Source organism: Lygodium microphyllum, chromosome 5, assembly GCF_053477565.2.
Source record: "Lygodium microphyllum isolate KBCC chromosome 5, Lygodium_microphyllum_v1.1.10, whole genome shotgun sequence".
NCBI lineage: Eukaryota > Viridiplantae > Streptophyta > Polypodiopsida > Schizaeales > Lygodiaceae > Lygodium > Lygodium microphyllum.
The window spans coordinates 80,381,560-80,525,646 of record NC_141139.1 but is presented as its reverse complement, the minus strand read 5'-3'; the positions used below and the strand labels follow the sequence as shown (position 1 = coordinate 80,525,646).

The 144,087-nt window shown below is 41.8% G+C and overlaps 2 protein-coding genes across 10 annotated transcripts; one reads left to right on the top strand and one right to left on the bottom strand.

Annotated features, from left to right (window-relative positions):
* Window positions 1–3,058: 3,058 nt before the first annotated feature.
* Window positions 3,059–5,659, bottom strand: LOC148036044 (uncharacterized). 4 transcript variants are annotated; one of them, XM_087678055.1, is made up of 3 exons: window positions 5,362–5,606; window positions 5,033–5,272; window positions 3,059–4,179 (listed from the first exon to the last, which is right to left on the bottom strand). In XM_087678055.1, the coding sequence occupies exon 3, from the start codon at window positions 4,046–4,048 to the stop codon at window positions 3,296–3,298; it is 753 nt and encodes a 250-aa protein (XP_087534181.1). In that variant the 5' UTR covers window positions 4,049–4,179; window positions 5,033–5,272; window positions 5,362–5,606; the 3' UTR covers window positions 3,059–3,295. The 4 variants fall into 4 exon arrangements, 3 of the variants coding, with proteins under 3 accessions (XP_087534181.1, XP_087534180.1, XP_087534179.1); XM_087678054.1 differs by lacking the exon at window positions 5,033–5,272 and adding an exon at window positions 4,424–4,627; XM_087678053.1 differs by lacking the exon at window positions 5,033–5,272.
* Window positions 5,660–59,435: 53,776 nt separating this feature from the next.
* On the top strand, window positions 59,436–134,004 carry ENA (DnaJ/Hsp40 cysteine-rich domain superfamily protein). Of its 6 annotated transcripts, none has more exons than XR_015690888.1 (5): window positions 59,436–59,781; window positions 97,760–97,856; window positions 132,574–132,612; window positions 132,711–132,774; window positions 133,601–133,752. XR_015690888.1 is itself a non-coding variant. In XM_087678049.1 (5 exons), the coding sequence occupies exons 1-4, from the start codon at window positions 59,524–59,526 to the stop codon at window positions 132,745–132,747; spliced, it is 447 nt and encodes a 148-aa protein (XP_087534175.1). In that variant the 5' UTR covers window positions 59,436–59,523; the 3' UTR covers window positions 132,748–132,774; window positions 133,601–133,752. The 6 variants fall into 6 exon arrangements, 5 of the variants coding, with proteins under 5 accessions (XP_087534175.1, XP_087534173.1, XP_087534174.1 ...); XM_087678049.1 differs by having other exon boundaries at window positions 132,574–132,628; XM_087678047.1 differs by lacking the exon at window positions 132,711–132,774 and having other exon boundaries at window positions 132,574–132,628; window positions 133,601–134,004.
* Window positions 134,005–144,087: the final 10,083 nt, after the last annotated feature.

The window sequence follows — 144,087 nt, the reverse complement described above, 5'->3', positions numbered from 1 at the left end:
CCATGTCATTGGACTGAAGAACAATGAACATGAAAACTACTTACTATGACTGCTGCAAGTACATGCTACCATCATGTATAAAGTGATCTCTTGATCCTTAAGCGAACATGCAGGATTCCACCTTGGTCAATATGACTCTCTGCATTGCACTCTGATTGAGATGAGAATATTTGTCATGTGGTGTCACAAGGCATGGAGTCTATTGAGGGTAGGTACTAGTCTTTGACAATGAGTGATGATGGGTTGAATCTATTGGAGGTAAGGATGTCTTTTGGGCCATACTTAATAACTAATCTTGGTTGGGGGGTCAACATGGTTTTAAAGTTGATCAGAAACATATTTTAGGTCATACCACAACAAATCGTAGCTATTTGGGAATAGATGGAAAAATGCAAGGAAATACACTATGAACAAAATACGGATTACTAAAATTTGGGATTTGCCTTTTTGGATGCTAGAAATGTCGGCGGGATCACATGTTAGGAGCTGAGCACATTGCATGTAGAACATTCCTCTCATTGCAAAAATTAGAGTGTTACAAGGTTATAGCCCAATTGCTTTGGATCGAGGCAATGTTAGCAAATAATTTGGCCCTCACTATGTTTGGCTAAGGGCTAGCTTGGAACACCATAAGGAGCTTACAATAATAGCAAGGCATGGTGTGGAAATGAAGCTTCTCAAGAAGGAATGATGCAATTGAGATGGGGCCCTTAAGTAGTTTTAGATTCTCTTCGGCTTTTGGATGCTCGTGTTCCCATCCAATTACTTGCTTGGGCAAATTGCTAATAACCACAATTTGAGGATCTCTTAGTCACTTCATACAGAGAGGTTGGGAGACTAGAAGCCCTTGTCCTTGTTGGCTCTTGCCATTGTGCAACCAATTTGATGCTTACATGTTACGTTGGGCATGCAATTTGGATGCAATATACAACTTTTAGATGATAAGGTGTTGTTCAAAGGAGGGGCATGGTGAGAAGCCTTATTGTTAGACAATATGTGGGAGTATTCATCATGAGAGGCTAGGAGGACAAATGTGTTAACATCTTGATAAAAGATAAGAGTAGTCAATATGTGAACATTCCCTTTGTTTGATTGTCTCTCTCCGTCTTACAATACTATGTTATCATTGTGTTGTCCATTTACAAAGATGCTTCTTATTGTTCACAATATTTAATAGTGCCATTTAACATTCCACAACAAGATCTTTGATGGTTTGAGGATGCACACATGGTTTCAAGCCTTTCAATAAGGTTTGCAAATGTTTGGTTATGAATGCCTATTTAGGGATGCATGTTTGACTTGATAAAATGTGGATTGAATAAGTAAATAAGAGGGTGGTACAATGAACCAATAAAATGTGGATTGTAATTATGAGCTAGTGAGTTACATTTTTTAATGTATGCTTGTGTTAGTCACCTAATGTCATAAAGAGTTCACCGTCCTTATGTAGAAAGGTAACAATTAAGTGCATATGTTTGCTCAAGGTTGCATAAAGAGGGGGCAAGTTTACAGAGTGTTAGCCTACTAGGTGCATGAGGTGAAAAACACAAACTTAAGAAAAATTGTCACCAAACTAGAAACAAATGTTATGCCTTCATGGGTAGGGCTAAAGGAGAGCATGGTGCCAATGAAAGAAAGGTAACCATGAAAGCCATGTTGATAGGTCAATGATAATGGAAATAAAGGGTGATGAAAAAATGGTTGAGGATCACGATAAATAAAGGGATAATGAAAGGCTGTAAGAAGCCCAATAAGCAAGTTCAATGTTCCTCCATGAAAGTAACTTGTAAGTTTCTATTATATGATGAATTTAGACATGATAAAGTACATGTTATTGAATAGCCTTTTGGTATTAGATCTACTTGTGTGATGACCTTCAGGTTAAAAATTGCATTTGGGAAAGAAAGTAAGCTAAACAAACAGACAACCCTTTATTCTTCTTTCTTGCTTAGCACGATGCTTAAACCATTTTTGACATGATTAGCTTGGTGAATTGATTAGAAGTTTTTAAATATAACGCCAATCTCTTTAGCTTAAAAGTAATAAAGAATCCATTAGATTAGAAGTTTTTCAAATATAACACTAATCTCTTTAGCTTGAAAGTAATAAAGAATCCATTAGATTAGAAGTTTTTCAAATAGTACCAATCCGTTTAGCTTAAAAATAATAAAGAGATGATCAGATTACATATAATCATATGCTTTCATTGAGTTGGGGAATCAGCCATAGCTAACACTTTTGTGACTAATTTGGCTTGAGTTGCTTCAATGAATTTTGTCAAGTTAGTCAAAATAGTGGTTCATGTAAACATTTTGTGATGAATTCTATTCGATAGCACACTTTGATTGATACTAAAATGGTCGAATGCAAGTGACTATAAGTGGTTGTACGTAATAACGTGATAAAAACACTAAGATATGAAGATATGAAATTAAGATTCATATAAGCCGAGATAAAAAGAGTAAAGAGTGTCAAGAACAAAGGTGTTGTGATAGATGCCACTACATGAGATTAGTTGGGAGGCTTCCTACATATCAAATAAGTATTGAAGGATCTTAATGGAATCCCATTAGCATTGTAAGGTAGGTAGGCTCCTTATTGCTTTACCCTCTTGTGTTGGTCCACAATGAAAAGTTGTTGTGAGTTATCCTTGTTTTTGCAATGCTCTTGATGGTTTCAATTCTCCTTTCTTGCAAATTCTGAGAAGTCTTTGAAGTTCCAAACTTGTGGCTCTCTTCCTTATTTAAGATTTTCTTTGATTTTGTAGTCTCGTTTACATTGGAGGGATTACTAGTTACATCTATAACTTTCACATTTTTTCCTAAGCCATCCAACTTTCACAATGTCTTCCTTAGTTTGTGCTTATTCTGTTGAGTTCTTAACCAAAATGGGATTGAATTTCTATGAGGCATATGGTAGGATATTGTATTCATATACATAGAACGCACACATGCATTTGTGTGTAAAAGGAGCGAGTGAGGAATCAGTAAATGATGTAGAGAGAGAGAGAGAGCGCTATGAATCAATTTGTCCTTAGTTGATCATTCCCACATGCCCAGAATGAAAGACTCCTTTTTTGAAGTGAATACAACAAAATCTCTGCAAAATAGAAGTACATCTCTTCATTTTCCCAACAGTTAGTGTGAATGAGAGAGAGAGAGAGAGAGAGAGAGAGAGAGAGAGAGAGAGAGAGAGATGCTTTGCTTCAGTGGCAACTTGGCAAGCAGAGGAACTACTCAACAGAGGAAAAAAATTTGCAGTCTTCTGCATTCCCATCAGTATCAAATCATCCTACTCAGCAGCACACGCCTGCGGCTCTCTGCGGCTTCCCTTTCCTCCTCCGCTTCCGGACACTCCCTCCATTGGCAAGCTTTGCACCTGACACTACACCATTTCTGAGATGATGGTGGTGCTGGTGGTGGTGGTGATGATGATGATGATTAGGATTATGATGATGACCATGCTGATGTTGATGATGTTGATGCTGCTGCTGATTTTGATGCGAATTGCCACCACCTTCTTCGGGCAATCTCTTCGCACTCAAGATATTCTCGGTGGCAGCGATGGCAGCTGCGCCCGCTATGATGGCGGCCGCCACTTGTTCCTCCTCTTGCAGCATCCTCTTCTTCTGCCTTCTGCTCAGATGAAGATAACTCCCATCACCTTCTGTCTTCTTATTAGTATTAGTATTATCCTTATCTTTCCCCTCCTCCAGGATTTCCTCTTTGAGGATGCTGCTCTGTGCATGAGCCTTCTTCTTCCTCCTCCTCCTCTTCCTCACCCCCACAATATCACCATCTTCCCCATCATCTACTTCGTTCTCGTCAGCTGCCATGGTCTCGGTGTCATAGCCATTGTCGCCTTCCTCCTCGTTGCCGGCATCCTCATGTTTGGCTGAGACGGTGGCGGCTGCAGACTTGCGAGGTCGCCCGCGCTTCTTGAGTCCTTTCTGGAATGAGGCAAGGGGCGGAGAAGGGCGCCCTTCTTCTTTGACAGAGGCCTTCTTCTCTTCGCTCCTAGTGCTGTGGCTGCTGGAAAGGGGGGCCATGCTCTCAAATCAGATCCAAAAAAATCAGACCTGACCCACCTCCTAAATTTGCAGGAGATTACACCAGAGATGACATGCCATAGCCCTCCATCTCCACATCAACCACACAGATCTCTCCCTCTGCATCACCCCTGCCAAATCAAATGGAATTGCTCTTTAACAAATGGGGAAAGAATTATGCAGATCAAGCAGAAAAACTCACAAACATCAGTTAGAGTTGGGGAATATTTCATAGTAAATAGATCAAACAGGAAAATCGAAAGGATGAATGACCTTGTGATTACTTAACAGATCAAACAGGAAAACCCACAAGTGGATTCAATGTCCAAACATGAAATAAACATAAGCTTTAACAGACTGCGTATGCATTCTTACCTCATCAGCCAGACAATTGGCAGACATTAACAGAACAACTGAAACATTGGAAACAATAAGTGGTAGACCAATTAGCAGAAAAACTAAACCCTCTGGGCAGAAATCCATCAGATTGAGATGTATCAAACAAAGAAATCCATCAGATAGAGATGCATCAAATAAAGAAATCTATCAGATTGAGCTGAAGAAATCCATCAGAGAGAGCTGCATCAAATAAAGAAATCTATCAGATTGAGCTGAAGAAATCCATCAGAGAGAGCTGCATCAAATAAAGAAATCTATCAGATTGAGCTGAAGAAATTAGAATATATATAGATTTCTAGGGATCATGAGAGAACTTGGATTTTTAAAAAAAAGGCTCGCGAGAGAAGGTTTCAAGCATGGCATTTTATCATCAAAAGAACGGTAGATTAAAATGGAGCCAAAGAACACATACAACTGAGATTATAAGGTATAACAGCCACTGTACTAAGCTAAATTACAGAGATTATAAGCTACACCAGCCCCTGTTTTAAAAGCTAAATCAATATGCTTCTTATAGTGAACTAAACAAAGAGAACCCAGTCAAAGATCAGACGCGTCAGACATGAAATTCGATCAGGCGCACACCATTTTGAGTTGAACGCTTTAAGATTCGAGAGAACGATCCAAAACCCAGCGAAAATTGGGATCACCCAATAAACAGGAAGCTCAAGCACCCTCAAAATCATTCAAACACTATGCGTTTTCATTGAATGAAGTCCATCAAACAGAATAAATCGAAATGTGTTTGCAAATTAGGTTGCAAAATCCTCCTTTCCTGATAAAAACAGAATTTGCTGATGGAGAAGCAATCAATCCATGGTATTCCTAAAGTAAAGCGAAAGATCAGAAACGCGTCATTGGATCCATACGAGAGAGAGAGAGAGAGAGAGAGAGAGAGAGAGAGAGAGTCCGACCTTTTTTCCCAGGAAAATTTAGCAGGGATAGTGCAGAGGAATAGAAAGAATGAGAGGATTCTAAGGTTCTGAGCAGGAGAGGAATAGAAAGGAGGAGAGGATTCAAAGGCTCCGAGCAGGCAGTCAGGCAGGCACTGAGAGAGAGAGAGACACACACACACGATTATTAAGAGAGGTGGGTAGTAGAACTTGGAAGGGAAGAAGGAAGTCCTTCGTCATATGTGTGTGCGTGCGTGCGTGTGTGAAGGAGAAAAATATTCCCTTTGCAGGTGGAATGCCTTATCTCATATTGCCCCCTCTTAACCCCAAAAACCCAAGTGAAACATGCATACTTACACTCCGGTTGGATACAATACAAGTGCTTGGTGAGGTTGGACACATTACCAAGTGACCACACAGCCAATCCTCGTCTAGAGCGTGGGCATGCATTCTTTGAAATTGGGCGCAAACATAGGTGCCATATCTTTATACATCAAATACATATAATTTATTTAAAAATAAAAGTTAATAAACCTATAAATTTTTTGATTGGTTGTAAATGCAAAAAGTTCACCCTTGCCCGCCACTTTACAAAGTGGGCAAGGGGTGACTCGCCGTTCAAAAGTGGGTGGGGAGTTCACCTACTTAGCAAGTAAACAACAGGTCATGTCCTCTCCAATGTGTAAAGGATTGCGGACGCCCAACCCTTAAATAAGTGTTTCGATTGCTTAAAGCTTATAATAAAATGAGCATCCGTCATTTGGTGTGTAACCAACCTCACTCTCCATACATCAAAGTGTGCATCATCACCACCACCACAACATCAAAAGAGCAACATAGCACTTTGTCTAGATGTAGCTCAATGCTCGTGAAAACCTTCATTTTCCCAAGGTAAGCTTATGAAGTGAACACCAAATCCTCGTAGTATCAAAATATAAACCTCTAAATGGCCAAAACACAAACTCAAATCCTAATATCGAATCGGATCTTCCCCTTGGATAAGATAAAAAAGGCGAGTATTTTTCTCCTTTCATATTTCATATGAAAATGCTTGCTTTATGACCTAAAAATTGCACCCTTAAAATCCTTTTGTCCAAATAATAATGTTAAGCTTCATAGGTAGCCACTTTTTATGTGCAAGAAAATTTGAAATGCTTGTTATATCAAGTTTATACTTTGAAATTGTACCCTTATTGTAAGGTCATGAAAAATCCGAACTAGAAGTAAAAATGAACTAAAACACTACTTCTTGTGAGCACCAAAGCAACCATTTTGAGAGTGTAACACTAAGCTTTCCCTAACACTTGGTTTTTGTCACCTAAGCATAGGGGATAGTGCTAGTAGCTCTTTATTCCTTGACTTTGTTAAAATATTTCTTCAAAATTTGCATTGTAAAGCATGTCTACATATCCACTGTGCATTATTTAAGGAGAAGTCTTTAAATTTTTCAAATACAAGATCCACATCTTAATCCACGAGCAACTAAGACACTCAAAAAATAGTGGGAAGGTTATGTGCATGAAAGTGAATTTTAGTCACACTCAATATAACACCAAAACACAAGATTACATTAAAATTTGCAATGCTTCCTTGAAATCAAAAGAAATGTCTCTGTGCAAGTCTAATTTAAATAAAAACAATGCTTTAAAGTAGTATTTACATGAAGACATATATAATAGCCAAGATAGAGCCCCAAGAAGGTGCTCACTATAGTTCAGTAGAACATGATGTATACACAAAGCCTATTTTTCTACATGACATGATGAATACATGATTGTGATGATCGAGTTTATGATTTGAAACCCTCCAACCAATCAAGGGATTAGGCAAAGTAAACAATTTAAATAGGAATCATAAGACACCACTCATGGCATTCACAAGTCATGACTTTTTATCAACTCATATATTGAGAACAAGTTTGAATAGCTTGGAAAGAACTAGGATAAAATAGCTATTTTTTAAAGGATGAATACACAAAGATAAGCACGTTTCACATTTAGAGATTCTCACCATGGATTTGATTCAATGAGGAGCAAGAAAAGCATGAACAACTTCAAGAACTTGTTTTATAGATTTGGTTAAAGACACCTATTCAAATAATGATATTCATGTACAATTAGTTAAAAGTTTTGAAATATCAAAGAATGAGAGATGAGGAAATGCCATGCATTAAAATTTGCTAATCACTACTTTAGAGAGGGATTTGCATCATGTGGCCTCTTTTATCCTTAGCCAATTGCTCTAAGTACTCCTTTTTTGATTGGTTATTGAACACAAATTTTGGACAAAAAAGAGAGTATCTATTATTATACATAGAGTATTAGAAGGGTTTACCTTAAGTACGTAAATGATTAAAAATATGATATAAAGTTTCATTGAAATACGGCTTTGTTGTGATAGCTTCAAAATTGCATAACTTTTGTAGCCTAGGTCACAGGCTATATGCCCAAGTAGTAGTATGGCATGTTCCTTAGCATGTAAATTTTGTCATGTTGTTATAATGAACCTTCAAAATTGAAGGGATTATGTTTTACCTAAATAATCATTAGGGTTTTCAATTTAGTTGAACGCCAATGAGAGTATGCAAGATTTGGACAAGGATGTTCCACACTCAGGGTGTTGAATCTTATGAATGGCTGCCTTATATGTGTTGGGGTAAAGGTATCTATACCTATGATGCCATGTGTTTACTTCACACACCATGATTGCACACCTGTACACTGTATGTGGTGAACGCCCATCACTGTCACTTTATTCTTTATTCTTTTAGTGACTATGAAATAAGGGAAGGTTGGTCACATTTTGACTACTGGAGTTTCCACTTACGATGGTGTCTCTCTTTCTTGCTCCCTTGCTCCACCTGCTATAGCTCTTGTTTTTCTCTTGCTTCCACTTGTGTGCTTCCACTCGAGCTCCATCCTTCAATTAATATTAGAGCCAACCATTCAAGGAGCTTCTTTATCCTTTGCTTCAACTCGGATTCAAAGCTTCAGCTCAAGGTTTCATGGTAGCCATTGTTTCTTTCTCCCAAGGTATGCAGTGAGTCTTCTCTTCTCTTGGCTTGTTCCAACTTACTCTTGGCTTGTCAAGGAGCTTCCCAAGGCTTAGTTGAGTCTTGTTGAGTGCTTATTGAGTTGAGAGCAGCCATTCTATCCATTTTAAGTGGATACAAAGCATGATGTAGAAGTTTGGATAACTATGGAAGCTTGATAGCACTGTTGTATTTTGGCTATAACTTTTGCATATGATATCAAATTCATGTGTTTTATTGATGCCAGGAGGCATATTCCACGGTGGATTATATAAGGTTTTTGCAGTGGATTTCGTAAACTTATATTTATTTGCTGGGGCTCGTACACAAGGTGGATTGCTTGTGTGAAAAGTCAATGGGGACGCCTGTCCTTTTCGGGCGTCTCGTTAATTTAATGTGCAAGTGGGTGATTCCATAGCGGGTGATTCCACAAAATACATATTTAAATTAATGGACATTTATGAGTTTAGAGTGCGCACTCGCATTAAAATTAAGGTTAGGACTGAGTTCCAACCTATTTATTTATTTTGTAGCTGAAGATTGCTACGTATTCACTTTTGTCGGTTTAATTTTATTATTTTTTAACAATTGTGAATGCTTCAATTGATATGTAGAGCAGGTGGTGGTGGCGGTGGTGCTGGGAAGCACTGGGTGATAGCGTGTATTCAAGTTATTTAGAAGAAATTATCATTTTTTATGGGCGCGCATATTAGGTGTGGCACCAATATTTATTTTGATACGCTTATTTATTAAAGCGTTTGACATATATTTATTCTTTTGTATGCGCATGTTAAATATTCATTATTGGATATTGTATTTGGGCACAACCCAACTCTTGGGGTGCCCAACCGCTTTTATTCTTTATTTGGACAAAAGCAAACACAAAATCTAAAGTATTCTAATTGTAAATTTGGGCTATTTTTTTAGCTTGGAGATGAATAATATATTAAATACATGCTTTGTGGAGTGCTCATACAAGGTATGGGGGGAGATTGTACCAAATTGGTTTTCTTGCTTCATGTCATGCAAATTTTCTCTCTTGGTTTTTGAGCAAAAAGTAGAGTTCCGTGTTCTTGGGGACCTTCGGGCGCTCACTACGTACGCATACGATATCTGATTTGCGCACCAGTGGTATCAGAGCGAAGCTGAGATCGAGGGCTTCCAATCGCTTGCCATCTTGCGTGAAGGCGAAGCTCCTGGAACGATCGAGCTCTACAGTTAATCTCGCGAAAATCCGTCGATATCAGCATATTCCTGGTAGTGAAAAATCCTTTGCTATACCCTCTAATCGTGAAGGACCAGTTGTACGAGGTGGAGGACCAGTAGACAAACTCCCACATCAAGTCGCTTGTTTACAAATAAGCAAGAAGAAAAAGTTTATTAGTTTATAAGTACTTATTGCTTAAGTATAATATAAGCTTTAAAAGCTTATAAGAGCTTTAAGCTCTCTGACTTTTCGTGTTGCTGCGGGAGTATGTCGCCACAAATGGTGGCATAAAAAAACGGTCCCCCCCTCCACGTTGCAGTAAAAAAAAGGCCCCATATATCCTCTTAAGCTTAATAAGCTTAATCACAATAGTCATAAATTTTCTCTTCTATCATGGGTGTTCACACTATCTAAACTCCTGAACCATTTTGAAGCTTCCAGTTGCCTGCATTCACACTAATTAATCCTGAACCGGTTTTTGACTTCTCTACAAGCCCTGTTCACACCTGCGCTCTGGCAGAGCCAAAATCCTAGCACGTAGTTTATATACGCAGTCTATACGGACGAAGTATCCTCTTGGAAGAAGGCCGACATTAATTTCCATAGCCGTGAAGAAGAAAGATCATAAAAAGCCACTTAAAAAAAAAAAAAAGCAAGCCTTGTAATCTCGAACTTGAGCTATGCTAATCTTGCTAACACGATTTCGAGTGTGTGAGGTTGTTTGAAATTTTGCAGGATGACCAATCAAAATGTGGAAGATTTATGACCGAATGTGATTTATCGGAACCAACAATGGAGCAAAAATTGGACCTAATTATGATGCAGCTTCAAGAGGAATGAAAAGCACATCAAACTTTACAAGCTCAATTGGCCAGTCTGCAGCGATCTACTGCCGATCAAGATGGACCGCAATTCGAAGATATTATACGATGTACGATCGATGCGACACTTGAAGCACAATCTATTCGAAAAGAAACAAAGATAAGCTAAAAAAATTTCAAATTTCGTACTTTCAATGGGTCTGCAATGGAAAGATTGTACTTGCTTTTATAAGCCAATTTGATGATTATTTCCATGAAGAACAGTATGCCGAAAAAGACAAAATTAAGCATGTCACTAATCATTTAGTGGACAGAGCATCCTTGTGGTGGACTGTTGTCCACAAAAGCATTGACTGTCCTACTACTTGGGAGACTTTTCAAAAGAAATTTTTGCAGAATTTTCTTCCATCCCAATTCCACGAAAAGGCAATCAAACAGTGGGATCTTCTGCAACAAAGAGATTGCGAGCCTATTTTCCAATATACTGAGCGTTTTTGGAATGCTTTATTGCAACTACGAATGCTCGAATATGTACTTGAGGTGACTCATAAGCGTAAGTTTATGTCTGGGTTACTTGGTCACTTCTATGCGGATGTGAATATATTCAAGCCAACGACTCTCGAAGATGCAATTTCCTTGGCCCATGATGCTGAAAACAAAATTCGAGAACGAGAGAAGTGTCCAAAACAATTCTCAAACAATGGTAACTTCGGTACAAAACAATTCAATTCTAATTTTCAAAGATTCAATCAAAATCGTTTCCTTCCATCTTCATTCTGTAAATCTTGGACACGACCCCCTACTTTACCATCAAACACAAATCCAAATCCTAAGCCATCTCTTCAGCCAAATCCCAACATTCCTAAGCTTCCTGCTATTACCAATACTGTGTCTAAAGCCAAATCCATAGTCTGTTATAAATGCCATCAACCTGGATATCTAGCGGTGAATTGTCAATCCAAAAAGCCAACTGTTCACATAAACTATTTGGGAGCAACTGAAGATGAAGACCATGAAGAAATGCCAAATTTCACGGAAAACGACGACGATAATGGCACTACTTCAGATACTTTACCAAGTATACCAAATCCCTATTCTTTATTAATGATGAAATGTTTTGTGCATGGTAAAGAAAAGATTGTTTTACATGATGATGGGAGTACACACGACTTTATTTTTGCAAAATTGGTCAAAGAATTAAAATTACATACCATTTCTACTCATTATCGCATGAAGGCTGCATTCTTAGGCACTAGATACAATGGAACACAAGAAGTGCATGACCTAGAAATTAAAATTGGTGATTATGTTGAACGTAGAAATTTTCTAGTTGTGCATTTGCAATCTAGTGATATTATTCTAGGCATGCCTTGGCGTCATCAGTATAATCTCAATGGAGATTATTCTATGCATTCAATGAAGATTCATTCTCACGGGAAACAAATCACATTGCATGGTATGCACACTTTTGATAATTTTCCATTGCTTAGTCATACACAGGCTAAACGAGCACCAAGAAAAGGTAGCAAATCCTATTTAATCTAGGTGAATGAAATTGAAGTTAAGGAAAATAAGATGCATCTTAGGCATACACAATTTCTTTCACAATTTAAAGATGGTTTTGCTGCTGACTTACCACCTGGTTTACCATCCATACGACCTGAAGATCAATTATATGCTAATCTTGAAAAGAGTGAATTTTTCCAAACACAAATTGAATACTTATGACATATTGTTTCATCTGAAGGTATTAAAGTTGATCCTTAAAATATAGAAGTAATTTTGAATTGGCCAATACCTAAAAATGTGCATGAATTACGTTCTTTCTTAGGTCTTGCTAGCTTTTACAGAAATTTTGCGAGAAATTTTTCATTGCTTGCAATACCATTGACAAAATTATTAAAGAAAGGTATTGTGTATCATTGGTCCGAAAATCAGCAAAGTCCTTAGATTTACTGAAACATGCTTTAACTCATGCTCCTATATTGCAACTTCTTGGCTTTACTAGACCATTTTTCCTAGTAGTCACTAACGCGAGTGGATCTAGAATAGGAGATGTCCTTATGTAAGATTCCCATCCCATAGCTTACTCCAACTGCAAGCTTAAACCCTGAACTCAAGTATTTAACTTATGATAAGGAATTGCTAGCTGTAGTACAAGCTTTATGTCAATGGAAACATTATTTAATGGGATCTGAATTCATGATCAAAACTGTCCAACAAAGTATTAAACATCTTCTTAGTCAGCCACAAATATCTGACAGACACATTAAATGGGTTGCTTTTATTCAAAGTTTTCATCCACTTATCCAATATCAACCCGAAAAAGAAAATGTTGTTGCCGATGCTTTAAGCAGAAGACCGACTATTCGTAATATCTCTGTGAAAACTTTTGATTCTCTTATCCCTATGAAAGATACCTATGACTAAGATCCCACTTTTCAAGTTGATTGGAATAAATTAATTACCGATACTGGATTCCAATTGATTCATTGTCTTATGCTGATGGATTTATGTTTTATGAGAAAAGTTTATGTGTAATTGTTCCATTTAGATCCTTTGTGTTGCATGAAATTCATTTTCCCCCATATCAAAGCCATCGAGGTATTATTTCTACTTTACGTACTTTGATTGAAGATTTTTATTGGCCACAGATGGAATCCGATGTTTCTAACTTTGTATCTGAGTGTTTAATTTGTCAAGGAGTTAAGCGACACCATGGTAAGCAGTATGGTTTGTTAATGCCTTTACCAATCCCTGAAAGACCATGGGAGCATATTTCAATGGATTTTATTACTGGTCTACCTAACACTTAAGCTAATCACGATATAATATGGACTATTGTAGATCGATTTAGCAAACGTGCATATTTCATTCCATGCAAGAAAACATTAACTGCATCTCAAGCTGCTCAATTGTTTCTGAAAATTGTTTTCACTAACCATGGTTTACCAAAAGTTATTATTTCTTATCGTGATTCTAGATTCTGCAATAATTTTTGGACTACTTTGTTTGCTAACTTAGGAACAAAGATTGATTTTTCATCTACATTTCATCCTGAAACAAATGGACAAACAGAAGCTACAAACAGCACAATCTTGGATCTTTTACGTGCATATACAATTTCAGAACCACAAACCTCGGATACACACTTACATTTACTTCAATTTACATACAATAACACACCACATACAGCTACACGAAAAGCACCTTTTGAAATCATTTATGGATATAGATTGCCTACACCTCTTACTTCATTGTCAAACAAAGTTAAAGCTGCTGATGATATTACCCACATACATGCTACTATTTTCGATGAAGTTAAAGATATGATTGCGAAAGCCCATCAATCATATACTAAACAAGCAAACAAGAAAAGAAAAGCTATGAATTTCACAATTGATGATTATGTCTGGTTACGAATTGAAAAGCGAAGACTACAAAGTGTTGAGAAACACCCTGTTGTAAAGTTAGCTCCTAGATTTTATGGACCTTTCAAAATCATTCACAAAATCAATGACAATGCCTTTAAATTATAACTATCCCAACACTAGAAAATCCACAACACTTTTCATATCAGTTTGTTACAACCTTTCAAAGGCCAATTACCTGTCCATCCTGTATATGAAAATCCTCCTTTGTTAGAAGAAGAAACTGAAATCCTTGAACCTAAGACTATTCTAGATACCAACTTTATGACCACTAGAACTGGCCGTAGATATTCTAGCTATTTGGTGAAATTTAAAAATCATCCTTTTGAAGAGGCGCAATGGATGCACGCTCGTGACCTAAGTACTTACCCCTCACTGCTCGCTCCACATTGAGCTAATAGCAATTGAGGACAATTGCTATCCCACCAGAGGGGGGGGGGGGGGGGAGTATGATGCCATGAGGCATATTCCACGATGGATTTTGTGAGCTTTTTGCGGTGGATTTCGTAAACTTATATTTATTTGATGGGGCTCGTACACAAGGTGGATTCCTTATGTGAAAAGCCGATGGGAACAGCTGTCCTTTTGGTCATCTCGTTAATTTAATGTGCAAGTGGGTGATTCCATAGTGGGTGATTCTACAAAATACATATTTAAATTAATGAACGTTTATGAGTTTAGAGTTCGCACTCGTAATAAATTAAGGTTAGGAGTGAGTTCCAACCTATTTATTTATTTTGTATAGCTGAAGATTGCCAGGTATTCACTTTTGTGGGTTTAGTTTTATTATTTTCTAACAATTGTGAATTTTTCAGTTGATATGTAGAGCAGGTGGCGGTGGCACTGGGAAGCACTAGACGATAACGTGTATTCAAGTTATTTAGAAGAAATTATCATTTTTGATGGGCACGCATCTTAGGTGTGGCGCCAATATTTATTTTAACGTGCTTATTCATTAAAGCATTTGATATATATTTATTATTTTATATGCGCGTGGGTGCACGATTTAAATATTCATTATTGGACATTGTATTTGGGCACAGCCTGACCCTTGGGGTGTCCAACTGCTTTATTCTTTATTTGGACAAAGGCAAACACTAAAGCTAAAGTGTGCTAATTGTAAATTTGGGATATTTTTTTAGCTTGGAGATGAATAGTATATTAAATACATGCTTTGTGGAGCACTCACACAAGGCATGGGGGGAGATTGTACCCAATTGGTTTTCTTACTTCATGTCGTGCAAATTTTCTCTCTTAGTTTTTGAGCAAAAAGTAGAGTTTTTTATTCTTAGGGACCTTTCGACGCTCGCTACGTACGCATACGGCATCCGATTTACAAAGGACAGGCATCCCCATCGACTTTTCACACAAAGAATCCACCTTGTGTACGAGCCCTAGCAAATAAATATAAGTTTACAGAATCCACCGCAAAAACCTCACGGAATCCACCGTGGAATATGCCTCCTGGCATCATTTATAGATAGAGATGAAGATCATGACAAGAGTTACTAATATAAGCACTCATACAATTGATTCTATACAATTTTCTATGCTCTATTTCATATAAAATAGAATAGTTTTAGTTTGGATAGCAAATAGTAATTTCCATCATGCATGTTTGATGCTTTAGGGATGCTATTTTGGTGCTTGGATGGTATGGTTATGCGTTTGGGATACTACTTGGATAGTTTAGGGCTTGATTAGCTCACATTTGGAAAGGTTTATTGCTATCATAACAATTTGGATAGCAAGCATACAATAGTGAGCTTCATGCTTTAAATGCCTATTGTGCCTACATGGTCTTTTGGATATGCTACATGCCTACAATGATGTCTAGCATTGATGTATGAGCCCAAATATGGTTATCATATATTTTGACAATTGGATTTGAGCTATATTTGATGTATTTGGGCTTTGGTCAGTTGCTTTGAGCTTTTATACTTACTCACTTATAGATATTGAAGCTTCATTTGACACATCCTCCATGATGTGATGTGCTTGGGCTTTTCGAATGCTTTGATGTACATGTCTTAAGATTTTCTTACACACATTACATTCCAAATTCGATTCAAGTGGAAGATGCTTGTACTTACTTGGCAAAGCTTAGCTCTTTGAGATAGTGGGACTCTTGGTTCATGTATATGCTCTCTTGTATACTATTGGATTTTTTTCACCTCTGCTTGTGGGCTATTTTGATTACATATGCTTTGGACATTGGTACTTACCTCTCTCAACAAATTTTCAATGATGTATATGCTTATGGGATGTATGGATTATTGAAAATTTAAGTTTGTGGTAGTCTTTGGTACCATTGGTCTATGCTTAGTCACTACTATTTGCATTTTTTGTATCTCAATTGCTACTTGGATATCCATGGTAGTGGAAGCTTGCTTTCTTGGCTATTTGCCCATAGTTGGATTCACATACACTATTGTATTTATTTCACCATTGTTATAATCATAGTTTTCAGCATTGTCTCAAAGAACAAACATTGTACTTTGGCAGTCTATTGCTTGTAGCTAGTGGTGGATAGCTTAATACTTTGGTATTCTCTCTTGTTTTGTGTCTATTTTGGATGATTTTTGGGGGCTGATTTGCAATCATTTATAGTAGACCATTCTCTTAGATTTTGCATGGGTATATTGTCATAATGGCCACTTCTTCGAATGATAATGCTATTTTTAGTACTGAAAAGCTTGACAACACAAACTTCACCTATTAGAAGATGCAAATATGATAGGTACTAGCTCAAAAGAGGAAGGTTAGGCCTTTGAAAACCAAGAGTATAAAGCTCAAAGACATTAATTAGGATACTTGGAATGAATTGGATGAACTATATAAATCCACTAATATATTGTCATTATCAAAACAGATTTATTTCAATGTTGTGGCATCTGAGGTCAATGCTTGGTAGTTATGGGAGAATATATATAATCTTTATGACAAGCAACGTCTTGCTTCACAGGTTGAAACAACTCATGGACCTTCACACGAAGGAAGGGACTAGTGCGTCTATGCATTTGAATGAGTTTCATTCGATTTTTGGCCAATTAACTTCGTAAGATATTGAGTTTAAGATATTCTTCCTCCTTTGTTGTTGCTTGTGACACTTCTAAGTCATGGGATACTTTTCGTATTGCCGTGTGTGCTAATATGCTTAAGGATGGTTTGAAACTCTAAGATATTGAGGGTGCCTTACTTATAGAGGAAATAAATAGAAACAATGTGGATACAACCCATAGTGATTGTTAGGGGTAGACATGATGGTAAGAGTAGTAATGTCCTCACTAGTAGAGACTCCCAAATATCTCAATCTCGTGGGCGATCTTGCATTAAGTCTCGTGGTCATAAGGCCTCTCTTACATATCATTATTATGGGAAGCAAGGTCATATTAGGCTACAGTGCCATAAGATGTGCGATGATAAGCACAAGGAGGAAGGCAAGGGAAAAGTGAAGGATATGTCTTATGATCACAACATTATTCCTAGTAAGTCCAGTATGAAAATTGAGGAGATAAATGGCTTAGAGCCTAGGTCTGATGATGATTATATCTTAGCAGCTTCTTCTCTTAATGCTAGTCAATTAATTGATGCCTCATCTACTTTTTCTCAGTGTTGGCTACTTGATTTAGGGGCTTCTTTTTATATTACCTGGCATAAGGATTGGTTTCATTCTTATCGCAGCATGACAGATTCTGTGAGACTGGAAAATGAGATGGCATTGGATATTATTGGTATGATGTATATTCCTCATCGTGTTATACTTTATGTACATTTGTACTTTGTCACTTTGTCTTGTTCTCTCCTCACTAGAGGCATATTTACCTTTAAGTGGGAGGTTATTGGGGGTAAAGGCATTTATGCCTACGCCACGTTGTTTTTACTCCACACACCATGATTGCACACATGTACACTGTAGGTAGTGGGCACCCATCACAGTGACTTTATTATTTATTCTTTTAGTGAATATTGAATATAGAAGGCTAGTTACACATTGTGATTGTTGGAGTTCCCACATATGGTGTCTCTCTTTCTTGCTCTCTTGCTCCATCTGCCACAGCTCTTACTTTGCTCTTGCTTCTGCTTATGCGCTTCCACTCAGGCTCCACCTTTCAATATGAGGCATTGAAGAGTGTATAAATCTCCTTGATCTTTCCCATATGACATAAGCTCCATCTAAGGACAAAGATGTTTACCTTGATTAAGTTGTCTACATGTAGATGGCATCATTTTTTAGTACATGAGTATATTTAGAGATACTTGACATGATAAGCGTGTGGCACATAACCATAATGGATCTCATTAATTTTCTAGAAATATTGTACTCTATAAAGTGCTCTTTAGGTTCCTATGGCAAGGTGCTCATAGTGAGTAATCTCAACTCTTGTCCATGTGATTCTCTCCATTCTCATCCTATTTGTAACTTGTGTAAAGGATACCCTTTACTATGCTCATCATTCATTCACTCTTGTTGCTCCACTCTTGGCTCCAACTTTCTATGAGTGTTCTTACTAGCTTAATTTGGGGTAAAGCTTTTGTTATCTCCACTATATTAGGTTTTTTTTAATTTTTCCTCATTGATCTGCATGATCTTGTGATATTGTAACCAAAGACAAGCTCACTTTCTCTTCGAACTTGTCGATAAATTTCAATAAATTACCAAAAATAACAATCATTAAAAATAGGAATTGCTAAAAACAACAACTAAAATATGAAATGCTAAAGAAGTTACTAAAAGTGCCATAAGCCACCAAAAGCACCATTCTTAAAAGTTGTTATTCCAAAAATTTGCCAAGAATAACATCTATAAATTGTTATTGCAAAAATTAGTAGTCGAAGTTCAAAATGTTAAAATTAGGTAAAGAAAACTAAGGGGAGAGTTAAAAAATATCAACATAATTTTCAAAATAAACTCTACCTTTGGCATTAGTAAAAATAGATTTCTATGATTAATTTTTGTAATTCGTAGTCTCTACTGGTAGTACAAAAAGCATATCTACTATAAAAATAGAGTGAGGAGCTTGTGAAAGCTAAATAAATCTAGGGTAAAATGTACTCAATGAAAAGTTTTGAATACTTTATGTAAATTGCAAGAAAGTTTGTAAATGTCGAACTAGCAACACAGTCAAACTCTTAAGTCCATGCACAAATTGCAAAGGTATATGGGCATTGTAACAGGCAAGATAGGGGAGACAAGTGTTATGGACACCCACTTGTGTAATACTATGTAATTGAAGTTCAAAAAATGACAAGAGACTTATTATTGCATGTATAAGTTTTGGAGAGCCCTTCTTCACTTATCTTTTTCTCCACACACACACACACACACACACACACACACATAGATTATCTCTCCTCCTCCTCCTCCTCCTCCTCCTCTTCCACTCTTGGGAGAATTGAAGAATGGATCAAGGATGAGTAGAAGCAAGAGGAGCTTCCATTGTTTATACACCTTGACATTAGTTTCTTTTTAGACTCAATCTTAGGCCCTCTAAGAAATGCCATGCTACTAGCTCCTTAGCAAGATAGGGGGCATATTGAGCCATATCAATATTATATGGAGACCTCTAAGAAATGCCATGCTACTAGCTCCTTAGCAAGATAGGGGGCATATTGAGCCATATCAATATTATATGGAGACCTTGTCTTATGACATATCATTGGATATCTCTCAAAGAATACAACTAAAGCTTGTAAGGTCCAAACAAATTTTTTGTATACATGCTTAAGTTATGATAAGTGTTCTAATCTAAACCTTTTGATGTTCTATCAATGGAAAGCTCTTGAGAATAGGATTATAAATAGTGTGACTTGATTGTCAATATCATCTTTTTTGAAAGTGTAAAGTTTAACTTTGGAGTTATTTGTGAAGATTTTAAAATGACCTCATTTTTCATAACAAAATACGATGTTGCACTTTTTAAAGGGTCAAAGTTTGAGTCAAAATAAGCCTAATGGCCAAGCAAGAATCAATTTTACATTTAGAATATGGAAAATAATGAAGAAGGATAGGTATTAAAGGGCATTTCTTATATTTTTTTTGTTCTCCTTTATTCTCTGCTTGCATACATGGGAGGATGAGGAAAGTAGGAAATTGTTGAAGAGTGAGAGCAAGGGATAGAGCCATCCATATGAGAGGTGGATATTTCAAGAGTGAACGATCCCTTGGATTGATAGAAGTATTTTCCTAATGCCCCATTTTGTAACATTTTGGTTCCATTTTTGAGTCTAATGTGTGATCTATTGCCTTATCAATTTGGAGGATTAGGAAGTGCTCATTGCTTGGAAGGATTGTGTAGTGATCTACTCTCCTTTCAAGAAATGATGGCTTGCAAAACCCATTCAACTTAGATTAGGAAGGCTAAAGTGTGAAGAACTGGTTCAATGGAGCATATTATGTTGGGGGTAAAGGCCCCTCCGCCGTGCCGCCCCGTGTATTACTACACTGACAGTACCCACCACTACACACTGCAGGTGGTGGGCGGCCGTCATGTCACTTTATTCTTTATTCTTTTAGTGACAGTTTGAATACAGGAAGGCTCGGTCACACATTGTGACTATTGGAGTTTCCATTTCTTGTCTCTCTCTTTCTTGCTCTTGCTCTCCCGCCATAGCTCGCGTGCAAGCTTCGATCCTTCTCACCTTTCAACTGGTATCAGAGCTTGGCATTCTCTTGCTCAAGCTCGACTCGGTGCTTCCCGACCTTCGCATTAACTCGCTTCACGCATTGGGTGTCCATCCCGACAGCCATATCCGATCTCCCTGAGCTCCCGTCACTCCCCGGCTTCCCGAGCACCTTCCAGCCTATTGAGGCACCTTCAATGCATTGATACTGAGGTATTTGATCATTCTTTCAGGGTTTTATTTCAGTCTACAGGTTGCAAACAGCAAGGGCAGCCATGGCTTCAAACCCTTGAAGCTTATTCCCCTCATATTGTGCCTTACACCTATCAAGGCTCAAAGAGGCTTGTCATAGGCCTTTGATAGGCCCTTCTTGAGCCCCCCATTACCCCCTTTTCAGCCCATGTGGAGCAGCAGCAAGTTCAGCACCAACAGGGCAGATTGCATCATTATTTTCCAGGCTGTGAGCACTCATCTACTTCAGCTCCACACTTGGCCATTGCTTCTTGCTCTCTACCTTGATCAAGAGGGCTATAGACTTCATGTTTGATGTCATTCAAGCTTTGGGCATTGGTCTTGATCATTCGGGGCTGATCTCTTCAGATTTGGGACTGTCATAAACTGTCATAACAGGCTGAAAACAGGGCAGCACCATTGGCATTAGCATTTGTTGCTTATACTCCATTCCGGTTGTGCTATTTGATGCCCGTATGCGGTCTACATGATGCCTAGTGCCTTGGGAATGTATGCACATGATTATGCCATGATTTTGGCCTGAAATATTGGCTGATTTGGGACTGTTATTTACTATTATACAGTGTTGGAAACAGGGCAGCCACACTTGGCATTGGCATTTGATGCTTATACTCTACTCTAGTTACCTTATTTGATGCCCATATGCGGTCTACTTCCTACCCGGATGTATTGGGGATGTATGCATTTGGTTTGACCATGATTTTGGCTTGAATTAGGGGCTGAAATCTACTATTTAGAACAGTAAATACATGCTGGAATAACAGTGGGCTGAAGGTACTTTACAGGCTTTGGCACTTACCTACTGATACCGGATGTATGCTTTGAGCTTTGGCATGATGTCTCTGACATTTGGGGACGACTTGGAGCATATGTATGAGATTATGGGATGCTTTTGAGCTTCGCATTAGCTCCGTCTTCACTGGCATTTGGACCGACTTGGCATGCTCGTGGACCGCCTATGCCTCATGTCTCTGCTTGACAGTTAGGCTTTTGCATTACATGCTTTGGTTCGTGACATATGCTATTTGGTTCGTGTATGCCATACCGACATTTGGAGCTTGGATTTGGATGTATTTGAGCATTCCCGGCTTACTTGATCACTGATCTTGGTTGCTATTTGGATGTCATTGAGTTGACCGATAGCTTATTTGGGCTTATGTATTGCTTCATGGTTAATACGACCGGTGCTTCATGTATGTCATGCTCTCTTGGATGCGCTTGATGCATTGACAGGGTCACTTATCACTGGTGCTTTCTCTTGGGTCGTTTGAGCTTCTGAGCTCGCTTTGTACGCCTTTTGTGCCAGTGGGAGCATTTTACATGCTTGCTTGACCTTTAACAGTTGCATGCTATTGGAGCACTTACATGTATTTGGAGCAGTTTATGTCTTGAGCAGCTACATACGCATTGAGACTTTGGGATCATACTCCGATCTTTATGGATATGCATTGATGTACTCTTGGTTCACAAGATACTTATGAGCTGAGTCTCATATTTGGATCTTTCTCTTTGAGCAGACACCTATTTGTGTCAGGTTTTGGCAGTTACAGGAACACTTTGCCTAGAGTGTCTAGGGGTGTGCCTTTCACTGGGAGATGTTATTTTGACATGCTTCGGTGTTGAGCTCATGTTCTTTTCACTGTCATTGGCCTTGCTTATGTCCGTTTCATGCCGGCTTTGGACCTAGCATTGTTTGCTTGACATTGGATCCTATTTTGGGACAATTTGCTCTCTAGACTGCATACCTGCAATTTATTACAGCAAGCAGTTATTGGTGGACTAAGGTGTACTTTTCATGTTGAAATATCCTGATTTGGTGTACCACACCTAGTACTAAGTGGGAAGCAACTTTTGGCACATTTTGCTCGCCCTTTGGACCCCGTTTTGGTCATTTTTGGGCAGTTTCTGCAGTAAAACAGCAAGCAGTTTTGGACTGTTTGGGCATTTCCAGCCTGCATAATGGCGTCGTCTTCGCATGATAGTGCCATCTTTAACATTACAAAGTTGGATGGTACCAACTACTCTTACTGGAAGAGTCAAATTTGGCAGGTCTTGGTGCAGAAATCTCAGATTAAGCCACTTCGGTTGAGTAGGGAGCAGCCTGAAACTATGGACAATGACGACTGGCTTGAACTTGATGAGCTATGCAAGTCCACGATTGTATTGTCTCTCACTGAATAGGTACATTATAATGTATTTGAGGAAGCACATAGTGCATGGGATCTATGGAATAAGATAAAAAATCTTTATGATAAGAAAAGTCTGGCAAGTCAGATATACTGGTTGAAGCAGCTTATGGATCTGTGCATGAAGGATAATGCGACTATGTCTGCTCACTTGAGCCAGTTCCATGCTATACTGAAGAACCTGACTTCGCAGGATATCACCTTTGGAGAGGAAGTAACTCCTCTTTTCTTTCTTGGGACTCTAAATGAGTCATGGGATGTTTTCCATACTACTCTTTGTGCCTCTAGTGCTACTCTAAAATTGGTAGATGTTGAGAGTGCTCTTCTTCAGGAAGAGGTGAATCGCAAAAACTTGGATGCCTCTCGTGGTAGTCATGCTTTGATAGTTAGAGGTAGGAATGACAGGAATGATCGTGGTAATAACCGTGGTTGTGACTCGCAGAAGGGTCGGTCTAAATCTCGTGGCAAGTCGCGTAGTAAGTCGCGTGGGTGCAATGCAAATGTCACTTGTCATCATTGTGGGAAAAAGGGCCATATTAGACCACAGTGTCATGAGTTGCGCAATGAGAAGCGCAAGGATAAGGGGAAAGATAAAGTGCAGGAGAAGTCCTCTGATCACAGCATAGTACCTGCGAAGTCCAGTGTCAAGATTGAGGAAATTAATGTCACGCAGACTGAGGAGTCCAATGGTGGTGATGAGTTTATACTTGCAGCTAGTTCTTCTGATGCTTCACACTTGACTGAGACACCTAGTATGTATGCACAGTGCTGGTTATTGGATTCAGGTGCGTCCTTCCATGTGACGCCTTACCGTGAGTGGTTTCACTCTTATCGTACTGTATCAGGATCAGTCAGACTTGGAGATGACAGGTCTCTTGATATTGTGGGCTGTGGAGATATTCAGTTGCAGTTTTCCATTGGCAGTTCCTTTTTGCTAAGGGATGTACGTCATGTACCTGCGCTTACGCGCAGTCTTATGTCTGCAGGACAGTTGGATGATGCAGGATTTCATGTCTGTTTTGGGGATTCTGCCTGGAAGATTACTCGTGGCAGACTTGTGCTTGCTAGAGGCGCCAAGTCTGGCAGCCTCTATCCTCTTGTTGTATCTAGGTCCTCAGTTGACCATGTTTTGACAGTGGGTTCTATCCCACATGTATCACTTTCGCATGCTCGTTTAGGGCACATGTCTTTGAAGGGAATGAAAATGTTATCTAGTTTGCAGTATCTTCCGCCTTTGGATTATGCATGTTTTGACTCGTGTGATCATTGTCTTTATGGTAAGCAGAATAGGTCTACGCATAAGAAATCGGGTAGGCCATGCATGAGTGAGCCCTTGGCATTGGTGCATTCCGATGTTTGTGGGCCTATGCCTTGCATGTCTATGGGTGGCGTGAAATACTTCGTTACCTTCATTGATGATTTTTCTAGGAAAGTGTGGGCTTATCCCATAAAGCAGAAGTCCAATGTCTTGGCAGTTTTTCAGAGATGGCTTGCTCTTGTTGAGAACCAGACTGGATATAGGCTGAAATGCCTTAGGACAGATAATGGGGGAGAATATGTCTCACGTGCTTTTGAGCAGTTTTGTGATGACAGGGGTATTAAGCGTCAGTTGACCGCCCCTTACACCCCACCCCAAAATGGTTTGGCTGAGCGCATGAACAAGACTATTCAGGAGCGTGTGCACTCTATGCTTAGCCATGCAGGCCTACCCCAGAGTTTTTGGGCTGAGGCAGTTAGTACGGCAGTGCATGTCATAAACCGATCGCCTTCCAGTGGATTAGATTTCCAGGTTGCAGAGGAAGTTTGGGCTGGTAAGCCACCCTCTTATGTGCATCTCCGTGTCTTTGGATGTGAGGCATTCTGCCATGTGCCCAAGGACAAGAGGAGTAAATTGGATCCAAAGAGCATTAAATGCATATTCCTTGGCTATGGTGAGTCAGGAGAGATGGGCTATCGCCTATGGGATCCGCACAGGCAGCCTGAGAAGGTGGTTGAGATCCGTAGAGTGATCTTTCAGGAGGAGCCTAGAGCTCCAGCACAGCCAGTAGTACAGCCTGCAGCAGTTCCTCCACAGGGCCAGGGTGTTGGACAGGCAATTAGACAGGCAGCAGAGCCTGCGGTGAGACGGTCTGCTAGAGACAGATGTCCACCTGACAGATTTCAGCCCTCTATGCATTATGTTTTGGTTATAGATGCAAGAGAGCCTTTCACTTATGATGAGGCTATGCGCAGGGGTGACAGTCACTCCTGGGAGAGGGCTATGCAGTCTGAGATAGACTCCCTGCATAAGAATGAGACTTGGGATTTGGTTGCCTTGCCTAAGGGCAAGAAGGCTTTGCCATGCAAGTGGGTGTACAAGCTAAAAAGTACCCCTGGACACCCCAAGCCGGCATACAAGGCTAGATTGGTAGCAAAGGGTTTTAAGCATGAACATGGTGTGGACTTTGATGAGGTCTTCTCTCCTGCGGTTAAGATGACCACCCTGCGCTTAGTCTTGGCTTTGGTTGCACAGCTTGACTTAGATCTATATCAGATGGATGTCAAGACGGCTTTTCTACATGGGGACTTGCATGATGAGATCTATATGGATCAGCCTAAGGGCTTTGCAGAACCTGGCAGGGAGCACCTAGTGTGCAAGTTGAAGAAGAGCTTGTATGGCTTGAAGCAGGCACCTAGGGAATGGTATCATAAGTTTGATTCCTTTATTCAGTCACAGGGCTACAACAGGAGTGCTATGGATCCGTGTCTTTACACGAAGAAAGCCCGTGATGGCAGTTTGCTTATCTTGGTACTCTATGTTGATGATATGCTGATAGCAGGGAAAGCTCATGATGAGCTAGATGCTCTTAAATCTCAGCTGAAGAAGAGCTTTGAGATGAAGGATTTGGGACAGGCCTCACATATACTTGGGATGCACATTAAGCGTGATAGGCATCAGGGCCTTTTGTATCTCTCACAGCAGGAGTACATTCATAAAGTCATTGAGCGCTTCCGCATGCAGGACGTAAAGCCTATTGGCTATCCATTACCTTCTTATGTGAAGGTATCACAGGCCGATTGTCCGCAGACAGATGAGCAGAGGGCCGAGATGGCCAAGATCCCTTATGCTTCAGCCGTGGGCAGTTTGATGTATGCCATGATAGCCACTCGTCCAGATATTGCGCATGCAGTTGGTGTTGTGGCACGCTATATGGCTACACCTGGCAGTAGACATTGGGATGCCGTGAAGGGTATCATGAGGTACCTAAAGGGCACATCAGATATGTGTATTTGCTATGGCAGCCAGGATACAGAAGTCGTGGGGTACACTAACTCCGATTATGCAGGACATGTAGATAGTAAGAAGTCCACTTCTGGCTATGTATTTACCTATGCTGGAGGGGCTATCTCTTGGATGTCCAGGGTTCAGAAGTGTACGGCTTTGTCTACCACTGAGGCCGAGTATGTTGCAGCCACTGAGGCTTGCAAGGAGGCCATATGGTTAGGCCGTCTAGTTGCTGACCTTGGGATTGATGCTACACCTACACTGCATTCGGACTCTATGAGTGCCATTCAGTTGGCTAAGAATCCGGTCTTCCATGCGAAGACAAAACACATTGAGGTGAGGTATCACTTCATACGTGGTGTCGTGGAGGACAAGTTTGTTGACCTTGTCAAGATCTCCACTGACGAGAATCCTGCAAATCTACTCACGAAGAGCCTCACTACTGAGCGCTTTGCCTTCCTCAGGAGGTTGATGGGCGTTGGATGAGATGTCGCCTTTCCTCATCCCTTGTACCTATGTACATTTGTACTATCTTTTCCTTTTTCTTTTCTCTCTTACTAGGACAGATTCGCCTTTAAGTGGGAGGTTGTTGGGGGTAAAGGCGCCTCCGCCGTGCCGCCCCGTGTATTACTACACTGACAGTACCCGCCACTGCACACTGCAGGTGGCGGGCGCCCGTCACGTCACTTTATTCTTTATTCTTTTAGTGACAGTTTGAATAAAGGAAGGCCCGGTCACACATTGTGACTGTTGGAGTTCCCATTTCTTATCTCTCTCTTTCTTGCTCTTGCTCTCCCGCCATAGCTCGCGTGCAAGCTTCGATCCTTCTCACCTTTCATATTAAAGAAAGGAAAGAGCATGTTATCATACGGGTAGACATAGAGAAGTAAAACCCCCAAAATCCATGAAAAACGATAACAACATATAGAAATCTCAAACTAAGCATGCAAGGTCATTATCTTGAGCTCTACAATGATCCACATTCATAGACTCGTTTTGTGTTAAATGTGGAAGAGAAAGATCCATAAAGCAAAATATCCTTTGTATGACTTCCACCACCATAAATGACTAGTATACATCAAAGCGACAACTTTTAATCTTATATCCATTGATAGAAATCATATTTTGAGTAGAAAGGTTGAAATTATACATGTTCCAACTTGTGGTTAACCGCAAACCTTCTAGATATTACTATATTCTTAGAGGAAAAATTACACGAGGACTTTCATTCATAAAGTGTAAAAATCATGAAATTCTCTAATGTTTAAGGTTTTTGAAGCTTTGGATAACCCTTCTTTTTCTTTTTCCTTCTCCTTCTTCTCAACTACATATCTTAAGAGAGGGGGAGAGAGAGTTTGAGAGCGAGTAGAGAGCATAAGAGAGTGAGAAAGAAATCCATTGTCTTTATTCTTGCTTTCTCTCTTCTCCTCTTGTTTTTCTTATTCTTCTCATTCTTCTTCTTCACTTGTGGGAAAATGGAAGAATGGATTGAGGACAAGTAAGAGTAATAGAAGTTTTCAATATTCATGCAACTTGAGTTGGGAAAGCATTGAGGCTTCACCTTCGAAATCAGCAGCATTACAACAAAGAGGGAGAGATATTGGTAAGCATCTCTCATGTTTCATCTTGTTTGCTATTATTCTTGGGAGAATAAATAAAGTAGGCAAGACATAGTGAGTGAGAGTGAGAGATATAGCCATCCATGTAAGAGACAATGTGCCAAGAGGGAGTGAGCTCTTTATCAATAAGAGTATTCCATCAATGTCCCATTGTTGAGATTGTGTGTATCTAAACATAACCTCTCTTGAGGCCATGACACTTCCAAAATGGTGTTGCATGTGAGCTTTATGTTTTGTACATGCATTATGATCAAACATGAGTGAACACTAGCTACATTTGGATGGAATGATCCACTCGATTTTTTGATAATGATGCATGCTATGACCATCTGGCATTCCCACATATAAAACCTCTTCTTCTTGCACTAGTGCCTTTGCATGATCTCTTCTTCCATGAAGCTTGTTGCTTCTACTTGGTATATTTTAGGTGGATACATGCTTGATACACATTGTTGTGTGCATCTATATATATGACACCTTAAATGTTTTTGAATGATTCTTGGTACTTGGTTGCTACATTAATAGTTGCATTTTATATCCTGGTTGCTATGTAGATGTTCCTAACAATGGGAGCTTATTTCTTTGGTCATTTACTTACATATGTATGGTTATTTACTAGAATTTTATGGAAAACAATGCATAAATTGTTTCTGAGCAATTTCTTTGAGAGTAAAGGTGCTTTGTTTAAGCACTCTATCACCTACTATTTGTGGACAACTATAGACTCTTTAGTTTCCCACTTCTAATTTTTGCTTTTGGCTCAATGTTAGGTCATTTTGTAATTATTACAATAGCCCTTTCTCCTGTCCTTTGTAGTCGCTTGGTAGACAAAATGACATGTGCTTCAAATGCATCCAATAATAGTTCTATTTTCAACATTGAGAAGTTGGATGATAGCTTCTAGAATTGAAAGACTCAAATATGACAAGTATTAGTGCAAATGAAACAAGTTAGGCCATTGAAAGCCAAGGGCATAAAGCCAAAAATTTGGAATAGAGATGGTTGGGATAAGCTTGATGAGTTATGCAAGCATACTATCTTTGTCTAAGTATGTGTACTTCAATGTTATTTTGACTAATGGTAGTGTATATGATTTATAGAAGAAGATATTTGATCTTTATGATAAGGAGAGTCTTGCATCTCAATTGTATTGGTTGAAGAAGCATGGGACCTTCGCATAAAGGAGCGCACCCCTATTCCTACTCATTTGAATGAGTTCCACTCTATTTTTAGCTAGATGATCTCACAAGGCATTCAATTTGAGGATAACATAAATTCTTTGTTCTTGCTTGTCACACTACTAGAGTCCATGGCATACATTCCATGCTACTATGAGTGCTAATTCTCTTAAAGATGGTTTTAAATACAATGATGTAGAGAATGCTTTACTTACAAAAGAAGTGAACATGCAACTTGCACTTCTCATGCACTTAGAGTGACTTATAGGAATGGTGGAAATGGGAATAATAAATGTGGTAGAGACTCATAGCCCAATAGGGGTAAGTCTCAATCTCATGGGCAATCATATAGTAAGTCACACACTTGTAAGTCACATTAGGCCGCAATGCCATAAAATGTACAATGATAGGTGCAATGAAAAAGGCAATGAAAAAGTGCAGGATAATGCTAAATCTTCTCATGATTACATCATTGTTCCTAAGTCTAGTGTGAAGATAGAAGAGATAAATTCCTTGTAGTACAATTTCGATAATTACATACTTGCTAGATCAACAATGTATCATTCTTGCTTTTAGTTAAGGTTTTTTGAGACATTAAAACCAGAGTCAATATGAGAGTGCTAAAAAGGAAAAGGAAGAGAGAATGTCTTAATGGTGCAAATGGGATGTCTATTCATATGCATTCTGAAAGAGAAGACTAAAAGCTTCATTATGCATAACTTCATCTATAGGCAGCAAACTTAGAAATTAAAGATTTCCCAACATATGATATAGTGGTCTTAATGATCAGCTTTGCAAAGGACTACCTCTTCAAATAACAAAATGAAATTTAGTTTATGCACTAATGATGTGACCATGTCACAATATTGATACATGTAAGTAATATTCATGCTACCAACAAAGATGTGAAAAAGCCTTGTCACTTGTATATCTCTAATGATAAAACACATCATACATTGTTTGTCTAGCATTATTTCTTTTTGCACGTTAGATGTCTGAAGGATCAAGGATACAAGTTGAAACATCATTGGGTGTGGTCCGATGGTTATGTAGCACAATCCAAGACAAAGCATCCATTCTAGTTTGTCATAAGATACCTTGATATGATTTATCTCTAGAGATGTTATGGAGTTCCATACTGATGACACAAAAAGGGAGAGATGAGATAGGTTTTGTGATGAAATGAGAATTGGCACATGAGCAACTAAAACAAAATGGATGTGTACTAAAATATACTTTGTAATATGCTTCTTTCTTAAGGAAAAGGTTTTCTAACAATCATGTGCATAGGGTTTTCTAGGATGTCAAGATAGGTGATGTGGATAGAGAAAATCGATGGGATTCTAAGTGCATACCCAAGTCCCACTCCATGCATTCAATGAATGGATATTCATTTACCAATACAATTTCTTTAAGATGTCGAGCATTGTCATGCATCTATGACAAGTCTATCAATGAGCATTAGAGAAGATGTAGAAACAAGGAGATTGTGTAAAATTAGGGGTACTACAGCATTGAACACCTTGCTAATCTTGGATAAGAAGGCAATAGTTTTGGTGATGAAAAAGATATAAGTTTTTTAGCCTTTGTGAGGTACCTAGATATATAGAATGATGCCTTATCCATTAGGGATAACTTTAATATGAATGTGGAGGAAAACCTCAATGGGTATAATTTTTCATCATCAAATGCATCTCTACCAAGGAAAAGCTTACTCAAGCATACTACTAATATGGGAATGTCTTGTCAACATGTTCATAGGTGATTGGTGGGTACCACCATGAAGGAGTGCACAAATATATTTGGCAGTTTCTCGTCATTGACAAGGCCCTTGTTCTCACCACCTATTAAAGCAACAAAGAAGGAAATTGAGATAAAGAGAGTGGAATGCATAGGAAATTAGGACAAACAGACAAAGTGATATGGGCCTCTAAACTAGGAGAAAATAAATGGAGACTTTGGCAATCATGACTTAAACAAACTACTTCTTTTGAAAAGATTGAGGCTAGGAATTGAAATTCCCATATAATACATTTTTGTCCCCTTTTTTTTTAGTTTTCCTTTGTTTTTTACCATATGTAGTACTTTTCCAAAACCATCAAAATAGTGAAATTTTGATACCACCATGCTTTCACCCATATATATGTGTGTTTTATGTGATGTATTACATTTTTAAATGTAAACTAAAAGAGGCATCTAAGTTGTAAGATAGATGTCATAAACCAATTCACATTAAAGAAACTAAGTAAACCACATGTAGCTTCTCTCAAGATGGTGAAATTGCCATGAAGCTAAAAGTTCTCTCACACCCATCAAATGCATTTGAAGGTTCTCTCTCTCTCTCTCTCTCTCTCTCTATATATATATATATATATATATATATATATATATATATATATATATATATATATATATATATATATATATATATATATATATATATGCATGCATGCATGTACAAATTTACCCCCTTTTCAAAAAGAAAAAAGAGAAAGAAAAGGAAAGAAAACAAAAAAGGGGCAAAGGGAATCCTATCAACCATTAGCACTCCATGTGCCCATGCCCTCCCCCTCACCATTGACCACTCTCCCTGTACCCACTCACTCATGTGCCCCACATCTTATTCTCTCCACCATCACAAGGCTCCCCTTTCTTGCATTATGCTCACAACCCCTCACTCAATCATGAAAGGTGAGAAGGATCGACACTTGCTTGGAAGTGAGCTATGGTAGAGAGCAAGAGCAAGAAGAGAGAGAGACACAAATGGGAACTCCAACAACCACAATGTGTGGCCAGGCCTTCCTTTCTTCAAACTGTCACTAAAAGATTAAAGAATAAGTGACTGTGATGGGCGCCCGCCACCTGTAGTGTGCAGTGGTGGGTACTGTCAGTGTAGTAAAGTGTAGTAATACACGGGTGGCTAGGTGGAGGTGCCTTTACCCCCAACAACCTCCCACTTAAAGGTGAATCTTCCCTAGTGAGAGAGAAAAAGAAAAGACAGTACAACATGTACACATGTACAATAGGATGTGAAAAAACATGTCATCTCATCCAATGCCCATCAATCTCTTGAGGAAGGCAAAGCGCTCAGTAGTGAGGCTTTTCGTGAGCAAGTCTGCAGGATTCTGCTCAGTCGAAATCTTGACAAGGTCAATAGACCTGTCCTCAAAAACCTCGCGAATGAAGTGATACCTCACCTCAATATGTTTTGTCTTTGCATGGAAGACCAAATTCTTGGCCAACTGAATGGCACTCATACAATCCAAATGCAGTGTAGGCATAGCATCTGTCATACCAAGGTCTATAATCAAACGGCCTAACCAGATAGCCTCTTTGCAAGCCTCTATTGCTGCAATATACTCGGTCTCTATAGTGGAAAGAGCCGTACACTTCTGCACCCTGGACATCCAAGAGATAGCCCCTCCAACATAAGTGAAGACATAGCCAGAAGTGGACTTCCTACTATCTGCGTGTCCTGCATAATTAGAGTAAGTGTACCCCATGACTCATGTATTCTGGCTACCATAACAAAGACACATATCTGATGTGCCCTTCACGTACCTCATGATACCCTTCACGGCATCCCAATGCTTCTTGCCAAGTGTAGCCATATAACATGCCACAACCCCAACTGCAAAAGCAATATCTAGACGGATGGCTATCATGGCATACATAAGACTGCCCACGGCTGATGCATAGGGAATCTTGGCCATCTCGGCTCTCTGCTTATGTGTCTGCAGACAATCGGCCTATGAAACCTTCACATGAGAAGGTAATGGACAGCCAATAGGCTTAACATCTTGCATGCGGAAGCACTCAAGGACTTTATGAATGTACTCCCTCTATGACAGATAGAATAGTCCCTGAGATCTATCGCGTGTAATGCGCATACTAAGTATATGAGAGGCATGTCCCAGATCTTTCATCTCAAAGCTCTTCTTCAGCTGAGCCTTAAGAGCATCTAGCTCCTCATGAGTTGTCCCTGCTAAAATCATGTCAACCACATAGAGTACCAAAATCAATAAAGAACCATCACAGGCTTTCTTCGTGTACAAGCACGGATCCATAGCACTGTGGCTATAGCCCTGTGACTGTATGAATGCATCAAACTTATGGTACCATTCCCTAGGTGCCTACTTCAAGCCATATAGACTCTTCTTTAGTTTGCACACTAGGTGTTCCCTGCCAGGGTTTGCAAAGCCCTTAGGCTACTCCATGTAAATCTCATCATGCAAGTCTCTATGTAAAAAAGCCGTCTTCACATCCATCTAGTTCAAGTCCGGATCAAGCTGTGCAACCAAGGCCACGACTAAGCGTAGGATGGTCATCTTGACCACATGAGAAAATACTTCATCAAAGTCAACACCATGTTCTTGCTTAAAACCCTTATAGCAACCAATTAAGCCTTGTATGCCGGCTTGGGATATCCAGGGGTACTTTTCAGCTTGTACACCCACTTGCATGGCAAAGCCTTCTTACCCTGAGGTAAGGAAATCTGAATCCCAAGTCTGATTCTTATGCAATGAGTTAAGCTCAGATTACATAGCCCTCTCCCAAGAGTGACAATCACCCCTGTGCATAGCCTCATCATAAGTGAGAGGCTCTCCTGCATCTATAACCAATACATAATCCATAGAGGGTGCAAAACGGTCAGGAGGTCATCTATCTCTAGTAGAATGCCTTAATCTAGGCTTTGCTGCTTGACCAACATCATGTCTAACATCAACATTGTTAACCCTCAAACGAACGAAGTTGGAAAATTTGAAAAAGCTAAAGCAGAAGACAAAGACAAAGGCCAAGGCAAAGAGAAAACGGAATACAAAGACGCACGAGGAAAAGAGTCCTAAATAAGGGAGAAAGGCGCACAAGGAAAAGCGCAAGTCAAAACTTTTGTAATAGAGCACAAGCGCATCATGGTTTAATTCAAGGAGCGTCGGGCTCTCACCCGTGCAATTTGTAAATGTAGACGGGCGGTGGAAAGGAAGCTAGGAATATAGAAGGATAATGGGAAAAAGGACAATGTAAATGTAGACAGGCGGTGGAAAGGAAGTTAGGAAGATAGAAGGACAATGGGAAAAAGGGCCTAGGCTACAGCCGGCCATGTAAAAAGGGGAAAAGGGGATGACCGCCCAAAAGGGATTTAGGGTTTTGTATATAAAGTTGGAAAGTGAATGAGAAGCTCATTCTTGTGTGTGGCCAGAAGTAGCTCTCTTCTTCTTCTTCTTCTTCTTCTTCTTCTTCTTCTTCTTCTTCTTCTTCTTCTTCTTCTTCTTCTTGCTTGCTTGAGCTTGTGCTTGAGAGAGGGAGTGTGAGAGTGTGAGGGAATGAGTGTGTGAGGGTGAGGGACCGAGGAGGAGAAGCTCTCCATCTTCTCCTCTCTTCTTCTCTTCTCTTCTCTTCTCTTCTATTCTCTTCTCTTGCTCGCGGCAATGGAGCTCAGAGCGTGGAGCCTGAGGATGGAGCTTGCTTGAAGCTTGCACTTGAATCGTGGAGCTACCGGAGTGCGCGAGAGAGGAGGTAACTCGAATGGCACGGAGCTAAGCTCACTACACCCATAGATATGGATGGCGCGTCGTTTATGTGAGAGGTATCCATTAGTGCTCGGCTTGGAACGCTTGAAACAATAAGCAGTCCGTGGATCTTGGCGGTTGAGCGAAAGCTCCCACATTTTGGTTCCATTGCCGAGACAAACGGATTCAAGCCTTGAGCACTTGCGCGCTTCGAATCGAGCATCAAAGTAAGGGGTTTCCCTCGAACTGGTGCTTGAGATAGGTAGGAAGTGAGGGGGGTTGAAGATGGTATTCGATCTCCTTAACAAGTAGGTTTTTTGCTTTCTTGAGATTTATGTTGTGGAATGAAGTAGTGTAGGTATTTACTTTGTGATTTGGGTGATTAGGATAGGAAAAAACAAAGAAAAAGAAGAAAAACAAGCATCAGGGTTTCTGCTGTCATAACAGGGCATGAGGGTTTGATTCATTTGCTGATTTGCATTTTGGAGTTTATTGGCTATCCCAGGTATATAGATCTCTTCCCCATCACTCTAGCATCATTCCTATGGAATCTTGTAGCTTACAATAAGTAATATCTTAAGATTTTGGACAAATTTGTGCTCGAAAGTGCATTCAGGCCGCAGACTCGGACACCCGACTCAGTGTCCGATCCCCAGAATCGGACGCTCGGTCGGCGGACAACCGTCCGATCGGACCACTCGGACCAACCCGTCCGATTTTGGAAATCGCACCACTCGGACACTCGGTCTCGGATCACTTGGACCATTCTGTCCGATCGGACGCTCATCCGATCAAGGCAATCGGACCACCCAAAATCGGACGTGACCAAAATCGGACCACTGGACTGATCGAACCACCCAGAATTGGATGCCCGATTCTGATAATCGGACTCCTGAAAATCGAACATTTGAGAATCAGACAGAAAACTGTCAAAATCAAACAGGTATCTAGAACACAAATTTTGACACATCTAAACCTCGAGATTGACCCCAAAGGCTACGTAGAGCTAAAGACACATCACAGATCCATGACCGAGCTAAAATTTAGAGCACGTAGTTCAAAATTTGGCTATAAACGGTCCAAATTGCACATGGTGTTTACCGTACCGGCCCCCAAGTAGGTTGGAGAGAAAACGTGTGCCGTGACAGGTCCTCCAAATTGGACCCTAGTGAAGTAATGGCTCTACACGAGCATGGATTCTCACTTGCAAAAGAGCAGCCAAAAGCCCATACCCGAACAAAGAGAAACAGAGACCCTAGAACATCAATGGGCCAATCTAGCCATCAAGGGCAAAAAGGCCACACCACGAGAACACAAAGACATTGTGTTCATACCATGTCTAGTCAGAGCGAAATGCAACATCAGCAAGCTACAAATGCCAAGATGACTAGACATGACACTCTTGACGAGAGATGTGCCTTGAGCAACACTGCACAGACGACCCAAAGACATTAGTGGAGAATCCACGCTTGGTCATGCAAGTGGGGACTCAAGGGCATCTGTCAGAAGGCTTAAATTTATAAGCCAAGACCGGAAGATGAAGACATAGTACCACCTGCTTATCTTAGGGTCAAACTCTCCGCGAAAAGAGAGCATACTATTGATGCTCTGATTGATGAAGGAATAGATTTTAACATCTTGACCTATGAATCATGGACCCTACTAGGCCAACCAGAGCTCACACCGACTAGTGCAACTCTTAGCCCTTATGGGGGACATCCACAAGCACTCATAGGGAAGTGCAAATTCCTTGCGACAATTGAAACAGAAAGCTTGCCTATCCTATTTCATGTTCCTCCAAATAGTGCTAGCTGCGGGAAAGAAACCCTCCTAAGAAGACCCTTCAAAAGGGCGACCAAGTGAGAGGCTGACTATGTAGCACAAAGGATACACCTAACACTACTGGGTGTGAGGATAGTCACAACCTTAAACAAGGGTGACCTCATCAAACCTCAAGGGAAAGGCAAGGAAGGTACTGACGTAATAGTCAAGCCTACTAACGAGAGCAAGGACTTGTTGAAAAAACTAATACAAGCACAAGTCGAACAATGAGAACCAGTGAGTGAGGCCAGGCCTGAAAAAAGAAGGTCAAGAGACAATGCCAAGGACAGGTTTTGGACTTACAAATATCGTAGAAGACCCCAAAGGAAGCCCAAGCCTTATAGATGGAGGCGTCGATGGAGAGCCAGCACAACGCCACGAATGATATCCAAGGCGTTGCTTCGAGCTCAAGGGTATTATGCAGGCAACCGATGGATTTGGGTGCCAAAACCCCTTGCTAAACCTCCCTGGTCGACTGAAGGCTAGATCGTATCAAGAGCAAAGAAGCGTAGGAGGAGATCTAAACGAAAAACCAAGTCTCGAGTCAACAACAATGGAGTGACCGAGCCTCTCATGGTCAAAATCAAGGAACCAAACGGGACCAATCGGAGGGTAGATCCTCGGCCTAGTGTGCTTGACAAGCAGATGCCAAAGGTAATCGTTGAGGATACGCAGAAGCCGCTAGTGCCCAAGGAGCTTTTGATTCCCCAAGAGGATAGCAAGCATCACAAGCACAACATTGCTCATGATAAGGCTGAATCACTCATCAAAGCTAATGACAGAATCGTCTAACAATCACAAGTAAATTCTCTAGTCAGTGCCAAGCCCACGTAGGAGTCCCAAATCTCCTACATCCGCTTCACCTATATGGACACAGGAAGCACGGCAGCAGTAACCTCATGCCGCTGCTTAGCCTACACAAGTGAATGTGCAAAGGGCAACAAAAGACACGACCACTTCTGATCTGCCTGAGGACTTGACACCGCAGTCTACCGATGGTAGCCAGTCCACAAAACTAGCTGCTACTACTTCCAATCAGGGATCACAGCAGTCACAGCCCTTGGCGGTGACAATGCCCTTTGTGGAAAGTGTCCTTGGAAGTTTACCTGTGGAGGAGGTGTCACGACCAACTTCGTCAACAACTCGAGCATCTTCAAAGTGCCTAAACCCTAGGCTGGAGGAGTTACACACAAGGGAGTTGGCTGAAGGGCTAGACTCTCCGAAAAGGAAGGTAGTTGTGCTCTCACAACCTAGCGAGGCTATTCAGCAGGCCACAATCATGTCCCGTAAGGACACATTAGAGAAAGAGAATGCTGAGGTCCAACCAAGCACATCGACGGTTAACCTAGTCCAGGGTCCTGAGTCGTTGAGAGATGCACCTTCATTGACCAAGAAAAAGAGGAGAAAACATCGAAAACAACAGCAGCTATAGGTGGTGGTGGACCCCAAGAGCATTGAGACCAAGAGCAAGGGAGAGCTGGGGAATAAAGCATCAAGTCCATCTACCAATGAACCCATTGATGTCTCTCCTAATAGCGATGAACCCTCAGATACATCCGTGTGCTCTGAAAAACCAAAGCAACCGTTGCCATCAACAGTTGCTTGCAACACTCTATCCATTGACAATAGAACTCACATTGACCAATCAAGAGTGGATACAACCCTGTCACAATAGGGTGACAAGGTCGTACCAGTCACACCCAAGGAGAACCATGGCGCAATAACGAAGCCTCAAGAGAAACAAGGAAACCCCAAGAGCATGAGCAATCCTAGCGTTGACCAATCTTGCTCATACATGCCTGAACCTCCAGCTATGCTAAAGCCTAAGCAAACTCCTAGAACCTTGCATGAGATGGCAACCGAGCAAGCCCTCGTTGAACATAGAAGTATCGCAGAATGCTTAGCTGAGTTGGATGCTAAGCTCAAGGTGTTCGCATGAGTTTACATCCTTGCGAACATGGGCACAATCCCCAAGGAGCAACTTGGAGATTACTTGCCCTTTCCTCTATCTTGGGAAGAGTAAGAACATCTTGACAAGCACTATAACAAGCTCTTACATGAACGCATGCGACTCATCGCGTTGACGAGGAAGCTGATGAACTGCACTTAACCGTCACGTTCAATGAAGTGCTCTGCCAACTGAATCTCGTAGACCTAGAGCAACTAAAGCGACTGTCAGCAGGCCGAAGTCAATTTGAATAGCGTTGGTGTGAAAACCGCGTTGTAATGGCCGAACTAGGGGCTCAGATCATGACAGTCTCAGAGGAGCGATTGGCCAAATGGCGGTCTCAAAGAGACCCAACCTATGTGGCACCAACTTCCCTTCAAGTGTGCTAACTGCCATTCGGGGTACGAACTTAGCTGGAACTAGCCAAGAGAACGCTCTGTTTGATAAGGTTCTCACTGAGGAGGAGTTACATATTGCCAGTAGACTCGGACAAGGTTCCATGCTACTCGATGTGGCAAAATATCTATCGGTATTGAGTAAGCTGCCATGAATACTAGATGCGTGTGCCACGCTCCAGTACAACCTTGAGTTCTACAATTGGTTTCTATCCTCGTGAGGTGACATGGATTTGTATCTTTATATATATAGATGTATATATAAACAATGATTTTTGTGTCACCTTGTATAGATACTATCAACACACACAAGCAATGATAGTCAAGCGCATGGAGAAGAGTTGGGTTTGACAGGCTAAGCTCCTCAGGTCCTCCTCTCATCACACTTTTAAAAGTCCTATGACCATTCCCACCTCCAAGTGAAGGGCATGCAACCCTCATTACCGCCATAGGAAGCCTTGACCAACGACTCTGATGGTGTAGATGGGGTACCATCCCTTTCTATACACCTTTCCCCCTTTCTGGTCTATCCTTCCGAGGAGGAGCCCTGCCTAAATCCATGACCGCCAGCCGACGTAACTCGGCATGAACCAAGATCTGCTAATGGCAGGAGGCTAAATATACATCACGGGGGCCATCCCTCTGCAACAAGCACTGCATGCCCTACCCCTCCCCTTCTCATCCTATGCGCTTGATAACCCGCACTATAATCCCTTACATAGAAATGGTCTTATCATGTAACAAATCCTAATCCTTGATTCGCATCTTACAGGTCCCCGTGCGAGGAAAACATGGAGAACCAAGGGCAGCTAGTTTGCAAGGATGCTCTCCGCATAGCTGACGGAAACATGCCACACATGCCCCTCCGCCGATGCGCTATGTGCCCACTCTTAAAAGGTACGCCAAGAAACGTGACCCCAAGCGACACCGCCCCTGACGAATGCTGAAGAATCCCGGGCCAGGGGAGCGGACGCTCAAGGAGGCGCACACAATATGGCAACACCAGTGGCACAAACCCCCAACGTACACTCGGGCACCAGGTGCCCACGAAAAGAAAAGGCGGCCTGGGACAGGGAAGAATTTAATGAACTGTTTAAAGACATTTTGGAAATGGTCGCGGCCCGAGACTACACCATTCATGTCCCAGCCGACATGTTCCCTGCCCAACCCCATGGGAGCCCCGCACCAGCAGAGCCCCAATCGCCCAACCACCCAGACTCGCCCCGCCTCATACAAATAGAGTAGCCCCATGCTGTATAAAGGCTTATTAAAAGCTACCTGGCCAGGACTCTTTGTCTTCAAATGGTTAAGTGTTGACATGTTCCCGACTTGTACGAACTTTTCATATCTGTGTTTAATATATTTCACGTCTTTAGCAAAAGAAAAAGCTAATCAAGCGCAGGTGATAAATATCTAAGTCAACGACATAGAATTCAGATAAGTGATGTCTCCTTGCATTGCACCGGTTTATTATAGTTGCGACATATACCATGCATGTACTCTCATGAAGTGACAAGTGGATACAAGATGAGATAGGTCTTTGTGCGAAAGTGTTCAATGCCCGATCACCGCAAGACCATTGACCCCACAAAGAGCCGCGACAAAGCCACGCTGCCAACCGCCCACATCGCATACCCCAAAGCATATTCATGGGCTACACTCTCTTTCTGGGTCAAGCTCTATAGTTGGCTCACGGCAGTTGTTACCTCAATTGTACCAACATCGCATGTGTCGCAAGGAGGTTTGCAATATCTCAAGTATATCTCTTCATCTCAACAACAGTTCCTCTAGTATCAAGGCTGGTGACACAATCCTCTTTGTAATATCCATTCTTCATAGCCTTTGGATTCCAACATTTCTCAATCCAAATGAAAGGCTAATAGCCTCAATGTATCGCATTGATTGTATTCATTTTTTTCCACCCAAAAAAAAAAAAGAGAAAGAAAGAAAGAAAGAAATAAAAGAAAAGAAAAGAAAAGGAAAAAAGGAAAAAAAAAAGAAAAAGAAAAAAAGCACACACAATCATAGCACCGCACCTAGGGGTCCTCAAATTAGGTACGTCCAGTGACCTTGGTCGGCTGGCTACGTCCCTAATCCCCTAGCCCTTTGTACATCCCCCACAATTCTTCAAGGCACATTAAGGGCAGGACATACCTAGGGAGCTCGCCTCGCCTATGGTTAGACCTGTCACCCTGAAACACTTGCCATTTCTTTTGCACTCCATCTCAATGCCATTACAATCAACAGTGGTAAGCAAGGCATGAAAGACAATGGAAAAGTACACCATACTTTTCAACCACTACGAGTAGCCACTAGCTACCAAAAGCCAAGACATCACAGAGCTTAATTGTGCTACATTGCCTTGACAAAACCATAATGATGTCTCACGCAATCTTCAAGTGTACTCCCCGTCTTCATCGACAAATTTTTCCATCAACTAAGCCCTTACTTCACTGACCCATTGCTATACAAGGAACCAGGCCGACAGTCTTCTAACTAAGTAATACCTAAATATGCACATGTACTCACTTAATATTCACACTATAACCTATACATGGTTTGGGTCCTCAAGTGCAGGACAATACTCTAGGCTTGCTTAGAGTTTGCCCTGTCTCCCAAACTAATCAAAATATGTCTTGTGCACGATAAGAAGACTAGCACTACCCCTTAGGGAGAGACCACATGAGAGGTTTTCCAACTGCAAGTATTAAAGACTCCAACGAAAACGCTGTCACCTCTACATCAACACTTAACTCTGAACTCTTGTCCTTTACTTCATCATGCAAGACCACCAGAAAATCATCACGAGCAGAATCCACCTTGAGCATCCCAAGAACACAACACCTGTGCCAACTATGAGTAATCAATCCCAACAAAGAATAGCCCTACCACCAACTCTAACAACCTTCCACCAGCAGCCACCTTGGCCACCAACAGACCCCCAAGACCTTCTGCCACACCACCACCAACACTCCTCCACGGAAACCATAGGCGTCCTTGTTACCCACGTCTTCGGTGCATGCTAAACGCTTGCTACCTACAACGGTGAGTGCCATGGGACTAGCACTTGTCTAGGAGGGGGTAATGTTAGCCCTCAAATGAACGAAGTTGGAAAATCCGGAAAAGCTAAAGCAGAAGACAAAGACAAAGGCCAAGACAAAGAGAAAAAGGAAGACAAAGACGAACGAGGAGAAGAGTCCTAAATAAGGGAGAAAGGCGCACAAGGAAAAGCGCAAGTCAAAACTTTTGTAAAAGAGCACAAGCGCATCATGGTTTAATTCAAGGAGCGCCGGGCTCTCACCCGTGCAATTTGTAAATGTAGACGGGCAATGGAAAGGAAGCTAGGAAGATAGAAGAACAATGGGAAAAAGGGCCTAGGCTACGGCCGGCCATGTAAAAAGGGGAAAAGGGGATGACCACCCAAAAGGGATTTAGGGTTTTGTATATAAAGTTGGAAAGTGAATGAGAAGCTCATTCTTATGTGTGGCCGAAAGTAGCTCTCTTCTTCTTCTTCTTCTTCTTCTTGCTTGCTTGAGCTTGTGCTTGAGAGAGGGAGTGTGAATGTGTGAGGGAGGGAGTGAGTGTGTGAGGGTGAGGGACCGAGGAGGAGAAGCTCTCCATCTTCTCCTCTCTTCTTCTCTTCTCTTCTCTTCTCTTCTCTTGCTCGCAGCAATGGAGCTCGGAGCCTGGAGCTTGAGGATGGAGCTTGCTTGAAGCTTGCACTTGGATCGTGGAGCTACTGGAGTGTGCAGGAGAGGAGGTAATTCAAGCGGCATGGAGGTAAGCTCACTACATTGTGAATAGAACCCATAGACAAAACATGATCCAATGTAGCTCATGATACAAGTAAGGGATAGAGGCTACTAGACTTGGCACCTCTTGCAAGTACAAGTCTGCCACAAGTAATCTTCCATGCAGAGTCTCCAAAAGATACAAAATATCTTGCATCATCAAGTTGTCCAGCTGACATAAGGCTGCGAGTCAACGCAGGTACATGGCATATATCATGCAAAACAAAAGAACTACCAAAAGGAAACTGCAGCCTAACATCTCCAATGCCCATAATGTCAAGAGACCTGTCATCACCAAGACGCATAGAACCAGATACTTTTCTTTGCGCTTATCATCGCGTATTTATGGCATTGCGGCCTAATATGTCCTACTTTCCCACAATAATGATAGATAAGATCAGACTTCCATCCATGAGACTTACTACGACCACGTGACTTGGACCTGGACTTCTGAGAGTCCTTGCCCTTATGATCATTAGCATGCCTGCCATTTCTACCACTTCTAATGGTCAATGCATGTGAAGAGCGGGAAGCATCATTGTTTCTCCTGTTGATTTCCTTAGTCAATAAAGCACTCTCAACATCTTTGATTTTCAGCCCATCAAGCTTGTTCGTGCATATGGCAGTATGGAATACATCCCATGATTCAGGCAAGGTGCCAAGCAGAAACGAGTGCAAGTTGTCTTTGAACTCAATACCCTGTGACAACAGACTCTTCATGATAGCATGAAATTTACTGAAATGAGATAAAAGGGAGGTCCCCTCCTTCATGCAAAGGTCCATTAACTGCTTCAGCCAATACATTTGTGATGCAGGACTCTGCTGCGCATAAAGCTCCTGAATCTTCTCCCATAAATCCCATGCACTCTGATTCTCATCTTCAACAACATTATGATGGACCTCTTCTTCTAATAGTGACAAAATAATGGTAGACTTGCATCACTCATCAACTTCCATCCAAACATCATCATCCATATCCTCAGGTTTAACACCCTTGAAATGCAAGGGTTTAATCTGCAACTTCTGCACCAAAACCTACCATATTTGGGACTTCCAATACCCATAGTTGGTACCATCCAACTTGGAAATGTTAAAGAGAGCTGTATCTTTCAAATGACTAGCCATACTATCCCAAACCAAAGCAAAAAGGTAAAATTGCATGTTGATGTAATCAGTAGAAAATGCACTAAAACCACTGCTAAAAGTGGCTGAAAGGGTGGATTTCACCAAGAGAAGCACCTGTCCACCAAATATGACCAAGATAACATCAAATAGTAATAATAACCCTCATAGAAGTGCTCAAAATCTGCAGATTTTAGCTTGTTGTAATAAATGATAGCAGTATGTAAAACTATCCTAAAAATGAAGCAATCACACTGATACATATGTCACTGCAATTGCCAGGTAACAAGATACATCCAACATTGAGTTTCCAAGGGCAATAAGGTACCAAGAACTGTCAAACCAATAACCTGTCAGGCAAGAGACATCTCATAGGTCCAGAAGTCATGCATGTAATGGGTCTCAGGGTAAGAGAAGAGACCAAGCACAAGCACAACTGATAGAGCAAGAAGCTCAATACATTACCATCCAAGATGCATACAAAAACTTACAAACCTATGACAGAGATAGATGCATGCCTCAATAGTCGTATCAAATCAGCCCACTACAAACAAACTGCAAACATAAAGCTCTCAAGAGAGTAAATGCATGTAACTGTCCCACAAGCTCAAGCTCATCTGTAAATAAGACTGTGTACATCCGAATATACCAAGAGGCTCCCATTGGAAGTGAAGTCAGATGCAAAGAGAGCAAGCAACGCTCTAATACATCAAATACATAGCATCAAACATGCCAAATCCTAGTAGGGTACATCCGGAGCATAAATCCTAAGCTATCTCAGACTCATAAAGCATAAGCCTAAAAGCATTCAAAGAGCATGTAACTAACAACCAAATGTAATTCCTAGTAGATCCAAAATTCTCAAATACATCTGAAGATGAAGCTCCAGGTAACTGTCAAGCATGGGTAAACCAAGTGGCATCCATATCTGACCAAAGCATAAATGCAAGAGGCCTAAGCAGTGACAATAGGCATAGACCGTCCAAAGCATGCCAACTGAAGCCAAATGCCAGTGAAAAACAACCAAGTCAGAGCTTAATACAAGCTCAAAACCATTCCGGAACCAAAGACAAGCTCGATATCATACCTCGAAGGTCAATACTTCATTGCATATCCCAAAGACATAGCCCAAAACCAATAGGCATAACCAAACATGAGATAATAGGCTTCAGCCCACTGTGGTACAACAGTGATTTACTGTTCAAAACTAAGTATTTTCAGCAAGAAAATCAGTCCAAAATGATGGCATAACATGTGCCTTGCATCCCCAAACAATCGGGCATCAATAGGTACCAAACCGGTTAAGTAGAAGTGCCCAAACAAGCATAGCATTAGATGCCAATGTTACTTCTGCATAACATGACTGTGGGACTGCTGTAAACAATTCTGAGAATGTACAGATCAGACCCAAAGCTGATGACAATGATCAAGGAGGCTTCAACCAAAGTTAGAGACCATTGCCAAGTGCATTGCCAAGCCCGAAGAAGCATGACATAGCCATCAATGAGGAGTAGGTGAGCTACTGTAGTGTGATGTCCATAACATCCAAAAAAAATGGCACAAATTTGTTGATCCCTTCTTCTTCTCCTGTGCATCCACATGGCCTCAATGGTAGTGGTTGGAGGCTCCAGGGGGTGCCCAGGGAGGCCCACAACAAGCCTCAAGTGCCCAAATGCAAGAGAGAGCAAGATCCAAGCTCCAAGGGTTTGAGCTATGGTTACCCTGTTTGACTGTAACCTAAGAACTGAAGAAAAACACTAAAAGAACACTTCAATACCTTTGTAGCAATGCCTTGAGGGTGCCTCAATAGGCCGGGAAGGTGCTCGGGAAGCCATGGAGTGACAGGAGCTCGAGAAGGTCAACTATGGCTACCGGGGAGAAGATCCAATGTTGTAGGTATTTGAATGGAAGCTAAGAATGCCACAAACCAAGCTCGAGAAGTTGGGAAGCCTTGCTCTGATACCAGTTGAAAGGTAAGAAGGATTGAAGCTTGCTTAGAAGTGAGCTACGGTGGAGAGCAAAAGCAAGAAGAAAGAGAGGCACAAATGGGAACTCCAACAACCACAATGTGTGGCCGGGCCTTCCTTTATTCAAACTGTCACTAAAAGAATAAAGAATAAGTGACTGTGGCGGGCGCCCGCTACCTGCAGTGTGCAGTGGCAGGTACTGTCAATGTAGTAATACACGGGCAGCTAGGCGGAGGTGCCTTTACCCCCAACAAATCACCATGTCCTCCTACTATCATCATATGCCCCATCCCCACCCCCCCAACTTCCCCCCCGCATGTGGTTTGTCAGCCTCCCTCACCCCATGGCCACTCCATCCCCCTTGCCCCCCTCCCTAGTCCCTACCGAAATGCTCCCCTAGTTCCATGAGAGAGGAGAGATATAGAGAGAAAAGGGAAGAGAGAGAGAGAGAGAGAGAGAGAGAGAGAGAGAGAGAGAGAGAGAGAGAGAGAAGAGTTTCAACCTCGTCATTGGTAACCTTATTAACATCATTTTCTTATCACTTACCCCATTGTGTAAGCAATCACTATCTCCTCTTCATCATCATCATCACTACAATATCATGGCCTGCCACTCTTCTACACAATGAAAAAAGCATGTTGAGGGGTGGGCATTTGGATTTGCTTTGCTATTTTTTGCAAAGGGACTACAATGGGAGAACTAGCCTATCCAACCAATATCTGGCCATACAAGCTCTTGATGGGCAGGCGAAAGCCACTACTATGGTATCATTGCATCAATATCCCTGTGTCAAACCCCTATTCACTCCTATTCTCCATTTTTTGCTAAAGGATCTCCAAGTTGTCACACTTGTAATATCACTCCAAATCTTGATGGAGTTAGGTGTAGCTTGACCTCCCAAGGAGTCTATTTAATGTGTATGTGCTCCTCCAACTATAGCATGTCACTATCCACAAACTATGGATTTCAAATGAGTGGCTATCCATCAATCTCCTCCCAATAACATTGGGTTTCTACTGCAATACCTTTCAAACACTCTGTTAGACTTGTAGCAAATTGCAATTGAAGGATGATCTAGGAAGGATGGCTGGTGCTATGGTGAAGATCCACCTTAGAGAAGGTTTCTAGGATCCTCTAAGATGGAAATAAAACTTTTGCATTCCCTTTTAAAGGAGAATATTCCAAGTCTATCCACTTGGCGTGGGTCCTTGGATGAATAGCTTTCCTTAAAGGGCCTCTTTCTAGTGCTTTGGGTTAATAATCCCAAAGCCACTCTTTGCATATTGTCTGATGATAGATTGCCATGTCACTTTAACTTACGATCCCTTAGACCTATCCAAATGGGACCATAAGATTGAGCATTACCATCTTAAGGGACTTTTTGTTGGTCATCACTATGGTGCTATGTTTTTTTGGAGCTTTTGTACTTCCAAGTCCTTCTAGACCACCATGACTACATGAATGACCATAAATCTCAAAACTTCACCATGATTAGGAAAGGTATCAAGAGCACCCTACTCTTGTTGAAAAGCATATGTTAGGCTTCTACACCCTTTCTTTTTTCACAAAATGACCTTTATTACAAATCACTATGACCATCAAGCTAAACACATGACATGCAGAACTTGGATGGAACTACTCTTATATCAAGAGCTTCAATGCTTTCTGACTCGACTGCCTCTCTTATGGTTGACTTGCATTCCATTCTTGAATCCATGTACTCTTCTCTCACTCTCCCAAGCAAGAAAGAAAGCAAAAAGCTAGAGCATTAATAATTAGGATTTGGAATTATTACAAAGGGTTCACGAACCCTAGGAAATATTCATTTTCTTATTGCCACAATTCATTAAGGTGCAATGTATTTAGCTCTATAAAAAGGAACAAATTATGATAAAACCAGTTGAAGAAGTGATAGCATTATGTGTATAAGAGCACTCAAGAAGAAGAGGATTACATAGATCTTGGTGGCTCCACAATAGTAGGATGAGAGCTAGTAAACATATCAAAAGTTTATAGATATACATGAAACATTTTTGCACCCTTTATCAACAAGGTGTTTGTGGTGCAAAAATTACGTGGTGCAATGTACAAAACTTGAGTAAGGAATAGAGAGTACACATCAAATAACTGAAGAATAAAAACTTTTTTTAATTCCAAACAAATTATTACAAAGATGCCTTTGTGCACTTGTGCCACTTTCATTGTGAAGCTTAGATGGTGATCTAGATAGATTATAGGTGAAGAGCTTAAGACTAGTTAGAAGAACTTTGACTGGATAAAAGATACATTGATGTTGGCTTTGGAGGATCTTTCTTTTTTATCACTTGGGAAGATGGTTAAATCATTCTATTGACCTACCATAATATGAGCCTTCCCTAGTCAACCAAGAAATATTCATTTTATCGTCGGGCCGAGGCATTGCCCTTAGACCCTCATTAGAGGGGTTACTAGCCTCTCTAAGAACCCCTAGCCAAGGGCTACTTCTACAACCCTCAAACCTAAAATAGGGATCCCTAGCAACTCCTACACCTCATAGCTAGTGCCTCAAGTTACTACCAACCTTAACTAGTATATCTAATCCAAAGGCTAGACCCACAATGGTTACCTTTTGCCATCTAGTCACTTTAGATCTCATTTCATATACAAGTTAGGATCCAATTGGGGCTCTAACATGGCTTCTCATAATAATGGAGACCTTATAACTTTGAGCATTATGGACCATTGATGGCATCTAACAAGAGTAGGGCATTGAGCATATCTAACATGTGATCCACAAGTTGTTGAATTGACCTTGAGGCCTATTAGAAAGGTGATCAACACTGATTAAGAAAACAACTCTCTCATGCAAGAATGTACATGGGAGAAGCTAGAGGAAGACTTGAAGAGTTTGAGGACTATTAAGTTTGTTGGGTTTGAGGAAGTATCTATTGAAATGATATCTCACTTCTGACCTAGGCTAAATCATAGTGTATTCTACTTAATTATTGACAACTAGACCAAGGGAGGACTTCCTAACTCTTGGATTAGAAGTTGTAAATATATTTACCAAAGCCTGAGCAAGAATATTGACCTTGTTAATGGGCGTGTTGTAAGAGTATTGCACTTGGTTGAACCAATGGATATTGGCTTTCTTAATGGGCATGTTGTACAATATATTTACCAAGGCCTTTGTAAGAATATTGTCCCTATTAATGTAGAGGTGCATCAACCCGCATTAACATGGCTTCATAATAGGGAGGAGCATTTTGGAAAATTTTATCAATGTTGTCACAACATCTAAATGGGCCTTGATTTTTAGTTAGAATTCAATCATGTTGCAGATTAATATGGAGAAATCCTTTGACAAGGTTAGTTGAAATTACCTAAAACGTGTGATGATCGGCATGGATTACTTAAAACGTGTAACAATCAAGATGGGGTTTATTGATTCAATTACCAACCTTCCATGGCTTTTAGTAGAGAAGCTTGAGCTTTTATCTCAAACAAGGACTCCTTAGTTAAGCTCTTTAATGCTCTTAGAGGCGTAATATGGGGTTGCCTCCTAAGTCCATTACTGTTTGTAACCCACCCCTCTTTTGTTCTTTGAGAAGATGACGTAGAAAGGCAAAATTGAGGGTGCCTATTATAGGGGAAGCAGCTTGCTAGTCAAGGACCTGGTGATGATATTCTTATGATGTTGTTGTCAAGCAATGAGAACTTACAAAATGCCCTGCAAATCTTTGAAATCTATAAGAGAGCAACAAGCTTCAATACTAACACTTAGAAGCAATGTTTGATTAGACTCTCTAGAAGTTCTTGGTTGGTTTGGGAAAGTGATCACCACTAGAGGATTGATTTTCACATATGTAGGCTTCCCTATGGGGCCACTGGGTAGCAGCTTCAAGAGAGCTAGTTGGGTCTTGGAGAAAACAAGAAGAAGGATTATGCATTGGAAATTGACTACGTGGCCCCTTCACCTCAATTTGAAGATTCTCAATATCTTTTTTGTTTTCAAAAATCCATGTATTTTGGCTCCTAGTAGCATGGACCATCTCAAATGTAGCCTTGAAAAGGGGGCCTTACAAAGTAGACTAATGTAGAGATGGAATGGATATCTAGCTTGACTAAGGACAAAACTTCCTATCTAGCCTAGGGTGTTTGGGTGCTAAAGCTTCCCTACAAAGGTAGGGTGTTTCCTTAGAGGGGCTTAACTAAGGACAAAGGGAATATGGTGTCCTTCAAGTGGTCCACTTATTGATATCTTAAGGGGAGTTTGGGTGCTAAAGCTTCCCTACAAAGATAGGGTGTTTCCTTAGAGGGTCATCAGAGTACCATGGTGGCTAGAATTAAAAAGGTGCAAAGTTTGGATCTTTTTGGAAGTAGACTTATTGATATCTTTAGGAGAGTTTGGATGCTAAATCTTCTATAGAAAGACAAGGTGCTTCCTTGGAGAGTCATCATAGGTGCTCTCATGACTATTAGCAACTTGATTCATAGAGAGCTCACTAATTGAAAATGTCAATGTGGAGAAACATAGGCTATGGGAGAATGCGTTTTAGAATGGATGTGTGGCCAAAGATGCATGGAGGAGTTTCTTCCTCTAGATTAGGATCTCTTTTGATAAGACTAATCTAGAGGTATGCAGTTTTGGCGTTATGGTTAAAGGGAGCAAAGCTAGGTCAATAGGCCTTCATAAACTTAGAATTGAATTTATGTGCTCTATGAAAGTTGGAAGTCCAAAATTAGACCCATGTTTGAAGGTTTTAGGGAAGAATTGAAACAACATCAATTATAAAAGTTGGTGGGTTTGGTATACTTCTTGCATGGTTGGTAAGCTAGACAAAGAAATATCAAACTAGGGAGATGCTCTCATAGTTTTCTTTTTTGGGTAGGCAGGGAGGGGGTTCCTATTTTTTGGAAAAACCCTCCTTTCGATGAGAAACCCCCTAATAAACACGGAAACTATTCCCATCAACATTATTTAGGCAAAACCCATTTTCCACAGGGTTTATGGTAAAAAATAGTTTTCTAAATCAAATCCAGGCCACATGCTTTTGAAAAGTGGGACTTTTTGCTCTGCCTTTTTAACAGTGTTGCAAAAGGCTAGGATTGTTGGAGTTGAAGACTACCTTGTAGAACATATGTCAATTGCAAAAGATAGATGATTGTGCAAGGTGGGTGGCAGTGTTTATCATTGAATTTACTGCAATAGCTTTGCCTTGTAAAATATACTTCATTGAATGTATCTAAGGAAGCAAACACCTACAAAACAAAAAGCTCTAATCTATTCAATGATTGCACACAAGAAATGCTAAAGAAGCTTGAAGTGATCACTGGAAGATCTTTGTTGTACCTTACAAAGTAGGCACTTGTCTCACTAAAGTTGTAGAAGATAGATGTTCATGCAGGATGGGTGCTGTTGTTCTCCATTGAATAGACTATAATAAATCACCTTGCAAAATATCCTTTACTAAATGTATCTAAGGAAGTAAAACACCTAGTAAACAAAAAGCTCTGATCTATGCAATGCTTGCACAAAAGAGATGATGGGAAACTTAAGTTGATCACTAGAATAGTTATGTTGTACCCTATGAAGTAAGCACCTGCCTCACTGAAGTTGTAGAAGACAAATGTTTGTGTAGAATGGGTCATGATATTCATCATTGAATGGACTACAATAGCTTTGCCTTCTTGCAAAACATACATCACTGAATGTATTTGAGGAAGCAAACACCTAGAAAACAGAAAGCTTTGATCTATGCAATGCTTGCACATAAGTGATGATGAAGACACTTGAACTGATCACTAAAAAAACTCTGTTATACCCTTTATAAAGTAGGCACCCGCCTCACCAAAGTTGTAGAAGATACATATTTGTGTAGGGCGGGTGCTGATGTTCAGCACTAAATGGATTGCAATAGTTTTGCCATACACAATATACCTCACTGAATGTATTTGAGGCAACAAACACCTAAAAAATAAAAAACTCTAAGCTATGCAATCGTTACACACAATAAATGCTGAAGAAATTTGAATTGATCACTAGAACGTCTTTGTTATACACTCTAAAAGAAGGCACCCATATCACTGAATGTTTCCACCCACCTTATGACTATGATGATTTCCAAGATGAATGAATATGCAGTAAAGTAAATGCCATGCCAAATGTTGATATAATAGCCATATCTTTTCAAGAACAACTTATGAAAGTGTAGCAAAATCTGTAGCATGCAATGCTAAACATTGCTAATATTGGACCAAATAATTAAGGCATCATAAGCTTGGCATTGTGTTGTAGGAAAACTCTTAGAAGTGCTTAGCAATGTAAATAATAAAGACGTTCTAACACACATATATTTATTTGCTAGTTTAGAGTATTTGCAAAAAAAGGCATCACCACAACCTACATGTAAACAGTAGAGGCATGCTATCACAATGTTATTTATATGCTCTTTAGAACTACCAATAAAACATGACAAAGTTACCATGTGTATGGTTGATGCCTTGTGCCAAACCTCTACTATGAAACCTAGATTGGAGCTATAACCTTTGGTCTTTCTGAACACTTCTCACTATGGAAGTCTCCTCTCCTGCAATTTCAATTTTGAAATGTGCCCTTGCACTATGCATGATTGTAGTGAACATGTATTGGAAAAACATGATGTTGATTCAAAATGATGATGACGGAGAAGAGATGGATGGCATGATCATCGATGGCATTACATCACAATGACCACTCTCATTTAGATGCATGGACTACACCCTTATATGTGTTAGTATTTTCTTGATAGTGAAGGAATTGCAAGGTATAGTCATTGTAAGGCATGTTGAATTCCCGCTATTAGATTTCCATGTCAAGCCCAAATTGCTTGAATGGTGGAATTTTTATGCTGGGCTACAAGAGGGGATGATGTACATTTCTTGGAGATTTATTTCATTTCCTGATTTTCGTGTTCATGCCACTTGCTAATTTGATGCATGATCATATAAAGTAAGGGAATATTCGATACCCATTCAAAACTATGTGTATTTGTCGAAAAAATGGTGGCGATATCTGTGCTTCACTTGGCTAATGGAACATGATACATTGAAATTGGAGAGCATTTTGGATTTGGAAAGTCCATCCCATCAAATATTGTGCACTAATTTGTTGATAAAATTTTAAGCCATAAGTCATGATTTGTACATTGGCCTTGGGATGTAGAGAGCCTCAACAAGGTCAAGGAAGGATTTTTTATGCTCTTAGGGGGTTGCCCAATTGTTGTGGTGTCATGGTGGATGTAACTCATGTGAACATGGACAAGCCTCAAGGTGTTAATGCATCGAATCGGTTTGACAAAAACAAGAACTACTTAATGTATATTCAATGCATTTGTGACATGGACTATCATTTCTTGGATGTTTATGCAGAATGGCTAAGGGCAATGCATGCCAACTGCATTTTCTATAACTTAGGATTCTATGCTCGTGTGCCTAGCAGACAATATCTATCAAGATCATAGCTCACTAAAGGTGATTTTTCCATTTAGGGAATACATCATGGGGGTGGAGGCTATCCTTTACATGATTGGTTGATGGCACCCTATCAATTGCTAGTGATTCATTTGGAAAAGTAGTACAACTATGTTATCGCTTCCATGTGAAGTCGAGGAGCATTTGGTTGGTTGAAACAATGATGAAGATATTTGAATGGGACAATTTCAAGACCATCACTAAAGTTTTTGGCAAAATAGAAATGCTCCCTTTGCAAAACAAGCTTTGCTTCAAGAGCCTCCCGCTCCCACATAGTTTGCCTCTACTTCCCGTCCTAACAAAGTGCTCTTGCTTGGTTGTTTCCTCCAAGTCTCTTCCTAACATGGTTAAGTTGGGTTTTCAATGCTTATGTCCCCCCTATTGTGCAATTGTATTTTAGAGGTTGCTCCTGTACAACGTTCTCCCCTCCATCATCCAACAATGATGGCTTGGTGTCCACATTTTCTAATGCAAATCCACGCCATGATGTGGCCAATGTTGCAAACAAAACACCAAATAACTTAATCAAAGTGAATTGGTTAGATAACAAATATACAAGCATGTGCTTGAAACATGTATTTCAAGATCACGAAACCAAATCAAACCATCAAAAAGCAACCTAATGCACTTTGTGCGTATTTGCAAATGTGTCTACGGCTTTGTCACTAGGATTGGCAACACGTTGCCCCCCACCCATTCTACTTTCGATTGTATCATGTATGCTCTAATTGAAAGAGATTGGTCGCTTCCTCGATCTCTTCTCTCGAGGCATCATATCCCAATAGGATAGATGACATGAGGATCAAACCATTAAAAAAAACCTAATGCACTTGGAGTATTTGCAGATGTGTCCATAGCTTTGTCACTAGGATTGGCAACACGTTACCCACCCATGCAACTTTTGATTGTGTCATATATGTTCTAATTGAAAGAGATTGGTAGCTTCCTTGACCTGTTCTCTCGAGCCGTCATATCCCAATATGACGGATGACATGAGGGTATCTATTTTTCATAACCAAATATTATCTTCCATTCCTTGTACACTCTATTCCATCTTGTCTTACATTTCTTCCCTAATCTGTGAATATTGGACTTGGAGCATTTCTCAGCCACCACAAAATCCCATCTATGACCAAATCTCTATACATCAACTCACAAGCTTCCATTCTTAAAAGTGTTATTAAAGTCCATCTTTGCATCAATCAACACAAAATTTTCCATGGCATCCCATGTCTTGTTGTTGAAGGCCAAAGGGTCACAGCTAACCATTAGTACATGTCACACTTCCTAATGGAGCCTCTAGCTAGATTTTTTTTTCACTTGGTGCAAAGGTTCCTTTGAAAGTATGCAGGATTGCTAGTGGGAGATTGAATAGGATTGGCCAAACCCATCTCAGATGCATGGAAACATGTCTATGAATGGGAGAGAACCCATGTGCAAGGATGTTCTACATTTGTGAAAGGGCTATTGGGTGTGGATGGAAAGGAGACTACATTGATATACTCTACATGGACAACATAATTGGTTGATGATGAGGCAAGGGGAATGTTGTGTCACAAGGCATTGGGCCTGGTTGTCTTGTGTGGGGAATAAATGGGGCACAAGACTATGGTGGGACAAAAGTGTGAACAGGGGAATAACTACTACTATAACTCCTCCATAGTCTTAGTGGAGTGATAGGTGGAGGTGCAATCAAGAAAGGGGAGGGAACAAAAACACTACCAAATTGATGAACACCATAGAAAAGTACGTTGTTGCAATGTGCAAGAGGTGGTCATGCTATGAATCCACATATTGACAAAGACAGAATGGAGAAGCATCTATGTTTTCATGAAGCTGAGAGAAAGGGATGAAAGAGTCGTCCAGGCCATCTTGATGTGTGTCTTGTTACCAATCTTGTGAAGCCATTTTATCGCCATTAAGAGACACCAAAAGCACACAAAGATTGAACCAAAAAAAAGAAAAAGAAAAAAGAGAATATGATGAATATAACATTTTCTAGATGCAATAGGCCCTAAATGTAATGCAAATTTTTTTTGTGAAAAAAGCTTGCACGACAATTTTGTATTCTAGGTCACTACCAATAGATCCATCAAGTAAGTTTCAATTTCCTATTATGAACATCCCACAAACCAAAAGAGGCCCGATTCCATAAATGTTATGAAACGAGGGAACTTGTGAAGTGTACTACTACAAAATTGGCTAGGCAAGTGAACACCATGATAGTACGTATCAAAAGTAGTGTTTGTTTCCACTAAAAATTATTATAGTCCTATAATCCCTTCAACACAAGAAATACATAGGACCTTTCAACACCACTTAGCACAAGAAAAACACAACACTCAGGAAAAGATTGCACATAATTTTAACCATTCAGTTGACTAGATGAGAAGATCAGTTTGCTATGTTTTACCAACTCCAATACACATTAAAATTTTATAACTTTTATGATTTAGGCACCTGCTTGTTTTGCAAGTTTGGATAGCCATACAATACACTAACACACATGTGCATTACAAAATTCCAATGAAGCATGTGCTTGGTTGCTAACAATTGAACATGTTTACAAACAAAGCTTGCTTCAAGACATGACCAAGGAGAAACCAATGATGTAAAACAAGGAAAATTGAGCCTTAAAAACTTTTCAATGGTTAGCTGCATATAGTAAATGACTCCACAACACCCATATGCATTGTACAAGGAGGTTTCAAAAATATAGAAATCACAAACATAAATTGTCAATCATTGTGCTTCCAATTTGGTTTTATAGGCACAAGGAATCGCGGAGTGAAAAATTAATATGTAATAATGATTCGATATCACAAAGCTTTAATGTCCTACATTGGTCACTAGGTAGACAAAGCCATGGCCTACAATAAACAACATTGGATGCATTAATAAACAACATTGATTGAAATGATGCAAGCTAATTTTCCATCGGGAGTTAGCATATGGCATGTGTTTACAACAATCATGCAAGCTAATTTTGTATCACGAGCTTGCATATGGTGTGCACTTACAATTGTCAAGAGGAAGAATTAATTTCCATGCTAAAGCTTGGAAAAGCAAACCATTTGTAGAAGGAACAGGGATTGTACTTGGATGTGATGTACTTCAAATCGGTAAAGATGAATTCTCTTGCGCTACGCATATGTCCTCTTCAACTCTTAAAGCAACCGAAATTCCACAATCAAAGAGCAATGAGATGCTATGAGATCACATGGAAATGACTGCTTTAGAAATAAGAATAATAGATGGAAACAAAACCATTGTTTATAGTTAATTCATTGTTTGATGCTTCTTTGAAGGGGAAGGGAAATCACTATTTTGGAATTGAGCAAAGGAGAGCTTTGATTCCCTAATGTAGATAGACCACTATTAGAGAAGGAGACCTTGTCTCACAAAGTAGTTGCACCTCCCAAGCTTGTAGAAGGACTACATCATGGGAGTAGACAAAAGTTTGCAAGCTTGAATTCTAAGGTGGGGTGGGGGGGGGGGGGGGGGGACCAAAGAGTACCTCGGCTCCATGCTTGTATAGGGTGTAGGAATAGGGGGATGCTAGTGTTGCACTGAGCTCGCTACGATCATTTGACGGAGGAGGAAAGTGGATGGGCTCTATTGCAGCCCCAACGTACCAAAAACTACCCCATGTGGCTAGGGCCAGTTTTCGATTTTCTGTGGAAACCCTGGAAATGCTTTCTAGGAAATTGCATGATGGGAAAAATCCAAGGGTTTCTTGTTTCCTTTGCCATTTTTGGGAGAAGGCTTCAAGGCCCACCTACACCTTCCCAAAAATGGAAAAAAGAATGTGTTTTAATATTTTCTTTGAAATGGAGGGTTTCAAAAATTCCCTATATATCCTCCATTTGCCCTTTGGAAATGAAAATGTCTTAGAAAAACTATCTCCTATTAGAAATCCATGTGCAAATGGCTTCTAGGTTAAGGGCTATTCTAAACTAACTAACATCTTACTACTATATTATTTTGATTGTAGGTTCGGAAAGCCTCGAACCTCTAGAGGGCTTCCCAAACCTGCCCCCTTTTCAAAACCTCATTTATTCAATTAAAACCCCCTCCCCTCCCCTCTCTCTCATGTGCAATCTCTTCTTTTCTCTTCCCACTCCCCTTTTTAATTAAAAGCCCCTTCCCCCCATTCCTTCTCTCTCTCATTGTAAGGCATAGGCTCTCTCTCTCTCTCTCTCTCTCTCTCTCTCTCTCTCTCTCTCTCTCTCTCAAATTAAAACCCCCTCTCCTCTCTCTCACTCATAATCTCTCTTTCTTTCCCCCCTCCCTTTTTTATTTAAATTCATCCTCCCTCCTCCCTCTCTCTCTCTTATGTGTAGGGCCGAAGTTCTCTCTCTCTGCTAGATTAAACTTTTTTAATAAAATATTTTAATTTTTTAAATTTTAAATTATTTGGAGATAGTTTTTCACACACTTTGAGAGAGAAGGAGGAGGAGGAGAAGGAGGAGGAGGATAAAAAGAAGAAAAATAAAGAGAAAAAGATGGAGAGGGAGGGGGGAAAGAGGAAAGAAAATAGTCTTTTTTAAATTAAACATTTTTCTTCCCCCTTCTCTCTCTCTCATATGTAGGCCTAGGTTCTCTTTCTCTCTCTCTCTCTCTTTTTTAAATTATTACTCTAGAAGGTTTCCCCTCTCTCTCGTGTGTAATCTCTCATTTTCTCTTCCCCTTTCCCTTTTTAATTAAAAGCCCTTCCCCTCCCCTCCCCTCCCCCCCCCTCCCCTTCCTTCTCTCTCTCTCTCTCTCTCTCTCTCATTGTAAGGCCTAGACTCTCTCTCTCTCTCTCTCTCTCTCTCTCAGTTAGATTAAACTTTTTAATTTAAACTTTTCTTTTAATTAAATATTTTTCAAAGATTTAAAAAAAAGTTTTTTTGGGCATAGTTTTTCACACTTTGAGAGCGAGATAGAAGAAGAAGAACAAAGAGAAGGATAAGAAGAAGAATAAGAAGAAAGAGAAAAAGATGAAGAGAAGGGTGAAAAAAAAGAGAATAGTCTTTTTTAAATTAGACATTTTTTGGCATAGTTTTTGACTTAGAGAGAGAGATAGAAAGAAAATATATAATTTGAAAGAGAGAGAAAATAGGGGGAGAGAAAGATAAAGAGAGAAAAGAGACAAATAGAGAGAGACGAAAAATATATGGAGAGAAAAGAAAGAAAGAGAAAAAAACTTGAAAGAGAAAGTGAGAGGAAAAGAAAAATAAGGTGAGAGAAACCGAGAGAATGATATATATATATACAGAGAGAGAGAGAGAATATAGAGAAAGAGAATTATAGAGAGAGAAAATATAACATTTAAGAGAGAGAGGAAAATAAAAAAGAAAAAGAGAGGAGAGAGGGGGGAGAGAAACAAAGAGAAGAGAAGCAAGGAGAGAAAGTAAGAAGAGAGAGAATTTGAACATAGAGAAAGAATTATAGAGAATTTGAAAAAAAGATAAAAGAAAGGAATGAGAGAGAAGGGAAAGAGAGGAGAGAGGAGGGAGAGAGAGAAGAAGAAAGAGAAAAAGAGGAAGAGAGATGGAAAAAAGAGGAAAGAGAAAAAATATTTTTTTGAATTTAAATATTTTTTTAGAGAGAGGAAAAGAAAGAAAGGGAGAGAAGAAGAAAATGAAAATTAAGATAAAAGGGAGGAGAAGAAAAGGGGACAGAGAGAGAAAGAGAGGAGAAGAGAGAGAATTATATACATGGAAAATATAAAATTTATATACTTTAAGAGAGACTGAGGGGGGAAAAGAAAGTGAAAGAAGAAGAGAGAGAGAGAGAGAGAGAGAACATGGAGAGAGAATAAATAAAATTTAAAGAGAGAGAGAGAAGAAGAAGAAAAAAAAGAAGAATAAGAGAGAATATAAATAGAGAGAGAGAGAGAGAGAGAGAGAGAGGAAAAGGAGAGAAGAAGAAGAAGAAAAATAAGAGAGAATATAAATAAAGAGAAGAAATATAAATTTAAGAGAGAGAGAGAAGAAAAAAGTTAAAAAGAGGATGAAGAGAGAGAAAAAGAAGAAGAAAAAGGAAAAACGAGGAGAGGGAGAGAGAAGGAAAAGAGAGGAGAGAAAAGGGAGAGAGAAAGAGAGAGAAGAAAAGTGGGGAGAAAAAAAGGAGAGAGAACTAGGAGAGGAGAAAAAATGAGAGAGAGAGAGAGAGAGAGAGAGAGAGAATGAATTAGACATAGGGAATTAAGGGTAGAGAGAGAGGGTGAAGAAAAAAATTAAAAACAGAGAGGTAAAAGAGGAAAGATAAAGATGAGAAATGGATTGTTGAGTGAAATTGCTTTGCTTGCCGCTTCTTCGAGTTAGCGAAGCCACCGCAAAACGATCTAGCACGAAAACGATCTAATGTTTCACGTGCACGGAATGCTAGTACTGTGAATTGTATGCAAAGTACGTTTTAATATAAATCTAGCTTTCCACGTTAAAAATTCTTTGAGCGTTAAAAATTCTTCAAAGAACACACCAACCTTCCAGAACTTGGCATGGTGTGGATGATACTATAGCGTAGCAGCAGTGGTGATGATGATCGGGGAGGTGGCCTCGAAAATGGAATCACTGAATAGGATGACGGCCTTGGATGTTAGCCACTCGCGGTTCCAGTCACCTCGCTACAGTTCTACTTCTATTACTTCTTCTTCGTCTTCAACTTCTTCTTCATGCTGCTGCTCCTCCTTCGCCTCCTCCTCATCCTCCACCTCTGTCGACAATGGCTCCCACCTTCGCCTGATGCTGGGCCCTTGGCGAGACCCGCGCAGAGCTTGGATCGTGCAGAGCGAGGTTAGCTTCCTTCCTCCTGTGAAAACTTCCATTATTGCCTGCAAAAACTGAAATGCTTTCAGTATGCTTCGCTGTCGTATTCTCGAGAAGTAGCAGAAGCCTATTTAAGACCCGACACATCAGAAGAAAGCTATCACAAGAAGTTTTAGATAAATAATTCGCACATTGTAATTTTGGCAACATCATGAGCTTCTGCAGGGAAGAGATTGTATACCGAGCTAGGTGTGGTTGGGGACAGAAGCAGCTGGCCTTGGGGAGAAGCTCCTGATGTAGAACACTATAAGGGTGGGAAAAATGGTAAAGAGCCCCTTTTCCGACATGCCAAAATGAAAAACTGGCCAATGATTTGAAGGGTGAGTTGGTTTATGCCAGTAGAGTGTGTGTGTGTGCGCGTGTTTGGGCTGAGTTTTTGAATCTTAGGGATGGCTTGGTCTTCATCTGCCTCACCTGTATGGGGGTCTTGACACCTTAAATAAAAATCTTGCATATCAAATAAAAGGTCATTAACTGAAAGAGAATGCATTCTAGGAGTGTGTCTTTCACAGCAACTCTAAGTCAGGTCATAGAACACGCACTGCACCAGCAGAAGAAGCCATGGATGTTCATTTACTTGCAATTTGTGGGCTCTGCAATTTGAATTGGTGCTGTCATGCAGGTTTGTTGGCCAAGCAAAATTAGTGAAGGCAGTTAGGATCGTCTGTCAAGAGAGCCTTACAAATTGCCAGGTTGATGTGTTTATTAAGAACTGTCTATCTTAATATGTTCAAGCAAGACAGCTCTGCTCTTCAATACAGTAGATCTTAGCAAACCTATTTGTCTTGTAGATAGAAGCAGGTTTACTGTGCATTGAAAGAGCAGGTGAGAAGTGGGATGTACGCAATTGAGGCCGCTGCTTTATAGAATGACTGCAAGACCAAATAATTGACTTATGACCAATGAGATTATGTGTACATGAAATTCTGTCATCCTAAGCTCGTTGTAGGTGGAGCAACCTGCAACGCTTGCTCTTATCCTAGGATCAGTTGCCATAGATGCTGATGCTTACAATGATGCCTACCAAACATAAATTTCATCAATGCCTCTCTATGGATAGGCTTGACAAAGGATCTTCAACTTGCCAGCACCCACCCCATGAGTCTTCCATGGCTTTTGTCTCTCGGTCTTGACTTAAGGAGGAATTTTGTTGAAGCATGATGACCAAGTACTATTAATTTGAGCTGTAGTATTGGTTGCACTCATTTGCATTGTTCTGGCTGATTTGACCCTATGTGATGTGAGAGTAGAGTGCATGCGGAGATCTATGACCAAACTGTAAATAAAAGATGTGAACATGGAGAGAGAGAGAGAGAGAGAGAGAGAGAGAGAGAGAGAGAGAGAGAGAGTTTAATGCCAAGGCTCACTTTTGTATGTCTCTGCCTCGGGTCTTCTTAAGCATTTGGTGTCTTCATGGAAATCATCCTTTCCAAGACCCGTTGGCATCCTATAGAGGGCAAGTGGTGAATTCATTGCCGATGGAAATTTTGGCAATCTCTCCAATTCTTTCATGGAAAGGCAAATCGAAGGAGAGACCTAAATTTAATTGCATGGCATGTCTTGGATTGGCCTCGGTCTCTCTTGCCCCAAGGCACCCTAATGTCCTTTTGTACCATCAAAAGAGTCTTTCGGGTACCACGTGACTACAATAATCTTTGGGGTAGAGTTTTTGATATCTTGCAAGACTGGTAGCCCTTTCCTATTTTGGATTTTGATGGCCCTTGGCAAGATTGGGATCTTGCAAGGTATTTGACCCTTTAGTCCTCTTCAATCAATCAAATCTATCATCTCATAATCAAAGACTATGCGTGGATCACCACCAATGCCAATTCTCTTTGGGGATTGCACAAATCTAAAGCTTGGTGGAAATTGACAATAATGGAGGGATGGATTGATAAGCCTCCATTCAAATGCAAGGTATTCATTTGAAGAATGTTGGTGGAGGGGTCTCCCTCTTGCGTCATGCTTCATTGTAGAGGTATATATAATGGGAATTATTTTTTCTTTACCAATGCAATGGAGCATTCCTGTCGCAAATTCATTCCTTGCCCTTTTATTTGGAAGATTTGGGCCATTCTCTTGAACATTTGGCTTGCAGTGGTGGGCACAAGGATGTGTTGAGAGTCATCACTTGCCATGTCAGCAGTGCCATGTGGCAACAGTCCGACTGCCCGACTGCAGTCGGCTACATTAAATGCAACCAACCTAATTATTTCAGATATTTTTCAGGCATTCTTTTTAGCCTTTATAAGGTTGAGTTTCTAGCAGTCTTGGATACTTGTATCTGATAGATTTTAGCTTGCTGGTGATGGAGACAACACTCGGGGCTGATAGAGATGGAGGTCCTCAAGGCGGAGACATACACATATTTTCTTTGCACCCGTGTATAATTCTGCATCCTTGTACAACATTCTTCACTGTAGATTTTCTGGGTTTCACTATCTCTCTCTCTCTCTCTCTCTCTCTCTCTTCTCTATCTGTTCACTCTTTGTCACGGTTATTCGCTCACTCTTTGTCACGGTTATTCGCTTCCACATTGCTTCACTTTGACATGGTATGAGAGCATTGAAGGATTGACCTAGGGTGGACCTATCTGAAGCGGAGTTTTCAGCGTGACACAAGGCTGCGTTTTTAGCGTTCAAGTGTGAGCAGGTGGGCTGCGCATCGGAACAAGGTTGAGGCGAGCGTGGGTGTGCGAGAAAAGAGAAGATTTGCTGAAGCTGCTGCTATTTTTTTGCTGTTAGAGAAGGAAGAAGGCTGTGTTTTTGGCTTTCAAGTGCAGATTTTACATTTTCATCGCCTCCGGTAGCGGCTGAAGAAAGTTTGGGATGCAAAGACGAGCCCTAGCAAGCTGTGTTTTCACAGTTAGAGGGGGTTTCTTTTGCATTTGTGCAGGCATTGCAGGTGAAGATGTCTACAGAGAATGACATGGAGTTCTAGGCGATCATGGATCGAAAGGTGCCTGTCTTACCAGCTCTTCCATCAGATCAAAAGCTCGATGGCGATAATTACCATATTTGGTGTGTGATGATGTTGGTCATATTGGAGTCTTATAATTTGACTAGGCTTGTGATGGAGGAGATCAACTGGCCCTCCGTGAGAGATGAGTCCAAACTCTCTTCAAGTGCTCGTGCGGAGTTGACCAAGGCCCAATCTCATTGGGACAAGTTGAATGCCAGGATCCATTCTTTTCTTTTTCAGTCTTCTACAACAGCCGTGATAGTTCATATAGAGTACTTGACGGTGGCTCCGGAGATATGATTGGAGCTTATGACCAGATGTACAACCGGATTACTCTTATGAAGAGGGTTTCTTTGGAGGTGCAGACGCGGACCCTGTCTGTGAATAAGTCTTTTTCGCTTCGAGAACACATCAACAAGCTTTGACAGCTTCAGATGCAAGTGCAAAATGCGAGGAAGCCCATTTTCTCTGAAGACATGGCGATCACTTTATTGTCCTAGTTGCCTCCATGATTCAGTACTTCTTAATCCGCTCTTATTGCTTTAAGGCGGGAGTCGACTCTTCGTTGGGAAGAGTAAGTTCCTATGGCCTTGGACCAAGAGGAACAATTGAAGGGATATAATGCTTCCAAATCGGAGGCATTGATTGGTCAAGCCTCTTAGAAGAAGGGGAAGGACCAAAAGAAGGAGGATAACAAATCCAAATAAAGAGAAAAAATTGACATGCCATATTTGTGGTAAGACTGGCCATTGGAAGAAGGATTGCCTTGACAAGGACAAGAAGGACACCAAGAAGGACATGAAGGATTTTGGAGCGGTGGTTGCACCCTCATCAGCTGCTTTTCTACACTTAGCGGTCATTGAGGACTCCACATCGAAGACTTCTGATGCTAACTCCACATCGAAGACTTCTGATGCTATGATGACAGCTCCCAGGCTCGAGAGTGGATTGTGGACAGTGGTGCCTCACGGCACATGACTCCTTCGACAGTTTGGTGTTGCCCATTTGTGATTGTCGCTTGGGTAGATTCTCATAGGAGACAGCTCTTTTGTGTCTATTGCTGCACGGGGTGAGATGCAGCTGATTCCAGATGGACATGTGGTACCCACACTTCCAAGGTGTTGCATGTGCCAAGTTTAGGGTATCATTTACTTTCGGTACATAAGATTTGTTCTCTTGGTCTCTTGGTGGAGTTTGATAGTGATGCTGTTCAAGTTCTTGATCGTGGATCGAGAAAGGTTCTCTCTTCAAGGTATGAGGAGAATGGCATCTACAAATTGAAGTCTTCTTCCGCTCTTACCTCTCAGACACAGTTCGAGCTATGGCATGCTCTGTTTGGCTGAACTATGAGTATCTTTGGAAGGCGTCGTGAGGCTTGCTTGTTTGAGGTTTGTCGGACATAGTGGTGAGCCAGCAGCCATGTGTCTCCTGCATTCGTGGGAAACAGCATAGGGATGCGATTTCCAACAAAGCTTCGAGGCAATCTACATTACCTATGGAGCTTGTATCTATGGGTCTTGTGGCCTGATGAGGAATGAGTCGTTGAAGGGAAGCTTGTACTTCATGTTGATCGTAGATAACTACAGCAGGATGATTTCATGGGTCTACTTCTTGACGTTGAAGTCGGAGGCTTTCTCCCACTTCAAGGTTTGGCTTCTCTTTCGAGGAGAACCGATCAGGCTGGAGATTGAAGGCCTTGCGATCAGACAAGGGTGGTGAATATTAAAGACCTTGTTTCTAACGAGCTTGCTTGTTTTTGTGCAGATAGAGGCATTCACTAGGAGTTTACTAATATCAACACTCCTCAAGAGAATGGCATTTTCGGGTGGAAGAACTGAAGTGTGATCAAGATGGCACGCATCATGATGGAGCACTGACAGACACCTTAGTTTCTGTGGGCCGAGGCAGTGGCTATAACAGTCCACATCCTAAATCGATCCCCCACTTCGGCCGTTGATAGGATGACACCTTTTGAGGCTTACTTTGGGACTAAGCTTGATGGCCTCTATTTTAGGATCTTTGGGTGTGATGCATATGCGCATATCCCGAAGACTCGACGTGACAAATTTGAGGCGGCTTTTCGGCGATAGGTCTTTGTTGGCTACAGCTCCTAGTCCCAAGGTTGTTGCTTGTATGATCCTGTAAAGCAAGATGTCTACATGAGCCGAGATGTGCGGTTTGTGGAAGTTCCGGTCACAGTGGGGAGTGAGGAGCAACCCGTACTTGGAGATCCAGAGGAAAGTTGGGCTCTCGAGATAGTTCCTTTGAAGCCAACGCCTCTTGATGGAGATTCTTCTTTAGATTCTGAGTCTTCTCTTCCACTGGCTACCCCAGTGGAGATCCTGCCGGTGGATGTACCCAAGTCTTCGTAGATGGGGAGTGTTGAGGAGGAAGGCCGCCTCCTCGTTGGGCCCATGACACACTCCATGATTCAAGGATCGAGGGGGTCCCTGAGGAGTGGGAGCCGTAGGATGGACTACGGAGGTCACGGAGGCACCAGGCACATTCTACGGAGCTTGTTTGCTCTAACTACTGTTTGATGTTCCGTGTTATGCAGGATAGAGAGTCGACATCAGTGAAGGAGGCTTTACAGTCTGATCATTGGTGGAAGGCGATGGAAGCTGAGTTGGAGGCTATTGAGTGGAATGGCACTTGGTTCCTTGTGTCTCGTCCCTCTCATAAGAAGGTGAAGTCAGCCTTCTTGAATGATGATTTGAAGGAGATCTATGTAGAGCAGTCTCCTGGCTTTGATTCCTCAGATGGGCAGGTTTACAGGTTGAAGAAGGCCTTGTATGGCGTGAAGTAAGCTCCGCGCGCTTGGAACGAGAAGATTGATTTGTTTCTCCAGGCCAAGTTGGGATATTGGTGCTCTAGGGCCGATCCGCAGCTTTATGTGCACACTTCCGAGGGAGGTCGTGTGTTGTTTGTTTTGTATGTTCATGACTTGATTGTTAGAGGTAACCATTCCCAGAAGGTCGAAGAGATGAAGGCAGCCCTACATTAGAAGTTCGAGATGACGGATTTAGAACTTCTCCATTTCTTTTTGGACCATGAGATTTATCAGTCTAAGAGGGGGGTTTTCATCTCTTAGCAGAGATATGTACAGGAGCTTTTGGTGACTTTTGAGATGGAGGATTGTCGGTCCATTTCTACTCCTATGGATCCGAACTGGAAGGCCACATTACACAGATTCTCCTTTGGCGGATGCTACTCGCTACCCTCAGTTGATTGGATCATTGATTTGGCTCCTCAACACAGGGGTTGATCTCTGTTTTGCTATAGGTCTCTTGGCACTGGGTTTATGAATGCGCCTCAATAGGTGCATTGGTAGGCTGCTTAGAGGATACTTCTGTTTCTGATGGGGACTTCCGACCTCGGGATTTTCTATCTAGCAGGTATAGGTGCTTCTGATCTTGTTCTTGCAGGTTGGAGTGATTTAGATTGGGCTAGTGATGTGGATCACAGGCGGTCTACTACAGGTTATTGTTTTACCTTGGGTGTTGGTGCTATCTCTTGGAGTAGCAAGAAGCAGCCCATAGTACTATCTTTGATTGAAGCAGAGTATCGGGATGTATCTTCTACCACATGTGAGACTATGTGGCTTCAGCAGTTGTTGGAGGAGCTTGGCTGCCCCCAGCCTCGTCCTACTATTTTGCAATGCGACAATGAGAGTTGCATTGCCTTGGCACGGAATCCTGTATTCCATGCCCGGACGAAGCACATAGAGATCCGGTATCACTTCATCCGAGAAGAGCTTTTGGATGCGACCATTGATGTGGAGTACTGTAAGACTGAAGACAATCTTGCAGATTTGTTTATGAAGGCACTTCCCTAGGCTTTACTTCATTGACATTCCAAATCCCTCCATTTGCTGCCTTGTCTAGGATCTGAGAGAGGGTGTTGAGAGTCATCTCTTGCCACGCCAGCAGTGCCATGTCACAGCAGTCGGACTGCTGTCTGCCGGGACAGTTGGAGTGCTTTCTGCCGGGATAGTCGATTGCATTAAATGCAGCTGACCTGATTATTTCAGGTATTTTTCAGGCATTCTTTTCAGCCTTTATAAGGCTGAGTTTCCAGCAGTCTTGGACACTTGTATTTGACAGATTTCAGCTTGCTGGTGACGGAGGCAGCACTCCGGGCTGACGGAGATCGAGGTCCTCAAGGCGGAGACATACACATATATTTTCTTTGCACTTGTGTATAGTTATGCATCCTCATACAACATTCTTCACTGCAGATTTTCTGCGTTTCACTCTCTCTCTCTCTCTCTCTCTCTCTCTCTCTCTCCCCTCTTTGTGTTCACTCTTTGTCACGGTCATTCGCTTCCGCATTGCTTCACTCTGACAGGATGTGCCCGCTTGACTAGGTTTTTGGAAAAGCTAAATACAATGGTTTGCGTCAGTCTTATATGAATATTATGTTTCACTTTTTCAGATTTTGGGTTTGTTGGCGTATTCGGGTCACTCGCAATGCATTCACTTTTAATGCCGCCTCGGGCATTCAACGTCATGTTGTGAAACTTAAGGGTCTTCTCCTGTGGTAGTTTGACCTTCTATAGCATGTTGATATGTTGGTCATAGATGGTTTAGTCCCTTGGCATATGGCAATCTCCTTTGTTCCTTTGTTGTAACTTTGTATCTTTTACGCATGGTGGACTAGAGCCACCTTGTAATCTTGCAATCTTGTACTTGTATTTTTTCATAATTACTACAATTACCGAGAGAGAGAGAGAGAGAGAGAGAGAGAGAGAGAGAGAGAGAAAATCTAGACTTGCGGACCTGCAATCCTATACGTCTACTGTCCCCCGCTTTGCTATTGCATTTCAGTAGGTATCAAAGAGATACAAAGAGTGAGATAGAAAGGCGTCGACCTCCTTGTTGTTGTGCGGACTTGGGGGCTTGTTGTGCTGTTGGTGTCCTAGCAAGAGTAGATAGTAGTCCCACACTCAAAAGATGCAAGTACTAGAATGATGTAATGAAAGTACAATAGGTCTTAATTAAGTTAGATCTATCTCTAATTCAATTGGAATTAATTTAACTCTAGATACTAGTGTCACTACTTTAACAGCCTAGACGTGCTATACTTTGACATATTAATAAGCGTGTTGAGCTGAAAATTCATTAGCTTTACTTAAACATCCCCAAAACATGCTTAATTAATTAAGATTCCTTGTTTATTTAAAAGAAACGCGATCCTAGAGAGTTTCTGTGTCCCATAAGCACAAACCCACTTGGGAGGGCCTAAACTTTCTATAAATACGTATATCTATTCAACTCTCAATCTCGTTTTTGCAGATTTTAGATGTTTCAACTTGCTGCCCATACCCAGTTTGTGGAGGACATCTCATCTGAAGCTGTCCATTGCTGTCTCCATCAGTTGACGCTTGATTTTTAGTCCTCTTCATGTAGTTTGGAGTTGATTCTAGCCAGGCGACTGCTGTTTGTGTGTAGATCTGCTGCCATACAGCCTGCCACATCATCACAGCCCTGCGTTTGCTTCCTGCAGGCTGTCGCCTAGCTGCTGCAAGTGTCGATTGGCAGTTTTCTCTCTCCTCTAGCAGTCGCCAACTCCTACAGGCTGTCACTAGGCTATTTTGTCTGCATTTGGCAGTTTTCTCTCTCCTGCAGGCTGTTCTGCTTGCGTTTTAGACTCTCTCTCTTCTGTAGGCTGTCTTGCTGTGTTTTTAGTCTTTCTCTCTCCTGCAAGTTGTCGTGTTGCGTTTTTAGTATTTCTCACTTGCTGCTTGCGTTTTTAGTCTTTCTCTCTCCTCACTGCTGTTTGCATCAGATCCAGCTTCTCACTGTTGCGTTTGTTGGTGTTCGATATTCAGAGATTGCCTTGTTGCGATTTGGGATCCATTCAGAGTACGACACTCTTCAGCTCATTACCCATGTCCTGATCCTTGAGATACAGGAGTTTTAGGTGCAATATTCATTCATTGCATAGTGTGTTTGCTGCATGAGCATCGTATATTCAATAGTCATATCACTTCGTTCATTCACTGTGTTCATTGTCTCTGAGTTACCCTAACCCTAGTTGTATTCTTTTATCAATCTGTGCTTTGTCGTACGGTTCTTGTTTATGTTTCTGTGTTAGGATATTTTTTTACATGGTATCAAAGCCTGGTACTCTCTGAGAAACCTAGGCTTTTGATCTGAAAGCTCTACACAAGAAGCAAGAACAATAGTAGGTTCAAATGACTTTGAACACAACACCGATTCAGTCTCCAAAACCAACTATGCCACGAACCGAGCGAGAGTGGGCCGATTAGCTTGCTCCACAAAGTTTCGACATGGTAGAAGACACTTTTGATTACATGGAAGAAAAGCTAGGCAAGCTGACCTCTGAAGAATACAAACTGATCATAGCTTATAGACGAAAAAAGATTGAGGAGCTTGATCGAAGCCCTTCAAGAAAAGCTTCTAAATGAAGGTATGCAGAAATTTCTCTCTTAAAATATTGTGCGTAAATTTGATGATGTTGCAGGGCCGTCGAGACCTCCATTAGGGATGGGCCCCCCTCTTGGAGAACAAGACCCGGAGTATGTTCCTTCCTTTCATTCTCTTCCGGCCACTCCGGTGCAAGGTACTTTAGATTCGTCTTTTGTTCCTTCTTCTTTTACCTCTTCTGCTTTGCAATATTCTAGTAGAGATCATGTGGAAGAAAGAGTCTAGTCTATTGACTACGGAAAGGGTCCTCTTGAGAACCAATTCTTATATGTTAACACACGTCGTGGGGATTATAAGAAAATGCGAGATATCTCCTCTTCTAACCTTCCTTCTTTTCTGTCTACTTCACGAAATTAAAATGAATTTTGTGTTCCTTTTTCTTCATTGCATGGTGCATGATCATCTTCACATTTTCATTTCCAATCATTAAATGATAAAAATGAACAAAATGCATCTGCACCTCACACACCATATTTTGAAAACCCACCCATCCCACCACATTATTCCGTTGCTTCTTCACTTCCATTCACACCATTTACATTTCCATTTTAGACACCTCATGTCGCACTGCACATCACCCCGGGGGGTTATGGAAACATAGGCGCATCCTTTCGGACCTCATCCTTCCCTTAGTTGGGTGGTGTTCCACCTACTTTACACACATTTTCAGGATCATTGCAGCCTGGGTATCCCCCCTAGTCTCTCTTGAGTATGGATCAATTGACTCCACAGTTTGTCTCCATGGTTTTATCTAGTGGACCTTCTGGTCATACTGTTGTGGTCCATAGCCTTACTTTGGACAGGGCTTTCGTGTCTCAGTGCTTGCACCTATACCGGTACCTTATGGAAACATTCATGTTCAAGTGTCTCCGCCTCAATTGGCACTCATTGGACACTCACAGCCTACTTCTGCCTACCTACCTCTACCCCCTCCTTCTACCAATCAGACATATCCACCTCCACCATCTTATCTTCCACTTCCATCTTACCCCACGTACCCGACACCTCATGGTTCTAGCTCATCTTCTGCCAAGCATGCATTTAATGACAACTCGTTTTAACGGGGTCAAACTTTACCACTTGGTCGAACTTGATGAGATGTGTCCTTGACCCCCAGAACCTATGGGATCTTATGTAGGGATTGGAACCACAACCCGATCCTGCACTTGTTCCATATACGAGGTTGTCCGCTCATGGAAGTCTAGGAATGCCTCCGCTATTGTCGAGTTGATGCAAGGCTTATTGCTTGAGTTTCATTCGTAGCTTCAGCATTTTGACTTAGCGTTTGAGCGATGTGTACACTTGATTGATCACTATGCGGCTCGGGATAGAACCTGTTGTATCAATCTCGACCATGAGCTCCAGCTTTTCAAAATCATTGACCGAAATAGCTTGAAAGTCAAGTTGACTGAGTATTGGCGTCTTTTTGTTGAATTCTCCACTACGAGGAGTCTCAAGTTCTTTGATGATCAGGTCACATTGTTCCTAAATAAACTTTCCAAGAAATATTTCAATTTTGTGGAAGGTATAGTTTCAAAGTCTACCATGTCTACATTCTATGAATTTGAGTGTCAGCTGTTGCATTACACACGGTTGTTCGATCAGCTTTATATGAGTTCCCCTTCAGAGGGGGCTCTTGTTGCTCATTCTCAGAAAGGGCAACTAGGGAAGGGAAAACAAAATCAAACCTCCACTCAAAATCAAAATCAAAATAAAAAACAAAAGCAAAATCAATACGGAGAATCATATGTAACATCCCAATCTCTCAAACTTGGGTGGTAGAATGTACCTAAAAAGAATAGGTATTGTCAACATTGTCAAAAGGCTTGCCATTTTGACGACGAGTGTCGATCAAAGGCAAGGGGCATAGTAACAAAATCTATGTCACAGACCCCCGCCCCTCAGTCGGGCAACCCCAGCAAGGGAGGCAAGGTGATGACAAGGGGCAGTTTAAAGGTCAGACTTATATTGCCATCACTCAGCCATCTTAGTCGACAACGTTCTCAACTCCAGAGGGCTTGTCTGACTGGTTTGCAGAGGCCCACATTGTCTCCATAGAGACATTTGATTTGAGTCTCGTCCGTATCTGTGAGTTGTCTCTTGACGAGGTTACCACAGAGGCCCACTCGTCACAGTCGAGTACTTCAGCTCCTGTTTGGATTGTGGATAGTGGAGCTATACATCATATGACTCCTATAGCGGACATTTTTTGTTCCCAATTCCCTGCAATCGGATGGGTCTACGTAGGAAACAACTTCTCGGTCAAGATTTAGGCTCAAGGTTGCGTTAGTTTTGCCATTGACAAGGGTTCGGATCTGGCTTTGTTGGAAAATGTATATCATGTCTCTCAGCTTGGGGTGAACTTGTTATCTTTAGCAGCTCTGCCGGCTGGGGCAAGAGTAGTCTTCTTTACAACGACCATAGTCGAGGCCCTTGACTCTCAAACTGGTTTAGTGATTGCTCGCGGTGAGGCACATCCTAATGGCCTATACCACATGACACATTTTCTGACCGAGCCGACAGCTGCAGGCTCCATGTTCCATAGCTTCCAGGCCTTAGCCACATCTCGAGAGTCTACGAACAATGAATGCCTTTGGCATTTTCACTTGGGGCATCTTGGTTATGACTCTCTTTATAAGTTGTCACGCTATGAGCTGGTTAAGGGCCAGTTCACTCCTCGAGTTGATCTCTTTATTTTTGTGGGATATTCCTTTGGAGTGAAAGCCTATCGTTTGTTTGATCCTCGGACAAACAAGGCGATCGTTAGACGGGATGTCGTCTTTGACGAGAGGATATCGTGCAGTCCTTTGCAGAGGACTCCAATCCAATTTCTTCTTCCACATCATCAGAGATCGTGCCTATTGAGCCTGGTCTATTTTTCACTCCTGATATTTCTGCAGATTCTTCCGCTCCCAGGCTCTCTCCTTAAGATCCGTTACCTCGCTGGTACTAGTAGACCATGTAAGATTTGGGGATCTTACCACCGGATTCCACTTTGGAGGGACCTAGAAGATCTACCCGGGCTTGCTCCTTAGGCATCATTTGCATTGCTGTTTACAACTGATTATATAGCACATTCTGAGCCGGATACATGGCAAGAGGCTCTTCTGCACCCTGATGGGACTTTAGACAGGTATAAGGCTTGCCTTGTCGTGCAAGGGTTTCGACAGAAGCATGGCATTGATTATGAAGAGACCTTCGCCCCTATTGTGCAGTTGACTTTTTTTCGGTTGCTACTCGCGCTAGCCACTCACCATGGTTGGTTGATACATCACATGGATGTTAAGAGTGCCTTCCTGAATGGTTTTCTTGGAGGAGGAAGTCTATGTGGAGCAGCCACCGGGTTTTCCTTTGAGGGAACCCTAGGGATAAGGTAGTCCGCTTGCATAAAGCTCTTTATGGGTTGAAGCAAGTGCCGCAGTCTTGGTTTCATAGGATGGATGAGGTCTTGCAGACTCAGGGATACCATTCTAGCCCTTATGACCCGAACTTATATGTTCGATCTACTGCAGTAGGGGTTAGCTATATCTTGCTATACGTTGATGACTTACTCATCATAGGCTCAGATTCTGCTGCCATAGCGGAAATCAAGGCTAAGCTTAAAGCTACTTTTGAGATGACAGGCCTTAGTTTGTTGTCGTATTTCTTGGGGATGGAGGTAGTTCGTTTTGGGGGCTGTATTTTTGTGTCACAGCAGAAGTACGCACTTCAACTCGTGGAACTGTATACTCCGGATCAGACATGGCCAGTGGCCATGTCTCTAGATCCTACTGTCCACTTGTCGAAGAATATCCTAGGATAACCCTTCGATGAACATACCTATCGTTTTGTTATAGGAAAACTTCTTTGGTTGATTTACACTAGGCCAGATTTAGCTTACTCAGTTAGCATACTCAATCGGTATTTCACAGCATCTAGGATGCCACATAAGATTGCATGTCTTCGTGTGTTGCGTTATTTGCGGTGTACTTATTGTTATGGCCTGACAGATGGTTTTGGTTTATGTTCATAGGGGTACACTGATTCTGATTGGGCAGGAGATCCTGACACTCCGTGTTTCCATGGCGGCTAGCTCTTTATCTTGGGCACGGCTCCCATTTCTTGGTCGAGCCGTAAGGAGGGGACGGTGGCGGCTTCCATGGCACAACCAAGGCTGAGTATCGGGCTCTCTTTGATGGCACCCCTGAGGCCATCTATCTGAGGAGTTTACTGGCGGCGTTTCACTTTCCATGTGACTCTCCCACAATTGTCTACTGTGACAACCAGAGTGCCATTGTCCTTGCGGGCAATCCGATCATCACACCACGGACACGGCATGGAGGAGTCCACTTTCACTTTTCTAGAGAGCAAGTTGAGCTAGATACTATTCGCCTAGAGTTTGTGTTATCATTAGATAATTTTGTAGATATCTTGACCAAAGCGGTCAACCAGTCGGTTCTTCAGTATCTGCTACCCAGGATTGGCTTGGGTACACCCTCCCCTACTTCTTCAGCTTGACGGGGAGAGGGTGATTCTCTCTTTCTTTCCCTTTCAGTTTGAGGGGAACGGCTTCTACTCTTGATAGTGATAGTGATGATGCTTACAGTTTTTTTTAGACATTACATTCATTTATTCTTTTGTATTGTATTATGGACATTTGTAACTTCATCTGCACTGTCAGGATGACATGATTGTAAAAGGATACTTGGACAAGTGAACAATTCCCCTGTGAGGGGACTGTCCCAGTTACACCGTTGCATAGCATATTGCATGAGCATGATATCTTGCATCTCCCTTTGCATTACCCCATGCATTGGCATTTTGTTTATGTAAACATGCATCTGTGCGCATTTATCCCTTTTCGATCATTTGGAGTGGTCGACTCTAGGATCCACCATATTCGTGGCATTGTACATGACAGTCTCCAAGGAAGTCTTTTCCAGCTTGCTTGCTTGTCTTGCTTGCTTGACATATTTGCTATACACACACCTTAGCCATTTTCTTTGTCATCGACACCCACCAATGGTAGAGATAGTATGCTTGTCTTGTGAAGGTCTTGGGTCTGACCATTCCTTATCACTCTCCCGTTTGGGGCACGGATACTCAATAAAATGAAATTGATTTGAAATCCTCACCTAATGCTTAATCTATTAAATCTAAAAAGCCATGGATTAAAAAAAAAGTCCATAGTTGATTCCATCCACCTTTGTAGGGCTTGGTAGGCCACTGGGCAGCCGACGTGCACCCTTTGTCCTATGCCCTATCCTCTTTGGGCTGATTACTTGGGCTCCCTTGGTAAGATAACCATCGCCTCTGTAGTCTTAGTAGGCCGTTGGGCAGCCGACACGCACCCTTTGTCCGATGCTCTGGTTCCTTTGGGGTAGGATGCCTTGGGGTAAAAGATAAACTAAGAAAGGTCTTGGCTGGCCTCTATTCTCGTGGCACTATTGTTGGGCTTGAGAGGGGATGTTGAGCTAAAAATGCATTAGCTTTACTTAAACATCCCCAAAACATGCTTAATTAATGAAGAAATCTCGTTTATTTAAAAGAAATGTGATTCTAGAGAGTTTCTGTGTCCCATAAGCACAAACCCACTTGGGAGGGCCCAAACTTTCTATAAATACGTATGCTGCCCTCCATTCAGCCCTCAATCTCATTTTTGCAGATTTTAAGTGTTTTAGATTGCTGCCCACACCTCGTTCCCGGAGGACATCTCAGCCGAAGCTGTCCATTGCTATCTCCATTAGTTGGTGCTTGATTTTCAGCCCTCTTCACATAGTTTGGAGCTGATTCCAGCTAGGGCGACTGCTGTTCCTGTGCAAACCTGCTGCCGTATAGCCTGCCACGTCATCACAGCCCTGCGTTTGCTTCTTGCAGGCTGTCGCCCAGCTGCTGCAGGTGTCGACGGGCAATTTTCTTTCTCCTCTAGCAATCGCCAGCTCCTATAAGCTGTGGCTAGGCTGTTTTGCCTGCGTTTGGCAATTTTATTTTTCTTGCAGGCTGTCGTTGTCAGAGTGCAGCGATGTGGAAGCGTAGGACAAAGACTGAGAGAGAGTGAACATAGAGAGAGGAGAGAGAGAGAAGCAGACAGTAAAACACAGAAAATCTGCAGTGTAGTATGCTGTATCAGAGTGTAGAAATATACACGAATGCAGAGTAAATATCTGCGTGTGTCTCCACCTTGAGATCCTCGATCTCTGTCAGCCCATATGCTGTCAATCTCAGTAGGCCAACTCTGTCAGATATCAAATCAGACTATATGAGAGTGTGCCGCCAACTAAGTGGAAGAGCCGGTAGGACAAGCACCTTTCTGTCCATGATCGCCTGGAACTCCAAATCAGTCTCTGTAGACATGTTCACCTGTAATGCTTGCACAAACGCAAAAGAAACCCCCTCTGATTGTGTAAATGTAGCTTGTTAGGGCTGTTTTCTTCGCTTCCCGAACCTTCTTTAGCAGTCGGAGGCAATGAAAATGTAAAATCTGCAATGGAAAACCTAAAACACAGCCTTTCTCTCCTTCAAACAACAATAACCTACAGCAAATTCATCGGCTAGACTTCTTTCCCGCACCCCTACACTCACTTCAGTCTTGTTCCAATGTGCAGCCCTGATGAAGAGGGTTTCTTTGGAGGTGCAGATGCGGACCTTGTTCGTGAATAAGTCTTCTTTACTTCGGGAATACATTAACAAGCTTCGGCAGCTTTAGATGCAGGTTCAAAATGCGGGGAAGCCTATTTCCTTCGTAGACATGGCGATTACTTTGTTGTCCTAGTTGCTGCCACGATTCGGTACCTTTTATTCTGCTCTTATTGCATCAGGGTAGGAGTCGACTCTTCGGTGAGAAGAGTTGGTTCCTATGGTCTTGGACCATGGGGAACAGTTGAAGGGACATGGTTCCAAATCGGAGGCTTTGGTTGGTCAAGCCTCTCAAAAGAAGGGAAAGGACCAAAAGAAGAAGGAGGACAACAAATCCAAGAAGGACAAGGAGAAGGAATCGACTTGCCATATTTGTGGTAAGACCGGTCATTGAAAGAAGGATTGCCCCGCCAAAGACAAGAAGGACACCAAGAAGGACCCGAAGGATTTTGGAGGTGTGGATGCACCCTCATCACCTACTTTTCTATACTTAGCGGTCATTGAGGACCCTATCCCAAAGACTTGTGATGCTTCGATGACAGCTCCCTAGGCTCGAGAGTGGATTGTGGACAGTGGTACCTCTCGGCACATGACTCCTCCTCCCGTTGGTGTTGCCCATTTTTGTGACCTTCACGTGGGCATATTCTCATTTGCGACAGGTCTTTTGTGTCTATTGCTACGCCGGGTGAGATGCAGCCGATTCCAGATGGACGTGGTGGTACCCACACTTTCGAGGTGTTGCATGTGCCAGGCTTGGGGCATCATTTACTTTCGGTCCATAAGATTCATTCTCTTGGCCTCTTGGTGGAGTTTGATAGTGATGTTGTTCGAGTCCTTGATCGTGGATCGAGGAAGGTTCTCTTTGCAGGGTATGAGAAGAATGGCATCTACAAATTGAAGTCTTCCACTGCTCTTACCTCTCTTTTTCTTACTTCTCAGACTAGTGAAGGTGGCCAAACCGAGCATGCCATAGTTCGGACTTGGCCAACTGAGCATGCCATAGCTCGAACTGTGTCTGAGAAGTAAGAAGAAGAGAGGCAAGAGCGTTAGAAGACTTCAATTTGTAGATGCCATTCTCCTCATACCCTGTAGAGAAAACCTTCCTCGATCCACGATCAAGGACTTGAATAGCATCACTGTCAAACTCCACCAAGAGGCCAAGAGAACAAATCTTATGGATCGAAAGTAAATGATATCCCAAGCCTGGCACATGCAATACCTTGGAAGTGTGGATACCACCACGTACATCTGGAATCAGCTGCATCTCACCCGGTGCAACAATAGACACAGAAGACCTGTCATCAATGAGAATCTGTCTATGCGAAGGTCGCAAATAGGCAATACCAACAGGAGAAGGAGTCATGTGCCGGGAGGCACCACTGTCCACAATCCACTCTCGAGTCTGGGGAGCTATCATCGTACCATTAGAAGTCTTGGGGGTACGGTCCTCAATGACCGCTAAGTGTAAAAAAGCAGCTGATGAGGGCGCAACCACCTCTCCAGAATCCTTCGGGTCCTTCTTGGTGTTCTTCTTGTCTTTGTCGGGGCAATTCTTCTTCTAATGACCGGTCTTACCACAAATATGGCAAGTCGATTCCTTCTCGTTGTCCTTGGATTTGTTGTCCTCCTTCTTCTTCTTTTGGTCCTTCCCCTTATTTTGAGAGGCTTGACCAACCAAAGCCTCCGGATTGGAAGCATTCTGTCCCTTCAACTGTTTCTCTTGGTCCAAGACCATAGGAACCAACTCTTCCCACTGAAGAGTCGACTCCCGCCCTGATTCAATAAGAGCAAAATAAAAGATACCGAATTGTGGTGGCAACTGGGACAACAAAGTGATCGCCATGTCTTTGGAGGAAATAGGCTTCCCCGCATTTTGAACCTGCATCTGAAGCTGCCGAAGCTTGTTGATGTGTTCTCAAAGCGAAGAAGACTTATTCATGGACAAGGTCCGCATCTGCACCTCCAAAGAAACCCTCTTCATCAAGGTCATCCGATTATACATCCGGTCAAGCTCTAACCATATCTCTCGAGCCACCGTCAAGTACTCGATGTGAGCTATCACGGTTGTAATACAAGACAAAAAGAAAAGAGCGAATCTTGGCACTCAGTTTGTTCCAATGAGACTTGGCCTTGGTCAACTCCGCACGAGCAATGGAAGAGAGTTTGGACTCATCTCTTATCGAGGGCCTGTTAGTCTCCTCTATCACAAGCTCCGCCAAATCATAAGACTCCAGAATGGCCAACATCATCACCCGCCAGATGCGGTAATTGTCACCTTCAGGCTTTTGATGCGATAGAAGAGCCGGTAGGACAGGCATCTTCTTGTTTATGATCGCCTGTAACTCCAAATTAGTCTCTGTAGACATGTTCACCTGCAATGCCTGCACAAATGCAAAAGCAACCCTCTCTTATTGTGTAAACGCAGCCTGTTAGGTCAACCGGTTATACATCTGGTCAAGCTCCAACCATATCTCTCGAGCCACCGTCAAGTACTCGATGTGGAGCTATCACGGTTGTAATACAAGACAAAAAGAAAAGAGCGAATCCTGGCACTCAGTTTGTTCCAATGAGACTTGGCCTTGGTCAACTCCGCACGAGCAATGGAAGAGAGTTTGGACTCATCTCTTATTGAGGGCCTATTAGTCTCCTCCATCACAAGCTCCCCCAAATCATAAGACTCCAGAATGGCCACATCACCCGCCAGATGCGGTAATTGTCACCTTCAAGCTTTTGATGCGATAGAAGAGCCGGTAGGACAGGCATCTTCTTGTTTATGATCGCCTGTAACTCCAAATTAGTCTCTGTAGACATGTTCACCTGCAATGCCTGCACAAATGCAAAAGCAACCCTCTCTTATTGTGTAAACGCAGCCTGTTAGGGCTGTTTTCTCTGCTTCCCGAACCTTCTTCAGCCGCCGGAGGCGATGAAAAGATAAAATCTGCAGTGAAAAGCCTAAAACATAGCCTTCCTCCCCTTCGAACAGCAATAACGTGTAACAAATTCACCAGCTGGACTTCTCTCTTGCACGCCCACACTCGCTTCAGCCTTGTTCGGATGCACAGCCCTCCTGCTTGCCCTCGTATGTTGAAAACGAGTCATTGTTAGAATGACTCCTCAGCAGAATTGTATTGCTAAAAGGAAGAATCGCACTCTTACGGAGATAACTTGTTGTATGCTCCCTATGCACATGTTCCGAAAGAGCTTCGTGGGAAGCTTGATGACAAGGTTGTAAAATGCATATTTATTGGGTGAAGTTTGGAAAGCAAGGGCTATCGCTTGTATGACCCATGCACAAAGAAAGTTTTTGTTAGTAGAAATGTCATATTCATTGAAAATGTTGCATTTTCACATGATTAGTGTCATGAGGACATGTATTTTTGAAACCTCACTTAACATGTGGATTAATTTTTAATCACATGGTTAAGTAAATGTTGCACATGTGAGGTGTAACTGGGCTCGGAGTAAATTTACGAGCTCGGGTCTCGAGGAAATCACGGGATGTCAAAGGTAAAAGTTGCTATAAGTTATGCCGTACCGGTACTTGGTGGTATCTGGTGCTAGTTGTTGGCCTAGATCATTCATTTGGCCATAAGTGTCAGTTGGTGATACCGGAGAAATGACGTTTAATGGTATCTAACGCCAATCTAATAGTCAAAGTTGGCGTAGAGACACTCAGGAATGGAAGTTGACTAGCTAATTTAATTATTGGCCAGTCAGATTATTTTTCAGGGCATCGAAATAATTATTAGATTAATTTTCAGCATTTAAAGACTGAAAAATAATATTTAATTATGGGCAATGCTGGGAAAACCATTTGGGAAGGCTACTACTTGTCAAAATGCCTATGCGAGACTAAAAAACATATTTAGAGGCTGAAGAGATGCATTTTTAGTGTATTCAGCCTGTAAGAGAGAGAGAGAGGAGATGCTGCTGGTTTGATTTGCAGCCATTGGAGGACTTTTTGAGGTAGCTAGGGGTAGGAGAAGACCAATGAACAATAGGTGACAACGTCTATAGGCTGTTGAGACAGGGCAGCAAAAGTAAATGGCTGATTTTCTTCAGTTTTTTGCATTTACAAGCTGTTGAGACAGGGTAGCAACAGTAAATGACAGATTTTCTTCAGTTTTTCGCGAAGAAAGTCTGGATTTCCTCTCTCAGCATTTTCTCTCATCTCCTAGCTTTGCTATAGCCTTGCTCCAAAGATTGCAGCATTAAGATCACCAGAGGATGAGAAATTTCAGATTTCTCTGTTGTAAACCCTAATTTATAGTAGAAATTAGGGTTTAGCAGTAGTCTCGAAAAGCGTACCAAAAATTGGAAGCTCCAAGACTTGGATTCAACAAGGTTGAAGTTGTTTTTAGTCTATTCAAGTGGAGGTACGTGCAAATAATTGAATTTGGGGCATTTTCCATCTCCATCAAAGTGGGTGAAGGCCAATTGATTGCCTGAATCAAGGGGCAAATCAGATTAAAGGCTTGTTGATCATTTTGAATAGCAAGGGGAGTCGGAATACTGAAAGGGATTGGGAGAATCCCATTGTACTTTAATTTCTTCTTCAATTAAGTTAAATAAATACTGAAAGGGATGTCAGTTTTGGGGCCAACAGGGTATCCAATGTCCAAGATTACATGGTAAATACTAAAGTGTACTTTTTAGTTTTGTGAATTTGTTAATTGCAGTGCATAATCAGGTTATCTACCACCCTATCTGAGGAGGAAGGCTAGTTACAATTAGTTTCAAATGCCAGCCACCGATGACATTGGTGATGTCTTTGAGGGTCTCTTGCCACTTTCTTTGGAGTTTGTGCCTAGTGTAAATGGCCGGACATACATAATGCAACAAGTTGTTGCTGTGCCATATGCTCTTGAACAACAGGGTATTGATGATGGTTTGCCACGTGTAGTGGAAGATGCAGTACAATATGAAAGGGTTGCTGTAAATGTAGCAAAAATAGTCTCGAGATGGCTGTTACAAACTCTCCAAGAGAGTAAAATGGATGCTCCTTTAGCTCAACATACTAGAAGGGTTGCTGGACATGTAGCACATGATGCAAGGGGAGCCCATTTGGCTAATTTTATGGAAGTGGATGATTGTGATGAGTATGTATTTATGAGCTCACTATTGGATGATGATGAGCCTACTTCCTTGGATGAAGCTCAACAAGATGTACATTGGATGTAGGCCATGTAGGATGAGCTAGAATCTATTGCCATTAACTCTACATGGGATCTTGTGGACTTAGCACTTGACAAGAAGGCCATTGGCATTAAAACTCAAACATAAGGCCGATGGTACCATTGATAGGTACAAAGCACGGCTGGTAGCAAAAGGCTATGCATAGAAGAAGGATAGAGATTTTGAAGAGACTTTTGCTCCTACATCTCGTATGAGTACGGTGAGATGTGTAATTACTATGGCTGTAAATTATGGTTGCAAGGTACATCAGGTGGACCATAAGGCAACATTCTTGAATGGGGATTTGCATGAGGATGTTTATGTGTCACAACCTCCAAGGTTTGTGGTTAAGGGGAAAGAGCACATGGTATACAAGCTAAACAAAGCTCTTTATGGTCTCAAAGAGGCTCCTTGTGCACGATACTCTAAAATTGATGCATATTTGGCTAGCAAAGGGTTCAAAAATAGTCCAACTACTCCCACTCTATACATTGAGAATGAAGGGGGGACTTGCTGATTATCATTCTTTATGTAGATGACATGCTGCTCACTGGACCCTTAGAAGCAAAAATTGCAGATTTAAGACTGAATTGAAATATGCATTTGCTATGTCAGATATGGGTTGTCGACACCATTATTTGAGGATTCAGTTCACTGAAAATCAGCGTCGTATCATCATGTCACAGTCGCAGTACGTGGATAAGCTTTTACATAGGTTTAACATGCAAGATTGCAAACCTATGTGTACTCTTATGGAGCCAGGTTGAAAGCTGTCTATGCATGATGGTGAAGAGATGTTTGATGTTGGAATTTACAGCCAGGTTGTTGGTTGTCTTATTTATCTTCGCAACACACGCTCTAACATTCAATATGCAATCTTAGGTGAGCAGGTATGTGCATAGCCCATGGACTATACATTTGCAAGTTGTTAAGTGGATCTTTAGATATTTGCAAGGTACTCAGTCATATGCATTATTATTTTCTAGGGGGGAGACTTGCAATTTAGAGGCTTATAGTGATTCAGATTGGGTTGGTGATGCAGACACTAGGCAGTCTACTAGTGGATAGTGTTTCTTTTTGGGCCGTTTATGCATTCCATGGCTAAACAAGAAACAACATACAATGGCTACCTTATTTTGTGAGGTTGAGTACAAGGTAGATTTCATGGCAAAAGTGGAATGTGTATGGTTGCACAGATTGTTGACTGATTTACATTTACCATTGGAGGGTCCTACACCCATTCTTTGTGATAATCAGAGTGCTATTGGAGTGGCACGAAATCTTGTGTTTTATACTTGCACGAGACATATTGAGGTACATTACTATTATGTCAGAGAGAGATGCTATGTAGGAGAGATTAGCTTGATGTATGTTCCTACATAGGAAAATGTTGTATACATTTTCACCAAGGCACTACCTTGTGAGAGGTTTGAGGCTTTTTACAAGTCCTTAAACTTAGCCTTTGGTGATTGATCATTCCTGTACTTTACCACATTGGCACTGTAGGGGGTTGTTAGAATTTGCCAATTCTATGGATAGTGCCCAATGTTTTGGTCTTTAGTTTTTGTTTTGTTCTTAGTGTGAACACAACTAAAGTTATAAGTTCTGTCACCACTCGTAGAGTTAGAGTTAGAGTCAATTAACTCTAATTGAGTTAGAGCTAGGTCTATCTTAGACCTATCTTGTACCTTTCATTCTCATTCTTTCAGTTCATCAAGTACACTACTCTTTTTCTTTAGCACACTCTCATTGTCTCTCTTTTCTCTCCTCCATAGCTGGCTGTCATTTTCCAACATCCCTTTTGTTGGGAAGATTCTCCTGTCAAGGCCTTCTACTTGGGAGTGTTTTGACCTTTGAGTTGTTCCTCTTGATCCATGACCATGGGAACCAACGCCTCCCACTTAAGGGTGTTTGTTAGCCTTGAAACTATCAAGGCGGGGTAAAATGCACTAAATCAAGGTGTTAATTGGGACAGAAGAGTTATCTCCATGTCCTTTGAGATAATTGTGTTCCTTGCGTTGTGGACTAGCGTATGCAATTACCAAATCTTATTGGTATGATCTCGCATGGAAGTGGACTTGGACGGGCTCAACATCCACGTTTGTATCTCTAGAGATACTCGTTTCATCATGGTCATCTGATTATACAAATGATCCAATTTGAGCTATATTTCGAGCAATGATCAAATGGTCGATGTGAGCTATCATAGCCAGAGTGCAAGAGCAAAATTGGAATGATTAGATATAGGCATTGAGTTTGTCCAATGTGCGTGTACCTTCGCCAACTGAGCTTTCTCATTTGCAGAAATTTTGGCGACATCACAGGTGGTAGGATGGTCTATGACCTTGGTCATGAGCATTGCCAAATCATAGGACTCCAAGATGGCAAGCATCATTACTTGCCAATTGCAGTAATTCTCCCCATTGAGCTTGTGGTTTTGAGGAAGAGTAGGTAATAGAGGGACGTTATAGTCCATAACAACTTGGAACTCCACGTTGAGCTCGATAGACATTGCCACTAGAATAACTTGCACAAAAACAAGGGTAGCCCCCTTTGACTTCGAAAAGGCAGCTTGCTAGGGCTTCCTGTTAGAATTTGCCAATTCTATGGACAGTGCCCAATGTTTTACTTAGTTGGTTTATAGTGTGAACACAACTATATTAAGACATTGCGTCACCACTTCTAGTGTTAGTTCTAGAGTTAAATTAACTCTAGTTGAATTAGGGATAGATCTAACTTACTTAAGACCTATTGCACGTTTATTCTATCATTCTAGCACTTGCATCTTTTGTGTGTGGAACTGTTGCTTGGAGGAGCTATTGTTTTAGAGGGAGGAGCTACTATTTGGGGGGAGGAACAGTTGTTTTGAAAGAGAAGTTGCTGTTCTAGAGAAGGTGCTGTTGTTGTCTTTAGTGTGCACAAAGTCCCGTTTGCAATCTTGCATGCAGCCCTGCACACATACTTTCGGTTTTGTAGGACCTCAAAAGCTGCTTGGGATGTACTTGAGTGCATGTTTGCAGCATGTAATGAGACCAGGATATCTTATCTCTGTAGAGAGCTAGGTAATGTGAACATGGATGAGGGTAATAGTATGATGGATCACCTTTTGCACATATAGGATTTGTGTGAGCAGTTGCTTAATGTTGATGAGGTCATTCAGGATGTAGAATTGGTAAACATCACCTTGAACTCTCTTCTTGCGTCATCTTGGTTTCCACACCTCTTTGATGTCGTCTTTTGGGGGGGGGGGGGGGGGGGGGAAACAGCAATTCCTTACATTTGTAGGGTTGCAGGGCCTCTTGCTGCAAGAGGAATAGACTCGAGTTGAATTGCGTTCGGGTGATGTGGCTATGCTCTCAAAGTACAATGGCAAAGGTGAAGTCGGGCAAAATGTGAAAAATCAGTAAAATGTTGATGGGGACAGCCATAAAATAAGGCTGCCCAAGACACCAAAAAGTCCAAGAAAAAGGGAAAATGTCATTATTGCAAGAAGCTCAGTCATTATATTGATGAATGCAGGAAGCGCTTGGCCAGTAGAAAGTGGTCTAGAAGTGGTTACCAATTGTGGAGAAAGGTTGACCGGCAGCAAATGCAGCAACTGTGTGGCTGGATCAGCAAGGTGATGGTTGGAAGGTCTGAGAACAGCATGGTGGAGGTTGGAATCAGGCGCCAGATTGATGTAGACAGCAATGGGTACTTCGGATGAGATTTTCTCTGAGAATGGGGTGTGGGAAGAGAAGGCTTGAAATCTGCAAAAACAAGGTTGGACTGAACAGAGGGCTACATGCCTATTTATAGAAAGTTTTGGGATCTTGTACTATACACCATTTTAAAACTCTCTCGAGCCATGTACCATTTTAGGGTTTGATTAATTAAGCATTTTTGGGGCTGTTTAAATGGCTAATTGAGCATGTAATGCTTATGTTAGCTCAAAACCCTCTCTCAAGCCCAAAGACTGATCTAGAAAGGAAGGCCAACCCAAATTTTTGAGTGTTTTAGGGTGGATTTGTTTTTACCCCAATGTGTCCCATCCCAAAGTAGCCAAAGCATCGGACAAAGGGTGCACAGTGGCTGCCCAGCGGCCTACCAAGACTATAGAGGTGATGGTTATATTACTAAGGGAGTTCAAGTAGTCACCCCAAAGAAGCTAGGGCATTGGACAAAGGGTGCATGTCGGCTGCCTAGTGGTCTACCAAGGCTTGCAAAGGCGGATGGAACGACAATGACCTTTTTTTTTTTGGGGGGGGGTGTGGGTGGTTAATAATGATTGTTTCAAAAAAAAGGAAGGTGGTAGTTGATTTAGTAATGGATATGAGACAAGTAACCAGACCCAAAGGCTTTCACAAAATAAATAGACTATTCCAACTACTATTGGATGCCGATAACAAAGAAAGAGGCTAATGGGGTGTGTAGCAAACATGAGGGGTATGTGGAGAGGAAAAAAAAGGGTGGCAAGCAAGCTAGCAAGGCAAATTAAGTAAGTGGAGAGAATTGCCTTGGAGATTGCCATGGGAATGCCGCGAATATGGTGAATCTAGAGTCAACCATTCCAAGGTGACTGAAAAGGGATAAATGCGTATAGATGTATATTTACATGAACAGAATGCCAATGTATTGGAGTTATGGTAAGGGAGATGCAAGATGTTATGCTCACGCAAAATGCTGTATAATGGTGCCGCTTGGAGAATGCCCTCTACAAAATTTGTTCACTTGCCCAAGTGTCCTTTTATAGTCATGTCATCCTGACAGTGTAAATGAAGATACAATATTAAAAAATGTACAATAAATACAATGTCTGAAACAAAATGTGTAAGCATCATCATTGTCGCTATCAAGAGAAGAAGTTGCCCCCTCTCAAAGTGGAAGGGAAAATTGTAGACCGCCCCCTCTCACCATTAGACGGTGGAGGAGGAAGTAAGCATCCCCTCTATTCCCAAGATGTTGATGCCGATGGGGAAAAGAAGTAGCACCCAAAGAAGAAGAGTGAGATACATCTCCAGGTGAAATCTTGTGAAATGAATAGCCTTCAAGGTGGCCTCCAAATTTGCAATGACAAATCTTGGGAAAGAAGTGCCACCAAAAGATGTAGCCATGAAAAGGAGTGCCGAATGATTCAAGTTTTCACTTCAAGCTAGGCGGTAGATCCTGTAGAAGCAAATGTCAAGCCGCAAGAGGAAACAAAAACAACTACATAAGATCATAAAACATGCAGACCTCAACTTCAATAGAAAGTGCAAGTAGGTGCTATGGAAAAATGTGAAAAGACTCCCACTACCAAAAGGTAGGCATACTAAGAATGTAAGTTAAAGGAGAAATATGCAACGGAAAAGAGAAGACAAACTAGAGCATGCCCTATAAGGATCAAGTGATGTGTAGGTGGGGAGTGAAAAGGAACCACGATCAATATCACAGAGATTTGAATCAAAGGAAGAGGGAAACTTTGAGCAAAAAGGGGACTCATCAAGTCTTTCCTTAAGAGAGAGAACACGTGCTCAAGTATAATTGAAGTCCATAACAGTAGGATGGGCTGTGAAGAAAACTGCTAGGGTTTGCACCGAGGACACACAGAGTGTACGACTAGGACAGAAACACAAAGAGAGACGTAGACACAGAGAGCAAAACTCAAAACTCAAACACAGAAACTCAAACATAAACAGAAGAAGGGAGAGAGAGAACACAACTCTGCAGTGAATGAATGCTGTAAATGAATGTAAGAGTTTACAGTGTGCTCAAGGTTATAGCAATGTCGGAGTGTGACGTCCATCGGAGACGGATCCCAAGTCTGTGACCACCAGTCGGAGTGAGAAAGTAGAGGAGCTGCAAAACGATGGTACCAGAGACTGCTGGAGAACCAAACGCAAGCAGTAGAGGATGTAGAGGAAAGAGGGCGGCCCCAGAAGGCCGCAAACGCAGTAGATAGAGTGTCGCTTGATGGAGAAGAGTATCAACCAGCAATCGCCTGGCAGTGGAGGACCAAAACGCAAGGTATTGGAGGTCGTTTGATGGAGGAGGTGGGCTGCCTATTGTTGCCAACAGCCAGAAGCTGCAAAGATAGAGAGCAGATGAGGGTGGAGGTGTTGGCAATGAGGAATAGGGCCAAATACAGCAAGAGGGATGGCGCCAGATAGTGGGTGACAACTGGAAGAAGGCGCCAGGGCACTGCGAGGTGACAGCAGCCGCGAAGGCTAGACAGCCACGTGGAGGTAGACTGATGGCTGAAATCTGCACTGGAGAGTGTGAAACCTGCACAAACGGAATGAGGCTAGATGGGGGCAGCTTGTCTATTTACAGATGTTGAAGGGTGCCCCAAAAATTAGGGTTTTTGGGAGGCCACTGAAACTCTCTCAAACCGCCCCCCTTTTTAGGGTTTTTCATTAATTAAGTGTGTTTTGGGGTTATTTAAGAATGCTAATCAAGCATGTTTTAGCTCAACACCTCCTCTCAAGCCCAAAACTGAGCTGAAAGGTTAGGCGAGCCACTATGATGTTTACTTAACCCAAGGCGTTCCACCCCAAAGTGGCCAGGGCATCGGACAAAGGGTGTACGTCAGCTGCCCAGTGGTCTACCAAGACTACAAAGGCAATGGTTATCTTACTAAGGGAATCCAAGTAGTCACCCCAGAGAGGATAGGGCATCAGACAAAGGGTGCACGTCGGCTGCCCAGTGGCCTACCAACAAGCCCTACAAAAGGCGGTTGGAATCACATGGAGGTTTTTTTTTTTTTTTGAATAATTGAGGTAAACTTTATGGGAGGCGGCCGATTGAGTAATAGTGACCCAGATGACGGAAATAAGGAGGGTACACCCAACACATCACAAAACAGAGCAAGCTAACCCATCCACTCAAGGGTGTCGATGACGAGGAAAAAATAGGGAATGAGGTATTCATGTGATGGAGGAGGATGGTTGTGTGGTAACAACAGTTGCTGGTGGAAATAGCTTAGGATCCGCTCAAGTGGTGCTCTGCACAATGAGATGCAAAGTATACTACATGTTGAAGAATGCTCATGTAGCAAGTGCCACTTGGACAATGTCCTTCATGGAGAGATTGTTCACTTGCCCAAGTGTCCTAGTACAAGGAGGATGAAATCATGCAATGCAAAGCGTAAGGTACAACAGGGGGAAGAAGCCGATGCCGAAGACAAAGTGCTAAAGTCTGTAGAATACCAAGAAGGGTAGAAACCCCCTCTCAACGTGGATGTAGATGCCGAAGAAGAAAGAGGGGCTTGATGTCGGTCTTCATATGGTGCCGAGAACCATAAGGAATGAAAGAAGATGAAGTGGATGAAGCTTTCTGCTAGAAGAGTAAGGTAGAAGTCACCACCATGATAGCATTGAGAGAGATGCGACACGATCTGCCTCGCGAGGGAAAACCGCCATGCTGGAAAAAGAGAAACACTCCTAGGATGATGAAACCATGAAAGGAACGGTGTGTGTCTCCACGTCTCTAGCCCAGGTAGGACCAAAGCAATCTGCAAGTTAGCCCTACACTGAAAGACAAAACCTTGCAAAAGAGATGAGAATTTGCAAACATAGAGGTGGGTGGTGAGACGCGCCAAAGCAAAACATAACAGAAAGAAAATCTAACTCAAACTAAATGCAATGAATGTGTATGTGTGTGAGTAAATGCAGCGGAAGACAAAAGAATGGAAAAGCTAAGGACAATGAATCCTATAGACCCGACTCTAAGAGTGTGAAAAATGAATGCTAGATTGAGCTAGGGTATCCGAAACGACCTAGAGACATGCTAGTCTAAGAAGGTGGCCACCATTGTGTATGTCCAGCAGCAGGGCTCGCTAAGGAAACGCATGATGAGGTGGAGAGAAAGGTGAGATGGATGCATGAAGTGTAATGGGATCGAAACCTGTAGACCAATCAGCCAATCCCTTAGGGGTAGTGAAAGAGATGGGCTGCTGAGGCTATACTCGAGCCACATGTCCAGCAGCAATGGTGGGTGTTGAAGGAGCAGATGAAGCAAGAGCGGAAGGCTTAGCTCCATTGGACTATGCAGTCATAGTGGTCTGCTGAGGCTTTTTAGGTGGAAGACCTTGGGCCTTGGAGTGACAATCCTCATTGACATAGCTTGCTCCCTGGCAGTGTGTGCAAAACTGGTTTTTCTTAGGGTTGAAGGAGCAGATGAAGTAAGGCATAGCCCCACTGGACTGTGCAGTCGCAGTGGTTTGATGAGGCTTTTTAGGTGGAAGACCTTGGGCCTTGGAGCGACACTCCTCATCCACATGGCTTGCTCTCTGGCAGTGTGTGCAAAACCGGTTTTTCTTAGGGAGTTGCTGCCAGATAGGTCTAGATTCTTTGGTTCTATCTAAGGAAGAGGAGTCACCCTTTGATTGGCTTCCCTTAGTATCTTGCGAGTTCTTGCCACTGGTGGTTTTCCCTCCTGAAGAAGAGGCAACCAACCCCCTCTGCATTGAATAAGGCTGTGATGAGGATTTCTTGTGGACTTGATCATGTAGTCTCGCGTAACACAAGAACTGACACTCAAACTCGTAGAAGGTTGGCAATCTAGGTTAAGAGATGATGTGTTGAATGAAATTGAAGTACTTTTCGGGCAGCTTATTAAAAAAGAATGTAGCCTGATCGTCATATGACTTTGGAGAGCTAGTAGTGGCGAACTCGGCAAGTAACCGTGTCATGAGGATGTGTATTTTTGAAACCTCACTTAACATGTGGATTAATTCTTAATCACATGATTAAGCAAATGTTGTACATGTGAGGTGCAACTGGGGTTAAAAGTAAATTTACGAGTCCGGGATCCCAAGAAATCATGAGATGTCAAAGGCAAAAGTTGCTATAAGTTATGTCGCACAAGTATTTGGTGGTATTTGGTGCCAGTTGTTGGCCTAGGTCATCCATTTGGCCATAAGTGTCAGTTGGTGATACTAGAGAAGTGGCGTCTAATGGTACCTAATGCCAATCTGATGGTCAAAGATGGCATAGAGACACTCGGGAATGAAAGTTGCCTAGCCAATTTAATTATTGGCCAGTCAGATTATTTTTCAGGGCATCGAAATAATTATTAGATTAATTTATAGTATTTAAAGATTGAAAATTAATATTTAATTATGAAAAATTCTGGAAAAACCCTTTGGGAAGGCTGCCACTTGTCCAAAATGCCCATGCAAGACCGAAAAACGTCCTTAGAGGTTGAACAGAAGCACTTCTATAAATTCAGCTTTCAAGGGAGAGGGAGGGGGGGTTGCTGGTTTGATTTGCAGCCATTGGAGGACCTTTTGAGGCTGCCAAAGGCAAGAGAAGACCAATTAACAGCAGAAGGCAGCATCTATAGGCTGTTGAGACAGGGCAGCAGCTGTTAATGACTGATTTTCTTCAGTTCTTTGCATCTACAAGCTGTTGTGGCAGGGCAGCAGCTGCTGCATTTGATTAATTTTCAGTCATTCTTCGCGACAAAACTCTGAATTTTCTCTCTCTACAGCTTTCCCTCTCATCCCCTAGCCATTTCACAACCTTGCTCTGAAGATCTCAGCATTTTGACCCTTGGAGGCTGAAAAATTTCAGATTTCTCTGCTCTGAACCCTAATATGTAGTAGAAATTAGGGTTTAGCAGCAGCCTTGAGAATTGTGCTAGAAATTGGAAGCTCTAAGACTTGGATTGAACAAGGTTGAAGATGTTTTTAGCCTATTTAAGTGGAGGGACCAGCAAATAATGGAATTTGGGGCATTTTCCATCTCTATCAAAGCAGGTGAAGGCCAATTGAGTGTCCGAACCAAGGGGAAAAATAGATTGAAGACTTGCTGGTCACTTTGGACAGCAAGGGGAGTTGAAATACCGAAAGGGTTTCAGAGAATCCCATTGTAAGTCAACGTTTTCTTCAATAAAGCTAAAGAAATACCGAAAGGGTCACCAATTTTGAGGCCAATCGGGTGTGCATTGTCCAAGATTAGTATGTAAATTTGTATTTTCAGATTTGCATTTATTGTTTGCTGTTGTAATTAAGTTGTAATCAGGGATTTACCACCCTATCCGAGGAGGAAGGTTGGTTTCAAATTGCCTATATTCAGCTAGCTTGACTTTGAGATCATCTCCTTTCTTAATAGAGAACTCTTGAAGCTCAACGTTGAGATTGATGCGTCGAGTACAATCACGAGTCGCATAGCGGTCGAGAAGGTGATTCCAACGCTCTGATACAAGCGGGAAGTGTTGTAGATGAGAGTGAAACTCAGGAAGTAATCCCTGTATTAGCTCAACATTGGCTGTGGCATTGCAGGCTCTCCATTGACGGATATAGTCAAGGTTAGCTAGTCAGGCATAGTCTCTAGACCAATGACGAGGTTCCAAAGATCTTGAGACTCAAGCACTTGTTATATAAAATTCGACCAAGTGGTGAAATTTGACCCGTTAAAACGTGTCTTATCCGTGAAGGCATTCTTGGCCATTGCAATAGGAGTGGTAGTGCTCGGAGATGGATAGTGTGAAAAAGTGTAGTGTGAGTAGGATGGGGGAGTGTTGGGAAGGGGCCCCAGAGTGTTCACCAGGCATGCGGGTAGTGTGCAAGGTGGATCCATAGGTAGGGATGGGTTGCTGACTAGGCATGGGCATGGTATCCGCATGAGGAACCCAAGGAGGTGGGATGGGAACACGGGGAGTAGAAGTTGGGAATCCCTGCATAGATGTAACCCAAGGAGAGTATGAAGACGCACCATAAGCAGAGGATGGAAACCCTTGCGTTTGAGTGGTCATGTGAGATGTGAAGCTAGGGATAGTGAGGGGGATGCCCATCACAGTCGACCCAGGAGTTATGGGTTTGCTCATTTGCTGAAAGGTGAGAGACATTGCGTTAAAGGGTGGCATTCCCCCTAACAAAGTACCATGGTGCAAAGAGGTAGAGAATGGGGTAGAGAAGGAGAAGGTGCTAGGAGCGGAGATGGAAGATCCAATGCGTAGGGTGTGTGATTAGATGTGGAGTGTAATCCAAGGTTTTGAAAAGATGATGAGAGGTGATCAAGGTGTGATATAGAAGAGGGTGGGATGGGAGGGAATTGAGAAGTGTGTGTGATATGCTCAAATGAAATAGAAGCTGTAGATGTACTTGAATTCCGTTTGCTTCATAAGCCCCCTCTATTGAAGTTCACATACGCAAAGCCATCCGGATCCTGTACCTCAAAAGAAGAAATAGGCGAGGGTTTTGATTCATGCAACACAAAAGAATTGTATAAACCTGACATTGGACCTGGTTGAGATGATGAAGATGGATCGCGAGACGTTTCGAATGCCGTATGTCCTCCATGATCGGTGAGGTCACCAGCCTCACCAACCGGTCCGGATGTGGTAGCAAAATTGGTAGGAGGGGTGTAAACATCGCCGTATTTGTTGCGATAGTACTCCTTAAAGTCCTCCTCTGTCATGTTAGTGAAATCTGGAATAGGAGTAGAAGAAGAAGGTGAAGGTGGAGTGTCGTCCTCCTCACCGAGTCCATAATACTGTCTCAAGTCGTCCAATGATGGAGAAGCCTGATAAGACATCATAGGAATTGGAGAAGGAGGTGTCTAGGACATTGGAAATCGGTTACGAGTCGTATTATGTGCCTCGTACAAAAACTAGCTCTCCACAATATCCACAGGATACTCTTTACAAGAGCATCGGCTCTGATACCATGTGAAGAAAACTGCCAGGGTTTGCACTGAGGACACACAGAGTGTACGACCACGACAGAAATACAAAGAGACAAATGTAGACACAGAGAGCAAAACTCAAATCCTAAATGCAAAACTTAAACCTCAAACACAGAAACTCAAACACAAACAGAAGAAGGGAGAGTGAGAACACAACTTTGAAGTGAATGAATGCTGTAAATGAATGTAAGAGTGCACAGTGTGCTCAAGGGCAGAGCAATGTCGGAGTGTGACGTCCACCGGAGATGGATCCCAAGTCTGTGACCACCAGTCGGAGTGAGAAAGTAGAGTTGGAAAACGATGGTACCAGAGGCTGCTGGAGAACCAAACACAAGCAGTAGAGGATGTAGAGGGAAGAGGGCGGCCCTAGAAGGCTGCAAACACAGCAGATAGAGCGTTGCCTAATGGAGGAGAGCATCAATCAGCAGTCTCCTGGCAGTGGAGGACCAAAATACAGGGTACTGGAGGTCGCTTGATGGAGGAGGTGGGCTGCCTACTAGCGCCAACAGCCAGAAGCTGCAAACGTAGAGAGTAGATGAGGGTCGGGGTGTTGGCCATGAGGAACAGGGCCAAATGCAGCACGAGGAATGGCGCCGGACTGTGGGCGACAGCTGGAGGAAGACGCTAGGGCACTGCAAGGCTGGAGAGAGAGGTGGCAGCAGTCGCGAAGGCTAGACAGCCATGTGGACGTAGACTAATGGTTGAAATCTGCACTGAAGAGTGTGAAACCTGCACAGACGCAATGAGGCTGAATGGGGGCAGGTTGTCTATTTATAGATGTAGAAGGGTGCCCCAAAAATTAGGGTCTTTGGGAGGCCATTGAAACTCTCTCAGATCACTTCTCTTTTTAGGGCTTTTCATCTCTTGTTCCCCTTTTTGGGCTTGAGAGGGGGTGTTGAGAAACCCTTCACCCTTCACCCGCAATTTGTGTTTTTGCGTTTTTGCGTTTTGCGTTTAGGGTTTGCAGCCCCAAAAAGGGGCGCCATCCTAGATTGACTGTGCCTATTTATAGGTCACTCTCTTATTCATTCCTTACGGTTGATTCATTCAGTCCGTCACCTCTTCTCTCCAGCTTCTCCACTACCCTCACACCCCTTCAGAAAGACATTGTGGTTCGTGATTCGCGGCTGTCATCATCATCTTCCTTGTACTACGGCACCCTTGTTCCCTTGTATCACATTCACTCCATGACTCAGATCTTCATCATTCCATTCATCACAGTTTCTTCTCTCTTCTCTTCTCTTCTCCATGTTTGCTGAGTTCACTTCGTGTTCCTCCCCGCAAACCCTACTGTCTCGCTCGTACGTTATATTTTGACAGTGGGAAGCAAAGCTAGATGGCATGAAACTTGCAAAAACGAGATTGGAATGAATGGAGGACAGTATGTCTATTTATAGAAAGTTTTGAGACCTCGTATTGTGCACCGTTTTGAAACTCTCTGAAACCACACACTATTTTAGGGTTTTGATTAATTAAGCATTTTTGGGGCCGTTTAAGTAGCTAATTTAGCATTTAATACTTATATTAGCTCAACACAGCCAACTTTGTGGAGGTCTATGCATTTTTTACATGCAGTTTTAATTTTTTGATGGGTGATTTAGCATTGAATACTGTTAAAATGCAGCACGCATGGTATTTTGACAGCGAGGCATCAAAGCATACCACTTCTAGGAAGCGTTTCTTTACCTGTTTGCATTCACCCCCCTTATTGGGAAACGTGTTAGATGTGTGAACAATAGTAGTTATGATGTATGTGGCATTAGTTTAGTCACAATTCTTGCTGCATATGGTTTTGATTTCATGCTTCTTGATGTGTATTTGTGCCTGGCATTACAAAGCATTTGTTGTCTATATTTGCTTTTAATAAGCATGGCTTTCAAGTCATCTTTGAGGATGACAAATGCATTATCAGAGATAGAGAGATGGATTATGCACTCAGGCTATTTGGCACCTTGTATAAGGGTCTCTTTTTGTTGGACACGTATGATAGATACTCTCGTGATACTTTGATAGTTAGTAGTTTTTTGCCCACAATGTAGAATGCGGAGCTATGGCATGGCCGCTATGGACATATGAGTTTTGGTAGTCTATAATCCTTCAGAGGTGTCATATGGTAGATACATTGCCTCCAGTGGAGACCCCACCTCCTCATGTATGTGAAGGATGTATTTTGGGCAAAATGCATAGGTTTGCTTTCAAAAAGTATAGTGAAAAAATACAGCTCATTCACTCTTATGTGTGTGGTCCCATGAGGACATGTGCACTTGGGCCCTAGGAGTCATCTTTCTTTTGTCACCTTTATTGATGGCTACTCTCCGTGTACATGGGTGGATGGGCTAAAAGCAAAATCTGACTTCTTTATGCATTTTAAACATTGTCTTGCTAAGCTTGAGACTGAAATTGACTTGAAAGTGTAGACACTTTGTATAGATAGAGGAGGCGGAGTACATGTCTCGTGCTTTTGAGACATATTTGCTTGACAATGGCATTACACATCAAGCCATTGTAAGAATAACACCTTAACAAAATAATCTTGTTGAAAGTAAAAATTGAACACTTTTGGAGATGACTCATTGTATGTTGAAAAGCAAGGGGTTGCCTCATAAGTTTTGGCTAGAAAGCTTTCGGTATGCGAATCATGTATTAAATCTTGCACCCACCAAAGCACTGAAGACGATCATCGTTTGAAGCTTGGCATGGCAAGAAACCCAAAGTTGACTACTTTTGGGTGTTTGGATGCGTAGCCTTTGCACATGTTTCGAAAGAGCTTTGTGGAAAGCTCGATGACAAGGCTATAAAATGCATATTTATTGGATACAGTTTGGGGAGCAAGGGCTATCGCTTGTATAATCCATGCACGAAGAAAGTTTTTTGTTAGTTGGGATGCCATATTTGTTGAAAATGCTGCATTTTCACACGATCAATTTCGGATGCGAGCTACACATGACATTGATGATGCCTTCGAGGGTCTTTTGCAACTTTCTTTGGAGTCCCATGATAGTTGTAACTTAATTAAGACCTATTGTCAATTTCGGATGCCAACTACACATGACATTGGTGATGTCTTTGAGGGTCTTTTGCAACCTTCTTTGGAGTCTCGTGATAGGTGTAACTTACTTGAGATCTATTGTATTTTCATTCTAGCATTCTAGCACTTGCATCTTTTGAGTGTGGAATTGGTGCCCATCTTTTTAGTGTGGAATTGCTGCCCACTTTGCTCATTGTCTTGTGTTCACACACACTTTCTCTCTTCCTCCGTTTCCAACACTTCCTTTGCTCGTTCCACAGCTATTTCAACTGCTGCTGCTGGAGGTGATAAAAATGCAAAATCTGTACGAGAAGGCTGAAAATGTAGCCTTTCTCCTTTACGAATAGCAAAACCTGCAATAAACAGCAGCTTGGTGCCTTTCCCGTGCTTCACTTGTTCCTCTTGGCCTTGTGTCGATGCACAGCCCTCTTGCTTGCCCTCGAATACCAAAAATGCAAACTTTTGTCATGCTGAAATCTCCCTTTCAAATCTTCCAATGATCAACCAGCCCTTCAATGCTCTTTTGATACCATGTTAGATTGCAGCGACTGCTGAAGTGTATGAGTAGACTGAAAGAAAATGAACATGGAGAGAAGGAGAAAGAAAGAGATAGTAGAATGCAGAAATCTTTGCTGAATGAATGCTGAAATGAAGAAGGAAGATTTGTACAAGGGCTGTTGAGTATATCTCCATTGGATGAATCTCTCTCCACTTGAAAAACAAGTGAGAATGATTGGGAGGTTGGCCAGCCTATAAATAGGCAATACAATAGTCATAAAAATGATCAAGTCAGCCAGTTAAAACTGGCCGATTGCTGCATAATGAAATCACAGCAATAAAATAATGATAAAAATGCTGCACAATAAATGCACATGCCACGTGGTGTCCTATACAGCTTGTGTGACCTGTCGATTGCTCGGAAATGACCTAGTGGCTGCATGGAACTGTCTAGCCTATATCCAAGAAATGCATAATTGTGTCCGAGAGTGCTAATTGTACAGTAGTACACTGCTTGTGCCCATCCAGGGGATGACTGAATTTCTAACACCATGGAGTAGCAAATCCCTAGGCCCTTGATCGCCAAATGCTTGTTTGAAAGACTTACGCAAACAAGAACCTGTGCATCATCTTGGGAACGAGTACCAGTGGACAAGAGCCACATCTCATTGTATGCATCACCTACAACACATGCCTCCAATGTTTACCTCTCAATAGTGGTTTCTCATACTGCCCTATTCGAAATGAAGGTGAACTAGTTAGGGTCTTTCCATCAAAGTTCCATGATCAAACAATGGTTTTTTGGGTGGTATTGCATTGTGTGCTGGAGAGAGGTTTGATGATTTGATACTGGTTAAATGCCGTCCCAAGATCTAACTTGCACACAAGACACAATAGAAGTCATATTGACAACATATCGACATCCAATTGGCCTCCCAGGTGTAGAGCAAAACACTCACCCTCAAGTGCGGGGCCAGCAGCATTACGAGCCACAATTGCATCCCAAGGTTTGGTGTTCCATACCAGCATTCTGGTTGTGAGAAAGTCCTCAAAGTAAAATATCCTTATCAAACCTAAAGATCAAGTGATAACTCATGAGATGGTAGCCAAGGCTTTGCGCCTTCCCATGAACATGTACTCGATATAATTATGGTTTCCATATGTAATATAGAAGTAATTTTACATGATCTTTCTTTAAACAGTGTTCATGTATATGGTTTGGGTAGTAGCATGATCATAGCAACACCGAAATTGTTGGAACATGTGCATGCTATTGATGCAAAGCAAATTCTTGTTTGCATTCAAAAAGACTGTAAAACTATATACTATCTGTGAAGTTAACAAGTGTCAGCTCACTTGGCTGTTTTGGATATCTTTGGATAATTTTTGTTGAAATATCAAGACTTAAACTATATATAAGATCATTAATAGGATGGGGCAAAAAGAAGAATGGAAAAATGCTGTGTATTTTTTGTGATGCTTGTAGAATACTAGTTGAATTTCTTACTTTAAAACCAAATTCATGCTAGTTGCTTTTATGTTTTTGTTGAAAACATCTCATGTTATTGCAGTCAAATGTTAGGAGAGAGAGGAGAAAGAGACCAGATCCACCATGTGATACTTGCAAGGGGACAGGGCGTGTTTCATGCAAGTGTTGTAAGGGAAGAGGTTCTCTCTCTCTCTCTCTGTGGTTGTTTCCCTATTCCTGCTCTTTCTAAGAAGAGAATGCAAACGAAAAAGATTTGTAAATATGGTGTTTTGTTTTTGTTTGTTTGTGCGTGCGTGCGTGTGGTTTCATATGTATACAAATAAGCAAATAAGAGTGCACATCATGGATTACAGCATTGCCATATACAGTTTGTTTTTTTCACTCATATCTGCTAGTTGTGGGTTAGAAAAACAGGAAAAGAAGAATTCTCATTTAAAAAAAAAAGGAAATTTGGACAATTAGCAATTGCTAGTCAACTTGAGGTAAGTTTTCTCTCCAACAACAATCTGGCCTCCACAACCACTGCATGAGCATGCTCTAATGAGCAATGCTAAATTACATGTGTCTGTCTACACCGGATATGGATAAACCATTGAAATGGTGGTGGAAGCATCTTTGGCAGATTTGGAAAAGCAAACTTTCTCTTAAATCATCAATGTTACTACGATGATGTTTACTTGGTCTTATTGGTGGGTGGCTTCCTTACAAAGAGTAGCTCAGTGAGATCAACTTGTGTTTGTTTTGGTGGGCACCACATGAAATAGTACATCTTGTTCTCTAGGGTGCCCAGGCTCTTGATGCTTCCTTGACTGTATGTTAGCATATTTGACACCTTGCTTTCCTATTGGTGCTTTTGGGAAGTACTTTTGGTTCTTTGGCATTGTTCTTGTTGGATTGAGATCTTACTTATACTACTTTGATTGGTTGAGATATTTGGTACAAATGGGTAGTTTGGTGTTCTTGCAAACATGTTGTTTTTGGAGACTGATCTTTCCGCTCATACATGTTTTGAAGGTCACTTGAATACAATTTTGTTTGATTGTCTTTCTCTTCGTGTGATTTGCCACTAAATGTATTCAATATTTTCCCTATGCTTTTGATGTGTGTTATATTGTCTTGGAGATAACACCCATTGTACCTTACCATAATATATTCAACTTGTTTCACAAAAAAAAGTGTGCACACATGAATGAGAGAGAGAGAGAGAGAGAGAGAGAGAGAGAGAGAGAGAGAGAGAGAGAGAGAGAGGACTCTCCTTTTCTCCTTCAACTGATGGGAGTACCACATGAGCTACAGGGAGAGAGAGCAAAGCCCTGGTGGGGCAGATCGAGCACCCTACACGGTTTCAGCAGACTGTGTGCAGAGGGCTTACCTGCAGTGCTTGCAGGTTGTGACCTACAGCAGTCCAGCACATTTCTGCAAGCAGTGGTCTCGATTAGGCAACGGGGGAGAAATGGTACCTTGTTTGGATAACCAGCCAGTAGGCAAACGTCCTGAATCGCAGAGGCCTCTACTTGGGTGCATACTCTTGTCTGCTCTTATGCACAAGCAGCCACCATCTTTGAGGACTCCAAAGAGTTGGATTGGGAGCACTTGCTGGAATTTGTGAACACTCTGTTGGGTGATTATGTTCACCAAAATCTTTCCAGTGCCTCAGACAAGGTTGAGGAGGATGTTGTGGATACTAGCATGGATGCTAAGGCTGTGCTGCGCTCACTTTCTGGCTTTTATGAAAAGGGTGTCATATATTGTTTTACGGAACTCCAATGCTTGCTCGGATCCATCATTGGCTGCCCTCTTTGATGCAAGCCGATTGTGAGGATGAAATCTTTGTAGGCCCCAGGGGCTTTTACAAGGTGCTCTTGCATTCTTCTTAGGTGCGGGATGCTTTATTGGCAAAGCTGCCTTTGTTTTACCACAACCGCTTTGTCCATGTTGTGCCTTGGAGACCCCTAGTAGATTTCCAATGTCTACTTCAGCGTGAATATCCCATCTCGGTGGTGGTTGAAGCTTGTCCAGCAGTATATTGGCCTTTGTTGACGGATGGCATGGCTGCCATCAACGTGGTTTTGGTGCCACCAACCTTGCATGCTACTAATTGGAACAAATTATGTATGCTGTGGGACAATGGCTGTAAGAGGGTTAACTGGCTGCATATAAACTGCTCTGGTATGCATCCATTGCTTTTTTGGCTCAAATGGGGCATCTTTGTAGGTCACTGCTTTTCTTGTGGGCAGTTGAGTCACTTTATGTCAGAGTGTTTGGACAAAGTGAATAGAAATGTTACCCCTCTTGGGGACACTGACATGTTACCCCTCTACAGAGGGCTATGGAGGGTAAACAACCTAGGCACTTAGGTGATCAGCCAGCACTTGCTTAGATAGAGGTTCGTTCGAAAAAGATCAAAAGTGTGGAGGTCCGGCCATCACAGGTTCAACATTGTAATCCCCAGACTCCTTGCGCACATATGTGTGAAGGAAGGGTGCATCCACTTCTGATAATGCTCCTTTCGATGTTTTTCCCCATGCTCCAAGTAGAATGGGAGGCGCTCTTGTATCTATTGAGCATCTCAAGGACCGGTCAGTACACCTTGCCTTTGATCGCACAGGTAGAAGTTCATCACCTCGTGGGATCACAGATACCCTCGTTCAGCCCGGATGAATGGATTTGGCCTCTGCACTTCAAAGTATATTCGTCCAAGGCAAAATTCTTTTGTGGTTTTGGTAGATTTCATGGATGATGGAATTCTTGAGGCATTGGCTGATAAAGTTCAAGCGAGGTGTGGGCAGCCTTGTATGTGATTTTGATTTTAATAATTGAAAATTGCCACTTGGAATGTTCATGGGCTTTGTTCTTGCAGTATGTAGCATGACATGTGGTGCATTTTGCATGAGAATTAATGGGATGTGTTGTGTACTCTTGAGCATAGAAGTCATGATGATGCTGGTCGCATTTTGGATTGTCCAGGGTTTTTGTCTTTTTTATGCTGGTAGCAAAGCAGTGCACTACTCGGGTGTCCTTATGGTGGTGCATGAGAAACTTTAGCGGTTACTTATCAAAACGATGTACATGGCTGCTTTATAGTGGTGGAAATTGTTTTTGAAGGAGAGGTTTTGTGGCTGGTTGGACTTTATGTGCACAATGCCTAGTGCATCATTAGGTCTTTTGGAATCAGCTTCATGATTCCTTGTCTTTGGGTAGATCGGGCTTGCTGATGGGTGACTTTAATATGTGTGTTGACCCTTCCTAGTTTACCTCGGAGCATTCTCTGATGGATATGCTAGAAACCAGGGCTCTGAATGCCTTTGCAATGGATGTTTTGAAGCAGGATGTTTGGTCATGGCTTTCTCCATCGGCTTTGGGGTTTACATTTTACTCAGCCCAATATTCAGCCATGTGGTTTTGATTGGACCATATCTATGATATGCATGAGGATTCCTTCTTACCAGAAATTTTGCAAATGCAACTGTTGTAGAGGTATGCCTTATTAGGTCATTTCCCTTTGCAGCTTGATATGACCAAGCAGCATGTGGATGCTTTCAAGGGTCTTTTGGGCAGGCTGCCCTTGGGCTTCAACTCATCCTTTCCACGTCACGCTGTCTTCAAACAATATATGAGCTAGCTTTGGTAAGGTTTCTGTGTGATTTTCCATTGGAAGGCTTGGCCTTGTTTGATAGGTTGCTTCTTAATGTACAGAGGGTGGCAATACACTATGGGATTTACCATGTTTCGCTAACAAGGCAATGTTTGCATGCTACAAAGAATATTTTGGGCTTGGTTCGTCTACTATTGCTTGATTCTTCGCATGATATTTCCTTGGTTTCATTATAGCCATTGTGAGAGAGAAAAAGGTTGCTAGAGAGCAAGGAGAGGTTGTTGATGTGATTTGCAGCCACCAGGGATCAGTCCTACAGCAACAAGTGATAGCAATTTGGAGCCCTCTAGGAGCAAGTGACCATAGCCCAAGGTCCTTTTGGTGCAGATGATAGCACATAAGAGGGGACAACAGTCTTTCTGGTGGTCCTAAGTTATAGGTGATAGCTTCCATGGCTGTCTGAGACAGGGCAGTAGCAGTAAATGACTGATTTTCTTCAGTTCTTTGCGAAGAAAGTGTGAATTTTCTCTCTCCTTCATATTCTTTCTCATCTTCTAGCTTTTCTACATCCTTGCTCCGAAGATTAGAGCATTGAGAAATTTTAGATTTCTCTGTTGTAAAATCTAATTTGCAGCAAGAGTTAGGATTTAGTAGTAGCGTCGGGATGCATGCCAGAAATCGAAAGCTCCAAAACTTGGATTCAACAAGGTTGAAGCTGTTTTCAGTCAAATTCAAATGGAGGGACCAGCAAATCAATGAATTTGGGGCATTTTCCATCTCCATCAAAGCGGGTGTAGGCCAATTGATTGATCGAATCAAGGGGCAAATCAGATTGAAGACTTGCATTTGGGGCATTTTCCATCTCCATCAAAGCGGGTGTAGGTCAATTGATTGCCCGAATCAAGGGGAAAATCAGATTGAAAACTTGCTGGTCATTGTGGATAGCAAGGGGAGTTGGAATACTGAAAGGGATTGGGAAAATCCTATTGTGCATCAACTTCTTCTTCTATTGAGTTAAAGAAATACTAAAAGGGGTGCTAGTTTCTGGGGCCAATAAGGTGTCCATTGTCCAAGATTGTGAGTTAATTAGCATTTGTTAGTTTTGGAATAAATGTTGCTGCTGTAACTAAGTTGTAATTAGGGAATTACCACTCATCCAAGGAAGGAAGGTTGGTTATAGGGTTCCATTGTCGGATACCATTAAATCCTTTGAATTGGTGGGCCCATGGCACTTGATTGCAGCTTGAGACTATTGCTTTAGTATTGAAATTTCTCTCAACAGTGAATTATAGTAAGCATGTCTTCACATGGTGGTATGGAATCAAGTGGAGAGGATGCAACACTCCTTGGTGAGTCATGTGGTGAAGGGGGAAATGCGATGACCGATGCTGGGCATGTTTCTCAGCATGCACAGCAATCTGAAAATGTGGGAAATGACCCAAATATTGGCACTTCAATGCATAAAGAGGTTGATGACCAGCAAGGGGATGAATAATTCGATGATTGCTTCAAGGATCAAATTCGTACTGCAGCAAATCTTTTTACTAAATTGGCAAAGGATCCCCAGTTTTCTCGATTTGTGGATGCCCCAAGGAAGGACAACAGAGGCAAAGAGAAGAAGACACCTTCTATAGCTTCGAGACAGACACAAGAACCGAAGGAAATGCTTAAGCCTTCTTTGGAAGAGCCCAAAATGCCTGATGAGCACAAACAATTGGTACCTGTGGGGCAACAAGTGCAAATGCATGGCCAACTTGGTAGTGCCAATCCATGGAAACATGGGTAGCAAGGTAATTATGCACATGCAAGCATGGGACAACAAGGATACTTTGGTGGTGGTACCATTTTTCGTGCTATAGTGGGATAGACACCGCATACGGAAATGCAGGGCTCAAATCCCTATGGTATGCAGTAGCCAATGCGTGGCTCAGAACATCCAATGTATCCGGGTAATGCAAGTGGAATGCCTAATCCCATGTATGGCAGTATAGGCATGATGCTTGGGGCACAAAGCGGGCCATATGGATATGTATCTGCCCCCCCAGGGATTGTTGGAGCACAAGGATTTGGTGCTGGTCATGTAGGAGCATCTAATAGTGCTGGTTATCTTGTAAACACAGTAAATGCATCCTTTTGTAGCAACCTATTTATGATAACTTGACTCCCATAGGTCTGCTGAAGGACTACGATGAAGGTGGCAAAAGTGTGAAGTTTGAGTCTTTCAATGGTGCACAAGATAGGCTGAAAGCACTTTTTTTATTTAGCAGTTTGATGCAGCCTACTTTGGAGGCAACTTTATAGAGGCAACTTGTTTTTATTTAGCAGTTTGATGCAGCCTACTTTGGAGGCAACTTTATAGAGGCATCTAAGATACGAAAGGCGGCCACATTTTTGAAGGGAAATGTATTGCAGTGGTGATCTACACTTCTTATTCAAGGGAGGTCACCTACCACTTGGGTCCGGTTCAAGCAAATATTTGCTTCAAATTCGTTGACAAGTACCTTTGAAGTAGATATTATGACAGCTTGGAATAGTTGAATTCCAAAGATTGCAAGAACTTGGATTAGTATAATAAGAAGTTTTAGGATGCATTGCTGCCAGTTACTTTCTAATGCACAGTACCTCTCTACACTTCTTATTCAAGGGAAGTCACCTACCACTTGGGTCCGGTTCAAGCAAATATTTGCTTAAAATTGGTTGACAAGTATCTTTGAAGTAGACATTATGACAGCTTGGAATCAGTTGAATTCCAAAGATTGCAAGAACTTGGATTAGTTGTGAGAGTGTGCAATGGAAGAAGAAAACACGAACACAGAGGAGAGACAGAGAGAAAGTAGAGAATGAAGGAAGAAGATCTGCACTGACTGAAATGGATGCTGAATACTCTGAAATGGACTGATCAGTCCCTGCACGCAGCCCGAAGCGTCAATGAGGGCACCGGATCAGGCTGGAAACAAGGGCAGAACCGATGCTGGAGTGGGAGAGGAGAGAGACTGCGCTGAACTTGAAAAACAATGTGTATGGCTGATGAGGGGGGTTGCTATATATAGCCCCCCAACCATAAATCTGGCCGACTGGCCAAAAAACTGGCCGACTTGGCCAAACTGGCCGATTGCACCAACAAGCAACCTCTAAAGGCTGTCTACCACAAAAAACAGCTATACCTAATTTGACAGAGCTCCTCTGTCTCTTGCTAGACTCTGACAGGAGCTCACAACCAGGAGATGGCAGACTGACACTGAACTAGAGCAGGCTAACACCCCCTCTCAGATCCTGGGAGGGTTTGAAGACCTAACAACCACATGTGATGAAGCAAAGAAGCCTGAGGTAAAGGCTTTGTGAAGAGATCAGCCGCATTGTTCGTGGTGGGACAATAGACCACTGCCAGCTCCGAATCCACGATCCGCTCTTGAACATAGTGGTACTGAACCTCAATGTGCTTTGTGCGAGCATGAAACACTGGGTTCTTCGCCAGAGCAAGGGCACTCTGGTTGTCCATGCGTAGCTCTGTAGGACCTGTCGGGGAAAAGCCAATCTCTGCCATCAAGCAACGGAGCCAAACGGCCTCCATAGCGGTCGAACATAAGGCCCGATACTCGGCCTCTGTAGAAGAGTGCCATACTAGGCTGCTTCTTGTTGCTCCAAGAGACAGCACCGGAGCCAAGGGTGAAAGCATAACCTGTAGTGGATCGTCGCGAATCCACATCACCTGCCCAGTCAGAATCACTCTATCTAGAAAGAGTGATCCCATCTCCATACATGATCCCGTAGGATCGAGTCCCCTGTAAATACCGAAGAACACGCAAGGGAGCCCTCTTGTGGTCCTGAGTAGGAGTCTTCATAAAAGAAGACAACAAAGCCACCACAAAAGAGATATCGGGCTGAGTGTGAAGAAGCCATATAAGTGAACCAACAAGGCACTTGTAACGGGTGGCATCAGAAAGGGGAACTCCATCTGCCAAAAGTTTGGACTCAGGGTCCATGGGGCATGAAATAGGCCGACTCTTGGCCATACCAAACTCTGAAAGAAGCACGGAGATGTAACGGTGCTGCGAGATAAAGATGCCTCGTGCCATCTGATAGATCTCCAGGCCTAGAAAGAAGTGAAGGATCCCTAGATCCGTCATGTCAAACTCCTGTCGCAAAATAGACCGAGTATACTCCACTGGCGGAGTGTCGCTCCCTGTAATAATAAGATCATTGACATACAAGATAAGCAAAACACAAAGAGAACCCGCAACCGTAAAGTAAAGGTTGGGGTCATGATTGGAGCGTTGAAAACCACTCTGAAGAAAGAAGCGGTTAATCCGCTGGTACCAAACACGAGGAGCTTGCTTCCGGCCGTAAAGGGCCTTCTGCAGCCTGTAGACATGATTCTCCTTCCCCTGCACAAGAAAACTGGGAGGCTGTGAAACATAGATCTCCTCTTCAAGGACGCCATTCAGAAAGGCTGACTTGACATCCATCTGATAAACAGGCCAACAACGGTGAGCGGCAAGAGCCAAAATAACTTGAATGGTAGACATCCGAGCGGTAGGAGCAAAAGTCTCAAAGTAATCCAAACCGGCTCGCTGTGCAAAACACTTGGCAACAAGCCTAGCTTTATGCTTGTCCAAGGAGCCATCTGCAAGATACTTGGTCTTAAAGACCCATTTCACACCTATCACCTTCCGTTTCTTGGGACGCGGAACAAGCTCCCAATTATGGTTCCGCTCGATGAAATCGAGCTCTGCCTGCATAGCCTGTCGCCAAATATCGTGTGCAAGAGCCTCCTCCACTGTGGAAGGCTCAGAATCCTGAAGAATCTGTGACATAAGAGCATAGTTCACACAAAGTGAACTATCCCGCTGGGCCTGTAAGCGGGCTGATTTGTGTGGACCTGTAGAAGAAGCAGAAAAGTGAGTAACACCTGAATCTTGCATAAGCCGGCGATACCACAAAGGAATCCTAAGAGACTCCTGCTGCTGTGAGGGAGACCGTGTAGCCTCCGGAACCTGTAAAGCACATGTCTCAGAAAGGGACTCCCCCATACCAGGGTAAGGTAGATTCTCCTCGTCTGAAGAAGGCTCCCCATCGTATGGCTGTGGATCCCTAGAAGACTCCGAAAGGGAGGCTGAAAGGGTGAAAGTACTCGAAGAAGAAGGAGTCACTTCTGCCAAAGGGGGAGGAGAAGCCGAAGTAGGAGGAGGAATGGGGGGGGGGAGGAGCCGAAGAAGGAGGGGTGCAAAGAGGTATCCTAGAAGGAAGGGAAGGGAGAGAAGGGGGGAGAGGGTCTGTCGATGTCGAAGAAGCACCTGGAAGAGATCCCTCACTTGGATCCTCGGAGGCCGAAGCCTCATCGAAGATCACATCCTTGCTCACCTCAATCTTCCGTGTAGTCGGGTCGTAGAGCCGATATCCCTTTGTGGTCATGCTATAGCCCACGAAGATAAGCTGTTGCGACTTAGAGGCGAGCTTTGACTTCCTCTTCTTCTTGTCCATATGGACAAAAGCAGCACAGCAAAAGATGCGAAAGTGGGACACGGAAGGCTTCCTCCCAAAGAAAGCCTCATAGGGAGTCGTGTCCTGCAGTGTCGAAGTCGGAGAGCGGTTGCGAATATGCACCCCTGTAGCCACCGCCTCACCCTAAAGAAAATGAGGAAGACTCCGATGCTCCAGCATGGATCGGGCCATCTCCACCATAGTCCGATTCGCACGTTCTACAACACCATTCTCTGATGGTGTATTCGGATGGGAATACTCCATCCGAATGCCGTGATCCCTGCAAAACTGAGAGAAAAGGTGAGAAGTGAACTCGCCACCGTGATCAGCTCGGACACCACGAACTTTGGAAGTTGTTTGAGTCTCCACAAAAACCTTCCACTCGCAGAAACGGGAGTACGCCTCACTCTTGTACTCCAAAAAATAAGGCCACACATAACGACTGAAATCGTCCACAATCAGCATCAAATACACGGCCTTCCCAAGGGAGGCCGTGCCCATAGGTCCTCAAAGGTCAGTGTGAACCAACTCAAGCGGAGAAGCAGCCCTCCTGGAAGCAACCTGTGGGTGAGGCTGCCGATGCTGCTTGCCCCTCAAGCAGCTGGGGCATAAGGTGTGGAGAGGAGAGAAATCGGGAAGTCTCTCCACCATCTTCCTCCGTGAAGCTCGTCTAATAGAATCAAGATTCAGATGCCCATAACGAGCATGCCAAAGAAGCCCAAGCTCGTGGGAGGCCCTCGCAGCCAAGGCTGTGAGCTGGTAGAGCCCACCCTTTTGTGTACCTGTCCAAAGAGCATCACCTGTAGAAGCATCCTCCATTGTGACTTCATCCTGCGTAAAAATGACTTGGGTACCTAGCTGAGTAAGACCATGCACAGATAATAGGTTAAAACCCAAATCAAGTACATAAAAAACTTTGGCGGAAGAAGACCGCCTGTCAGAAAATATAGGTAAAGTCCCCACGCCGCGAACAGGAACTGTAGAGTTGTCACAATGGTGACAGTGCCCCCTCTCGAACGAAGATCTTGAAGCCAATCCTGTCTGAAGGTCATATGAGAGGATGCTCCTCTGTCCACGAGCCAAGGCTTCTCTTGAGTGGTAGAAGCTAGGGCTGTATCCTCCTCAACAAAGACATGCACAAAAGCAGACTCTATCGTGATTGGGGCCTCCTTGGAGTCCTTCTCCTTGGGCTTCAGATGGGGGAACTTTTGCCAACACTTCTCGGGATGAGTGCCCTTCCCACAGTGTGGGCACTTGGGCTTCTTCTCCTTCGCATCCTTCTTGTCCTCTGCCTTCTTGTCCTTGGCCTTCGCCTTTTGTTGCTTTTTCTTCTTGCCGCCATTGGTACCGGTAGTAAAAGCCTTGGTGGAGCCACTGGCACCCACCTCTCTGAGACACTCATCATGCTCCAAGACAAGCGGGGAAAGTTCCTCCCATAGAAGTTTCTCACGGGTCCTCGAGGTGATGAGGCTGGTGTAGAAAACATCATATCGGGGAGACGGCAGCTGAGTCAAGAGAATCATCGCTATATCCCCGGATGAAATCACCCGACCAAGAGAGGCTAGCTCGCCTCGCATGTCCTCCATCTTCATGATGTGCTCCTTCATGGAAGAAGAATCATCAAGACTGAGCATCCGCAACTTCTTCTCCAAAGAAATCTTGTGGGCGAACGTCTTATGCTGGTACAAAGACGCAAGCTTCTTCCACACTGCCGCCGCCGTCTGTAACCTGTGAACATGAACAAGAACCGAGTCGTGAAGACTCATAAAGAGAAAGGAACGGGCTCTAGAGTTGAGCCGATCCCACAAGGCTGCACGGTCCATAGAACTTCCATCGGACGAATCCACGGGGGGCCGGTCGATGGGTGAAGAAACAAGCTCCCATAGGTCGAATGTATCGAGGATGCACTCCACCTTGCACGACCAGAGGGAATAGTTGGAACCGTCCAACTTGTTTTCCTTCGGAAAGGAAGGATGTATGGGTACCTGTATCGAGGGAATCAAGGAAGGCATCCGGACATCTGAAGAAGTCTTCACCGATGGAACCTTCTGAGATGCATGGACTGAAGAAGGACGGGTGCGAGGAGACTCCTCCCGTCGTCGATCACGAAACTCCTGATAATCCCGTCTCCGCTCAGAGGAATGATGTGAAAGAAGTTCATCCTCGGAGTCGTCAAAGCCTGAAAACTGATGAGACATCTTCCAAATCTGCAAACACCAAACACACCACAGAAATCTTTGCCGATGCCGAAGGATGACCAGCAAAAGGGTCACCAACCACCAGAACGCAAACTGTGGAGGCCGACAAACACATGGAGCTGCAAAACGCAATGATGTCTGATGAAGATCACCTAGACAGAAACCGCCAAACACAAGTCGAAGCCTGGGAGATTGCCGCCAGCAAGAAAAGGGCCCACAAAAGGTGGAACAGTCTCTAGAACAGCAAAACGTAGCCTGGAGTAGTGTCGCCTAGCTGTAGAGATGGCCCCCGGGCAGAAAACGCACCCAGGAGAGGAGTGTTGATGACGTGGCAGCCTCAGAAACAGCGCCTGCAGCAAACGCAAGAGTTGGAGCTGCCAGTAGGAGCCGCCTTGGCTGTGGGGAAGGAATCGACAGCAGCAGAAGAAGGGGATGGTGTCTCTCTGTCGTCGGGGAAGATCCTCCGTGCTCTTAGTTAGGCGATGATACCATGTGAGAGTGCGCAACGGAAGAAGAAAACACGAACACAGAGGAGAGACAGAGAGAAAGCAGAGAATGAAGAAAGAAGATCTGCACTGATTGAAATGGATGCTGAATACTCTGAAATGGACTGATCAGTCCTTGCACGTAGCCCGAAGTGTCAGTGAGGGCACCAGATCAGGCTGGAAACAAGGGCAGGACCGATGCCGGAGTGGGAGAGGAGAGAGACTGCGCTGAACCTGAAAAACAATGTGTATGGCTGATGAGGGGGGCTGCTATATATAGCCCCCCAGCCATAAATCTGGCCGACTGGCCAAAAAACTGGCCGACTGGCCAAAAAAGCTGGCCGACTGCACCAACAAGCAGCCTCTAAAGGCTGACTGCCACAAAAAATAGCTATACCTAATCTGACAGAGCTTCTCTGTCTCCTGCTAGACTCTGACAGGAGCTCACAACCAGGAGATGACAGACTGACACTGAACTATAGCAGGCTAACATTAGTATGATAAGAAGTTTTAGGATGCATTGCTACCGATTACTTCCTAATGCACAATACCTCTCCATGAGTAAGTGAAGTATATTTGTGGTTTGCCAAAGGGTATTCGGGATTTTTGCATTAGGTTCACTATTTCCAACATGTCTCAGCTTATAGAAACTGCTACTACAGCCGACACATTGCTGCGTGGAAAGAATAAAGGATTCCAAGATTGTAATACCAAGTCACATGTCACTGAGGCCAAGGTTGAGAAAAATGCTAAATCTGAAAATAAAGCTGAAAATTAGAGTAGGATTTGGCACACAAAGAGCGGAAGATCAAGGGTAAGGTTTCGAGAAGGTACTTGGTGAAGTTTTACAATTATTCACCAATGGATGCCAAATGGATGGAGGAGGATGACTTCGTAGACCATCCTCAGTTGTTGTAGTTTTACCTTGATGCTTTCTAGTTAGAGCTGACTTTAGTTCAGTCTCAATCAGGTTCAATAGAGCAAGAGTCCAGAGTATTACCTAGTGCTTGTGAGGAAGCTAGCACCTCCGCTCCTCAGTGATGAACAACTCTAGATGTAGTGGATCTCTGATGTATTTAGCTTATATTCAGGTATTGTAGCTGACTGTATGTTCACTTGGAGATCACTATTCAATGTACTAGTCACTATGTTTGGTATGTAGATGGGTATGGTTTTCACTACAGCTGTGAAACTATAGATTTGCATTGATTAATGATCATCGGGGAGTGATTAATGAGTGCTTCTTCAGTGTATGATCATTAATGTTCAGTTGGTTTTGTGGACAACAACATATATTATGATGCCATTGATGTTTTAGCTATGGTCTATGCTTCGTTTAGGCTATGTTATGGTTTGGTTTTGGCAGATGAGTTGAGCTCATGAGAAATAGACATGTCACATGATAATTTGGCAAATTTTTGAGATTCCTTGTGAGTCTTATGTTATGTCATGTTGGTTGGTAATTTTCAACATGTGTTGGGCGTATGGAATGATTAAGTAACAATGCGCAATATTGTGTTAACTATGATGCCTCGTGGAAATTCGAGTCCACTATTTTGCTTTTGATGCATTTGGGAGTGTAGTCCGGGAAGATTGCAAGGATTTTGAGGGGGAGGGCTCTCATGAGGATACATATTTTTGAAACCTCACTTAATATATGGATTAATTTTTAATCACATGGTTAAGTAAACATTGCACATGTGAGGTGTAATCATGGGATGGCAAAGGCATAAGTTGCTATAAGTTATGTTGCACAAGTACTTGGTGTTATCTGGTGAAAGTTGTTGGCCCTAGGTCATTCATTTGGCCATAAGTGTTAGTTGTTGGTGACACTAGAGAAGTAGTGTTTAATGGTACCTAACGCCAATCTAATGGTTAAATATGAGATAGAGACACTTGGGAATGTCAGTTGTCAAGAATATTTAATTATTGGCTAGTTAGATTATTTTTTTGAGCATTGAAATTATTATTAGATTAATTTTCAGTATTTAAAGATTAAAAATTAATATTTAATTATGGATAATGTTGGAAAATGGGATTAGAAGGCTACCACTTGGCACCCCAAACATTGTGAGAGAGAAAGAGGTTGTTAGAGAGCAAGGAGAGGTTGCTGATGTGATTTGCAGCCACTAGGAATCAATTCTACAAGAAGTGACAACAATTTGGAGCTCTCTAGGAGTAAGTGATAGCAGCCCAAGGTCCTTTTGGTGTAGATGACAGCACATAGGAGGGGGCAGCAGTCTTTCTGGTAGACCTAAGCTATAAGTTATAGCTTCCATGGCTGTTTGAGACAGGGCAGTAGCAGTAAATGATTGATTTTGTTCAATTCTTTGCGAAGAAAGTCTGAAGTTTTTCTCTCCTTCGTATTCTCTCTCATCTCCCAGCTTTTCTATAGCCATTGCTCCGAAGATTACAACATTGAGAAATTTCAGATTTCTCCGTTGTAAAACCTAGTCTGTAGCAAAAATTAGGGTTTAGTAGCAACGTTGGGATGTGTGTCGAAAATTGGAACAATAGCGCTAAAGATGTTTTCAGTCAAATTCTAGTGGAGGACCAGAAAATCAGTGAATTTGGGGCATTTTTCATCTCCATCAAAGCAGGTGTAGACCAATTGATTGTCCAAATCAAGGTGCAAATTAGATTGAAGACTTGCTGGTCATTTTGGATAGCAAGGGTAGTTGGAATACCGAAAGGGATTGGGAAAATCCCATTGTATGCACATCAAATTCTTCTTCTATTAAGTGAAAGAAATACCAAAAGGGAGGTTAGTTTTAGGACCAACAAGCTGTCCCTTATTTAAGATTGAGAGGTAATTTGCATCTCTTAGTTTTGTAATAAGTATTAGTGCTGTAACTAAGTTGTAATTGGGAAATTACTACCCATCGACGGAAGGAAGGCTAGTTTCGGTCCAACTTATGTACCTTCCAATCATAATTTGTTGCCATAGCAATTACACATCTCACGGCACTCATATGGGATGTAGGAGCAAAAGTCTCTCCATAATCTATGCCCTTTTTTTATGCATAGCCTTTGGCTACCAACCGGGCTTTGTACCTGTCAATGGTACCATCAACCTTGCGTTTGAGTTTAAAAATCCGTTTTGTGCCAATGGCCTTCTTGCCAAGTGCTAAATCCCCAAGATCCATGGTAGACTTAGTGGCAATAGAGCCTAACTCATCCTGCATGGCTTGCATCCAATGTACATCTTGCTAAGCTTCGCCCAAGGAAGCGGGCTTATCATCATCCAACAGTGAGCTCATAAATACATGCTTATCACAATCATGTACTTAAAATCAGCCAAATGGGCTCCCCTTGCATCATGTGCTGCATGCCTAGCAACCCTTCTAGTGCATTAAGCTAAAGGAGCATCCATTTAAGTCTCCTGGAGAGTTTGAAACAACCATCGAGGGATTGTTTTTGGTGCATCTATAGCAGCCCTTTCATACTATATTGCATCTTCCATTGCATGTGGCAAACCATTATCAATACCTTGGTGTTCAGTATATGGTGCAATAATAACTTGTTGTATTATGTTTGTCCGGCCATTTACAACAAGCATAGAGTCCAAAGAAAGTGGCAAGAGGCTCTCAAAAATATCACCAATGTTATGGGTGGTTGGCATTTGAAATTGATCACGTGAAGATGTAGCATTTTCAGCAGATATGACATCTCTACTGACAAAAACTTTCTTTATGTGTGGGTCATATAAGTGATAGCCCTTACTTTCCAAACTGTAGCCAATAAATATACATTTTACAGCCTTGTCATCAAGCTTCCCATAAAGCTTTTTCGGAACATGTACATCGGCTATGTAACTGTAACTAGCCTTCCTCCTCGGATAGGGTGGTAATATACAAATTTACTTATTGATCTTGGACAATGCACACCCGATTGGCCCCAAAATTGGCGCTCCTTCCAGTATTTCTTTAGCTTTATTGAAGAAAAAGTTGACTTACAATGGGATTCTCCCAATCCCTTTCGGTATTTCAACTCCCCTTGCTGTCCAAAGTGACCCGCAAGTCTTCAATCTATTTTGCCTCTTGATTCGGGCACTCAATCGGCCTTACCCACTTCATAGACGATGGACATGCCCCAAATTCAATGGTTGGCTAGTTCTCCACCTGAACTCAGCTGAAATTCACCTTCAGCCTTGTTGAAGCCAAGTCTTGGAGCTTCCAATTTTTGGCACGCTTTCCAAGGCTGCTGCTAAACCCTAATTTCTGCTATAAATTAGGGTTTACAGCATAGAAATTTGCAATTTCTCAGTCTCCAAGGGTCCAAATGTTGAGATCTTCGGAGCAAGGTTGTAAAATTGCTGGGAGTTGAGAGGGAAAGCTGTAGAGAGAGAAAATTCAGAGTTTTGTCACGAAGAATGACTGAATATCAGTTAAATGCAGCTGCTGCCCTGCCACAACAGCTCGTAGATGCAAAGAATTGAAGAAGAAACATTCCCTGTCTCAATAGCCTGTAGATGCTGCCTCGTGCTGTTGATTGGTCTTCTCCTACCCTTGGTAGCCTTAGAAGATCCTCCAATGGCTGTAAATCAAACCAACAACCTCTCCTCTCTCTCTCTCTCTCTCTCTCTTGCAGGCTGAATTTATAAAAATGCTTCTCTCTAGCCTCTAAAGACGTTTTTCAGTCTTGCATGGGCATTTTTAACAAGTGGCAACCTTTCCAAAAACCATTTTTAATAATTAAATATTAATTTTTAGTCTTTAAATACTGAAAATTAATCTAATAAATATTTCGGTGCCTTAAAAATAATATGACTGGCCATTAATTAAATTGGCTAGGCAACTTTTATTCGTGAGTGTCTCTATGCCATCTTTGACCATCAAATTGGCATTAGGTACCATTAAACGATACTTCTCTAGTATCACCAACTGACACTTATGGCCAAATGGATGACCTAGGTAAACAACTTGCACCAGATACCACCAAGTATTTGTGCGGCATAACTTATAGCAACTTTTGCCTTCGACATCTCATGATTTCTCTGGGTCTGAGGCTCGTAAATTTACTTTAACCCCAGTTGTACCTCACATATGCAACATTTACTTAATCATGTGATTGAAAAATTAATCCACATGTTAAGTGAGGTTTAAAAAATACAGGTCCTCATGACAGCTCTTTCCCTTGAAATCTTTACAATCATCCTCGATTGCACTGTCAAATGCATCAAAAGCAAAGTACTACACTAGAATTTCCATAGGGAATGATAGTCAACATAACATTGCCCACTGCTATTCAACCATTCCATATGCCCAACATATGCTGAAAATTACCAGCCAACATAACATAACATATTGCCAGATTATCATATGACATGTCCATTTCTCATGAGCTCAACTTATCCAGCAAAACCAAACCATAGCATAACATAACCAAGCATAAACCATGGGTAAAACATCAATGGCATCATAATATATGCTATTGTCCATGGAACTAGATGTAAACCATTGAAAACTTAGCATAATCTGATCATAAACTGATTACTTGCTGATCTGAGAACTGATCACAAACTGCTGCAAATGTGATCCCAAACTGGTCGCAAACTCATTGCAAAAACTGACCAGCAATTTGTGTAAAAACTGATGCACAACTGATCCTTAAAGTGACCATAAACGGTTCTCAAGCTGATAAAAAACTGATCAGAATTTTTGTCTCAAAATTGAGACAAAGTTCATGCTAAATTTTTCATAAGCCGATGCAAAAGTATAGCTCTAGTTTCCGGGTGAAACTCATACTCATTTGTATACATCTCACAGTGACTAGTACACTAAGTAGTGATCTCATGGCAAACATATTGTCAGCGCAATACCTTGGATGCATGCTGAATACATCCGAGATCCACTACATACGAGAGCTATCCATAACTGGAGGAGTGGAAGTGTTGCCTCTCCCTTGAGCATTAGGCAATACTCCCAGACCCTTGCTCTATTGAACCTGACGGAGCCCGAACTAAAGTCGGCTCTAACTGAAAGGCATCTAGATAAAGCTGCAACAATTTACGATGGTCTGTCAAGTCATCCTCTTTCATCCATTTGGCATCCATTGGTGAATAATTCTGAAATTTCACCAAGTATCTCTTGGAAACTTTACGTTTGACCTTTCTTTCCTTATGTGTCAAAATCTGCTCAGGTACCAAAATCTCATCTAGCTCCTCAAACTCATGCTGAATTTTAGCAGACATATCCTCTGGCACATCACCATGAAAAAGCCTCAACAAACTGACATGAAAGGCATTATGTACCGGAGGTAATTTCAGCCGATATGCCACATCACTGATCTTCTCCAACACTTGGAAGGGCCCATAGTATCTTATACTCAACTTCGGATACAATCTTTCTCTTCTTTTTATCTTTTTCAGCCTTGCCTTTTCAAAACGCAGCAATACATAATCACCCTCTGGAAATTGCAAAACACGTCTGTGTCGATCAACTGTCTTCTTTTGCTTTTCTTGCGATCTCTGAAGTGCATATTTTATCTTTACATAGGCTACATCCAAGTTTTCCCAATGACGATCAGCCTCGAAGATCTTATCCTTAGTTTGCAGAATAGGTGGTACCTTCTTGCCACCGTCAACCACCTCAAATGGAGCTTTGCGCGTAGAACTATGCACTGTGTTGTTGTAAGCAAACTCAACCAAGGGCAAATACTACTCCCACTGTGTCTTGTGGTTTGAAACATAGCACCTCAAAAGATTTAACACTGTGGAATTTGCTTGCTTAGACTGACCATCTGTCTGCGGATGGAAGGAGGATGAGAATTTTAGTGTGGTACCCATATTCTCAAACAAACGCTTCCAAAATAAATTGGTCATCCGGGGGTCTTGATCACTAATGATTGACTTTGGCATACCATGATACTTAAAGATGTGCTGCAAAAACAATTGTGCCATATGATTAGCCTTTATTTTCTTCCTCACCGGAATGAAATGGGCTTGTTTGCTAAACCTGCAAATGATAGTCAATATCCCATCATTCCTTGTATATCCCATTATTTCCTATAGGTGTCTTAGGAAGCTAAAAAATAAAGTCCATTGCAATGCTCTGCCAAGGCTTATCTGGAATAGGCAAGGGCTGCAACAAACCTGACATCTTTTGCCTATCATGCTTTTCCTTCTGGCATACGATGCATGTCTTAACAAACTGTTCTATATCATACCTCAAAGCTGGCCAACAAAAGAAATGCTCCACTGCCTTGATTGTGGTATCAATACCTCTATGTCATGCATATGGAGGAGTATGACTTTCAGTGATAACTCTAGGCCTTAACTGCTTTGTGATACATAGTCGTCCATGCATTATCAGAAATCCATCTCTTAGCACAAAGTGTTCATGCCTTTGGCCATTGGAAAGTTGATCATAAACATTAGCAAAGTCCGAATTAGCAACATATTGCTCTTTCATGGCATCCAACTCAGTGTGATAAACCATGCTGATGGCTGAAATTTGTGGCTTACGTGAGAGTGTATTAGCCACAATATTCTTTTTACTATCAATATGTACAATCTGAAAATGAAACATAGAGAGAAAATTTGTCCATCTCATATGCTTCTCTGATAAGTTTGTTTGCGTCAAAAAGTACCTCAAAGTTTGATGGTGTGTGTGCACTGTAAAATGAGCCCCTAACAAATAATGTTTTCACGTAGACAGTGCATGAATTTCAGCCAAGAGCTTTTTCTCATAGACTTGCAAATTTGTTTCTGCACCGTGGAGAATTCGGCTCTCATAAACCACAACTTGGCCGTCTTGCATAAGAACAGCCCCAATGTTGTTACCACATGCATCACATTAAACTATGAATGACTTCCTTAAATCGGGCAACACAAGCATGAGATTTGAAGTCATCTTTTCCTTCAACTTTTCAAATGCTGAAATTTCCATTGCTCTCCATCTAAATGGCACATCCTTCCTCTGCAAGGCATGCAATGGAGATGCAATCTCAGCAAACCCACGTACATACTTCCTATAGTAAGAACATAAACCCAAGAAGTTGCGGATCTTATGCATATTCCTCAAAGGTGGTTATGATCGTATTGCTTTAACCTTTGCAGGGTCCATGCGAATACCATCAACCGATACAATATGCCCCAAAAAGTGGATTTCATGCAAGAAGAATTCACTTTTCTTATAACCAACCTATGGTCACGCAGTTCATTGAAAACAATATCCAAGTGCTTTCTATGCTCCGCCTCGTTCTTTGAATAGACAATCATGTCACCAAAGAAAATGTCCACAAATCCTCTATATGGCCTGAAGATACGATCCATCATCCGATTAAAAGTGGCAGGAGCATTTGTAAGTCCAAAAGGCATAACAAGAAACTCATACAATCCAAAAGATGTCCTAAAAGCTGTCTTAGGCACATCTTCTGGTCTAATGCGTATCTGATGATACCCACTTGTCAAATCTATACGGCTGATATGGATGCCCCTTGCAATCTATCCATATTATCATCGATCCGAGGAATTGAAAAGCGATTCTTTATTGTGATCTTGTTCAGACCACGATAATCAATGCACATGCACGATGAATCATTCTTTTTTTGCACCAAAAGCATTGGAGAATAAAAAGGAGATGAGCTAACAACTCATTTACTTGACTCATAATCTTCTCTTGTTGGGTTGCACTGACTTTGTAGGGTGGCTTATTAGGTGGGCTACTTTCAAGGATAAGATCTATGCCATGATCTTCTGGCGTTTCAGGTGGTAGCTGCCCTAGAAGTGACTGAGAGAAGCAATCATCATATATTTTCAGAAATGACATGCGATCCTTCTCTAACTTAGACATGTTCCCAACATTCTCACTATCATCTTTATCCTTAATAAAAACCAAGTATACTGAAAGATGATTTTTATTACTTTAGAAAGGGCAGTTGCAGATACAACATGGATAGATTCACCTTTCAACTTTACATCAAGTGTGAATACATTTCCCTTATACTAAACAGTGATATTTTTTGTATGAGAATCAATCAGTGCATGCATACGGTGACACCACGGCATACCAAGCAATACATCACAACCCTCAACTGGAGCAATGAAGAACTCTTTGCTGTCCACATATCCTTGTATATGCAACTGAAGCTTTCCAATGAGCAGTGTGACGGGCTCTGCATGGCCTTTACATGCCATTCCAACTTCCCCCATGGGTCCCATCTCATCCTCCCTGATGCCTAGACAGGCGGCCATGTCAACAGAGATGAAGTTGGCTTGTGCACCATTATCAAAGAAAATCAATGCATATTGATCCCTAATTTTGCTCCATGCTCTGCACAACTCAGTAGCATTATCATTGGGCTGATCATTAACAGCATCGAGCACCAATCCCACTGATGTTTTAGGCTTCTTTCCTTTAGAATCTCCCTGATTTTCTGATTTTCCAATTTGTTGCCTATTGGGACAGTCCCTTGCAATGTGACCCTCTTGTTCACAAATAAAACATTTATTTGCAGCCATCAATTCCCTACGTTGTGCCAATGTTTTCGAGCCCTTTCTTGGTTGTTTTGGCCTCTTTTCAGGCTAATATTCAGATCTGCCCCTTTTCTCAACCTTAAACAACTTTTTATTCGGCTTCTCCCCACTCTCTAGGAAGCCCGAATCCTTCCCACGCAGCAAAGCATCGGCTGTTGGATTACATCCCGTCCCTCGCCACCACAGAGGAGATGGAACACTCCCTTCTAGCCCCCTTCACAGAGAAGGAACTAGGGGAGGCTTTCCATACACAGGACGAGAAGAAATGCCCGAGAGAGGATGGCCTCTCTAAGGCTTTCTTCATCACCTACTGGGACTCCCTATTGATGGCCTTCCAGGAAATTTTCACTTCAGGACAGATGCGGAGGAGTCTCTCGGCAGGCCTTATCAGTCTTCTCGCCAAAGGGGTAGACCGGCTGGGGCTCTCCCAGTGGAGACCGATCACCTTATTGTCAGTGGCCTATAAGGCATTTGCAAAGATGATTGGTAGGCGATTACGCCCCGTGCTTCTAGATATCATCCATGATACACAAATAGGCTTTGTACAGGATAGGAGAATCCTAGACAATGTATTCACCTTCTTTGAGACGACAGAGTGGGCGCAGCAGAGTGGGCAGAGACTGGCCATACTACTCTTGGATTTTGAGAAAGCTTATGACAGGGTGGATTGGGATTTCTTGGAGGGCACCATGGTGAGGTTGGATTTTCCCCAGGCTTGGATTCGTGGGGTCTCTGCACTTTACAGATCGGCCACCAACAGAATTCTCATAGGTGGTAGGCGAGGGGTGGAGTTTCGACTGGAGAGATTGGTCCGGCAGGGCTGTCCCTTGGCCCCGTGTCTGTTCCTACTCTTTGTAGAGGCGATGTCTCATTTTCTCAGGTCACGCGTGAGTGGATTACGCAGTCTTCAACTTCCCGTGAGAGAGGAGACTGAGTTGTTAGACTTAGAGTATGCAGATGATACATGACTCTACATAGAGGACGATGAGTTGATGCTGGAGAGAGTGAGGTTGGCTCTTGAGGTGTTCTGTTCTGCAACGGGAGCGAAAATCAACTGGCGAAAGTCAGTTGGTTTCCTCACAGACCCGGACTCTAGCACGGAGTGGGGCGTCCACATGGGATTTAGATGGGTGAGTAGAGGGCAGACCGTTCGTTACCTAGGGTTCCAGGTGGGACTCGACATCACTTCTACCCAGCAGTTTCTTCCAGTCCTCGATTCTATTCGGAGGAAGTAGACCTACTGGAGTACGACTCGCCTCTCACTAACAGGCCGAGCCCTGGTGGTTAACCAAGTCCTGGCGACAGCCTGGTACATCACCTTGTGTTGGTGCTTCTCCTCGTTCTTCATAGTGCAGCTTTGCCGCCTAGTGCGGCATTTCCTTTGGTCCGGGTCAGACGGCTCTAGGGATTCCAGGGCCAAGGTGGCTTGCACAACCTTCATACGGCATCGATTAGAGGGAGGCCTAGGGATCATAGACCCAGAGTATCAGAGTATGGCCCTCTTGGGCAAGCTAGTTGTTTGCAGCCTCACACCAGGAGGGTAGACATGAAAGGTCTTATTGCAGGAGGGTCTTTAGGATTGTAGACTGAGGCTTGGTGGTGAGTGGAGGCCGTCCCTGAGATGGATCTTCAAGTCAACCTAGATCACCCCGCCCAGATCACCTTTTCTGCGTAGTTTCCTCCGCGTATGGCAAGGCCTCTGTAAGGCCCTAATCTAGAGCCCCCCAGGCTGTGAGGAGGAGATAGATCGTCAGCCAATAATCTGGAACCCCTAGGTCAAAGATCGGGAAGGGGCACAGATTGGCAAGCGCCTCCACATCTAGTGGGCTGGTTGGGAGGCCGGTCCGGCTTGTACCATCAAGACATGGGAGAAAGTGTATAGGATGGTGGATGAGGAGGTAGTGTAGCGAGTATCTGGCTGCTAGAGAGGAGCGGAGCTGAGGAGAAGGGAGATAGATGCAGCAATACCTCAGGAGTGGTTGCTTCCCCAAGACTTAGAGCTAATAGAGCCTGGGGAGGTATGGGCTGCTAGATTTTCACTAGGAGGCATCCTCCTATAGGTGGCAGGTAGAGTGGGCGGTGCTCCACTTGGGACCCTCTTCACCATATATAGGAGGGGGGGGCGTCTGGCCCTTAACAAAGGGCAGCAAGAGGAGGGGATAGTTGTCCTTTCATGGAGGATCCGGGTGATTGGCCTTTAGGGAAAGACATGGCGGCTGGACCCATTTGTCTTCTGGTAGGAGCTCAAGGAGTGGCGCCTCTGGATTTGGGAGGGCAGGCCACTTGATGAGCTGGAGTGGGGCCCAAGAGAGTAGCTATGGCCGGCCACAGCAGTCGCCAAGAATCCATCGAGGTTCTTGGAGTACACAGCCAGGATTGGCAAACACGTACTGATGTAGGAGGATATGGATTAGGTGCCGTCTCGTAGTAGGCACTGGGCGGAGCACGCCATCATGGAGCCTTTTCGATGGACCTTCTGGTGCCGCCTTTGGGATAGTTGGAGGCCGAGTGAAACCAACCTTCCTTCTTGGAATGGGCGGTGATAACCTGATTTAAGAGTTAATTACAGCAATAAATAAATGCACATAAAACGAAATACACACTTTACCATAACATTCTTGGATAGTAGACTTCCTGTTGGCCCCAAAACTGGTGCCCCTTGCGGTATTTCTTTAGCTTTCATTCAATTGGAAGGAGTACAACTTGAGATTCTTCAATCTCCTCATGCTAACCAATTGCTCTTGCTGTCATAAATGACCAGTAAGCCTTTTGGGTCATTTGCCCCTTGATTCACCCAGGACTTCTTCTCCAATTTGACCCTTGGCCGGCCAAATGTTGCCCCAAATCAATTTGGGATGGGCTGGCTCTTGAAATCCCTTGATAATCTTCAATTATCAGCTACTGATTTCAGTTCCTTGGGCCTTCAATCTTTGGCACGGATCCCAAGGTGGCTGCTAAACCCTAATTTCTGCTGTAATTTAGGGTTTACTGCAGAAATTACAGATCATCCCACCAAAAATGGCTGAAATCTCCTCCAAATGGCTGAGAATTGCTGAGCATAGATTGAAGGAGATGAGAGAATGCTATAGAGAGAGAAAATTCTGAGATTTGTCGCGAAGAACTGATCAAAATTAGGTGCTGCTCTACTGTACCAGCCCCAAACGGATGCAGCAACAACAATAGGAGCATCAAAGACTGTGATCTTTAGGAGAAAGTGCATCAACAGCAATTGCCAACGTCCCAAGGTCAAGAATATGCGATCTCCATCACCAAAATGGTCTCCAATGGCTGGGAATTGGCCCCAAAAGTTGGCAGCAACAGTCCAACACCTCTTTCCAACAGCTCCAAAATGAGAAAATGAGATTTCCCTCTCCCTTCAGCCCTATTTAGCCTTTCCCCCACTTGCATGGGAAAGTTTTGCCAAGTGGCAGCTTTCTTAATCCATTTTCAGCAATAATTAATTCTGAAAATTTATTCAGCCCTTAATCCATGCCCATAAAATTAACCTTGCCCATCCAATGGCTAGGCCATTTGCAACCCAAAGTGGTCCCATGCATTAGTTGACCCTTGGACAAGCATTAATCCATTAATTAATGCCTAGTCCCTAGTGTCACCACTGACACTTAATGGCCAATTAATGGTCCTAGGGGCAAACTGTCACCAAAATTCACTTAGAATCTAACAAGTGTAACTGGTTACAACTTTTGCCTTTGATACCCATCTTTTTCACAGGGTTCTTCGGCCTTCAATTGTGAAAAAGTAGCTTGCACCTCACATGTGCAACACATGTGCATCTTTTAATTGCACATTTGATTAATCCTTTAATCAAATGCCAATTAAATATAAGCAAAGCATCAAATTTTCACGTCCTCGTGACACCGAGGAGGGTATCATATTTCATATGGCTGGTGGTACATGGAGGCTTGGCGGTGGGAGGTTGGCTTGTTCAGATGCAGGAGGCATGTTGTATGCGCTGCACACAGCAGCCTCTGAAAACACCAAAGCACTGCCTTTGGTCGTGTGAGGCGGCATAGCTTGTGTGGAGAGGTGCATGCCGCATCCTTCGCCATAGAGCACCAACCTTGGATGGCAGCCAGCCAGGGCTGCCACCTTTTTAATGAGGCCGGGATTCAAGAGAACACAATATTCATTATTGAGGCTGGGTCGTGTACAGTGGTTTGTTTGGAGGCTCTACCCATCCGCCAGGTTCTAGAGCCCATAGCAGACCTCTCTAAGGTATGGGAGATCATAGGGAGTCTTATTGGTTGGCATATCTTGAAGGCACGGTGTCAGGAGGCTTTCGGTGGAGAGAGAATTTCACTACAAGCGGCCTTAGTAGAGCTTTGGGTCTCCATCATCCACTTCTTCCATGGCCGATGGGATCAGAAGAAGGGCGACTCCAGGGCTCGTCAGGAGCTCCGATGTTATTTCATGCACACTTGGGGCGGCCAGGACCTATTTTTCGTGATGCAAGTAGGCAGCCCAAGATAGCGATACACCCCCCTTCCATGGCTTCTTGTCCCCATTCCCCCTTGACGACCTTGAGAGGCTTGTATATATGATATACTTGTGACTTTCATCTGCTCCAGCTAGTCTATTGAGCATGAGCACTCCGTTGTAATCAATTTTTTTGAGTAATATAATCAGCCACATTTTACTTGCAAAAAAAAAGGACCTCCTGGTTGCTACAAGTCACCTATAACATAGTCCCACAAGAACTTCGCTACAAGAAGATTGCAGACTATAAAACTCTACAACGGGTAGTTTGATCTATCAAGTTCATCCTCGTGAGTGAGGACACCAAGGATGTTGCTCTAATCATTAGTCCCTTGATGTGCCATGCTGCCAATAATGAACAAAAATCTGCAGCCAAATACTTCTCCACTAAAGTATAGATTATACTCCTCAGAGTACCAAAAATCCCATCGAAATCATGCAACAAGTACCAAACTGTCACATAAATGCCAAAACGTGTCCTATTTGACCCAAATCAACACAACCAAGAAATAACAGCAATGCATTGTTGTACCACACCTGCCTCGTAATGTGTGCCCTCAAAAGTCCAAATCACAGCAACTTAATGCCGATTCCTATCAAAATTTATTGAATGTTCCCAAGATTTTCTTAACAATCTAACTGTATAGCAATTAAATGTTGTTGTAGTACTTGTTTGCTACTTTGGAATGCGTGTTGGCAAAAGCGCCAAATTTCTTCCTAGAGTTTCAAAGAAATGGAAGAAATTTGTAGCTTACAGCTTGAATTTCTGCAGTAATGTTACCTTGGTGTGTGTCAATAGTGAACAACAGTTGGCATTTGCCTCGTGATGCGTGTCAGAGCCTCTAGGAGAAAAATCCCCAAATTCCTTGCACAAATGTCGATGAAATTGTGCAATGTGGTGTTTCCAATGAAGATTTGCTCATGGAATTGCAAATTGAGCACAAGCCCCAAAATTTTTGGCAAGAATGTCAAAGAAATTGTGAAATTTCTTCAAATTGATTATTAATTTGAGCTTCAGGACTGAAAATTGACGAAAGCTCCAAATTTTGGGTGGCACGAGCTGAGATTCGGAAAGAGATGGCCAAAATAGATGGAAAATTGCAGAAATTTCGAAAAAAAAAATCAAATTTGAAAATTAGGGTTTTTGCACTTTTTAGGGTTTACAGAAAATCGCAGGCATGGCTGAGAATATGGTGGGAATGGTGAGAAAATAAGGGGCAAAGCTGACAACAGCAATAGTTGCTCGGGCTGTGTGTAGGTTGTGTATAGGATTGCGTGTAGACTGAAGACAGCAGTAGTTTGTCCTTTTCTTCCTCGAGCAAAGAGCTGGCTAATAGTAATAGGACCTTAGATAGGGTGGCACTGGCTGACGATGGTTGAGTTGAATCTGTGCGTAGAACCTGCTCTCATATCAAATGTCGGAAAATGATAGCTAGCTATGGAGGAGAGAAAAGAGAGACAATGAGAGTGTGCTGAAGCAAAAGAGTAGAGCGTACTTGCTTGATTGAAAGAATGAGAATGAAAGATATAAGATAGGTCTAAGATAGACCTAGCTCTAACTCAACTAGAGTCAACTCTAACTCTAACTCTAAGAGTGGTGACCCAACTTCTAACTTTAGTTTGTCCTTCTCTTCCTCGAGCAAAGAGCTAGCTAATAGTAATAGGACCCTAGGTGGGGTGGCACGTGCAGGCGATGACTATCGGAAAAATTTCTTTGGAGATGCAATGAACAACGGCCAAGGTTATCATGTACAAAAGATACAATACGATACGATATATATATGAAAAAAAAACAAAAACTTGTCATTTTGGATTACAAATAATAGAACACATGTTTAGAGCTAAAATAGCAATGCCACTTGAGTTAATAGGATGAATACATGAGGGTAACAAGGTAAAACCTCATGCACAACATGTGCAATGTGCTACTAGAAGATAGATGGGAGTGTATACGTAATACATCTTACCACAAAGCAAAGTGTGGGTGGATGGACAAAGTGGTTCTTCATTCTTTTGTGTGTGTGTGTGTGAGAGAGAGAGAGAGAGAGAGAGAGAGAGAGAGAGAGAGAGAGAGAGAGAGAGATGCACTTGGAATCGCATATTCATCTTGGAAGTTGGAAGAGAGAGAGTGAGAGAGACTTGAAATTATGATAATAAACATAAGGCTTGGGAGTTGGAAGATAGTGTGGTCTAGTCTTCATAGGCCAAAAATACCTTTTTTTTGGTACCAATTGATATGGATACATATTGTACGTTATGGCGCGAACTGTACGAAACAAACTAGTCCGTACGTAGTATGAATGCAACTATGAGAAGGGCAGAATATGCATGGGCATCATCAATATTCCATGTGAACATAGGTTCTTCATAGTTGTCCTCGTCAAAGTCTACTAGAAGAGAAGTAGGAGGAACAAAACATTCAGAAGCTCCAAATACAACGTACCATAACCGCTTTGGCACAAATGTTCCATGTGAGATGATTAGGGCCGTGTAATTTGTCATCTATGGAACAACAGAGGGGAACCATGGAGAGGATAGGAATAGAAAATAAAGGAAAGAAGCAAGGAGAGAGAGAATACAGCCAACCAACAGCACAAAGTGCACAAAAAATGGAGTTCGCAAGCAATGGACACAAGCTGATCACAAAAAAGATGGAATGCAACCACCAAACATAGTCAAATAACAGAAGATGGAATACAACCACCAAACAATGTCAAATAGCAGCAGATGCCGCCACCCAGCCTTGAGAAGCAGCTGTCCCTGAAAACACAGATACATAAGAGCCACTTTGGTTGTAAGTCATATACCTTAGTGTTTGTACCATTGTTTTCACTCATGTTAGGGAAGATACAATTGCATGCAAATTGTTTGTGCATCTCTCTCTCTCTCTCTCTCTCTCTCAATACTATGTGAGCTTTGCACCAATTAGAGCGCCTACCTAGCCCTCTCAGCATTCTTGTACCCTTTTGGTTTAAAGCTCGCAGCAGTCCTCTCTTTCATCTTTGCACCTTCAATGTGTGGTGCTACGCTCCAGCTGATCAAGAGAGGAGAAGAAAATAAGGGAACAAGGGAAGAGGAAGAGAAGTAGGAGAAGAAAACAAGCCACAAGAAGAATCCAGTTGCCATCAGTCGTATGCTTGCTAGGTACAGTAAACATTGTGGTCCATTGACAACCATGTGTCATGTGGCATCTCCACGACATCACACACATGTGGGCATAGCTGGTTGCCAGTTGCTAGATCCCTCTTATACCTTTGATGTTATCTCTTATCAAAGCCTTCTTTTTCCTTGTCGAATTCCCATCAAATTTTGGTGAAATCTTTACCGAATTGCCTTTTAATTTTTGGGAACAGTTTCTAGGCATCAGCTCACATTTGGCCCAAGTTGCTGGCTTTGCTGCTAGCTGAACTACCACCATTGCAGGTGGTTTCACTCGCTGCTGCTACTGCTGAACATTGTGGTTTTGGACAGTGGCACATTTTCAATGTGCTGATCACATCCATGTAGTCAGATCATACATCCAAAGCTCAGTTTGACAAGTATTACTCTTTTCCCTCGCTGTTTTTATGTGCAGGTACATCAAACAGAAGCAAGAAGCCCTAAAAAGAGAGAGAGAGAGAGAGAGAGAGAGAGAGAGCATGCAATTTACGAAAAAAAAAAAAAGAGAGAGCATGCAATTTGCAGCATACATATTTGAGTTAAACACTGTTTTTATTGACCAATTGGTGGATGCTTTTGGACATGATTCGGATGCTGAGGAAGGGGAAGACATGGTTCCTTGTCTTGAGATGGAGGTCGACTATTTCGAGGTTCCACCTGGCCTTAATGCATAATCACCAATTAAACATAGCAAACATGCCTCTGATGCTTTGAGGGAGGAAATTAATGGAATGCTACCAACTGATAATCATGTGCGCTCCTAAGTGTAGGTCACATCTGTTAGACTCTCATGACCTTGATTGGGGACACTTATGGGAGTTTACCAATACTTTGTTGGGTGATTATATTCAACACGACTGTGAAGTATTCTCTGAGGAGGATCAAGATGATGTTTTAGATGCAACTATTAATACCAAGACAATGCTGTGTTCTTTCTTGGCATTTTATGAAAGAGGGGTCATCCTCTTTTTCATGGGTAGAATCCCAGTGCTTTCATGGATCTGCTAGTGGCGCAATTCAATGCTATTGGTTTGGGTGACTATGTGGAGGAAATTTTCATAGGACCATGGGGATTCTATGCAGTAATGTTCAAATCAACAATGCTCCACAATAACCCGTTGGCAAAGGTGCCTCTGTTTTAATCGATGTCTTATTCATGTGGTACCATGGAGTCCAATGCTTGACGTTCAATGCTTGCTTCAATAGGCTTGCCCGGTTTGGGTGGAAGTGGAGGCATGCCTTGTTGTGTATTGGCCTTTACTTAAGGAAGCTATGGCAGCCATTGGGACAATCTTGGTGCCCCCTAGCTTGATGGCCACCAATCATAATCTCATGTGTATGCTATGGGATACTGCTCGCAAGCAGCCTAAATGGTTAAGGCTAAACTGTCTTGGAATGTCATCCTTGCATTACCATTTGAAATGGGGCACCTTTGTTGGTCATTGTTTCTCTTGCAGGCAGCTAGGGTGCTTTATGGTTGTTTGCCCAAATGAAAGGGTAATTCTAGAGGCAGGAATTCCACTAGTGTGGTTGAGGAAGATCTCATGATTGATGGCTCTTAGGATAAGGGGATTCGAGCACCCACTAACATAGACAAATGGCAAAAACCTATGTAGTCCTAGGATCAATCGGAATAGGGTTGGATGGATGTCGGTTCCAAAAGGAACAAAAGATTAATATGGACATCTCAGATGCTAAATGTGGTGCTGCCCAAGACTCCTTACGGACCTATGTGCGATGTAAGGATAAGCAGCCTAAGGTGCATCCATTTGCTTCTTACATGGTCTCTTTTGCACCGTAGGATGCTTTTGTCGGGAAAACCCTTGTGGATCACTTCAAAGATCCCCCAACTACACTTGCTTTTGATATACAAGGTAAGGTGATCACTCCACGGGATCAACATTCTCCTAGATTTGTGCCCATGAAGGGACATGATCCCTCTACCTCTAAATCGATGAGGCAACACATGAACACATTTGCAGTATTGGCAGATTTCTTGGATGAGGGAGTGCTTGAGTTGTTAGCACAAAAAGTTAAAGCGAGGCATGGCTAGCCTTGCCCTTGATTTTGCTCTTGATTACATATGAAAGTTGCTACTTGGACTGTGTGTGGCATTTTCTTGTGCAAATAGCAGTATGACATATGGCACATCTTGCATGGAAATCAATGGGATGTTGTATGTGCCCTTGAACACAAAAATCATGGTGAAGCAAGAAAGATTGTGGATTGCCTTGGTTTTTGTCTATTTTATGCTAGGGGCTTTGGACGACACTACTTTGGCATTGTCATGGTGGTTCATGAGAGATTTCAGCGAGTCCTTGTAAAAACTGATGTCCATGGCTGCCTTGTGATTAAAACTGTACTTGATGGGGAGGTCTTGTGGCTAGTTGGTGTCTATGCTTCGAATAATCCCATGTCTAGACTTGATTTGTGAAGTAGATTGACAACCTCTTTGACACTTCGCTGACTAGGATACTGATGGCAAAATTCAACATGTGTGTGAATTCATTGCAGTCTACTTTTGGGCATTTAGTGATGGATGCTCTTGAGGATCGAGTTTGGCAAGAGTTTGCCGTGAATATTCTTAAACAAGACCTTTGGTCCTGGCTGCATCTATCGGATCCGGGATTCACATTTTATTTGGCGTTGTATTCTGCTACATGGTCTAGATTGGATCACATGTATGTGATGCACGATGATGCATTTCTACTAGACATCTTGGATATGCAAATCATGAATCAATATGCCTTATCATATCAATTTGTTCTGCAATTCGAGATGCTTGTGCAATCTGTTGCCCCTTTGCACAATTCTTGGAAAAGCTTACTTTGTGCTTTAATTCCTCTTATTTGAACACCATTTTCTAATGGCTACATGGGATAGTTGCTTGACTACTTCTTGTTAGACTTTCCAATGAGTGGCAATCAATCCTTTGAGCAATTGATTAGTAAATGTGCAGCAAATTGCTTGGTAGCATGGTATTCATCATGCATCCCTTTGCAAATAGCGCCGGCAGGCCGCAAATAAAACTCTTAGCCTTGGTTCATTCATTGCTTCTTGAGTCACCAGACAATGCGTTTTGCCCCCATTGGCCACAAGATTGGTTGATCTCATTCAACAATTCTAATAATATCTTACCAGCAAGCGAAATTGAAATTTCTTATTCAAAATTCGCAAGATGTCTCTTTCCAAATCCATAAATTCTTTTGGGTTTTGCACCCTTTCCTTGCGGGGAGAATATGGTTAGAGTCTAGAACCTGGAGAGCAACATGGTCATGGATCCGTAAACTATTATTCAAATGTACCGAAACTATTTTCTAGATCTTCTTGGCTCTGCTCAAACCCCTTTTGCACAGATCTTTGACGCTCATATGGCTTTTTATCACATGGTTAGGGATCATGTTTCACCTTGACATCCATGATGCCTTGGAAAGTGACATCTGGTAGGATACAATGATGGATGTATTATTGCATTTACCCATGGATAAAAGTTTGGGATGGCCTCACTAACAAGTTTTTTGACACTTATGCCACTAGTCTAGTGAAAACCTTAACCACATATGCCAATAGGTTTGAGAAATAGGTTTTATGCTAGCATGGTGGAAGGAGGGTGTCATTAAATTTATTGCAAAAGTTCCTTCTCCCTTCATTTGAAACAATAGAGACCCATCTCTCAAATGGGTCAATGTATAAAATCTTCTCCAAAGTCTTAGCAAATTCCCTCCACGAGTGCCTCGACATTTTGCACTTCAACCAGTATGGATTCATCAAGCGCATGAACATATTGATAATGCACTAAATGTATAGATGGGGATAAACTATGCCAAGCATTCTAATTAGAAAGTGGTCTTAGTGTAGTGAGACTTGGAAAAGGCATTTGATTATCTGGATTGGTCCTTCATTGCAAAACTTATGCATATTATGGGATTTGGGCCACTTATGTCCTAGTTGATCTATACGTTCTCTTGGCTCTTGGTCAAACAAGGCTGCCCTTTGAGTCCTTTGTTTTTGGCTTTGGCAACTCATTTGGTCCTTACTATGTTATCTCATACGGTGGCCCCTGGGCAGCTGTCTAGTTTGTCCCTTCCTTTTGGACAACATTTTATTAGTCTTTGCCAATGACACCTTCATGATCCTTAATGCAAAAAGGGACAATCTATGTTAGGCATTGGATGTTTGGGATCTCTTTGGTCACGCTTCTGATCTTCGTGTCAACGCTGCAAAGTCCTCTGTTGTCAGCTGCATTGAACTTGACCTTCAGTCCTTGCGATGGCAAGGGTTGATCATACCTCGTGGCAGTGTTGTCATACATTTGGGGTATCCCTTGGGAGTCAATGTTCAGCCCAATGTTTTGTTGGATTGGATCTCACGAAAGATAATGGCAGGATTTATCTATTAGAAATCCTTGGCTTGGCCCTCCATATGTGTCTCAAAGTTGCAGATGAAATCATGCTACCAATGCTCACTTCCTCCCACTCTTGCCTTGGACTATTGCCACTTTGAATGCCATAATAAAGCATGTATGCTTTAAGTTGTGGACCAAGGATTCTTTGCATGCAGGAATATCTTGGATTTCTTGCAGTCATGCTTGTACCCTTAAATGTATGGGTGGTGGGGTTATTCTTTATGTGAAGACTCATGTGGTGACCCTTCTTTGGTCATGCTTTTGAGCTATGTGCACTGATTATCACCTCTGGGTCTTTATTGTCCGGTTTTTCTTGGAAAAACGGGGCCTCATCTATGGTAATACTAGTATACAGGCTTCGTGATGCACTTGCTTAATTTGGATGTCCATATTTTGACACCTTCCCTCTCTTTGGTGAATCATTTGGTTTGTTTTTGGCACTTGGTTCTTCGAAAGCTGCATTGGCATCCTGCGGAGGATCACTTGATGGCTAATTCTTTCTAGATAGAGTTGCTAGTTGTGTCACAATTGCTCTCTTGGGGTGGGAAACAGGAGGATTGCCCCAAATTTAACTATATGGCACGTCTGGGTTTGACTTATATTGTTAATGCCACTCTTGTTGGCTGTGGGAGGTTCATGTCCTTCTGCACAGCCAGGAGACTTTTTCAGATTCCTCGTGGATATCGTGAGTTGTGGGGTCAGCTAGACAGGATGTTACAACTTGTGCAACCCTTTCCTGTACATGTTCCTCATCATCCCTGGCAGGACTGGGATATTCCTCGCCCTCTTAATCTTCAAAAGGCTTCAGCTAACCAGGTTTATCATATCATGATTAAGGATCATCATTGGCTGGTCAATAAAGCCAATGTGACTTGGAGTATGTATAAATCTAAGGTCTGGTGGAAGATGATTGTGATGGAGGACTGGCTAAATAAGACACCCTTGAAATGCAAGTTTTTTTTTGGATGAGTTATCATTGGTGGGCTACCTCTCGCCTCGGCTCTTTTGAAGCACTAAATATCAAATAGCAGCTACCTCTTTTGCATGACCACTGTGGAGTCCTCATGTCACCAATTTATCTCTTGCCCGTTAGCCAAGAAAATCTGGACTTTCTTGTTAGGTATGTGGAGAACTGTGCCTGGTCCATTGCTTTTATCCTCAGAAGTCCTGTCCAGGGCAGAGACCTCTGCTGAGGGGGAAAAGAGGATCAGCTGTTGGTCTTGGAAAGGGCAGCAGATAGTTTCTATGGATCAGCTTTTCAAGATACTATTTGATGGGTATTGGGCAAGAAAGTCACATCGACTTTGATGACTTCTGAGTGCTTCCCACGTTTAAGATTGAGGCTTGAAATTTGAAGGTTCTCACCAACTAATGAGTACAGGTTCAACCTCCTAGCCAACATAAGAGGTCAGTAACCCAATATAGACCAGTATTATAAGTGCAGAAATGTAATGGGGTTAAGGTTACCTATGCATGCCACTAATGTGTGTGCGCATGCATTGATCTATGTAAATTTCAGTTCATAAAAACTATCTTTGCTGTTTGAATCTTTTTGTTGTATGACTTGTGGTTCTGATGCAACTCTGTTTGTGGCACAGGGCGGACAAATTTTGTAGAGTTGGCTATGCTTCCAAAGGGTGAGTGGCCAAATTGGTGAGTTGATACAGCTGCCAAAAAATCTTGGAAGCTTTAATATTCTAGTGCTATGTTTTGATCAATTTGCATTGTGTGACAGCCCCTGGGAAATGATTGGAGCAAATTCTGGTCTATGACAGTCTTCAACCAGTGCTTTAGACTGGGTTGTCAGCTAACCGATTCTGTTTTCAGTGATGACATGGCCACTGGGTTAGGAACATGTACCTTAATGAAAATGCTCTGTGAAGCATTTTTGATGGAGACCAAACTCCTGAATTATCATGCATCCTGACAGAGCTACAAAGATGCTGCATATAGCATCTACAATCTAAAACAAGTTGCTGGATCATCATAGATCCAAAAACTGTGTGCAGCATTGGTGTTCTGCAAAACAAATGAAGATGTTGAGTCATTAGTATTAACTTGAAGGCGTGCAGAGGCTGTTTTAAAAAAGATCAAAATCATGAGCGAGGTTTTCTCTTGTGAAAGTGCTACCTGCTAAGAAATAAGAAAGCTTTACACTTCACATTGTGATGTAAGTGTATTGCTCAACCAATTTTCTATAATCATAGTTTTTGCAAGCCATTTGTGGTTTTTAAAGGAGATCAAGGTTGTTGTCTGGCCATAGTCTGCTGATTCAATATCAAGCATCATTCAACAATCTATTTGGTTTCTGTAGGGACAGCACATGCCATAACCTAGCACAGTTCTGTCTTTCGACCCTGTCTTGATGTCTCTTCAACCTACTTAATCTAGTGCTTTTACTCCATAAGAATTCATTTTCTTATGGAAGCACCTATGGGTGTTTTTATTGATACCCTGCTTTGACTCACCATCTTTTACTTGCTTTCTTTTAGGTCTTTGTGGTCCTCTTTAACTCGGAGTGGTGGAATCTGCTGTGGATGATAACTTTTCATTGCTTTTAATTGTATGCATCTCACACACAAGCATCAATAATTTTGAGGAAGTGCATTTACTTGTTTTCTGTAGGTGTGGAGATTGCAAAGGAAGTGGCTTGGATTTCTGCGGCCGCTGTCTTGGAAGTGGGGAAAGGCGAGGTGTTCTTGGTTTCCATGTAGAGCCACCACCAGAGGCAGCACCAACAAATTCCCCCAACTGATATTGATAATGCCAGAAAAGATGTACATCCTCTCCAGCTCTCTTGTATTCTACGAAAAACATTTTTACTGAAACACAACCAACTGAAATTGCCATCAGCCTTCAGTTCTGCCATCTCTGTTGTGACTGTGGTTTGGAGAATAGTGTGGTCGTTCTTTCTGCTGAACTCTTTTTGATTGCCCAAACTGCAGAAAGAAGTTTCAAGAGTGTACATTATTGGAGAAGGTGCCGAGCTTGGCTGGAGATTGGTTAAATAGTGCATTGCTACTTGCGTCTCTCTCTCTCTCTCTCTCTCTCTCTCTCTCTCTCTCTCTCATGATTTATAATTAAAGAATAGAAATGATCTACAGAGGACATTTAAGAGAGTAGCTAAAATATTTGCTTGGATTAGTTAGTAGATAGCCAATGTGTTTGTCATCCTTTTCTTGAACATGTCAAGTACCAGATAGTTGTTTGTTACTCGATCATTGCATTTATGTATTTAATAGTCCTCTACATGACTTGGTATTTTACCTCATGTATTTCTAGATATGTCATTGGTAGGATCTTATTTTCTTGGGAAAAAGACAATGTCATTATAATTGTTGGAATAATGGCAAGAGGGAAGAGCAATAACGTGGGTAGCAATGGAGAAGAAAAAACTTTTAATCATTTACTAGACTGATAACAAAGAAGACCAAAAGATAAAATACACAGCCTTGCAATGACCAAGGATAATGGGGAAAATGTGTGCAAGCCAGAGAGAAACACTTCTTTAGAAGAAAACAAAAGATGTTGCATATTTCCCTTGGAAGTGACAATGTGAAAATATACATGGATATGTTGGATGGATCAATTTGTGATGCACAATAATGTTCACAACTTTATACATAAATTAATATTCCTTATGAGAGAGGCTTTTATGAATACATTTTCCAAGTTGTCTTGTGTGGACACATGGACCAGCTCAAAGACATCTTTATTGAGAATCACTCCTAAACAAAATAAGAATGTACCTTAATGTGCTTTGGGCGAGTATAGAAGATTGTTTTCTTCATTCAAATAAAGATGTTTCCATTTAGTTTGAAATAAAAAGTATTGCTTGAGCTTTTTGACCATAATGGTGGCTAGTAGTAAGAGGTGATTGTTGAATGCTCGAATGGTCTCTTAAAAGTCCAAGCTCTTAAATGTAACTATGGATGGTGTCCTATACTCAACTTTAAAGGTAGGAGTAAACATAGTAGGTTGCTTATTTCTCAACAAAGGTGTACACGAATTGCCTAGTCTAAAGAAAAATTTATAAGTGCCCAAGGAAAATTATAAGTAGTATGTGGCTTGCCAATGCTTTGAGATTGTGCTATTAAAACTCCTCACTTTGTGATATTGCAATTTGTACTTTCACAGACATCGAGAAGACATGCTACAACTTATTGATCTAAGGGCACATTAACTAGATTGCTTGGATCTTTAAACTCAAGATCGAGCTCTATAGGAGTAGCCATAAGCTTGCATTTCAAAATCAAATCTTTTTAGAAGATTTTGAATTTGCTTTGTTTTTTGTTGTAAATACCATAGTTTTGTTTTAAAATTTTGAATGCTCAAATGTTATTCTAGCAATCCTAAGTTTGATATCTCAATCTAGGTTTATCCCTATTTAATGTCTACATTAGTCTTAATGCCCAGTTTTACCAATTTCCATGTTTTTCCAAAGACAACTTGCATGATGAATTTTCCTCAAAAGGAATCACCTATTCTTCTCAATGCTTTAACATGCAATTCGAGAAATATTTTTTTACTAAACCACCAAAGTTGCTCATATGGCCAAATTTTAGTAATATCAATCTCAACAATGTAATGCTTAATTGTATTAGGTAAAGCTAGTTGTGAGCATGTAAAGGTGTTGCAAGATATGATGTCCATCATTATGTTGGAAACGCAAGGGTAAAATGATGAAGATCCATGCTTGTATGCTAACAATGATTTAGAGCTTAGGGCCAAGGCAAATATAGGTGAATATGTCAATGGTAGTGTGGATGCTCAACACTTTATAATAACTTTGGAATATCATCAATAGTGAAATGAAGAAGGGATACAAAACGTTTTAAGCAATGACTCCATGGAAAGTGGATGAACAATGTTAAGTACTACAAATGAAATTTGACATTTCATCAATGTAGAAAAGTTAAAAATGTCAGAAGGTAGTGTGTAATGATGGCAAGATATTAATTGGAAGTAACCATAAGGGAGATACTTCAACATCGCCTCCAATATCCTACATTTCAAAATTTGCAACCCGCACCTTGTATTTTGAAAAGGCAATCATGTAAGGTATCTGAAGCATTATGAATTAAGTGAATTTGCATTTCTTATGGACAAGAGCTACTACTAAAGTAAAAAATTTACTCGATATTGACACGATGAGCAATGCCCAAAATGAACTAGAGAAACTCACTAATCAATAATAGATAGCAAAGCACATGACAATTCATATTGCTGGCCCCTAGAGACTCCCCAATCCGGGGCTTCTTCCATGGCCCTTGGACCCCAAAATAGGGGTTCCTAGTAACTCCCATATCCCACAACTCAATCTAGTGTGCCTTATGTTGCTATGAGCTTCACTACACTACCTAACAGAAGCTTCTTCTTCTCATGGCTTGAGATGCCAGGAGGATACTATTGAGTTGCCTAGAGATTGGCTATGTCTGCATACCAGGGAGTAACTATTTCAACTAGAAACAAGGAAGCATCAAGAAGGTCAGGATCATCATGTTCCTCTTTTTTTGTTTGAGGGATCCGTGATAGATGATCGGCTAGGACATGGAAACGGCCAGGCTTAGTGACCACTTCAAAATCGAACTCCTGGAATAGGAGCAACCATCTCATCAGTCGTCCTTTAACATCTGCTTTATTCATCAGGAAGGACAAGGCTTCATGATCCACGTAGAACTTGAAATGCATTGACAATAGATAGTGTCGAAACTTCTCCAGTGCAAACACCATTGCTAAGCATTCAAGCTCTGTCATTTGTATAGTTCCGTTCCCTATCAGTGACCTTTCAGCTTGCATAATATATCGGTTGATCTAATTTAGAGGGGCCCTTTTGACATAGGACAGCACCTAGCCCTTCAACTAATGTATCTGTGTGCACATGGGACTCATTCGTCCAGTTAGGAGGCTGCAAAATAGGTGCTTGGATAATATTTTAGGGTATTAAAGGTTTCTTCACAGTCATCAGTCCAAAGGAAATCCGCATATTTCCTTAGGAGCTTGTCTAGAGGTGCTGCCTTGGTTGCAAAATGTGCAATAGATCTTCTGTAGTAGCCCATATGGCCAAGAAATCCTCTCAATTACAAGTGCAAAGGTCACCTTTTTTTTAACCATTTTGGATACATAGATCTCATTTGGTTTACAAGTCAAGACCCAAACAATGTCCATGTTTATATATGCTTCTCCTTATAATGGGGGTCTTACAACTTTGAGCGTCATGGATCATTAGTGATGCCTTACAAGGGTGGGTCATTGAGAATATCTAATAAAGACTATGAGAGATCAAGGGAGCAATCATTGGAATTGATCAAGTTTAGCCCCACCATAGATTTTGTGACCTTCAATAATAGGGGAAAACTCTAATCTTGGGTAGCTAGAACTCATGGAAACCTTGGATTACAAAAAAGCTAAGACCAACACGCTTGGATGATCTCCCTCTCTTAGCCATGATAGAAACTCTAATCGTGGCTAGTTGGAACACATGAAAACCCTAGATCAGAGGCAAAAACCAACACACTTGAATGATCTCCCTTTCCTAGATGTGAAAGTTGAAGTAAGTGGGGCACAATCAAAAGATGATTCTTACATGAGCTCAGTCCAATGCAAATAGAGATAACGAAAATAATGATGAAATTCTATGACCTAAGTGAATAGAGAAGTCATGGACTTATTTGCCCATTTATGATGTGCTAAATCATACATAGGAAAAGAAACAAAAAGGACCCTATGGAACCAAAAATAAGAAAAACCTCAAGACAAGAGATGAAACTAGTAGATAAGGAATGTTGCCAATGATCTTACGTAGGACAAGGGAGCATATTTGGTGGTTATCCTTAAGGAATTGACACACGTATTTAATTGGAACTATTCAAATGTCTTAAGAAAATTTCCTCCAAGTGTGATTACTATTTAGATCGTAAGGAAATGCATCCTAGAAACTATTTAGATCGTAAGGAAATGCATCCCAGTGTGATTATTCACACCAACCTTGTTGTCTTTGATGCAAAAGCAATTTAGTAGGCATCATACCCCATGAACCCAATATATTCATAAGTTGGATGAAGTACTTCGATGTTTGAAAGTGGGATTCATTTGTGAGGTCAAGCACATGGACTAGGTATAACCCATTGTAGTGGTACTCAAGAAGAATAAAAGGATCAAAGAGCTTATAGGCTTTAAATGCATCCTTTCAGTATAGGATAAGTGATAGCTATCATGATGCCATTATTGTAACAAGTCATTAATTAAATCTATGTCTCTTGACTCTTGGACTATTTCCTTGATATGACAATGCTCTTTTTGCATTTTGACTCATTCTTTTTGTAGCTACACAAGGTCTTTGAGAGTTTAGAGTCTCATAATAAGTAACTCCTCCAATGTGAGAGTCTAAACTCATTCAATGTTGGTCTTATTAGTCTTCCATCTATGGACTCTTTGTCAAAGTCCACACCACTCTTATAATGGATAAACTCAATATTTGAGTCCATGGTGTACTCTCATAATCAGTTGGTTCATCTTAGTGATTTTCCTTCGTTGTCATTCAAATCATCTATTTATATCAAGGATACAAAGAGATTATTGTGATAGTCAAACAACATCCAATGTGCTTTAGACCACTGCTAGCTAGGACTAGCTAGTAGCTTTTCAAATATGAAAATGTTAAATTTGGGTCTATCCTTTGAAGCATGGGTGTCAATGGATAAGTATCTTCTAAATCTGTAGTTTACCACAAGGAGTGTGGAAGCCTCATGCCTCACATTATTTTGAAGAGTTAGAAGTCGAGTTGTTAACTCACTCAATTCTTTGGATAGCATTTTGATTCCTAGCATGACACCCAATCCCATGCTCACAAAGTTGATCAAATATAAAATTATCACTAGTTGTCAAATTACAAGATGTAGCTAGACCAGTGTGCATCTCATCAATCTCTTCACTATTTGCACCTCCTCTTTAAGTAGTAGAGGTTGGTTCTAATCCTTGGATCTAAAGAGTTGTAGGTTGTCTAATATGGTGTTAACAATAAGTTGGCCAACGTCAAGCTCTATGACATTCTTGAAATGCTTGATCAAATCCCATATGTCTTGCAAAATGTCCTCCCGAGGTCTTTCTATCACCATTAGCTAGTCTCTAGTTTGTTTCCCAATTAGCTAGCTTTGTTATTTTGTCTAATGGTTTCTCTTATGTAAGTGGTTTTAATTTCTAGCAAATACTCCAAGTGATCAAGACTAGAAAATCTCAAAGTTGGGAATTCTAGTCCATTGCATAAGCACATCAATTAAGGAGTTACTCTAGTTAGCTTAATGAATCTTTTGGATTTCTCTTACAATGTTGAGTTTCTTCATAGGCTTTGGGGTGTACCTTAGTCTTTAGTCCTTGCACATAAGTTTTGCTCTTGGTGAGCTTTAGTTTGTATGTGCTTTTCGCTATTTGAAGATCTAGCATATGTCAATGCTTCCTTCTTAGGTTCATATTTGTGAGTATATTGATTTAATCAACACAAGTCTATAAATTAGTATATTTTCCTTTTGATTTCCTTTAGAGGCAGTCTATTAGACCATGCATGTTCATGACCTTTCCTATTTTCGATTAACTTTGTGTGCATTCTTGCATCTCTACCAATCCTTGTAATGTTCATGTCTGGTGGTTTATTGCCAACTTGGTTACTTCCTCTCGTGGAGGGAGATTCTTATGATTCTTCTCTTGATAGCACTAATCCTACCTTTTATTTCTTTGCATGTTTCTAGTGCAACTCATGAGCAATTAGATCAATGCATGCAAGTTTATTTGTAGACTGTTTGGACTCAACTTGTTCAATGGTCACAAGTGGTGCCAAGGTCAATAAGTCTTGATCAAATTGAGTGAGTAAAACTTCACTTGATTTAGGTCCAAGAGAGAAGCAATTTTTAAGACCTTCTAAGGAGGAATTGTTCAATGGTCACAAGTGGTGCCAAGGTCAATAAGTCTTGATCAAATTGAGTGAGTAAAACTTCACTTGATTTAGGTCCAAGAGAGAAGCAATTTTTAAGTCCTTCTAAGGAGGAATTGTTTGTTAAGTTTAAGTAGTACCTTGATTGAAGCTTGCAACCCTTCAAGAATAGACTCTTGCATGCTAGTCCCACATTCTCTATTCCACATATAGATTAAGTATTGTAAAAGGCCAATTAAAACTTCCCACAAGTTCTAATTTCACACAAGTTTTGTCTCCCCAACTACAGTTCACACTCCTTAGAGCATTATGTGAATTTAGAGATGTGCCCTAGAAAGCTCAAGTTCTAGAGGTTCCTTGAGTTTAGCAAAGTGAACGTAGAAACTTTGTCGATTGACTCCTTGAAGTGAAGTTGATTTGTGTCTATGTGCCTAGGGTGTGTTGTGAGTTGTTAGCCTATGTGCCCTAAGTTATGTGCTCCAAGTAAGCTTAAGAGGTGTGAGAAGAGTCAATTGTGGATGAGTTAACACAAGTGTGATCTAGTGCCCAAACATTTAGGTTTCTACATCCCTTGAAGGGATGGTGGCTTGTATCTTGCAGGGAACAAGGTTTGTTAGTTGATGCCTAAAATTGCAGCGTAGGGTTAAGTCATAAAGGTGTAGATCGGTGTAATGTGCTGATCTATGTACCTTAAGATACATTGCCTTAATTTATTTTTTTGAAATATTGGTAAGGAATTCTGATGAAAAATCATAAAAATTGAATTTTAACATTTTTAAAAGTTCTCAAAAACGTAAAATGAAGTGGTAGAATTGTAGAGCTCATCACCATGGTCATAGTGATTCAAATGGATCCAAATTTCTAGTCTTGGATCACATGTTATGGCCGTTTCAAGTTTAGTCAACGCGAATGTGCAATCATTTTTACATGTGAGATGCATACAAGTGCCAAAAGATCACATTTTTGCAATTTTGAAATCCTAAATTTGAAAAACATGGATAGTCATTAATTCAAGTTAAACCACTTAAAATGCACTCAAAATAGCTTGCTTCAAGCTTAAGGCAAGCCCCTCCTCTTTGTCTACATAAACAACCCATGGCTAGCCTCAAGGACACATACAACTCTCTTGGAGGATACGCTTCTTTCTATGTGTGGGGAAGCTAAAGAGAAGATCTCTCTCTTAGCTTTCTCACTCTCTTCTACAATTATGTGGGAGCTCTGTTAGAATTTGCCTAGCTTCTTTCCTTTTCTCCACAATTGTGCAAAAGCTCTGTTGAAGTCCAACGAGCTTCTCTCCTCTTCTACACATGTATGTGGAAGCTCTACCAAAATTAATTGACCTCTGGAAGTTATATCAAAATTCACCAAGCTTCTCTCCTCTCCCACACGTATAGAAGCTCTACACAAATTCATTCAACTTTTCCTCTCTTCTCCTCCATCACATGGAAGCTCTATTGAAATCCACCAAGCTTTTTCTCTCTTCACCAAAACCACACGAAATCTCTATTGAAATCTATTTAGCTTTGTTTTGAAGATCTATCAAATTTACTTTAAACTATGGCCCCTAAGAGATATCGTGAAGAAAAGAAGATGGTTTAGAATGGTGCTTCTTGAGAACTTGAGGAAAATACCCCAGTGAAGAATGTATAAGATAGCCTTGAGGGTGTAAATCATATCATACCAACTTGTGATAATCGGGTTTGAGTTATTTATTTTATATTTTCTTATTTTTATTTAGATTAAAAGTGTTACTTTAGTTGATGTTGTTTATTGATTGGAAAAGGTTGTATTCCTTATGATACCTGACATCATCTAATTGTCCTGTAGAGATAAGAATTTTAGTCAAAGTTGGCATATGGCATACATCATGCAATACAAATGAAGTACTAGTAAAAAACTGCAAACGAACATCCTTGATGCCAATAATATCACAAACATAATCATATCCTAGTCTCACAAAACCTAACATAGGACGATAGGTATAGAGCCAAGCATCATGCAAGGTCACATGAAAGGAAGCCCCTTAAACAACAAACCAATACTAAGAGAAAGATGACCGAGTATCAATCGACTAGACATTAAGAGAAAAAGCAGCTAAAATTTACTCATCAAAATTGTACTCCAATGCATTTATCTCCTCAAATTTAACACTAGACTTTGTGATGCTATGATCACCTAAAGTCTTAGTATTATCTTACACTTTTCCCTTGCCTTTATCTTACCTATCCAGGTGCATTTTATGGCACTACGACAGAATATGACCTGCTACTTGTTGCAATAATGATATGTAAGAGATGACTTGGGAACATAGGATTTACTGCAACCATGCCCACAAGATCTAGACTTTGACCTACCTTGTTGTGTATCTCTGCCACCACGGTAGTCATTACCATATTTGCCATCATTTATGACCTCTAACAATGTATGCATGAGAGGCATGGGCTGCATCAATATTCTTTCTATTTACTTCCTCGGTAAGCAAGGCACCCTCTACATCTTTGAGTACAAAACTATATTCGCGAGCATTAATACTTATCGCAATGCACAAAGTATCCCAAGTTTTAGGGGGAGTAACAAGCAAGAACTTAGCCTTGAAATTCTTCTCAAAGTGAATCCCCTACGAGGTAAGCTAGCTAGAAATGGAATGAAACTCATTCAAGTGAGAAGACATAGTAGTACCTTCCTTCATACGAAGGTCCATGAGTTTCTTAAAACAACACAATTGTGAAGACGAACTTTGCTAATCATAAAGACCGCATATTTTCTCCCATAACAACCAATCAACACCCTCTGTCTCAATGTCATTAAAATAAACGTATGTGGACTTGTATAACTCATCAAGATTAGTCCAAGTCTCTACATTGAACTAATATAAAAGCATATTAGTAATATCTAAATATAAAATAAAATCACTTCTGTGGCTCTACCTACACATAAGCATATCGGACTACCTTGAAATACATCAAAGTAACTTTTAGAAAGCACTTCCCAATTGAAAATCCATGCCAGATGCATATCAATTTCCTTTTCACTTTAAAACTACTTGTGCAATACTTCTTTCAAACATTACACTACTTTAGGCACTTATAACTATAGTATCAAAATAAGTAGTCTTAATCCATAAATAAAGCTCAATTAAATCTTTTGGATGAGATAAAAAAGTAGGAGCTTTTGAAAGTACTTTTTGATTTAAACTATGATACAAGCCATAGACTAGTCTATTTTTCACTTCACAAGCTACTTAGATAGTATTTCTAAAGATATCACATTACTTTGGAGCACTTAAGCGTACATTCTCAAGTACTTGAAAAAACACTCCTGATTCTTAAATGTTATGTATTGATTGCCTTGAATACATTTTAGCAACTTTTAAAAGTACTCTTCTTTGATCTAAGCATAGAAAGGTCTACTTTTCACGTCAGAAACTACTTCTATAGTACCTTTTAAGATAGCACAAAACTTTAAAGCACTTTAAACTGCCTACCATAGTATGCAAAATAATAGCCTTAATCCCTAAGTTATATTTGATTGATTGCCTTAAATATCTTACAGTAGCATTTGAAAGTACCTTTTGATTCAACTACCATGCAAGGCCAATCTATTTTTCACTTTGCAAATTATTTATATAATGTTTTAGAGCACTTAAAAGTACCTCCTAAAGTACTCAAAATAGTATTCATAATCCTTTAAGGATGAAAGCAGGTTAACCTAATGTGCCTTTTCTTCTTGTTCGATAGATTACAAAAGCTTGGTTTTCTCAAAGATTGGATGCACTTTTGCAATAAAAGGATTACCATTTGATGTTACACTTGCATAATTGGAATGTAAACATACTCAATTAACGAGCATTCGATGGAATGCAAAGTGGAATATTAATAGTGGATTGATATCTTGCAATATCACAATTGCATGCGGTCTTGAACCTAAATGCAAATGTAAGCCTAGAGTATGTGTGTGCTACCATATAGGAGGAACAATTCATTTCTAAGACGCATGGTGGGCCAATGCTAGCGCAAGGGAGAAAAATGCTTGTAACCGAAGCCTCTATTGGTGTCTAGTGATGTAGAGTCAAGAGGCCTAAAATTGAGGAATAAACATCAAAAAACTCATTGGGTTGAGATAGATAATTGAGGCAATCATCTAAGCCTGTGACGTCAGCCTAGATGTAGAGCAAGGACGGGGTCTA

What these genes read in the sequence shown, in the direction of transcription:
- ENA (XM_087678047.1), top strand. Translation starts at nt 59,524, where the DNA reads ATGATGATCGGGGAGGTGGCCTCGAAAATGGAATCACTGAATAGGATG. An exon ending in CTTGGATCGTGCAGAGCGAG is followed by an intron (nt 59,782 to 97,759) that starts GTTAGCTTCCTT and finishes ATGTTATTGCAG; the next exon opens with TCAAATGTTAGGAGAGAGAG. An exon ending in AAGGGTGAGTGGCCAAATTG is followed by an intron (nt 132,629 to 133,600) that starts GTGAGTTGATAC and finishes TGTTTTCTGTAG; the next exon opens with GTGTGGAGATTGCAAAGGAA.
- LOC148036044 (XM_087678055.1), bottom strand. Translation starts at nt 4,048, where the DNA reads ATGGCCCCCCTTTCCAGCAGCCACAGCACTAGGAGCGAAGAGAAGAAG.